At 36.6% G+C, this 144,179-nt stretch overlaps 1 protein-coding gene across 7 annotated transcripts; it reads left to right on the top strand.

Moving 5' to 3' along the window:
* The first annotated feature begins 33,369 nt into the window (after positions 1 to 33,369).
* Positions 33,370 to 141,021, top strand: Uggt1 (UDP-glucose glycoprotein glucosyltransferase 1). Of its 7 annotated transcripts, XM_046463716.2 has the most exons (43): positions 33,370 to 33,603; positions 35,141 to 35,168; positions 37,970 to 38,105; positions 42,796 to 42,878; positions 45,886 to 46,016; positions 52,724 to 52,836; positions 54,676 to 54,850; positions 56,878 to 56,974; positions 57,883 to 57,961; positions 61,744 to 61,844; positions 62,656 to 62,755; positions 64,146 to 64,206; positions 67,739 to 67,830; positions 69,185 to 69,335; positions 71,507 to 71,626; positions 73,210 to 73,295; positions 78,150 to 78,285; positions 80,423 to 80,554; positions 87,091 to 87,255; positions 97,814 to 97,934; positions 102,389 to 102,433; positions 103,433 to 103,531; positions 104,696 to 104,719; positions 105,208 to 105,302; positions 107,010 to 107,216; positions 107,981 to 108,112; positions 108,731 to 108,861; positions 111,191 to 111,286; positions 114,899 to 115,001; positions 116,268 to 116,347; positions 117,443 to 117,632; positions 118,790 to 118,948; positions 119,733 to 119,818; positions 121,503 to 121,587; positions 122,791 to 122,879; positions 123,501 to 123,605; positions 124,728 to 124,812; positions 125,952 to 126,134; positions 127,199 to 127,359; positions 128,532 to 128,646; positions 134,451 to 134,567; positions 134,946 to 135,111; positions 136,576 to 141,021. In XM_046463716.2, exons 3-43 carry the CDS (start codon positions 37,984 to 37,986, stop codon positions 136,599 to 136,601), a joined length of 4,644 nt encoding a protein of 1,547 aa, XP_046319672.1. In that variant the 5' UTR covers positions 33,370 to 33,603; positions 35,141 to 35,168; positions 37,970 to 37,983; the 3' UTR covers positions 136,602 to 141,021. The 7 variants fall into 7 exon arrangements, with proteins under 7 accessions (XP_046319672.1, XP_046319673.1, XP_046319671.1 ...); XM_046463717.2 differs by lacking the exon at positions 35,141 to 35,168 and having other exon boundaries at positions 33,370 to 33,541; XM_046463715.2 differs by lacking the exon at positions 35,141 to 35,168.
* Positions 141,022 to 144,179: the final 3,158 nt, after the last annotated feature.

The raw sequence follows: 144,179 nt of genomic DNA, 5'->3' as shown, positions 1-144,179 counted from the left end.
GGGGATTTCCATGGGAAAGGCAGGGTGGGGCAAAGAGATAGGATTGCTTAGTTTAAATAATTTCAGCAGCTTCTGATTATAGAGGTGGATGGTTTCTAGATGCCTGATATTTTTCCCTGAAATAACTTAGGGGGGAAATTTTAGGTTTTGTGTGTGAGTTAGAGAAACGGAGAGGTTGGAGGTAAAGTCTTGCAGATGAAAGTTGCATTCCCAGTTAAGCCCTTGGCCATCTCTGGGAATTGGCTAGCCCTGGCAGAGCTAGTCTGTCTCCCTGGCCAGTAAAATTTCTGAGATGTCAAAACATGATATGGCACAGAAAATAAAAACTGTGGTTAATACAGTGGGGTCAGCTGGGGGAATGGAGGCTTTGAGGCCAATCCTAGGTACTCTAGTTCAGGCTCTGGGGTGAGAAGGATGTTGGTTGTGGGGAGTGGGGTCTCAAGCAAGGGGGAAGTCTCATGAGTGAGTCATTCACAGAGGCAGGGTGGTTCAGGGAGATTCCCTGGGGCCAACCATTGAAATCCATGCAGATTAGGATTGGGACAGGCCAAAGATATGGAAAGGGGTTGTATTGGTCATTTTTAATTACTATCACAAATTACCTGAGTATGCATACCATATACAAAAAGAGATTTGTTTTCACTCACTATTCAGGAGGTCCAAGGCCAAATGGCTGTATGTGGTAATGGTCTTCTTGCTGACCAATCCTTGAGTCACCACAGGGCATCAAGAGCTGGGAGTGTAAGTGTCGTTTTGTTAATGTTTTATAAAATTCACATAATATGAAATTAATCATATTAAAGTGAAAAATTCAGTTTCATTTAGTACACTCACAATGTTGCACAACTAATACCTTTATCTAGTTACCTAGTTTCATTACCTGTTCAAATAAATTAGGACTAAATAAATTGAGCCCAAACCTTTATCACCAATCACCTTCTGCCTCTATAAATGAATGTATTCTGGGTATTTCATATAGGTGGTTTTGTACAATACATGACTTTTGGTATCTGGCTTCTTTGTTTAGCATGTTTTTGAGGGTTATTTATTGCTATGGTTTGAATGATAAGTATTCTTTCCAAAAATCATGTTAAAAACAATCTGTATGGAGAGATCCAAGATGCCAGAATAGAGGAGTTTTGGATCCTGGCTGCTCTGTGGCATGAAACCAAGAAAGTAGACAGGCAGCTTCTCTGCAAGGTGGGTGAATAAAAAAAAGTGGCGGGAGGTGGGGAGGACTTTACTGGAACCTAAAATGACATTCAAACCAGACTGGGGGAAGGTTGGATATAATAAAATAAGAAAAAAATTCCTAGTGGCACAGCTGCTGCCACAGGTGGGCCAGAGATCCAGCCAGAGTGGTTCCTCCATGACCAGAGTAGAGGGATAAGGGGATTAAAGGAACCTGCATTTTTGGGAGGCTCAAGGTGTTCTGGATCTGGAGTGTTTAGAGACCAAGGACATTGCCCAAGAACCTGAAGGACATGCTGCATGATATCTGTGTGTGGGGAAAGAAGCTGCCAACTCTTCAGGCCTATGGAGGATGGAGGAAGGAATCATTTTGCAGCTGTGGCATGGGTAACAGCAACAGAGAAAACCAATTCCTGGCAAACTCATGTTTGTTCCAAAATATGGGCCCAGAAAACAGACGCTACATGACATAGAATGTGCTTAAGTGAGCAGGAGAAAATCAAATGTGGAGAGAGGTTTACACAGGGGACAACTGGTCTCAGAAACCCACCTGGTTCTCTCAGTCCCCTCCAATCTGACTGCTTGCAGGACCAGCTGGGAGAGATGCATCTGGCTGTAATTCGGAAGGGCAGGGACAGGAGAAATTGCTTGGAGACTGAACCTGAGACCTAGAAACCTACAGGTGACATAGGGAACTAAGTATTGGCTCCCTCACCACATGAGTTGAACCCAGGGGAGATCCCTTGAGTAAAGTTCCAGCATGGACCATCAAGTAATGGGCACTGGACGTGCACTGATTTAAAATCTCCAGACCAATTAGCATTCAGCAAAGAGTCTGGAGCCCACCTAAGTCTAACCCCTGCCTCCAGGAACTCTACTTTTCTCACTCCAGCAATCCAGAAGGTAGAGCATCACACTCCAGAAGACTTCACCTAAAACTGTTATGGGAGTTTGCAATAAATCACCAAGTCACTCTTAAAGCAGGAGACAGAAACCTTATTCACCATCTGGAGATCCAGATTCACCAACTGATGGGCCAGGGGTCAGGCTGCAAGTCTATACCCTTCAACCCCCTCCCAGGGTTTGAGTACACCTTTTATAATCCAAAACCATGTTAATCATAAGTGGCTGTTGCTATGATTCAAAATATAAACAAACATCATGAGATCTAAAATCATAAGCAGAAGGGGAAGTGGGTCAAAACGACCCTAGTTGATTACAAGTTAAAGAATGGTTACTAATGTCTAGACAATCATTCTCTGACAGGATCCATTGTCCAAGAAAAGTGGGAACCAAAAATAGAACAATTTCACATTGTATAAGAATTGCCATTTTGTGTTGCCAAACATGCTATGCTAAGCAACTGTTGATGGGTACAGAGGTGGGGGCGGGGTTCCCATGGGAGAAGCACTTCTTACTTGACAAGAAGTCTCAGGACAAAATGGGGTCTGGTCATTGCCCATCTAGCCTGGCCCATAACAAAACTGATGAGAAGAGAAAATGAGAATATTTTGAACACCAATGGAAAGAATTCTTTAACTTTTCATCAAGATTTTTATTCTTTTCTTTGAATTATTTTTAACTGTTTAATTGCAACCTTATTGGTACATGAACATTTGTACAGTTTCCTATTTTTTCCCCCTCATCTCTAGAATTTTTGAAGCCAGTTATTTTACATGGATTAGTTTTTTTGTAACTAATGTAAACTAATGTTTGATTAGTATATTTTAGTTTTTTAAAAATATTTATTTTTCAGTTTTAGGTGGACACAATATATTTATTTTACATTTATGTGGTGCTGAGGATCAACCCAGGGCCTTGAACATTCTAGATGAGCATTCTACCACTGAGCCACAACCCCAGCCCTTTAGTTTTGTTTTATATTTTTTAATTTTAATTTTTAATTTTTTTAAAAAAATTGCTTCATATATTTATATTATATATTCTCCTACTAATCTGTCTCCCTTGATTCTCCCTTTTCTTCTGCTAACAGCCAACATTCTCCTTCATTCTTTTTTTTTAAGAGAGAGAGAGAGAGAGAGAGAAAATTTTTTTAATATTTATTTTTTAGTTTTCGGCAGACACAACATCTTTGTTTGTATTTGGTGCTGAGGATTGAACCCATCTTTGTTTGTATGTGGTGCTGAGGATCGAACCCGGGCAGCACGCATGCCAGGCAAGCGTGCTACCCCTTGAGCCACATCCCCAGCCCCTCTCCTTCATTCTTGCTTCAATATTTTACTTCTGTTTTCTCTCCTTCCTCATAATCATCACATTCTATACCACTTCTGTTCTCTTTCTGTCACCATTGGAAACTGTAAACCCTTTTGCAAACTTGCTGTTTTTCTTATAGGCAGTAACTGATCATATCATTCTGTTTATTGTGATAACTAACATTGTGGACATCATAGTAAGAACTATTTGGTTTAATGCTGTAAAATGTTTGCATTCATTGTTGTTATTATTTATCTCCCCCTAAACAGTGAGGGACTGGAAACCTTCAGGGACATTAAAAGTTCACAGACTTTACTGCCTCAGATCCATACTGTTAGATGGGAAGACAGTCAAACACCATGAAAAAGTAAGGGAACAACTCACCTAAGTAAACCAAGATACACCAATAACAGAATCCATCAACCCCACAGTGGAAGAAATGTCAGAGAATAAGTTTAGAATGTACTTAGTTAAACTGATCTGTGAAGTAAAGGTTGATGTAGAAATTAGGAAAACTACCCCATTCACAATAGCCTCAAAAAAAAAAAAAAAAAAAAACAAAAAACAACAACTTAGGAATCAATCTAACAAAAGACGTGAAGGATCTCCACAATGAAAACTATAGAACACTGAAAAAGAAATTCAAGTAGATCTTAGAAGGTGAAAAGATCTCCCATGCTCTTGGATAGGCAGAATTAACATTGTAAAAATGGCCTCATTACCAAAAGCATTATACAGATTTAATGAAATTCCTATGAAAATCCCAATGACATTCTTCATAGAAATAGATAAAGAAGTTGGGCTGGGATTGTGGCTTAGTGGTAGAGCGCTCGCCTATCTCAGGCAGGACCAGGGTTTGATCCTCAGCACCATATAAAAATAAAGGCATTGTGTTGTGTCCATCTACACCTAAAAACCAAATATTTTTAAAAATAGTGAAAAAAAAAGAAAATTAAAAAAATAGATAAAGAAGCAATCATGAAATTCATTTGGAAAAAATGAGAGACACAAAAGAGCCAAAGCAATCCTTTGAAAGAAAAACGAAGCAGGAGGCATCACAATACTAGACTTTAAATTATACTACAGAGATATAATTAACAAAATTGGCATGTATTGACACCAAAATCAATATGTACACCAATGGTATAGAAAAGATGACACAGAGACAAACCCACATGAATACAGTTATCTCATACTAGACAAAGGTGCTAAAAACATACATTTGAGAAAAAGGGAGCCTCTTCAACAAATGGTGCTGAGAAAACTGGGAATCCATATGCAGCAAAATGAAACTAAACCCTTATCTCTCACACTACACAAAAATCAACTCAAAGTAGATCAAAGACTTAGGCACTAGAACATAGACCCTGCGCCTAATAGAAGAAAAAGTAGGCCCAAATCTCCACCATGTTGGCTTAGTAACTGACTTCCTTAACAAGACTCCTAAGGTACCAGAAGGAAAATCAAGAATCAATAAATGAGATGAAATCAAACTAAAAAGCTTCTTCACAGAAAAGGAACAGTCAATAATATGAAGAAAGAGCCTACAAAATGGGAAAAAATCTTTACCATACCTACTGTTATGCTCGAATTCAGGACCCCCCAAAACCACCAGAGACCCAAGATCGATGTAAGCAGCAAAGAGGTGATAATTGTGAGCTAGCTCCGTCCTCTGCGCACACAGCAACTGGTGACGCTGAGAGGCCCCAAGCTCAGGGTTTGCAGCAGTTTTATACATTCTTTGGAGAAGGCAGGGACTTCACATACATCATAGCATCTCTTAGCAAATCATCGCACACCGTGGGAAAATCAAATAACAACTCTAAAACATGATTAGCACATTCACTGGCGGGAACAAGTTGGGTAGGGGTGATTGGTCAGTACAAAAGGGGTATTCATTTGAACTGATTGGTTTAAGCCAAGAGGGGTGCTGAACTACACCGTTTCCCAACATGTTATCCACCACCAAAAACTACTGGGAAGGTTATCTGGCATCCCAGGTATTTCCCTGTCTCATGCTGATTGGTGGCTGCTAGGGGGTTGCTATGGATCCCCACCTAGCCTGACTGAGTCAGGGACACCTGGCACAGCAGATCTCTCCTGTTATTTATAGATAAACAATTTAGCAGGGTGGGAATGTGCCTAGGAGTGCTCTGTGGGTCTTTCCAAGGACAAAGGTGATGTCCCTTCCTTGGACAGGCTTTGCTCTGAGATAGAGGCTGGTTTTTCACTACCTCAGATAAACATTAATCTCCAGAACATATAAATAAGAACCTAAAAAACTTAACACCCAAAACGCCAAATCAATAAATGGGCAAAGGAACTGAATAGACACTTCACAGAAAAATAAATAACAATAGATCAACAAATATATGAAAAAATGTTCAACATCTCTAGCAATTATAGATATGCAAATTAAGACTACATTAAGATTCCATCTCACTCCAGTCAGAAAGGCAATCATCAAGAATACAAGGGGGGGGGTGTGTGGGTGGCCCTGGGGTTGTGGCTTAGAGGTAGAGTGCTCGCCTAGCATGTGTTGAGACAATAGGTTCAATCCTCAGCACCACATTAAAAAAAATAAAATAAAGATATTGTGTCCACTTATAACTAAAACACAAATATTAAAAAAAGGAATACAAGCAGCAATAAATATTGGAGAGGATGTAGAGAAAAAAGTACACTCATACATTGCTGGGGGCACTGCAAATTGGTGCAACCACTCTGGAAAGCAGTATGAAGATTCCTCAGAAAACCTGAAATGGAACCACCATTTGACCTAGCTAACCCACTCCCAGGTTTATACCCAAAGGACTTAAAATCAGCATACTACAGTGACACAGCCACATCAATGTTTTTAGCAGCTCAACTCACAATAGCTATGGAACCAACCTAGTGTCCTTCAACAGATGAATTGATAAGAAAACTGTGGCATATATGCACAATGGAATATTACTCAGCCTAAAGAAGAATGAAATTATGGCATCACAGGTAAATGGATGGAATTGGAGAATAGTATGCTAAGCAAAATAAGGCAATACCAGGGAACCAAAGGCTGAATGTTTTCTCTGATATGCAAATGTTAATTCACAATAAGGTTGAATAGAGGTATTTTGGACTAGACAGAGGGGAGTGAAGGTGAGGGACCGGGTAGGATAGTCAAATGAATCAGATATTACTACTCTATATGTATGTATGATTATATGACCTGTGTAACTCTACATCATGTACAACCAGATGAATGAGAAGTTACTCCATGCATCTATAATGTGTCAAAATGCATTTTACATTCATATATAACTAATTAGAACAAATGAAAAAAAATCTGCAGCATCAGTATTTAGAGGTGTGGAGAGGTGGTTAAGTCATGAGGGCTCTTGGCTTCAGAAATGAATTTAATGCCTTTATAAAAGAAGCTTCAAAGCTTGCCTCTCCTGTGGTGTTGCCCTTCTGCTATGTGGGAACTGTGTTTCTTTCCCTTTGCCCATCTCTCTGCCATGTGGGGATGCAGGATCTGTCCCTTTTTGCCAGGTGAGGATAATGTATTCCTCTCTGCCAAGGCTGCAGCCACAAGGCTCCATCTTGGAAACTGGGCACCACATGAAAATAAATAAAATAAAGGTATTTGTTCAAATACAACTAAAAAATAAATATATATTTAAAAAAGAATATGGAAAGCCCTATATTGAATGAGGAGTTTTGTGGCAAGAAGAAAAACAGCAAATACTTTTTTTTTTAAAAAAAAGGATTCCTAGCAGTGTAGCCTTTATGTACAGATGAAATAAATCATAAGTGTAGCAGATGCTGTGATGTAACAGCCAGATCCCCCTTCAGAATGGAGGCACTCCTTCTTCCTAGCTGTTGGGAGTGTTAGTGGCTAACAACTTTCATGAAGTTTCCCTTCAGAAATTGCTCTTATCTGAAAACAGAACTTTCTTCAAGGTCTCTTAGGAGAGCATGCTTCTGATGACTGATTTGTGTTGAACACAAAGGCCTGGTCCCCTTGCCTCAAGTTGAGATCATCTGAAGAATATCCTTACTCCAGAGTTCTCTTAAATGAGGTTAGTGTTTAAGCAGTGATTGCCACCTGGTTGCTTCCAGCTCTTCATGCAAGAGACCAGCAGGCAAAGATAGGAATAATAATCCTGGCTGAAGTAATTGATACCATCAGGAGGAGATAAGAGCGGCTGTCACATTGTGAGCTCAGGAAAGAATATATTTGGCACTCAAGTCATTAAATGTGTTTCTCATGTAAGGGTAAAAGAAATTGAAGTTAAAGCGTAAAAGTTAAAGGGTAAAAGACCGGGTGTTGTAAAGTTTCTAAGCTGCAAGGTCTGAGTTAAAATGTAAAGGATTAGGTATTGTTAGGTTTCTATGCTACCTGCAAAACCTGAAATTTCTGTAGCTGTTAAGACAATGCTTGGAACTGCCCAGTAAATATTTTCCCCTGACTATTTGGTTGTTTAATAAGGGCTCTGTGTGGTCTCACGTAGGCATTGCAGGGCCTGGACCAATCAGTTTAAATGTAACCCCCTCCTTAGGAATGACCTATCACTCCAGCCTGACCTGTTCCCGCCAATGAATGAACTAATCATGTTTAGGAGTTGTTGTTCAATTTTCCCGCACCTCATGATGATTTGTTCTGATGTATACAAAGCCCTCCGCCCTCCCCAAAAAGTGTACTTAAGCAGTGCTCAGCCCCTGCTCGGGGCTCTGGGCTGCTTTCCCTTCTTGAGTGGGCACGGAGCCCCAGCATGCTGGTTCAATAAATCCCCCTTCTGCCAATTGCATGAGTGGTCACTTGGTGGTCTCTTTCTCCGACGTTTCTCGGGACCCTTACACTCATGGTACTGCTTACCCAATTTTATGGTAAATGGAAGAATCCAACAGCTGTCTCTGAGGATAATTCAGATTTCTTGGAGATGTGTCTCTTGATTATGCATAAGGCAAATCACCTAGATCAGCAGACATTGGAGAAATCCAGAATGGGAAGTCAAGGCAGGAAACAAGTATTGTTTGTGACCCTGTGACCAAGTGCGATAGTGTGGTCTATACTTTGTTCTACTAGCCTTTCTTTTGAATGTTTCTTCTGGAAGAGAAACCCATCAGAATCCTGGAGGACCTTATTATAATACCTATTATATGAAAAAGTGAATTTAAGTAGATTAAGGGGTGCATTAGTGGATGTTGTGGTAATCCACCCATACCTCCTCTTTAACACTAAGGCACTCATTCCTCCAGCTGTTGGGAATTTGGGAAGCTAAAAGTTCTCAACTGGGTTGTTCTCTGAATGTTGCTCTCATCTAAAGAAAACCATCTAATTCAACCTTAACATCTCCACAGAGGCAATTTTCATTCAATTCCTGGTGGATACAATGTTATAAAAGCCTGGAATTCTTTCTCAAGTTGGGGAAACTCTGAAGGATTGTTCTAGTTCCATAGCTCCTTAGGAGATAACCTGAGTCCTCCATCGTATCTGTATTGTAGTTAACTGTTCCTCTTCCCAATCCTACTTCCTCATTTTCTCAAGAAGCTGATCCCTGGGACACTTCCCCCAAACCTTTCCGCTCCAAGGAATAGGATTAAAAACATCCAGACTAATACCATCTATTGATACAGATTTCTTTATTTAATAAAGAAATTATAAGAACTCTATTACTGAATAAAATCATGGCATCTGCAGGTAAATGGATGGCTTTGGAGAAGATAATGCTAAGTGAAGTTAGCCAATCCCCCCAAAACAAATACAGAATGTTTTCTCTGATATCAGGAGGCTGATTCATAGTGGATAGGGATGGGGAGCATAAGAAGAATAGATGAACTCTAGATAGGGAGGTGAAGGGAGGGGGCAGGAGGTTAGCAAGGATAGTGGAATGTGATGGACATCATTATCCAAAGTATATGTATGAAGACACAAGTTGGTGTGAACATACTTTATATATAACCAGAGATATGAAAAATTGTGCTGTATATGTATAATAAGAATTGTAATGCATTCTGCTGTGCCGCAGTCTGGCTGGGCACAAAATAACTGAGCCGCCACAAAGCCTTGTAGGTTCAAACAGCAACTCTTTATTCCCGAACTCTCACCGGCACTCTACACACACTTCCTGGGAACACACTCCCTCCACCAGGCTCCACGTGCCAATTCTCCTGGAACCCCGGGAGAACTCAACAGGAACTCCAAAGTAGCGGGTGCCCAAGGCAGCAGGATCTGCCCTAATCCTAGCAGGATCCGCCCTAATCCCAGAGCCGCCCTAATCCCAGAGCAGGGTCACCTTTCAACCATTCCCTCTAGCAAAATGCCAGGCGTCATTCCGACTAAACTGTGGCTCTCAACACTGCTGTCATTTGTTTTTTTAAAAAATCAATTTAAAAAATTAAAAATAAATAAATAAATAGCTTTATTACTGCATGTGGTTTCAATAAGCAATAATAAATAAACAATAATAACTATTCCATGGGAATATAGCATATATGGACCTCATAATTGTAAGCCATTTTTATAAGTGCTGTGTAAAATCATAGAATCTTTAGCTGATTGGACAGATTCTCGTTACCTACTAAGTGCATAAATAACCCTATGATAGTTGCTTCAGAGAATGCAAAAAATTTTTTTTCATTAGGTTTTCTTATATTGTCTGGTGGGAATGAAAGAATTAAAAAAATTGAAGTTAAAATGTAAAGGACCAGGTTTTGTAAAGTTTCCAAGCTGCACTCAGAGCCTGAAATTCCTGTGGCAGTTAAGACAATTCCCGGAACTGCCTGTTAGATATGTGTCGAAATCTTCCCCTGACCACCTAGTTACTAAATCACCCCTTCTCAGAAACTGTGCAGCTCAGCACGTACACATCTCAGGGCTTCGACCAATCAGTTTAAATATATACCTATCTTAGTACTAACCAATCACCCCCACCTGACCTGTTCCCGCCAATGAATGTGCTAACCATGTTTTAGAGTTGTTATTTGATTTTACCGCGATATATGATGATTTGCTAAAGGAGGCTATGATGTATGTAAAGCCCCTGCCCTCTCTAAAGAATGTATATAAACTCTGCTCAAGTGGTTCTCGGGGCTCTTTGTTCTCTGCTCTTCTGAAGTGAGCTCTGAGCCCCAGCATGCTGGACCCCCAATAAACCCCTTTGCTGTTGCATGAGACGGTCTCTTGGTGGTCTTTTCCTCCAACGCTCCCCCGACCTTTTCAGGAATAACACACACAAATATGGGGAAACAGATTACATTATGACACCTAATAGAAATATCTCAAAAGTTCTGTGACTTTCAAGGAAAAATTATAAAATACTTGAAACCAAATGATAATCTATATACTATATAAATTTTTGTAATATGCAGCTAAATAGTGCTCACAGTTGGGGCTGGGGTGTGGCTCAGCGGTAGAGCGCTCACCTTACACGTGTGAGACCCTGGGTTCAATCCTTAGCACCACATACAAAAATAAACAAGTGAAATAAAGATGTTGTGTCACTAAAAAAATAAATATAAAAAAAATAGTGCTCACAGTGAAATTTGTAACACATGATTCTTTTATTAGAAAAGGAATAATGTTTAAAATCAATAGTCTAAGCTTCTACCTGAAGACATGAGAGAGAACTGCAAAATAAGTACAAGACACGAGTACAATCAATTAAATTAAAAATAACTTGCTGGAGAAAATTGAATCTTAAAATTGTTTTCTTCTAAAAGATTAATAATAGGGGGAGGGGATATGAGGGTAGAAAAAATGGTGGAATGAGACGGATGTCATTACCCTTGATACATGTATGATTGCACAAATGGTGTGACCCTACTTTAAGTACAACGAGAGAAGTAAAAAATTGTGCTCCAGAAGCTGAGGTTGTGGCTCAGTGGTAGAGTGCTTGCCTGGCATGCATAAGGCACTGGGTTCAATTCTCAGCACCACATATAAATAAATGAATAAAATAAAGGTCCATCAACACTAAAAAATGTTAAAAAAAATACTGTGTCCACCTAAAACTAAAAAATAAAAAAATAGAAAAGTTAGAAAAAAATTGTGCGCCATTTGTGTATGATGAATCAAAAGAGCATTCTGCTGTCATATATATCTGATTAGAACAAATACATTTAAAAAAGATTAATAAACTCATAAATCTTGAGCAAAACTTATTAGAAAAAATGCAAAGAAAAATAAATATATTTTTAATAAATGGTGGAGAAATAAATAGTTGTTTGTGTGGAAAAACATAAGCCTTTTTTTTCTTTTTCTTTTCTTTCTTTTTTGTAGTTGGACAGGATGCCTTAATTTTATTTATTTATTTTTATGTAGTACTGAGGAACAAACCCAGTGCCTCACAAATGCAAGGCAAGTGCTCTGCCATGGAGCCACAGCCCCAGCCTGGAAGAACTTAAATCTTTATCCCTACTCCCACCAGGCATGAAAAACAATTTGAGACGGTTCATAGACCTAAATATAACAAATAATTCTATAAAGCATCCAGAAATGTATAAATTTGGCATAAACTAAAGATTTATTACATAGAATATAAAAAACTCTAACTATAAAGTTAAAAAACTGAAAAATTGATCTACATCAAAATTTACAACTTCTAATCATTGAACGACATTAAGAAAGTGAAAGTGGAATTTCTGACTCACCTAGAAAAATTATGATTGCCCAAATCTGTATCTCCTCATATTCTCAAAAATAATAATAATGTTATTAATGAGCTATTGCTAATGTTTCCAGCTCAAACTTTTACAGAGAGAAGCTTCATTTGAGAGGGAACAAAGGTATTAGTGAGCTTCTGATTGATCAAAAACACCTCACAAAAGAAACTTTCATTTTTAGTGTACAAATATTGAAAAATTCATTCAATATTTTGATTGAATTCAGGGGCACTCAGCCACTGAGCCACATCCCCAGCCCTTGTTTGAACATCGATGTAGCAGTGTCCCTGTAGCATGCTCTTTTTAGGTCTTTAGGGAATAGACCGAGAAGGGGAATAGCTGGGTCAAATGGTGGCTCCATTCCCAGCTTTCCAAGAAATCTCCATACTGCTTTCCAAATTGGCTGCACCAATTTGCAGTCCCACCAGCAATGTACAAGTGTACCCTTTTCCCCACATCCTCGCCAGCACTTGTTGTTGTTTGACTTCATAATGGTTGCCAATCTTACTGGAGTGAGATGGTATCTTAGGGTGGTTTTGATTTGCATTTCTCTGACAGCTAGAGATGGTGAGCATTTTTTCATGTACTTGTTGATTGACTGTATGTCCTCCTCTGAGAAGTGTCTGTTCAGGTCCTTGGCCCATTTGTTGATTGGGTTGTTTGTTATCTTATTGTCTAATTTTTTGAGTTCTTTGTATACTCTGGATATTAGGGCTCTATCTGAAGTGTGAGGAGTAAAGATTTGTTCCCAGGGTGTAGGCGCCCTATTTACCTCTCTTATTGTTTCTTTTGCTGAGAAAAAACTTTTTAGTTTGAGTAAGTCCCATTTGTTGATTCTAGTTATTAACTTTTGTGCTATGGGTGTCCTATTGAGGAATTTGGAGCCCAACCCCACCGAATGTAGATCGTAGCCAACTTTTTCTTCTATCAGACGGCGTGTCTCTGATTTGATATCAAGCTTCTTGATCCATTTTGAATTCACTTTTGTGCATGGCGAGAGAAAGGGATTCAGTTTCATTTTGTTGCATATGGATTTCCAGTTTTCCCAGCACCATTTGTTGAAGATGCTATCCTTCCTCCATTGCATGCTTTTAGCCCCTTTATCAAATATAAGATAGTTGTAGTTTTGTGGATTGGTTTCTGTGTCCTCTATTCTGTACCATTGGTCCACCCGCCTGTTTTGGTACCAGTACCATGCTGTTTTTGTTACTATTGCTCTGTAGTATAGTTTGAAGTCTGGTATCGCTATACCGCCTGATTCACACTTCCTGCTTAGCATTGTTTTTGCTATTCTGGGTCTTTTATTTTTCCATATGAATTTCATGATTGCTTTCTCTATTTCTACAAGAAATGCCGTTGGGATTTTGATTGGCATTGCATTAAACCTATAGAGAACTTTTGGTAATATCGCCATTTTGATGATGTTAGTTCTGCCTATCCATGAACAGGGTATATTTTTCCATCTTCTAAGATCTTCTTCTATTTCTCTCTTTAGGGTTCTGTAGTTTTCATTGTATAAGTCTTTCACCTCTTTTGCTAGGTTGATTCCCAAGTATTTTATTTTTTTTGAAGATATTGTGAATGGAGTGGTTGTCCTCATTTCCATTTCAGAGGCTTTGTCGCTGATATACAGGAATGCCTTTGATTTATGCGTGTTGATTTTATATCCTGCCACTTTGCTGAATTCATTTATTAGCTCTAATAGTTTCTTTGTAGAGCCTTTTGGGTCTGCTAGGTATAGAATCATATCATCTGCAAATAGTGATAATTTAAGTTCTTCTTTTCCTATTTTGATGCCTTTAATTTCTTTCGTCTGTCTAATTGCTCTGGCCAGTGTTTCGAGAACTATGTTGAACAGAAGTGGAGAGAGAGGGCATCCCTGTCTTGTTCCAGATTTTAGAGGGAATGCCTTCAGTTTTTCTCCATTCAGAATGATGCAAGCCTGAGGCTTAGCATAGATTGCTTTTACAATATTGAGGTATGTTCCTGTTATCCCTAGTTTTTCTAGAGTTTTGAACATAACGGGATGCTGTACTTTGTCGAATGCTTTTTCCGCATCTATCGAGATGATCATATGGTTCTTATTTTTAAGTCTATTGATGTGGTGAATAACATTTATTGATTTCCGTATATTGAACCAGCCTTGCATCCCAGGGATGAATCCTACTTGATCATGGTGTACAATTTTTTTGATATGTTTTTTTATCCGATTCGCCAGAATTTTATTGAGGATTTTTGCATCTAGGTTCATTAGAGATATTGGTCTGTAGTTTTCTTTCTTTGAAGTGTCTTTGTCTGGTTTAGGTATCAGGGTGATGTTGGCCTCATAGAATGAATTTGGAAGTTCTCCCTCCTTTTCTATTTCCTGAAGTAGCTTGAAAAGTATTGGTATTAGTTCTTCTTTAAAGGTTTTGTAAAATTCTGCTGTATACCCATCCAGTCCTGGGCTTTTCTTAGTTGGTAGTCTTTTGATGGTTTCTTCTATTTCCTCAATTGATATTGGTCTGTGTAGGTTGTCTATATCCTCCTGACTCAATCTGGGCAGATCATATGACTTAAGAAATTTATCTTTGCCTTCACTATCTTCTAATTTATTGGAGTATAAGGATTCAAAATAGTTTTTGATTATCTTCTGTATTTCTGAAGTGTCTGTTGTGATATTGCCTATTTCATCCCGTATGCTAGTAATTTGAGTTCTCTCTCTTCTTCTCTTCGCTAGCATCGCTAAGGGTCTGTCGATTTTGTTTATTTTTTCAAAGAACCAACTTTTAGTTTTGTCAATTTTTTCAATTGTTTCTTTTGTTTCGATTTCATTAATTTCAGCTCTGATTTTAATTATTTCTTGCCTTCTACTTCTTTTGCTGTTGTTTTGCTCTTCTTTTTCTAGGATTTTGAGATGAAGTATGAGATCATTTATTTGTTGTTTTTTTCTTTTTTTAAGGAATGAACTCCAAGCAATGAATTTTCCTCTTAGAACTGCTTTCAATGTGTCCCATAGATTCCGATATGTTGTGTCTGTGTTTTCATTTATCTCTAAGAATTTTTTAATTTCCTCCTTGATGTCTTCTATAACCCATTGATCATTCAGTAACCTATTGTTCATTCTCCAAGTGATGTATGCTTTTTCCTTCCTTCTTTTATCGTTGATTTTCAGTTTCATTCCATTATGATCAGATAAGATGCATGGTATTATCTCTACTCCTTTATATTGTCTAAGAGTTGCCCTGTGACATAATATATGATCTATTTTTGAGAAGGATCCATGTGCTGCTGAGAAAAAAGTGTAACTGCTTGATGTTGGGTGGTATATTCTATATATGTCGATTAAGTCTAGGTTATTAATTGTGTTATTGAGTTCTATAGTTTCCTTATTCAACTTTTGTTTGGAAGATCTGTCCAGTGGCGAGAGAGGTGTGTTGAAGTCTCCCATGATTATTGTATGGTGGTCTATTAGACTCTTGAACTTGAGAAGAGTTTGTTTGATGAACATAGCTGCACCATTGTTTGGGGCATATATATTTATGATTGTTATGTCTTGTTGGTGTATGGTTCCCTTAAGCAGTATGTAGTGTCCCTCTTTATCCCTTTTGATTAACTTTGGCTTGAAATCTACTTTATTTGATATGAGTATGGACACTCCTGCTTGTTTACGAAGTACATATGAGTGATATGATTTTTCCCAACCTTTCACCTTCAGCCTATGTATGTCTTTTCCTATCAAATGCGTCTCCTGTAGGCAGCATATTGTTGGGTCTTGTTTTGTGATCCATTCTACTAGCCTTTGTCTCTTAATTGGTGAGTTTAAGCCATTAACATTTAGGGTTATTATTGAGATATGGGTTGTTCTTCCAGCCATATTTGTTTATTTCTGTTACTAAACATGGTTTGTTTTCCTCTTTGATTATTTTCCCCCCCTTTACTGTCCTACCTCCCACTGTTGGTTTTCATTGTTATTTTCCATTTCCTCTTCCTGTAATGCTTTGGCGAGGATGTTTTGAAGAGATGGTTTTCTAGCTGCGAATTCTTTAAACTTTTGTTTATCGTGGAAGGTTTTAATTTCATCTTCCATCCTGAAGCTTAATTTCGCCGGATACACAATTCTTGGTTGGAACCCATTTTCTTTCAGTGTTTGAAATATGTTATTCCAGGATCTTCTAGCTTTCAGAGTCTGTGTTGAAAGATCAGCTGTTATCCTGATTGGCTTACCCCTAAATGTAATCTGCTTCCTTTCTCTTGTAGCTTTTAAAATTCTCTCCTTATTCTGTATGTTGGGCATCTTCATTATAATGTGTCTAGGTGTGGATCTCTTATGATTTTGCACATTTGGCGTCCTGTAGGCTTCTAGGATTTGGGATTCTGTCTCATTCTTCAAGTCTGGGAAGTTTTCTCGTATTATTTCATTGAATAGATTGCTCATTCCTTTGGTTTGGAGCTCTATACCTTCCTGTATCCCAATGACTCTTAAGTTTGGTCTCTTAATGTTATCCCATATTTCTTGGATGTTCTGCTCATGGTTTCTTAACAGTCTTGCTGAGCTGTGTATGTTCTTTTCAAGTTGAAATACTTTGTCTTCATTGTCTGATGTTCTATCTTCTAAGTGTTCTACTCTGCTGGTAATATTCTCAATTGAGTTTTTAGGTTGGTTTATTGCTTCCTGCATTTCTAGGATTTCTGTTTGTTTGTTTTTTATAACCTCTATCTCCCTGTATAGTTGATCCTTTGCTTCCTGGATTTGTTTGTGTAATTCATTGTTGAAGTGATCTTTCATTGTCTGATTTTGCTGTCTAATGTCTTCCTTGATACTCCAGATCATCTGAATCATGTATATCCTGAATTCTTTATCTGACATTCCATCTGCTGCAGCTGTTACCTCTTCTAAAGTTGAGTTGTAGATAATGTTTTCTATATCAATTTTTCCAATTTTTTTTTTACCAGTGAGTTAATTTTTTTTTATCATGAAAAGCATTACCATATAAAAGAAAGGTACACAGTGAACTTCTTAGTAGCTTTCAGTGCGGGCATTCAGTTCTTCCCAAAGCCCTCCCTGCCTCTACTAGCTGGCCAACGCTCCTCCTCAATGGGCCACCAGAGTCCAAGGTAGCCTTTATCCTGGCCTTCTATTTGATAGTATCTGTATCTCTCTCCCTATAACCTTGGCTCCTTGAAGGCAAGCATTGTTTCTGACACAGAGTAAGTATCAGTTTACTACATGAATGAAAAAACTAGAAATACCATCCTTCTACCAAAAAACTAGAAAAGTGGGATAATTCTGTGGTGACAATGGATTTGGAGTAGGAGCCAGTGATACTGCTTCTGCATGTTAGTGGTGGTCACAGAGGCCAAAAGACTATGAGGAAGCCTCACTTAACCTACCTTGTAACAATTGGCCAGTGATTGGGTTGATCTCTAAACAAAGGGTTTGAGGAACATGAGTCACCAATGCTAGAAATTCTGTAGAAAGTTTCTGTACAAGATGGCTTGGGGCCCCAAAGAAGATTCTTTGTGTACTAAATAGCTGACTTTTTGACATCCCTCAGGTTCGTCCTTTCTAAACTGGACTCAGCAGAATGGTTCCTGCAAAGGCACGAGTAAGAAGAAATGCCAACTGTCCTCGATGAGGTGGTGACTTGAGAATATATCATCAATATTCAAAAATGCATCCATGGAATGGGCTTCCAGAAGTCTGTGGGCTGGGCTCAGGGTTAGAGTGCTTGCCTAGCATGCAGGAAGTCCTGGGTTTCCATCCTCACATTGCCAAACAAAACAAAGTCAAAAGTGTATCCTTCAGGCACTCAGATCTGAAAAAGATCTGGAAATCTACCAGGAGGGTGATGGAGACTCCAGATGTGTACAATGATATCAGGCTCAGGAAAACTATCTGGGCCAAATGATTAAGAAATGTTTCATATGGTTTCCATGTGTGTGGTTGTCCAGAAAATGTAATAAGTATGAAGATTCACTAAATAAGCTGTATGTTCCCTTCACAATTTTCATTTCCAAAAATCCACAGTCCATGGGGTGAAGAACTAACTGCTTATTATCAAAGTTGTAAAACTACTGAAAAACACACAACCTCCCCCTGCCCCCAAACCCCAACTTTCCCATTCAGGAGACTAAGCCTCTCAATATGACTAGGTGGTAGAGAGGAAATTCAGCCCAGTCTGATGCCATAACCTGGGGCCACATCCAGGAAGATTTATGGTTAGATTCACAGTTAGCAAAACTAACTACCTGAGTTAAACAACTTAAAAGGAAGAAAGGCTTATTTTGGCTCACAAGTCAGAGGTTTCAGTCCAAGGCAACTTGATCCCATTGCCTTTGGGCCTGTGGGAGCACAGGGCACAATGACAGGAGAGATGGTGAAAGAAGCTGTTTATAGCATAGGGCCAGGAAGCAGAGAGAACTAGGAAGAGGACAGGGTCCCAATGTCCCCTTCCAGTGCACACCTCCAGTGTCCCAACTTTCTTCCACTAGCCTGTTGTAGTCAGATTTTTCACTGCTGTGGAAGTGGCTCCCCCTTTCTCCACAAAAAAAGTCTTAACTGGGCTTCTCCAGAAAACTTTACCATAGCTGGACACCCCCTGACTAGTTTTTCACAAACATATCCAGTATAGTAGTTTGTGGAAATGTGCAAACAAGGCCTCTGGCCTTGAGCTGGGCTTCACAGAGATGTTTACATTTTTTAAGAGAAGTTACCAATTGGGCTTCATGGTAACAGCTGGCGGGGGGCGGGGGGGAGAAAGGAGAGAAGAAGCTCTCCCCTTCTCAGGTGTTGTCCTTGAAGAATTAACTTGCCCCAAACAGTGAGAGAAAAAGCTGCTTTTATGTGAACTTCTGCAGACTGTGAACTTCTGAGCCCCTCCCCTTACATGTTGGGTATAAAACGCTGAAACTACCTGAACTCAGGGTTCAGGGGATTGATAGATTACAGCAAAAGCTGTGCCCTCTGAACCTGGCTGCAGCCAAATAAAACTGTTTCCTGCTATCTTCGGTGCCTTGCCTCATTTGTCCCTACAACACTGTGACTAAACGACCTGCCAAGAACAATTAGAGGAGGAAATGTTTATTTGGGGCTCATGGTTTCAGAGGTCTCAACCCTCAGAAGGCCAACTTCACTCCCCAGGGCTTGAGGTGAGGCAGAGCATCTTGCTAGCAGAGTAAAGTGCCTCAGGACATGATCAGGAAGCAGAGAGAGAGAGAAAAAAATACTCCACTCTCCAAATACATTTTTTTTTAAGAGAGAGAGAGAGAGAGAGAGAGAGAGAGAGAGAATTTTAATATTTACTTTTTAGTTTTCGGCAGACACAACATCTTTGTTTGTATGTGGTGCTGAGGATCGAACCCAGGCCGCACGCATGCCAGGCAAGCGTGCTACCGCTTGAGCCACATCCCCAGCCCCAAATACAAAATGTATGCCCAAAAGATATGCCTCCAATAACCTGCTTCTTCTAGCCACACCCTACCTGCCTTCAGTTACCACTCAGTTAATCCTTACCAGGGGATTAATTCACTGATTGGTTAAGAATCTCATAACCCAATCATTTCACCCCTACGCCCTCTTGCATTGTCTCATACATGCGTTTTTGGGGGACACTCACATCCAAACCATAATAAGGCCCCACCTAAATGTTCCATCACCTCCCAATAGCTTCATAGACTGGGGACAAAACCCCAACACATGAGCCTTGGGGGGACATTCAAGATCCAAACCACAACAATGGCCCTCTGACCAAAACGGCTACATTATTTTAATTCTGTGTGAACATGTCTTTATTCCATTACAGAACACTGAGAAAAATGCACATCATCAACACAGTATAGAGCTCAGTCACAGTTGCCTGGGAATAAAATGTAACCGAGTCCCAGCATTAGACCACAGATTTTCTGTCTGCCACTTGAGGGTTTTCCTTTTCACGTCTACTAAATTATAAGTAAAGACTGGTTGAGGTTTGGCTCTTTTTTATCTTTGGTATTCCTCTGTGTTTACACCTAAACATGAGTCCTGTGTGTTATTGTGTGTACCCAGATTTATGCATAGACATTAAAATACCATCTGGAAGAGCAAAGGACTCTTTGAAGCCTATGGAGAAAGTGCCAGATGGAGGTTTCTAAGGCTCTTGTTCTTCAAAGTCCTGGATCTAAAACATCCTCAAGTGTGATAAAAAAAAATCCATTCAGTAATCCTAGTCTTTGTTATCAATAAAATGTGCATATGTAAGCTTACATCTAAAAACAAAGGAAAAAATCATTATTGTTGTTTTTCAACGTTGGGGACTGAACCCAGGGCCTTGCACATGCTAAGCAAGAGCTATGCCCCTTTCTGCCAGCCCCATAAGCCTACATTTATATGGCACTGTGTTCTGCAGAATAATGGTGCCCAAAGTTGTCCATGCTCTAACTCTTGGAATCTTTGAATATGACCTTACATGACAAAAGTGACTCCTTGTGAGATTTAAGGGTATGGAGCTTCAGATAGGGACATAATCCACGTGGGCACAATATAAACACATGAGTCCTCGAAAGAGGAGAAGATTTCCAGGTGGAAACGGGAGAGCTACAGCAAATTCAAAAGTTCTGTGAGGGTGATAGTTGGGAATTATGTGTCCAGTGACTATCTGAAAAGTATCAAGTGATGGCCTTACTTCCTGTGATGGGAGAACTTTGAGGTTGATTGCTGTACCTGTGTCCTGATAGAGATGGTTTAGAGAAAATGGAGAGATCATTATGATTGGAGATGGCATGTCCCCCAAACACTCATGTGTTGAAGCCCTGTTCCCCAGTGAGGCAATGTTCAGAAGTGGGGATTTGGAGAAATGAATGAACCATGAAGGGTCTAACCTCATCAGTAGATTAACCTCCTGCTGAATTAGTAACTGGATGTCATTTTGGTGAGTCCATTCTATACCTGGAAAGCTTGCTTAACTCAGGAGCACCAGCATGAAATGCATTCTAACAGACTGGTGCACATGGAGGTTGATCCCTGAATCCTTATAAATGGGAGAACTGGTTCACCTTGGCTCTGTGATTATCCTAAAGGTCAGGCTTGATCAAAAGCAGCCCTGAGGGGCTGATGGCTAGTCAGATTGTATAATCAGGGCTTCTAGAGGAGGAAACCAGTACATGTGGAATTTATCACTCAGCATTGCTGGCTGCAGACCAGTCAGGCTTATGCCTGGTCTCACAGATGTGATAGGTAGCTTTGCATCTCTATAACAAAATATCTGACACAGGATACTTACGAAGTAAAGATAAGTTAATTATGATTCATGGTTCTGAAGGTTCAAGTTCAAGATTGGGAAGCCTTGCACTGGGGTAACACATTCCCCTTCAGGGGCATGCCCCTGATTATCTAAGAACCCCTTAAAGGTCCGCAGCACCTCCCGGTACTGCAGCTCCAGGGAACAGACTTTTATACCTAGACCTTTGGGGGACACTATCCATAGTTGAACTGTAACAGATAGATGTAGGTATAGGTGTGCCTTCTCTTCTCCCTGAACCTTCATCAACATATTCTTTCTGCCTCATTTTATTTTTCTCTATTTGGCCACATGTTTAAAATATGTTTTAAAAATAAGTTCATTTTCTGTTTTCAGACAGGTGATATTTAAATGTTTAAAAGTTCAAAAGTTACAAAAGGAAATACTGATGTTTCCTTCCCTTCCAGGGTTGGTAAACATTTAACAACTTTCTCTTAAAGAAAGACATGGCCCAGGGTTGGGGTATAGCTGAGTGATAGAGTACCTGCTTCCTGTGGCAATGCCCTGGTTTTGATTCTCAGCACCTAGAAGCAAAACAAAACAAAACAAAAACATGGTATCTCTCTTCAGCAGGAGAGGTGTTGGCTTTTTTACATTGGGGTTGGGTCCTGAGATCAAAAGTGATAATCACAAGACTCCTTAAGGTTTTGGGTTGGGAAGTCCCAAAGGATAAGTACCCTGTTGGTTCTGTATTGCCCACATGTAATCCCAGCAGTTTGGAAGCCTGAGGCAGGAGAATCACAATCTCAAGGCCAGCCTGGACAACTCAGACCCTGTTTTGAAATAAAAAATAAAAATGCCTGGGGATGGTAGACCAATAGCAAAGCATTCTTGGGTTCAATCCCCAGGACCTACAAACACACAGACACACACACACACAGAAACACACACACGAAGAAAGAAAGGAAAAGAAAGAAGGAAAAAAATCAAATCCCAAGGCCAGTCTAGACTCAAGGGATGAGGAGACAGACTACTTCTTTTTGGGGGGTAGGAAGAGGGTACCCGGGATTGAACTCAGGGGCACTAGTCCACTGAGTCACATCCTTGGGCCTATTTTGTATTTTATTTAGAGACATGGACTCACTGAGTCACTTAGCACCTCACTGTTACTAAGGCTGGCTTTGAACTTGTAATCCTCCTGCCTCAGCCTCCTGAGACACTGGGATTACGGATATGCACCATCGTGCCCCACGAGACAGACTACTTCTTGATGGCAGAAACTAAAAAATCACTCAGCAATAGGGAGGCATGATTCACCGGGTGCCACAGCACATGAGTCTGATATACTAGGTCTCTGATGCTAATCCAAGACATATACACAAGGTGCCTATCAATGAATATAAAAGGGTTTGGGGACAGGTGAGAGAAAGTTTCTGGGAGGTTGTCCTGTTAGCTAGGAAGCATTTTGCTTCTCTTCTAAGTACTGCCTACTAACCAATTGTGCCACAGGAACTCTGGTATTTGGCTCTAGTAAGGGAATCCATCCACTTTGGTAAGACAGCCTGTTTTCTTGCAGTTTTCTCCCTCTCTCTCAAATCTTAAGTACTGGAAGAATTCCAATCCCCAAATCCTGACCTCAGTGATTTCTCTTCTATACCTTCTTGATGGACTCAGCTCCCTTTGGAGTAGTTTCTGCTTCTGTCTCTCTCTTTCTCTTCCTTCCTTTCTATTAGGGATTGAACCCAGGGGCATTCTACCACTGAGCTCCATCCCAGTCCTTTTCATTTAGGGTTTTACAGCTGGGTGTGGTGGGGCATTCCTGTAATCCCAGTGATTTGGGAAGTTGAGGCAGGAGTATATCAAGTTCAAGGCCAGCCTTAGCAACTTATCCAGACCCTTTCTCAATATAAAAAAATATAAAAGATCTGGTGATGTAGCTCAGTGGTAAAGCGCCCCTGAATTCAATCCTCAAAATAGAGACTTGCTAAGTTTCTAATGGCTTGCTTAATTGCCCAGTCTGACCTTAAACTTGCAATCCTCTTGCTTTAGCCTCCTGAGTAGCTGGGATTACAGGCATGCACCACCATGCCTGGCCAGTCTTTGCTCTTAATGTAGGACAAGTTTCCCTGAGATTACAATCTGATGAGAGCAGAAATTTAGTGATCATGTTGTCCTTTCAGAAAATTTTGTCTCACAAACTTAAAGTGCAAGTGATAACCTTGTAACATATCTCCCTCTCTTTTTTTTCTTTCTCTTTATTTAAGAAATATTGTATATCGCTATAAACATCTGTTGACTCACACCTTCCATTTGGACAACAAGCATTAAAATACAACTTTTTTTTTTCTCTCTACAACCAGTTTCTTTGATGATCTCATATTCTCATAGTTCCTCTCAATTTTCATAAAAATAAAATACATAAAATTCATTTCCAGCACCTAGAAGCAAAAACAAACAAACAAACCCAAAACATGGTATCTCTCTTCAGCAGGGGAGGTGTTGAGTTGTTTACATGGAGGTTGGGTCCTGAGATCAAAAGTGGTAACCACAAGACTCCTTAAGGTTTGGGGCTTACATAAAAGTCCCCTCATCAGTGAATTCAGTTTGCTTCAGACTTGCATTACTCCATTTTTTGTTGCTATAACAGAAATAATACAAAATGATAGAGGCTGGGTACTTTATAAAGGAAAGGTTTCTTTAGCTCGGTTTTAGAGGCCAGAGATTCAAGATTGGGTGGCCCCATTCATGTGGCCTCTGATGAAGGGCTCATGACAAATGGCATCACAATAGAGGAATTGCCTGGAGAAGAGATCACATGGTGAGACAGGAAGCCAGTGAGACTCAGAGGCCAGGCTTGCTCATTTTTTTTTTTTTTTTTTTGAGAGAGAAAAATTTTTAATACTTATTAATTAGTTTTCGGCAGACACAACATCTTTGTTTGTATGTGGTGCTGAGGATCGAACCCGGGCCACATGCAGCCAGGCGAGCGCGCTACGGCTTGAGCCACATCCCAGCCCCAGGCTTACTCTTTTTATAACTAGCTTTTGGGAGAACTAATTCCCTCTGTGATACCAGCAGCAATCCCCTCCAAGGGTGATGGCCCCAAAGACCTAATTACTTTCCATTAGGTCCCACCTCTTCAAGGTCCATCACCTCAGCACTGGGGACCAAGCTTCAGCATGAAACTTTTGAGAACAGATCCAAAACCATATCCAAGCCATAGCACTTGCTCTACAGCCAATATTATAAAAACTCTCCACCATTTATGCAAATTGGGAATCCCAGCCATGACTCCCTTTGGAACCAGGTTTCTGGCCTTACCATCTGTATGAATATTGCTCATCTCTCTTTTTCTTAAGCATGTTCTTTTTTTCCCATTACCATTTTTTTTCATCATTGAAGCTCAAATATTTAATTCATTTATACTTTTAAACCAGTCTCATATAATTCTCTAACAATTTGGTAAAATTATGAAGCTCTGTGGTACTATATAGTGGTAGTTAAATAAGTGGTAGAAATAAACTGGGTGTGGTGGTCTATTCCTGTAACCCCAGAAGTAATTTCTTTTTCTTTTTTTTTTTTTTTTTGGTACTGAGGATTGAACCCAGGGGTACTTTATCCCTGAGCTACATCCCCAGTCCTTTTTATTTATTTATTTTATTTTATTTTTTGAGGAAAAGTCTCTGTAAGTTGCTGAGACTGGCCTTGAACTTTCATTTCTCCTGTTGCAGCCTCCCAAGTTGTATTCATTCAGGCAACCTAGGAAGCTGAGATAGGAGGGTCACAAGTTCAAGGCCAGCTTCAGCACACTAGCAAGATATGTCTCAAAACAAAAGGTGAAAAAGATCTGGGAGATAATCTCAGTGGTAAATGGCTCCTGGGTTCAATCCTCAGTACCAAAAAAAGAAAAAAGAGATGGGGCAGACACAATGAATGCTGAGGGTTTAGAAGATAATGTGGACTAGACTTCCTCAGGAATAAGTGGGCACTGTCCTGCAGGGGCTTTGGGATGTTACAGTAAATGTGTGTGTGTGTATTTGTGCAAGGAACCAGCAGTTATAAAAGGAGGCACAAGGGTGAAAAGAGAGATTATATGGCAGAGACAGGCCAGACGCTGCCTAGCACTTTAAATGTTAAGATGAACAACTGGAAATCCTCAAGAGAGTTCAGTTCCTTTTTCTACATTAGGAGCCATTATGGAACCAATCACCAAAGATGAAAGAGTGAGGCACTGGAATTTTTTTGGTAGAAAAACATGAATGGCTAAATTGCAGGGAGGAAAGTCAAATTAGTGTAGTCATAGAAAAAACAGTGTGAAATATTATAATACGTATTTATGATTAACGTAGATGTCTATCTTAAGTACTCTATATTTACTATGCTTATAAAGTTACTTGCCAGAATTTTCTTCCTGAGAAACTCTAGCAAGAGATTAGTTGGCTTAAAGTGTCGATGGGCTGGACCTGACTGCCCAGTAGCCCTGAAGGACTTAACTCTTCCATGGGGTCCATCTAATCCTAACTTCACTTTTAAAAGACACTAGTCAATTTAAGTGTTAGTTTTCTTTTTTCTTTTTTTTTTTTTTTTTTTGTGGTGGTGCTAGGGATTGAACCCATGGCCTCATGCATGCAAGGCAAGCACTCTGCTAACTGAGCTATATCCCTAGCCCAAGTGTTAGTTTTCTGAATAAGAAACAGCTTACAAGTTGGGCATGGTAGCACATGATGTAATCTCAGTGGGGAGACTGAGGCAAGAGGATCACAAGTTTAAAGCCAGCTAGCAAGTTAGTAAGGTCCTAAGCAATTCAGCAATACCCTTTCTGAAAGAAAGAAAGAAAGAAAGAAAGAAAGAAAGAAAGAAAGAAAGAAAGAAAGAAAGAAAGAAAGACAGAAAGAAAGAAAGAAGGAAGGAAACAGCTTATAAACCTGGAGGATTCAATGCTCTATCTTGCCAGCAGCTCCAGGGCTGTCCCTACCATGGGCATTTCCCTTGTTCACAGGCCAGTGGCACAAGAACAGCAGCAGGACATCTCAGTTGACCGTGTCTCCGTGGATGGAGCAGGTTACCACAGATATATAGTGCGCATTGGCTGAGCACCATTCTAGGGGATGAATATGTAGCACTGAACTAAATGATGTCCCTGTTCTCATGGAGTGACACCTAAGGGGGGAAATGCATACTATAAAAAAATGATAGAATGGCAAAAAGAAGGTGGACTTTTGTGGAGCCGTCAGGAAGACATATGTTGACATAGACTGGGAGGAAGAGTTGAGAAAATTTTGTGGGTAAAATGGGAGGACCCTTCAGGCAGTAGGAAAAGGAACAGTGGTTATTGAGAAACTATTGAGGGATGAATTGAAATATACTCTAAGAGCCAGACATGGTGGCACATACCTGTAATCCCAGCAGCTCTGGAGGCTGAGGCAGGAGGATTTGAGGCCACCCTCAGCAACTTAGAAAGACCCTGTTTCAAAATAAAAATCAGAAAGGGCTGGGATTGTGAAGATGGCCTTAGGCCTGAGCCTTAGCAACTCCATTTTAAAAACTCCAGTTTGAAACCCACAGTCTCACCAGACACGCCTAATGGAGCCCACCAGTGTAGCCCTCAGGCACAAACAAGTCACTTCTCCCTACCGTGATAAACTCAGAGTGAAGCCCCTGGCAGGGTGTACTTCCCCATAAGAGGCAAAGGTGAAAAGATCTGGGTGGGGACCACCAGCCCAGAAGTTTGAACTCCAGAGTAAATGATGTCACTGAGAGATCAGGTGACAGCTGATAGGGACTGAAAGGGGGGGTCAAAAGCCCCCAAATTTGGTATAAATAATAGAGCAAATGAACAGACATTCAGCCAGCTGATACTGATGCCCTCACATTGAAGGCCTGATGAGGACCTGGACTGACATCCCAACACTTATCATCATTTGCTGATCCTCTGCATTTTCCTCACCACTCTCAAACTCTACAGCCACTTCTTGACCCTGGGGAGAGCTGCAACTTCTCACAATGACCCTCCCCTCAACCAGCCATCAGCTCCATCCCAGGATAAGCTTGCCTTGGTTCCTAACCTGATCACTGAGGTCTGAGTGAGTGTGCATCTGCTGGACTTAGAGCCTAAGGCATGAGACTTTTGATCTGGCACTTGAATGTAGCAAGCAGAGGGAATGTCTGTCATGATTAAGTGTGTTTGCAGTGCTTAGAATTGTTTGCTATGAATTGATTATGTCTATTGCAGTGCCTAGCATTAAGGATTGTCATTTTCTTGATTAAGAAATTGTATTGAGTAATCTGAGTGAATAAAGCATTGACTAGGGTAGGGCAGAAGCGTGTGGACCTTCTTTATTTCTCCCCCTGAGCTGCATAAGTCTCACCTTTTGCCATCGTGACAGGGATATAGTTCAGTGGTAAAGCACCCCTGGTTTAATTCCCAGTACCAAAGTAAATACATAAATAAGAAATGTAAGCTTACAGTGTATACTAGATTTCAAAGATGTGCACGCGCGCGCACACACACACACACAAAGAGTAAAATATCTTAACAATATTTTGTAATTATATGTTTAAATGACAAGATATCAGATGTATTGGGTTAAATAAAATGTTCTCAAAGTTAATTTTACCTATTACTTTGTACTTTCTTAATGTGGCTACTGGGAAACTTAAGATTGTATATGTGGGTTGGGGATATACCTCAGAGGTAAAGCACATGGTAGCATGAGAGAGACCCTGGGTTCAATCCCAACTGCAAAATGATGGAGCTGGACAAAGAGGCCTATAATCCCAGCAGCTCAGAAGGCTGAGGCAGGAGGATTGCAAGTTCAAAGTCAATCTCAGCGATTTATTGAGGCACTAAGGAACTTATTGAGACCCTGTCTCAAATTAAAAAATAAAAAATTACTAAGCATGTGGCTCAGTGGTTGAGCACTCCTGGATTCCATCCTGATACCGAAATGATGATGATGATGATGATAAATAAAACCCAATAATATTGTGTATGGGCTCCACATATTGTTTTTATTGAACAGCACTGGTCTAGAGGCCTGGGTTCTGCCACTGATTCATCTTAGATGGTCTGAGTCTTGGACTTCTAGCTTCTATTCTATCTATAAAGAGCTTGCCATCATCCCTCCTGCCTTCACAACAAGAAAAACTAATCACCCCGAAAACCAATAGAGAACTGAAGTTGAAGGACCAATTACCATTCCAAATCCACAGAGCAGACACACTGAATAAAGATTAGCTCACTTGAAGCAGGTGCCCTGGGTTCAGTAATGGACTGGAACATTTAATAAGTTGGCAAATTTCCAGAGCCTGAGTGTAGACTAACTTGAAAGATGAAAACTCCACAAGGGGGAGGGGTTCCCAGACTGATGGGGCCCCGCTGCTTTATTGTAGGTTTTACCTCTAGGAGCTTTACCAGGTTTTAACAGTGAAGATAGCAAAAAAAAAAAAAAAAAATCCCTTCATCTTTGGTCAAGGGATGACGAAAAGTCACAGTTTTGAAATAAACTCAGTATTCTCCATAACAAAGGCTGAAAACCTTACATAAACGACTATTTGCCTCAGTTTCTTTTCTTTTCTTTTTGGAACCAGCAATTGAACCCAGGCGTGCTTAACCAATGAGCCACATCTCCAGCCCTTTTTAATTTTTTTTTTTTTTTAATCATGAGACAGGGTCTTGCTAAGTTGCTTAGAACCTTGCTAAGTTCCTAAGGCTGGCTTTGAACCTATGATGTTCTTTCCTCAGCCTCCCAAGCCTAGGGTTACAGGTGTGCAACACTGTGCCTTGTTTGCCTCAGTTTCTTTTACCCAAACATCATATCCCTCTTTTAACATAAAATTACAGGCATCTAAAAGGCAAGGGGAAAAAAATCCAACTGAAGAGAAAAAGCAAGCATCTGAATCACAATCAGATATGCCAAAATTTCAGAATTATCAGATTAATATAAAGTAACTTTAACAATCTAAGGACTCTGATGGACAAAGTCAATGACATGCAAGAAAACAAGGGTGAGCTGGGTGCCATGGCCCACTCTTGTGATCCCAGCACCGCAGAAGGCTGAGGCAGTAGAATCTCAGGTTTGAGGCCAGCCTGTGCAACTAAGTGAGACCCTGTCTCAAAACAAAAAATGAAAAGGGCTGAGGATATAGTTAGTTGGTAAAGCATTGCTAAGTTCAATCCCTACTATCAAACAGACAGACAGACAGACAGACAAACAGAAACTGTATTAAAAGGAAATATAGACATCAAAGCCCCTTTTACCAAAACAAAAAGAAGGCCTTTGATGGACTGACTAAGCAACCTACTGGACATGGTCAAGGAAAGAATCAGTGAAACTGAAGAAGGCATATCAATAGAAACAGCTCAAACTGAAACAGAGAAAAAAATGATAAAACCAGAGCAGAATATTCAAAAACTGTGAGAAAATTACAAAAGATATAACATGTGCATAATGTGAATACTATAAAGAAGAAAAAAAGAAGCAAAAAATATATTTGAAGTAACCATTAAGAATTTTCCAAACTTAATGATGGTATTCAATCCACAAATCTAGGAAGCTCAGATAATAAATAGAATAAATAGAATACATAGAATAAATAATAAAAATGTACATGTAAGCATATTGCATTAAAACTACAAAAAGCAAGGATAAAGAGAAAATGTTAAAAATAGTCAGAGGGGAATTGCTCTTGTGTCTATAGAGAAACAGGAATAAGAATTACATCCATTTTTTTTAACAGAATATGCAATGATAACAACAAAAACCATTGGTGGTAGAAATGTACAATGGCAAAGCCATTCTAGAAAATAGTTTAAAAATATATATTTACCATATAATCTAGCAATTGTGCTCCTGGTTACAATGTATTTGTTCTGTAGCATTTCTTTTTGGTTTCATTTCTTAGTTCATATTACCTCTGTGCTTGCATGTTATTTACTTTTTCTTTTAGAATTCCTAGCTCTATCACAACCATGATCATAATTATTTTATTTTTCTGATACAGAGTCTCATTATTTAGGCCAGACTGGCCTTGAACTTGCAATCCACCTGCCTCCCAAATAGTTAGGATTACAGTTACAATGGCTCTCTCATGGCTAAGAACATATTTTTTAAATGTATCTAGTACTTGGCTGAGCATGATGGTAAATGCTTGTAATCCCAGGAAATTGGGAGGCTGAGGCAGGAGAATTGAAAGTTCGAGGCCAGTCTCAGGGACTTAGAGAGATCCTGCCTCAAAATAAAAAACAAAAAGGGTTGGGCTATAACTCAGTGATAAAGTGCTCCTGGGTTCAATTCCCTGTACCAAACAAAACAAAACAAAACAAAACAAAACAAAACAAAACAAAAAACAAAAAAACAAAACATACACACCCTTATATTTTTTAATATTTATTTATTTATTTTTAGTTTTCGGCAGACACAACATCTTTGTTTGTATGTGGTGCTGAGGATAGAACCCTGGGCCGCACGCAAGCCAGGCGAGCGCGCTACAGCCTGAGCCACATCCCCAGCCCCACCCTTATATTTTTTGAAATATACACATCTCAAATTCAGTCATAAAAAACAAATGGAGAATGGGCTTAATCATGAAGAGACATTTCACCAAAGCCTCTACAGATGGTAAATGTGCACATGAAAATACGTTCAACAATATTAGCCATTATGGAAATACAAAGCAAGACCACGGTCAAAACAACTAAAATGCAAAATAGTGACAGTATCAAATGCTGATAATGACTCAGAGAAGTTTGATCTTTCCATCATTGGTGACTGGAATATAAAATGGCATAGCCAATCTAGAAAAGAGTTTGATAGTTTCTTAAAAAACTATCCATATGATCTATCAATTGCACTCTTTGCCATTTATCTCAGATAAATGAAAATTTACATCTATCTGGAAAACATGCATTTTTTAAATATTTTTTTTAGTTGTAGATGGACACAGTATATTTATTTATTTATTTATTTATTCTTTTATGTGGTGCTGAGGATCGAACCCAGGGCTTCACATGTACTAGGAGAGCACTCTATCACTGAGCCATATCCTCAGCCCCTGAAAAGCATGAATATTCATAGTTGTGTTTGTTATAGCCCAGAATTGTAAAAACCAAATGGCCTTTAACTAGGTGTATAGTTAAACTAACTTGTAGGTGTCTATCATAGAAGACAGACATCAATAAAAAAAGAACCAACTATTGATACACAAAACTTGAATACCTATGAAGGACATTATGCTGAATGAAAAAATAAAAAATAAAAATGTAATGTGTTATTCCATTCACACAACATTCTAAAGATGAAAACTTTTAGGTTTATCTATCAAATTGATTGTTGCCATTGGCTAGGGAGTCCAGGGGGTAGGAAGACAGCTGTGACTATAATTGGTGTAGCACAAAGGAGATACTAGTATTTCGGGAATAGTTCTGTGTCTTGGTTTTGGTGATGGTTACACAAAACTATATGTGATAAAAATTACAGAAATATGCATATATACATTATGCAAAATCAATTTCTGGTTTTGCTATTGTACAACAGATATTTGAGATGAAAATATTGGAGAACAGGCTAAATAAAGGGTACAATGGGGACTCCTCTGTACTATTTTACAACTTGCGAATTTGTAATTATTTTTCAAATAAGAAATTAAAAACATATGTTTCTATTCAGATAAGATAGCACTTTTAAGGGAAAGGTTTTAAAAAAGAGAAGTTCAACTTTCTTAGAAAAGAAAGCTCTGGGTTACTCTGGGTATGATAGGGTAGCCACCTCTTTCCTACTCTGCCTATGGTAACCACCTTTGTGTGGAAATCAATGCAACAAATAATTCTTACTAACACCCCCCTCCCCCATACACAATAAGAATCTCTGCACTACCATTTAGTTTTGGTTTTGTTCAGTATCATGTAACAGACCAAGTCAACATAAAAGAAAAGAAAATTAAAAAAACCCCCCACAAAACCAATTAAAATATTCTTTTTTTGGGGGGTGGGGTAGGTGTTGGGGATTGAGACCATGACTTCAGAGTGTGCTAAGCAGGCTACATCCCCAGCCCCTCTTATTATCATTTTAAATTTTGAGACAGGGTTTCACCAAGTTGCTCAGGCTGGTCTCTTATTGCCTCAGCCTCACCGAGTCACAGGGATTAGAGGTGTGTGCCACTGGCCTGCACAATTCCTTTTTTATGAAAGCATCACCTGTCCTGATTTAAAGGGGGGTAGAAAACACACTATGGAAAGCTACTTACACAAAAATTCCCGCAGGAAATAAATTTTAAGACGCTTATATTCAATAATTTTTTAAACTCCATTTTTTTTCTAGAAAAGCTAACCCAATAGCTAGCTACAGAAGTTCATAAGAACAGTAGATACACAACAATTATGTTGAGCAAAAGTTTTTGTTCTGACATTTGCAGGGAAGGTCATCTTTGTGTCATATAATTAATAGTCAGTGAAAATTGTACACTTTTTAATGTGCTTTTCCAAGTGTTCTTGGCTTTTAGTTCACTTTGACTTAATAGTTAAAAATAGACCCTTCAGAGAGGCATTCACTTCTGCGTGCGTAAAATGATCTGTTCGGTGGTCACATATTCTAAAACAATTCCACACTGACTTATATTTGAAAAAAAAAAATTCATAGGACAAAAACTTTCGTTCCTGTAGACTAAGTTGCCACTGCCCCTATGAGATAAACTAAAGGGCTCCAATAAGTTAGTCTTCGTCCCTTACGTCCCACCCTAGTCCCCCTGGAACCGAAGCTGTCAAATTTCAGGTTTTCGAATAAAGTCTAAGATGCTCAGAAACATTAAGACAATTTGTCTTCCCGTACAACAGTGATTTTAATTAGGAGAGATTGGGTAGGCCACAGAGTCCAGATCGGAAAAACTGAAGACCGAATTCGCTTTCTGGCTTCCCCAGGGGGGTTAAGCTTTCAGGTCTCGGCCGCCGGGGGTAGGAACCTTCCCAAGACCTGGCCGACTCGCGGGCGCCTTCACCAAGCTAGGGGACGGGGCGGGACTAAGGAAAGGGGCGGGGTCTGCCTGGAGACAAGATGGCGGCAGCGCGACGCTCTGGACCGCCTTGGTCACAACTCGGTATTCGGAAGTCCTCCAGTCTTCGCCTTTAGGAAGCGGAAGTAGAGGGGCGGCTGGCTGCTAGGCTTTTGCTCTGGGACCGGCTCGTGAGCCGAGCCGCGGGAAAGGCGCGTGTCGGCTTCTCACTGGCGCAGCCTCTGCCGCTGTCGCTGCCGCCCCTCCCCGGCGTAGTCACAGGCGCTGTAGTGGACTAAACGCGGCCGGTGCGTGGGCAGCCAGGGGGTCGCGAGCAGCGCGTGTGTCGCGGCTGCGCGACCAGTGACAGGTACCCAGGGGCGGAGTGGGGAGGCCTCGTGGATGAGGAGAGGGTCTGGGGCGCGAGGCGACCCTGTGCTCAGGTCACCTTGAGCTTCCGCCTTTACCCTGACTCAGTTTCTCCTCCATCGTCTCAGCCTTCCTCCTCCTCAGGAGCCCAGGTTGTCCGCAGTGGTCGTCGGTGCAAGGTAGCTCTTGCTCCGGGGTGGTTGCGGACTCTTGATCGGTCTCAAGCCTTCTTTGAAGAGCTCTCAGACCCACATACGAAAGTGCAGATGGAGGAAGTGCCCTAACATGAATCTAGACCAAGCCTGACCCTAAGTAGGTCGAGAACCAGCACTTTGCAGGATTCTGGTTGATGAACTATTTGGTCTTTTTTATAGATTTCTGTTTTCCTTACCATGAATTCGGGGGAGGCATATTGGTTGCCGTTTTCATTTAATGCTATGCTCTGTTGGCTGGAAATTGGATGATCCGGTTTCACTTTTAGTGTGGGATCTTCCAGAAGAATATCTGCGTGCATCGCCAATAAGTTATGAATGTTAACTGTTCTTGTTCCTTGGCCGAAATCTCTATCTTGTTTGGCGTATTTTACAGATTTGTGAAGGGACATGTTTTGTTTATTCTTAGTCCTTACTATGCTTTAGAATCATTCATCGGTGCACTTGCTGAACAATTTTAGTATAAAGTGCCCTCTTTTCTTGAAATACCTTGTACCTGGCAATACTTGAATGCATTTTAAATAGTTTAACACCACAAAAGTGGAGATGATTGTAGCCTTTCCACTAGGTTTGCATTTGATGAACTTATTTGAAACTTTTTATTAAGAGAAGTAAACATAATACGTTTTATATGTGTGTGTGTGTGTGTGTGTGTGTGTATACACACACACACACACACACCACTGAGTCATATCCCCAGCCCTTTGTTGTATTTATTTAGAGACAGGGTCTCACTGAGCTAAATCACTGAGCTAAATCACGGAGGCTGGCTTTGAACTTGTGATCCTCAGCCTCTGGAACAGCTGGGATTACAGGCGTGTGCTACCGTGTCCAGCTGCACCGACACCGTATCTTAATGCAGGTTTAACTTCAACGGAATAAGTTTAACTACGAGAAAATTTAGTTATTACTTCTGCAATTAAACTTCTCTGATCATTTTAAGGTCAAATACAATATACTTTTAGCTGAAATTAGATTTATGTTGTTCACCGCAAACGGCTTTGCTAATTGATATGCATGTATCAATGTAAACCTAATTAGTTGAGAAGTTAATTCTTAGAAGTTGCTTCCTAGTAGTTTTTCTCTTTACTACCAACTATGTTGAAACTTAGTTAACCACATAAACTTGCAGATTGCAGGTTATTTTTAAAATGTTTGTTAGCTGTTCTCTCCACTGTAAAAATGGAAGATGAGAAAGTTGGTGATGACTTAACATCACTCTGCCAGTTGTTTTCTAAAAAATGAAGTATTAACCATACATAATTTTTCGTTTTATATACATATATTTTAATACCTTTATTTTATTTATTTTTATGTGGTGCTGAGGATCAAACCCAGGGCCTGCGTGTGCTAGGTGAGCACTCAACCACAACCCCAGCCCTAATTTTTCTTTTATATTTTCTATATCTTACTGTAGATAAATGAGCAAAAGGTATCATTTTAATTTAAGCATAGTAGTGTCTTACAGATATTTGATGGTACAGTTGGACTTAGAACCTAAGAGTGTTTTCTATTTAGCCATCATAGTACAAGCATTGTGCCTGTGATTGTGCAGTGCCACACTGCAGTTTGACAGCAGTTTGACAGCTCTTATCACTCAGACTGTTCATCTTTATGAGCAACATTGAAGAGCCATTAGGATCTGAATAATAAAAGATCTCATAAGATGAAGACATCCACAAACAAACAAACAGCACTTGAGTGAGATTCTTCTGTTTCTTTGGACAACCTTTTCCTGTGGTGTTACTTGTAGAAACAATGTGGGGTTAGGCAAAACTCTTTAATGTGTATCTTTTCTCTTGTTCTCATCTCTAGTGGTGTTGTGCCTTCTCAAAAACAGACACTTTCTCTTTAAACAGAACAAGGGGACCTCTGGGTAACTCATAGATATGTAGGATTTTCATTTTCATCTTTCTTATAGTCCTAGCCTGTTTGTATGAGCTTTATTCTTGGTGCCACACTCCCTTCTTTTTTTATTTTGTTTTTATTTTGAGCAGAGGTCTTGAACTTCTTGGGCTCAAGCAGTCCTCCTGCCTCAGCTTCCCAAATGCTAGAGCTATAGGTGTACATCACCATGTGCCTGGCAAATTTTAGATGTTGCCAAACAGCAATTTGGAGGGGGAGGTGCTGGGGAACAACCCAGCTCCATACTTCTTTCTGTTCTGTTGGTTTTTTTTCTTCCTTTAATGAATGAAGCTTGTTTATTTCAGGCTGAGTACCTCCTGTGTTCCAGGCAATATGCTAGGCACGGTGACCATGACAGAATTTCCTGCTTTTGGGGAGCTCACATTCAGTCCCTGAAGCTAGTCTAAGAATGGATTTGTCAGGCTTGTTTGTCAGTTTGCTTTCATTCCAGGTTCAGGCCTACTTCCTTGGTTTTGGGTTGAAACTGTTCCTCTCTCAGCCACTTGTGTCCCAGGTTCTTGTTTCATGAAAAATCCTTGGATTGCCTTGGTTCTCACAGTGAGGCCTTTGCTTATTCTCAGTCTGTGCGGTATGAATTCTTCTTTCTCCTAAAACCAGAGAACAAGGGGAGACAGGATGGTACTTTAGAACTTTAAAAACAGGTAGGTATGGGTTCCAAGGTGCTGTTTATTAGTTGCCCAGTATGCCTAAGGTAAAAGCCCCTCTGAGCTTTTATTTTCTTGAAGTGCGGATGTTATTATCCATTCATGTAATTTATTTATGGACTGCCTACCATGTGCCAGGTACTTGTATTGTTTTCTGTTTTGAAGAAAGCAAACAAGGTTGCTACCCTCAAGGAACTTCAGTTCCCAGATTATTATGTAAAGATTAGGTAACATGATACATTTAGAACATCTAACATGAGCTTAGCCCAAAGTCATTGTTCTGTAAAGGCTGAGGTTTCTCAGCGGGCTTTTATTGTGCCCCTAGTTCCTTAACCACAATCTACTTGCTGTCTGCCTGGGGTTACTGCGTAGTGGTGTTCAGTTGTCATCAGGAATCACCACTTTGTGGGTATTAAGCATCTAGGCCCTTTCAGGACAAATAGTAAAAATAGCCAGAATCATAATAATGCTTCGATATGCTTCATATGCTTTGTCTCCAATTTAGAAATTCAAGTGACTTTTTTGGAGAATTTTTTTTCCTCCTAGCCACAGAGAGTAAATTTCCAGGGCCTATTTTTGATGATATGCCATTATATAATTTACAATTTGTTTTTCTTATGATAAAATGTTCTTACTACAGTGATTGATTCTGGGATAGTAGTTTTTGCACTTTACAAAGTGATTTTCATATTGCCTTTTCATTTTCTCAGTGATTCTGTGTGATAGATTGTTATTCCTATTTTATAGTCTGAGAGTGATCTAAAGTTGTATGTATAAGTTGGGGTCCTTGCTCGCTCTTCTTTGGGATATGTCAATAACTTTAGTAGATTCCTGTAGCTGGTAATCACTCCCTATAGATTTCATTGTCAAATATCTGCTTTGGTTAGCTCTATTTTCCAAAGATTTTATTTTTTGCATATTTTCTTTGATAGCAGCAGGCATTCCTTGGCTTGCAGTATAATTGAATGTCTACCTGTCTTCACCTGGCAATCTTCTTGTGTCTCTTCATATTGTTTTCTGTTTCTGTGTTCAAGTTTCTCTTTTATAACATTGGTTATATTCGATTAGCCCATCCTAAAGACCTTATCTTTATTGATCACTGTGTAAAGACCTTGTCTCCAAGTAAGTTCATAGTTTGGAGGTTAGGTTACTGGGGGTTAGGACTTCAACATATCTTTTTTGGAAGATAAAATTCAACCCATAACAACCATCCATCATTTGTGTTCCATGTGTCTCAGCTTTATTGCCATGTTTTATAAAATCCGGTTACATGCAACCTGCTGTGCCACCCACTGACTTTTATATTTCTGTTAGAATAGACTGGAGAAAGTGAACTGGAACCTCAGTAGGGAAGAATAAAATATGCTACCTGCCTTTAGTTATGTATCAGTTACTCAGAAAATATCTATTAGACTATGTAGCTATGAAGTGCTGTGTACCTTTAAAAATGTTTGTTTCTGTAACTTTAATGTTATTTTGTGGCTCCTAGTATTAATATTGTTATCTTTTTTTAAAGGTACTAAGATTGTTATTTTGTGTCTCCAAGTATTAAGATTTAAACTTTACCTTCTTTTTCTCCTTTTAGGGCTTTGCTATAAAATGGAACTTCTGATTGCACTCACTGGACTGTGGCTGTTCTCTTCAGTAAAGGCAGATTCAAAAGCCATTACAACCTCTCTTACAACAAAGTGGTTTTCCACTCCACTGTTGTTAGAAGCCAGGTAAAAAGACATTTTTCTCTTTCACATATTGGAGTGTAAAAGTAGGCTCTGCCATGAATATTCAGGTGTTTTTTGGGGAGTGAGATTATGATCCTCAGATGCATTTAAGAGCCGCCCCTTTCAGTGTAGACTATAATACCTGCCATAGAAAGCCTGTTAGGATACAGAACCTGTCTTTCCCTAGGACAGGGCTGTATTGATTCATAGAGACATTTAGGAACTTTCTTAGATAAATATAATGAAGTGATTGAATTATCATGTGATTTTTTTTTTTTTTTTTTTTTTGGGAAAAGTTTAAGTGTGGGAATAATGGAAGAGAGTATTATACTTAAAAAAAAATCTTTGTTTATTTGAAGAAATGTTTAATAAATAGAATAGAAAAGAGGTTGTTAAGGTAGGGGAAGGAACGAAGACACATTTTTCCTAAGAACTTGGAAGAAGACCCCAGGACAAAGGAGAGCAGGGGGAGAGGAAGAGCAGAGGAAAAGACCATGCTTTACCTGTTCTAAAATGTACATTGTTTACATTTTAACATTTCCCAAATCAGGATGTGTTTTTATCAAATCAGGAAGTTATCTTTAATTAAAATTGGTAGTATTTTCAACAAAACTCTAGTATGTCTTCAAATCAATAAAATATATAGGCAACAATTTCTTGGGAAATCTTGTATTCCTAGTGTGCTTTTTAGCTAGTGTTTATAATATAAATACCATATTTCAGTTACCTTTGTGGTTTATCTTTGTCATCTTCAACTTAGAATTTTATTTACTAATATTTTCCCCTTAATTCCTCAAAAAATATGAAAGCAGAATTTTGTTCCATTGATTATTTATATGAGTAGTTGCCCTTTCTAAGCAACATTTGGTATTGCTAAGAGGGTCCATGGGGCGTGGGGCACATAGAAGCTGAGTTGGACATGTGCAGGGCCTAATAGACTTTGCTTAACAGATTTTCCATTATTTCTTTGCGTCCCCTTTCCCAGCAGTGAAATGGCAAAAAAGACAAAAAGCCCCACCAAAACAAATCCCAAACATATACTGTATTTCATAGGATATTACAGTAACTAATTTCATAAATGTATTGAGCTCCTCAAATGTCAGAACTTCATTAGTAGTCATAAAATTGAAGTGACTGAAGGTTATTTGACTACCTGAGCCAGGACTCTAGTAACTAAAGTTTTTTTGTTTCCTTTTTGCTAATTTAATTTTGGATCATTTGTCTAGTATAAATCTAAGTCATTGAGATTCACTGTTATTCTCTGAATAATCTTCAAGAATTAACCGTAACCAACAATAAAAATTAAAAAAAAAAAATTAACCATAACAGGTGTTTTGTGATATTCTGCTTAACATTCTTAACTGACTTACATCTCACTTTTTTTTATATTAATTAATTTCTTGGTATTCGTACTTTGTCCTAGAAGATTTTTATGACATATACTTATGGATTTTTGGGAATGCCTGCTAAAATTGCAGCCTTAATTGCTTAATTTTTTTTTCTTTTTAGTTTTCTTGATCACTATGAAATAGGTAGAATATGATGTTTCCTTCACCAACTTTCTCATCACAAACATCTCCCCTTTTCATTATACCTCTGGTTGTTTGCCTTTTGGGTCATTATTTTTAGGCCTTTTTTGTGGCTAATTGCAAATAGATGTCCAAGGTAATGGGACTTATAGGCAACTCAGAATGGAACTCTTCTTATCTGAAACCACTCCATGTTTACCTCCAGAGCTATCTGAGGCCACTATTTTTCCCTCCTGTGTGTAATGATGGGTTATGGCACTTTGTCCATTTGGTTGAGGATGAAGGGTCAGAATCTTTTTCTGCACATCAAGGTGTGCAGGTATTACAGACCGTTTTGCTTTCTTTGCCTTTAGCCCTTTGGGACTAAAAATATTTCTGCATATATTTTAGATTATGGCCAGTGTTTAATGAAAGGGGTTGTAGTTTCATGGTTACTAATGTAATTATATGTATTTGATTGAAGTAAAACTCTGAATATGGTTTTTTTAAAAAAATTAGTTTTAGATGTTGATGAACCTTTATTTTATTCATTTATATGTGGTGCTGAGAATTGAACCCAGTGCCTCACACATACTTGGCAAGCGCTCTACCACTGAGCCCTAGCCCCAGCCCCTGAATATGTTTTGACAACTATAATTACTAACAGAAATGTTATGTAAATAGTTATTACTTTAAAATATATATATTTTTAATATCTTTATTTATTTATATATGTGGGACTGAGGATCGAACCCAGTGCCTCATGTATGCGAGGCAAGTGCTCAACCACTGAGCTACAATCTTAGCCCCGTAAACAGATATTTTTAATAAAGTTGAAATCAATACTCATTTATTGGGTGCTTAGTATTTTAATGGCCCAAGAGTGTAGCATGATAGAGATAGAAATCAAATAGACATGAATTTATATTCTGGATTTTTTCATTTACTAACTCTGTGCCCTTAAAAAGAGTTTCTGTTGTCTTCAAATCACAGTTTCTTTATTTAGAAAATGCTTATAACTGCTGGTAGCTGTAAGGATTTGTTGACATTGCTAGATATGCCAAGTACAATGACTGCTGCATAGCAGACCCTTCTTATACTTAAGTCCTTTCCCTTCTCCTTCTAGTCCTGTGTAGAAAATACCTCTTCTGATCTCCAACAATAACTTTAGAAATCTAAGAAAACAAATTAACCACCAGTTTGTGCTATCTGATGGACAGTTATGTTGTTTGCAGGTGTTTCTTTCTTTCTTTTTTTTTTTTTGTCATAAGTGAAAAGCTTTTTATTATGAGATTGACACAATACCTTCATTTTATTTATTTTTTTATATGTGGTGCTGAGGATCAAATCCAGAGCCTCACACATGCTAGGCGAGCGCTCTACCGCTGAGCCACGCCACAGCCCCTTATTATGAGATTTCTTAGTAAGTAATTTTTTTCATGTCTTGGACATTTCTTTTATTTTTCCAGACTTTTGTTTTTGTGGTGCTGGGACTCAAACCCATGGCCTCTTGCGTGCTAGACAAGTGTTCTATCACTGAACTACATCCCTATCCCTATTTTGAGACTTCAGAATGCTTACAAATGGAGAGAACAGTATAATCTGCTCTCCCTGGACCTTTTAGCAATTATTATTTGAAGTCCAGTAGCTACTACCACCCTTACCACCTTGTCCCCTTCTCCACTGGCATATTTTTAAAGCAAAATCTCAGCTATTATATAATTTTCATCTATAAGACCACGGATTTATTCAGTGAAATGAGTATAAGAAACAAAATAAAAAGTGAACTTAGTTATGTTGTAGAAAAATGGCAGCGTTCTTTTTAATAATGTCTTCTATTTACCTCCTTCCTGGATTATTTCAGTGGATCCAGTAATTCATTTTCTTAAGACTCTTCTAAGACTTATTTATGTGGTGGGATGAAAAAGAATGTGTATTTCAAGAAGTTTTCCTGTAATTGTATGAAAAGCACATAATTAGCCTAACTGAATCTTTGTTCTTATCACAACTGATGAGTATGTCACATACCACCCCTCTGCTAACTTATGAACGCAGCTATAATTCATGAATTTTGTGTTTATTTGCAAATCATGACATATGTTAGTACCTATTTTCTTAGACTGTAAGGTATTCTATGGTTGGTCTTATGTCTATGTCAGTTACTAGAAAGCTGAGAAAAATAGTACCCTCAGGAGGCACTAAATAATTTAATACATTATGATAAGAGGTGTTTTCAGCAACCTATTTTTAGAGAAGCTGTGCATTACCAGGAAATGTTTCTTATTTTTCCCATATTTCTGTGTCTAGCTGTGGAGTAGAGTGAGAGTTGTACACCCCAGTGTTGACAAGTAATGGGAAAGTCTTCCTTTGGCTAGGTAAGCAGAGATACAGATCTGTAGTTTGCTTTAAGACACTGAAAGATCACCACTGCATTAATACTGTGGCTTGCAAGCTAAGATAACCAGTTTACATGAATCATTCTTTCAGTTATTACATGCATTTTCTCTTAGGGATTTTAAGATTCTTTAATAAAGGGAAATTCAGAGTGGTCATTATTTTAGGGTAATAGTTTAAGGCTGAAAAAAATATTAAGATAACATTAAGTTCTGAGGTCTGATTTTGTTAGATCAGTGCTAATTTTAGATTCAAGTTTGATGATCTTGAAAATTTGGATTTTTGGATGTTAACAAAATTTTAGTCTCCTAAAATTTTTTTAGGGTTCATGTTTTCTGTGGGAGAACCTTAGGCAAAACTTTTTATTCTTTGTAAGGTCTTTCAGAAAATCACTGAGCAGAACTAGTGCTAGAATGATCAATTCCTAATTCTGCTTCCATTACCAGTAGCATTTTTACTAATGAGGTTTCATAAGCTTTCTTTATATTGGGACTTCCCTGTTAACAACATTTTTATTACTCCAGGTTTCTTAAGAAATAGCTGTTAACCTATTAAATGAAAAAGTTATTAATAAGTTATTAATTGAGCTAATGAGCTAGTAAGACTTGCTTAGCGTTAAGAAAATATACATTGTGTGTAAAAATGTTTAACATATATTATAAATTAAAAACCAAACCATGGACATTTGGAAACTTTTAAACCTCTTTTTATTCTCTGTAGTAATATATTTATATTAGAAGATTTTATTAAGTTTTTTTTTTTTTTTCTGACATTTCCCCCTTTTCTCCCAGTGAGTTTTTAGCAGAAGACAGTCAAGAGAAATTTTGGAATTTTGTAGAAGCCAGTCAAAATATTGGATCATCAGATCATCACGGTAAAATTGAAGCAAATGCTTCTTTGACTTTGGTGTCTGGGAAAATATTAGAAAAAGTGCTCTCTTTTATAGTATGTGTGACATGACAGTTAATGGAAAACATTTTTATCTGTAAGGGCTAGAGTTGCGATGGTAGGCAGGAAGAGCCATCACAGCACACACAGTTATTTATTTTTGGTGTTAGGGATTGAACTTGGGGCCTTGTGCATGCTAAGTACATGCTCTACCACTTAGCCATACCCATAATCCCCATAGACTTATACCAATTATTTATTTATTTATTTTTTAAGAGATGGGATCTTACTGTGTTGCCCAGACTTTGAACCCCCCTGAGCTCAAGCAGTCCTCTGACTCAGCCTCCTGAGTGGCTGGGACTATTGGCCCAAATAATAATAATATCAACAATAATAATAATTATTATTATTATTTTTGGGACTGGGCATTTAATCCAGGGGCACTTTAGCACTGAGCTGTATCCCTTTTATTTTTTTATTTTGAGACAGGGTCTCATAAAGTTGTTGAGAGTCTCATTAAGTTGCTGAGACTGGCCTTGAACTTTCAATACTCCTGCATTTGCTTTCCCAGTTGCTGGGATTATAGTCCTGGACCACTGCGTCTGGTCCAAATAATTATTTTTGATGCAGTTTATAAATTTGAGTATAAGCCTTGATTTTTTGTCCCAGTATTTGTATTGTTCTTTTATTAAGAGTGTGGAAGAAAATTTTATTTTAAACCATTTAGTGTTAATTTAATATCCATCTGACCTGATTCACTCTCTTTTGTTACGAACTAATTACACAAGTGATCTATTAAGTTTTATCATTAAGTTCCTGCCATCCAGAATGTTTTCCATTATGCCTGCCAGCCACCCACCACGTGAGTGTCAAGGTATCAAATTAGTGATATATCCTGGGTCACTCATTACTGTTTATGATATGCTTTCACAAACATTCTCTAATTTGATATAAGTGACATAGGTTATACAGTCAAAGATGCTGATGTACAAGTATAGTCGTGCACTGCATAATCATATTTTGGTCAATTATGGACCACATATATGATGGTGGGCCCATAAGATTATATTGCCTAATGACATCATGGCTGTCTTAGTTTGTGTTAAGTACACTGATGTTTACACAGTGACTGAATCGCCTAATGATGATGATGCAGTTCTCTGAACACATCCTTTCGATAAGTGATACATGACTGTAGTTCAAACCTTGAGCTGGGCATGGTGCTGCATGCCTGTGATCCCAGCAACTTGGGAAGCTGAGGCAGGAGGAACAACAAGTTTGAGACCTGCCTCAGCAATTTACTAAGGCCCTAAACAAGTTAGCAAGACTCTGTCTCGAAATAAAAATTAAAAAGGGCTGGGTATGGGGTTCAGTGGTAAAGTGCCTCTGGTTTCAATCCCTAGTACAAAAACAACAACAACAAAAAAACCCAAAAACCAAAAAACCCCCAAACAACCCCAAAACAACTCATACCTTGAATATTACATTTACAGGTATAAGTCCTTATTAAAGAAGAAATTTTGAAAACTATGTAACTGCTGTTAATTATTAAAATTGATTTTTAACTCTTTTTTTTTTTTTTGAGATGTGGGTCTTGCTATGTGTCCAGGTTGGTCTTGAACTCATGGGCCCAAGCCTTAGTCTCCCATGTAGTTGGAACTACAGCCCTGTGGCACCATGCCCAGTATAACTTTTTAATTTCATTAAAATAACACCAATTTTATTAGAATAATATACATTTTAATAGTTGTCTGAATCTTTTTTGTGTGATAGAAATATATAAAGGTTTTGAATAAGCATTCTTATATAATTTAGAGTCAACTAGAATTAAGTTATCAAAAATCATTTTACTTCAGGATTTCATGGAACAAATTTATCAAAGTTGATTTTATAATGAGACTTGAAATTTGACATTTGAAAGGAAATTTCCTCAATATATTTGATATATGTTCTTGGTTAAAGTTTCAGGAGTATGAATTCTTGGAAGTGATCATAGAGTATGTTAAACATGTTATTTATTTGAAATATTCATATTTCTACCACCCAAAGATTGACACCATTAATATTCTGGCAACATTTTGAGGTATTTCTTTCTGTTCTCTTTTTCTGTATAAAAGATGCTAATATTGTATAGAACCTTTTATATTCAGCTTTTAAAAATGTTAATACTTTTCCTTTTAAAATTGAATAATTTTTTTTAATTTTTTACAATATATAGACACATATATATACACACACACATATATATATTCACACACACAGACAAGACAGATATATATCCTTATTTCTCATTCTTTTGGTAAAAAAACAGTTTACTATGTACATTGTTTAGTATCTTGTAGTTTTTGTTTATCTGGGAAATTTTTCATACTAATAGATTTTTTATTCCCGTTCAAATAATTTGGGTCAACTTTTTGTTTAAATGTTTTTCAAACTTTATGAATTTATCAGTTTCTTTTAATGCCTTGTATTTTCTCATCACATTGCTCAGTTTCTATTTTTTAGAAAATTTGTTTTAGTTATTTGAGTAAATAGCATATGCTAGGTAGAAAACATATGCTAGGTACCCAGGATACCCAGATAAATAAGTCATGGCCTCTGCCTGTGAGGCCTGAAGTTTAGTTTGGTGGTAGATAGACAGTGAATAAATAATTTAGTAAATGATGTGAAAGCAAAGAAATATTCTGGGATCCAAGAAATACTGTAACTAGTTCATTGATGCATGGAGTAGAGATTTGGGTGACTTCCTAGAGTAGGTGATTTCACAGTTAAATTCTCCTTTTGAAAGTAGGGAAGAGTAAGTCATCCAGGTAAGTGGGAAAATAGTCCAGGAAGAGGGAATAGTTTGAACCAAAGGATGAAGAGAAGAATAATCCAACTGCATTGTATATTCTAGGGAATTTTTAAGCATTTGACAGAAGTTCAAAAAAACTATCTTATTTGGATATCTCATGTCAAATACAACTGTTTTGGTTAATTTTCTTCCTTAACAGGTACTGATTATTCCTATTATCATGCGATTTTGGAAGCTGCATTTCAGTTTTTGTCACCTCTACAGCAGAATTTGTTGAAATTTTGTCTGTCTCTTCGTTCCTACTCGGCTACAATTCAGGCCTTCCAGCAGGTAAATCTAGTGCTTCTAGCTAACAGCATTTTGAATGGTGTATGACATGATAATTGGATAGATGGCAGTTGTTCTGGAATTGAATTACAGAGCTATCACTTTTTTGCCTGACTTTTTCTGGGATTGTGATTTATTTATAAATAATAAGCAAAGCTGATGTTAAGTCTTCAAATCACAGATACTTAAAGATGTAATTTGCACTTATGTTTACATGAGAAAGGAAAAAAAAATCTGCACAAAAAAGGGAACCAGACTTTGTGTGTGTAACACTGTCTGGGAGGTGTAATATTGCTAAACCAATAAACCTAAATCTAATCACAGCCTTTAGATCTGAAAGCAGTTCACAGGAAATACAGGAGACAGGAAGTGTCAAGCAGCATCACAGGGATGTAATCAGGAAAATCTATCATTAGGGAAACTTTTTGCAGTCAAATGATCTGGTTATTTCAATGAATAAATGATTAAAGGAAAAGAAAAAGGACAACAACTTCAGGAGAGAATTTTAAAAATGTTTAATGTAGTGCAGGAATCTTGTTTGAATCTTGACAAAGAGGGGAGCAGAAGAGACAAATATGTGTACATTAAGTGGACATTTGATATGAAAGAAAAGTTCATTTAAAAACCATTTTGTAATATTAAATAAAATAGGTATAGAGAACCACTCACAATGCATATATAGTATAAAGAATTATTTTTTTAAAACCTCTTTTACCTCTTTTTCTTTTCTTTCATTCATTCATTCATTCATTCATTTATTTAATGTTTTATGCAGTGCTGAGGATTGAACCCAGTGCCTCTCACATACGAGGCAAGCATTCTGCCATTGAGCCACAATCCCAGCCCCAAATGAATTATTTTAAAGTGAGCATTCTTGTGATTTTCACCTAGTCAGAGAAATAGGACCTAACCAGGCACCCTATAAGCACTCCATGTGCTCTGACCCCATCACAGCCCACCTTTTGTCTTCTGAAAGGAACCACATTGTCATGTTCTGTTGGAATCTTCTCCTACGGTTCTCTATCATTTTATTGTGTAAGCATGCACATTGACTCAATTTAGTTAGTTTTACCTAGTGTTAGAAAATTTGATATCTTTGGAAGGGTTTTTCTTAATTTATAGGTTTTCTTCCATCCTTTTTCCATTGTATGACTTGGAGTGTTTGCACTGTAGATTTTTTTTTTCATGGACTATATTTTGTTGATCACATACTTCTGACACAGTTCAATTTTTTCCTCTGTTGTCTGTTTCCTACAAATTGGCAGTTGAGTCCAGAAGCTTGATCAGAATTGGGTCTTTGTTCAGTCTGCAGGTAATGTTCTGTTCTTAGAGACACCTAATAATTAGTTTCTTTTTTTCTGATTTAGCAATCATTATTGCTCTGTGCTAAATCTATTAATTCTTTGGGGGTTGTAAAGTGGTGATTCATCCTGTCATTTCATATTCATTTGTTTCTGGAATGTGATTTATATCGTAATCTGGTATTGTTCGGTGGTATTGTTCAACATAGGAAAGGCAGAACACCTACTTGATTCTTTGCCTTTATTTACCAGAATTCAATATCATCCTTCTAGTTTAACCATTTAGGTTTTTGTTTATTTTTTCCTTTATTTTGGTAAAATACATATAACATTTATGATTTTTGCTGCTCTTAATTTTAAGTGTACAATTTATTGATACTAGGTGCATTAATGCATCTTCAGAACTTTTTTCACCTCACAAAAATAGATGTTATTTCACTGTTGGCCACATCATTTTACATTGCCATTAATAATGCATGAGGGTTCTAATCTCCACATCTTCCTCAACACTTGGTATTTCCTGATTTTTAAATTGGCCATTCTAATGAGTTTGTAGTGGTTTGTTCTTGTGGTTTTGATTTGTGTTTCTTTAAGACTAATGATGTGGAACATCTTTTTATCTATTTAGTGTCATTCTGCATATCTTCTCTGGGGAAATAAATGTCTTTTTAACTCCTTTGCCCATTTTTGAATCAGATTGTTTGATTTTTGTTGAGTTGTAGGAATCTTTATATATTCTGGATAGTAGTTCATATCATAATTTGATATATAAATCAGTTGACCATATATGCAAACATTTATTTCTGGGTTCTCTCTTCTAGTCTTTTTTTCTATCTTTATTTCCAGTACCACATTGATTGCTGTCCCTTTGTAGTAAGTTTGGAAATCAGGAAGTGTGTATGTTCCACTATTCTACTGTTTTTTTTTTTTTTTTTTTTTTTTGTGTGTGTGTGTGTGATACTGAAGATTGAACCCAGGGGTTGCCCTGCCACAGAGCTACATCCCCAGTCCTTTTCTTTTTTGTTTTGATACTTTTTTTTTTAATGAAAATATTCTCCCTAGATAGAGCATAGAAGTTTCATATTACATTGTCTTACTTTAGGCTAACTCATTTCATCTTAGTTATATAATTACTTATATCTTTATTACTCTCTAATTATTTAGCTTTTTTGATGTTGCTATTGGCAGATTCCTCAAGAATGGCTCATGGGAACAATATTTACTCAGTTTTTGTATGTTAAGGTAATTGTTTCTATGTGTCCTTTGCTCTTGAAGTCTAGATATAAAACTTTGGTTCATATTTTCATTTCTTGGATATCTTAACCATTCATTTATCTTTCATCATAGTCTTCCACATATAATGTGATAATAATCTCAGTTTCTTTCCCTTGAAAGTTTTTTTGTGCTATCTTTTGTCCATAATAGTGCTGAAATCAAAGCCAGGGCCTTATTCATATGAGTCAGCTTCTTTACCTCTGAGCTATATTCTCAATCCTCTTTTTGTCTATAAGTCCAGAGGATTTTTTTCTTTTAAGTTATAATTTACTAGAATATAACTTAGTGGTGATTTTTATGGTTCAGTATTATTTGGTATACAATATGTGTAGAATTTCAAATAGTTTCTTTATTTCAGAATTTTTTTTTACATTATAATTTGTTCTTTCCCCTTTTTTTTGTTTATATATTATATATTTTGTTTTATATATTATAAACATTGGTATACAATATGTACAGAATTTCAAATAGTTTATTTCAGAATTTTTTTTTACATTATAATTTGTTCTTTCCCCTTTTTTTTGTTTATATATTTTCTCCGGTGATTCATATTATATATGTTGATTTTTCTTTGCTGATCTTCATTGTTCATCCTATTCTTTTGAATGTCTTCTTTCTTTTTTTTTTTTGTACCAGCGATTGAACTTAGGGGTGCTTAACCACTGACCCTAGCCCTTTTTTTTTACATTTATTTTGAGACAGGGTCTTGCTAAGTTGCTTGGATTCTCACTAAATTGCTGAGTCTTTGAACTTGTCATCTTCCTTCCTTAGCCTCTTGAGCCTCTGTGATTACTGTGTGTGCCCAGCTTTCTTTCTTTTTTAAATTTAAGAAAATTGCTTTTGCTTCTTTATTTCTCTGTCTTGTGCTGGGAATCAACCCAGGGCCTAAAATGCATGCTAAGCATGCACTGAGCTATACTCCCAGCCATTATCTCTAACTTCTTTTTTTTTCTTTCTTTTTTCTTTTTAAAGAGAGAGGGAGAGAGAGAATTTCAATATTTATTTTTTAGTATTTAGCTGACACAACATCTTTGTTTGTATGTGGTGCTGAGGATCAAACCCGGGCCGCATGCATGCCAGGCGAGCGCGCTACTGCTTGAGCCACTTCCCCAGCCCCTCTAACTTCTTTTTTGGTTTTGTTTTGTGGTGTTGGGAATTGAATCTAGGGGATCAGACATAGGGCTTCACACATGGTAGCCAAGTGCTGTAACCTTGAGCTACTCTTAATTTCTTTTCTTCTTCTTCTTTTTCAGTACTGGGGATTGAACCCAGGGGCACTCAACCACTGAGCTACATCCCTAGCCCTTTTTATTTTCGAGACAGGGTCTTGCTAAGTAAGCAGCCCAGGCTGGTCTTGAATTTGTGATCCTCCTGCTTTAGCCTTGGAAGTTGCTGAGATTACAGGCATGTGCCTCTGTGCTTGGCTGAGCTACTTTAATTTAAATCATTACTTGTTGTGTTTATTTTCATATTCTTTATAGCTTAGTTTTTATTTCTAAAATGATTTTTTAAAATCTCTAAAATTCTTTCTTGAGTTTTATCACCTCATTTGTGAGTTTTTCTAATTCTGACTTAAAGTTATTTTTTATGTCTTGTATTCTTTTTTTTATTATTTTGTTGTAGATTGACACAATGCCTTTATTTTATTTGTCTATTTTTATATGGTGCTAAGGATCAAACCCAGGGCCTCACACGTACCAGGCAAGCATTCTACCACTGAGCCACAATCCCTTGTATTATCATCTTAATACATTTTAACTTGTTTGTAATAGATTACATCTTTAATCTATCTTCTGGCTGTATATTTCTGACATGCCTCTAGCTATATTGTCCAATATGGTAGGTCCTGACAATGTGTGGCCTTTTAAATATAAATCAATTAAAGTTAAATAAAAAAAATTTACCTCTTTACTTGAACTTGCCACATTTCAAGTGCTCAGAAGCCGCATAAGGCAAGTAGCTACCACTTTGGACAGTACAGATATAGATAATCTCTCTCTCTTCTTTTTTGTGGTAATAGGAGTTAACCCAGGGATGCTTTACCACTGAGCTTCATCCACAGCCCTTTTTTTAAAATTTGAGACAGGGTCTCATTAAATTGCAGAGGCTTAAATTTAGGATCTTGGTGCCTCAGCCTCCCAAGTCTCTAGGATTATAAGTTTGTGCCACTGTTCTGGGCAGATGTGGATGATTTCTATCCCTGTAATTTCTGTTGTATAATGCTCGTCTATAAATGTTATTCTGTTCCTTTTTATGCCCTTTACAATAGTTTTGTATGGGATTTGATATAGAGACTTTTCTGCTCATTTTGTTGTGAGATTAGTTTTTCTTAGCTATTAGAAATTAACATTGCTCCCCCTGCTGTTGATTTTATATAGTGTTAAGAAAATACAATGGCTTGTTTTTGAGATTTCATTATTGTTCCCTTCCTGCATCTTTTTTTTTTTATGACCTTAGTATTTTCTTTTTTTAAATATATATATTTATTTTTTTAGTTGTAGATGGACACAACACATGCCTTTATTTTTATGTGGTGCTGAGATGGAACCCTGGTCCTGCCCATGCTAGGCGAGCACTCTACTGCTGAGCCACAATCCCAGCCCCCCTTCCTGCATCTTTATTTGGACCTTCTCTTCCATGGTTTCTGTATATCTGGCCTCCTCAAGTTTTCAGTGGTTTCTCCTTTCAGTGGAGCTCTGTCCTGAAAGAGAGTCTTGGCTCATGAGTTTTGAGAGATTATACAGAGTGGCTCTATCTCCCCAGCCCTTTTCAACTTTACTACCAATGCTTCATGCTCACCTGCTGCTTAGTTGGACAGAAATCATTGGGCCACCTTCCTTTCCATTGAGAAACTATTGTCTGTTTTGGAGTTTTCTTGTTCCAAGGATCTTTACATCCTCTGTTACTTCTCACTACATGACCTCTGCATGTTTGCAGGTCTTATTGTATTTTGTGTCATAGAAATGTCTTCTCATGGAGCTTTGCTGTTTGGTTACTCTGTTTTTATGGAATAAATTAGGAAGATTGAACAACTATGAAGCCATTTGTCATCTTTGCAGAAGATTTTAAGAAAAAGTGTGATAGTGGTATATTTTTAAAAAATATCTCTCTTATTAATATAAATAAGAGACTTTATAAATAAAACATTATAATTAAGTTATTTGGGAATTGTGTCAAAGTGATTCAGTGGAGTATGGTGGAAAGGTGTATGAAATAAGATTGACAACCAGTTGATATTTACTGAATTTGGGTGATGGGAATGTGAGGATTTGTTATATTCTTCTTTTTTTGGTTTGTACTTTTTTTAAAATAATTAATAAAAAATAGAAGAACGTAATGAAAATGTTAATATTTTCAGTTTATTATAACAGACTTTCCATTTCTCCCGGTCTTTCTCAATTACTTGTATTACATATATAGAAAAGGACATCTTAACATTAGTATGTTACATAGATGATATGAGTGCACACACCAGGGCTTGTCATTATATCTTTTCCTTTTCCTATCTGTCATACTCCTCTTCAGAGTTCTTCTCCTTAAAGTTGCAGTTCATTGTCTCTTTTATTCCTTTGGTGTTAAATGTGTTTCACTCACTCCACACAAAAACTCATGTCTCATTCAGCCTTGTTCTTGAATGTCTTTGTGCGGTGCATATAATTTTCCTTTCCATCTGCATGGCTTTTTTTTTTTTTTACTCAATTGATTTTTAGAGTCTGTAATTCTTCCTATTCAATGAGGGGCTTAATGTTAATTTACATATTATCTTTAATTAGAACAGCATAGTTATACCTTGGCACTTAAAATTGACATTTTGAGCTTCATTTTTTACATGCTATATTTTATATTCATTCCATAGATATCTTTCAATGTCTTCCAAGATGTAATTTTAACATTTATTTTGGAGAACTACTGGCACCTACCTCCTGATGTGGGAGGAACTGAGTGATAGACGAAGAGCACTGGCCTAGAAAGCTCTTACTTGCCTGGCCCAGCGTGGGTGTTGAGTAGATGTTAGTTTTGCCTTTATTGGTGATATCTTTTTATAATTTAATCACATATTTAGAACATACATGTTTTTAACTTGACTTTGGTAAGAAGCTCTAAAAAAATTATCTATATTGTCTTCTACAACAGATAGCAGCTAATGAACCTCCACCAGAAGGATGTGATTCATTTTTTTCAGTGCATGGAAAGAAGACCTGTGATTTTCATACTTTGGAGACTCTTCTACTTACAGCATCTGAGAGGTAGATTTTGTGTTTTTTAATTTAAGTGTCATGTATTTTTTTTTTCCCCTGTACTAAGTCTTCCTTCTGATTTTTCTTATCTATTTTATAGTCTATAGGTATAATAGTTTATAGTATGGATTCTGAACCCAGAGTGACTGGATGTGAATCTTGTTTCCATCACTTAAAATAATTTTGCAAAATGAAGCAAAGTGCTACCTTTCCTATTCTCACTTCAAAATGGAGATAATAACAGTATAAATATTCCTGTTAATTTAGTACTACTGTCTGAGCTATATTAACTAGGCTTTGTCATTAGCTTAGCAGGAATACTGTGTGTATAAAATCTAGTGCCTAAAGTAATAATATTAATGATAATGATCTCTCATGATATTATTAGCTTAAGACAAAGTAAAAGATAATTGCAAACTGATTTTAAAATGAAATTGGTCTGGAGGTATAGCACAGCTCAGTGGTAGAGCTCTTGTTTATTATGTACAAGGCTATAGGTTTGATCCCTGGTACTGTAAAAAAAAAAAAAAAGCAAAACCAACCTCTACCCCACCAAATTAGGCTTCTTTGCCTAAAGAGGTTTAGGTTTCTGTAGTAAACAGCAATAATAAGTACCTACTTTGCTGTCTGACTGTAGCAGCAAACCCTGAGTACCTCCTCTAATGCTGCTGTAAATATAACATAGTGGTGGTCTGCTCTAATAGAAATGCTAATGGCATTTTTGGTGGTGTGAATCTCCTTATGGACATTGTATGCCCAGCTGTGTCTGCCCACCAAATGACACTAGTGCTCTTATTGAGGTGACAACCACTGTATACAGTGTATGTTTTAGGTAGCTCAGGGTCAAGTCAAGAACATTCAAGAATGGCTGCATAGTAAAATGGTGCTTTCTTGAGCAAACAAAATTAATAACTTAAAATTCTTTTAAAAAACTTTAATTTGTTATAACCATAATGCAGACCTTTATAAAGAGAGCAATGGTGTCTCCTCTTCTGAGAGGCTATAAGTACTTTTCATAATTTGGCATTTATCCATTATTTCATGGTTTTAAATTTATACAAGTAGATATGTTTATTTTTGTAAGAGGCATCTTTCCATTTGGTACATTTAGGTGTACCTCAGTGTTTTAAACACAGGCATAAAACTTTTGTAAAAATTTCTTACTGATGGTTTTTCCATTTTTTGTTTTTATTTCTTTCTGCTCTTCTAAAAAGGCTACAGTGAACAACTTCATTCATATGTCTTTTCATTCTGTTGAATGCATCATAGTAGGGATTAGAAGGTAATACATTAAGATCTATTAGTATCATGATCACCCTTAGAGATTTTTTTTTTTTTTTTAGAAATTTTAAAACTTGTGAGGAAAACAGAAATGTTAGATCCATTAGTGGAAAGACTATAATAGTTGCAGTGGTACAGGAGAGACTTGCTATAATTGGCATCAACTTTGAAGCTTTTTGCAGTATTTGTACTTAGGTTTTCAGATAAAAGAATGATCATTTTTATATGGTAAAAAATATCCTGCAGAGTTAGTATTGAGAGATTTGGATATGTATTATTTTTCTTGCCTTTACCCCTTCTCTAGTAATTGGTACAATTATTAATCTGTGTTTGTATTTATAGTTAGTATTTATATAATGTATTTTTATTTTTTGTAATCATGAACAAGTCAGGCTTGCACCTGACAATATTCTTACCAAGTGAAGACTAAGACTGTGATACCATTTATATAAAGATTCTTATAATCTTTACTTAAGTCATTTAGCTATACTTTACATTTTGTACCTTTTTTAATGTTTAAAATCTTTTTTAACTTGATAATTTTGAGCTTTCAATATTTATTTCCAGACCCAAACCTTTGTTGTTCAAAGGAGATCACAGATATCCCTCATCCAATCCTGAAAGCCCAGTGGTGATTTTCTACTCTGAAATTGGCTATGAGAACTTTTCTAATTTCCACCACCAACTTATATCAAAAAGTAATTTAGGCAAAATCAATTATGTATTCAGACATTATTTATCTGTAAGTATTGAATTATTTTTTAACTTTTGTATATTAATTTGCCTTCCATGACCTTAGAACATAAGCTCATAATTTCCTTTTTTATGAAATAACTTAGGAGCTGGGGTTATGGCTCACTGGTAGAGTGCTTGCAACATGTGAGGCACTGGGTTCAATCCTCAGCAGCACATAAAAATAAATAAACAAAATAAAGGTTTTGTGTTCATCTGCAACTAAAAAAATATTTTAAAAATAATTTAGTTATTTGAACTTCTTTTTGAAAAATCAAATAGTTTTTATCAGATCTATTATTTGTGCATAGACATTGCCTGGCTTAACTTTTTGAAGAAATATAAAACAATTTTACTAAAAAAGTGGCTTAATAAAGTGTGCATTTTATTTCAGAATTAATCATGTAAATGATCTTTGTTAAATTTAATATGGCTGTCATACGATGAAATTGATTCTTGAATTCAGTTCCTTTACATACCTTTTTTATTTTCCTTTTTGGCACCTTTTCATTTGTAGGAAAAGGAAGATTTCTAAAGAGGTGAAATCAGGCAGAATTGATTTAAAATTAAGCTTTTTGTAACATTTAGCATTTAAAATATTTTTATGTTAAGATTGTTAGCCTTCAAGGTTTGTGTGTAATGATGAGTTTGGTGAACATTGGGTGCTAAATCTGTACAAGTAAAATAAAATTTTAAATGAAAATTTAAATGAGCAGAAACAAATTTATCAAAGTTGAGTTTTTAACAACTTTTCTCCCTCTTTCTTCTTGTTAGACCCTTGTTGGTTTTGAAGTTTAAACGTCTGAAGGGGCCAGGCATGGTTCTGCAAGCCTATAATCCTAGCTTATGTGGAGGTTGGGCAGGAGGATTTCAAGTTTGAGGCTAGTTTGTGTAACTTAGTAAGACCTTGTTTCAAAATGAAATAAAAAGAGCTAGGGATGTAACTCAGGGCTTACATAGCCCTGTGCAATGTCCTATGTTCAAACCTTAGTACAAAACAAAACAAGTCTAAAAGGACCATCATTTATTAGGATGGTGGTGAGCCTGTGGCATTTTGTTAGCTCATGCCCTGCCAGAAGCATTTAAATTTAGTAAAAAAAAAAAAAAAAAAAAAAAGGCCGGGTGTGGTGGTGCATGCCTGTAATCCCAGTGGCTCAGGAGGCTGAGGCAGGAGGATCTCCAGTTCAAAGCCAGCCTCAGCAAAAAGCAAGGCACTAAACTAAACTCAGTGAGATGCTGTCTCTAGATAAAATACAAAATAGGGCTAAGGATCTGGCTCAGTGGTTGCGTGCCCTTGAATTCAGTCCCATTACCAAAAAGAAAAAAAAATTCAGTAAAAAACATACATATACACATATAGTACTAACAAAGCCCCTCTGGGTTTGAGACCTCACCAGTTTTCAACCCTGCTCTGTATGTAGGTTCTAGAGCTACTTGTTCTCATTCTCCATTTTCTCACATGGTTTAGAATCTTTGCCCTTTCAACTGTCCATTCATCTGATTTTTGCTTCTACATTGGAATTTTAATTCTCACAGTCCTGGAGATGCAATATGTAAAGGAGGCTAGGATTTTCTAGAGAGAGAAACATAAAGTTGTAATTGATTTTTTTTCCCCCAAAAATAGAATGAATATTTTAATGGTAGATAAGTGCTTTTGTTACTGTTGGTATGTAGCAAACAACAGTTAATATCCTTAAAAAAATAAGCTAAAGATATTTTGAGTACATGATCTTAAGTGATATCTAATAGATGCAACGTTAATGATGTACAGTCAAGTGTGCTGTGACCCATAACAAACTTTTTTTTTGGGGGGGGGGGCTGTACTGGGGGTTGAACTCTGCCACTCTACCACTGTGCTATATCACCAGCCTTTTAAATTTTTATTTGAGAAGGGTCTTGCTAAGTTGCTGAGGCTGCTCTCCAATTTACTATCTTCCTGCTTTAGCTTCCCGAGTTGCTAGAATTACAGGCGTGTGCCACTGCACCTGGCTTATAACAAACTAGGTGGTAATGATGGAATACTTGCTTTATCTGCAGAATCCCAGAAGGGAGCCCGTTCATCTCTCTGGTTATGGTGTGGAATTGGCCATTAAGAGCACTGAGTACAAGGCCAAGGATGATACTCAGGTGAAAGGTGAATTTGTAAAATTAAGACCAATGTGTTTTCTTTAAATATGAACTAAAAGGGAATTTGTTTCCATATGAAAAAGAACAGATTTAGGAGTCATTACTGCTATTTTCTTTGTCCAATAATTCTTTGGAGGTTGACCTTAAAACAACTTCTCTAGGTCCTAATTTTCTCCCACTATAAATGCAGGTGATGATAATATTCTTCTTTAAGTATTTTGGATGAATAAATAAGAACTTAGCATAGTTTTTTGCACAGAAAGTTTAATAAGTAGTAGTAGTAGCTGTTTTTTTTTTTTTGATGTTATATGATTTGCAAATAACCGTTAATTTGTGATTACAATGTGAAAATTTAAATATACTTTAATGAACAGTTTTATGTTCTTTATTATTTTCTCAACTTAAATGGTTTACTCTGAATTTTTCTTGTTCTAATTTTGTGGGATTTTTGAAGTCATTATTTCAACCACAAGTTTTACATGCTGTCTTTTTCTTCTTTTTAAACATAAAAGTTACCAGTTTGGGTAGTGAAGCAAGTAGAAAATAGCCTCATACTCATTTTGGTTTTTAATTATATTAATAATTATATTTAGAATTAAGTTGCCTAATTGCAGGTTCTTCAGAATTTTGATTTTGAAGAACCCTTTGTTCATAATATTAAAAGCTGTTAATTTTGAAATTTTAGCATCTGAAATTTTTTTACAGTTTATGGGAAAAATATTCTTTTTGATCACAGGAAATGTTAAACACATTTTTAAAAGACATTGCAAAATGTTAATTGGGGTAGTTTACATTTTAAATGGTTTTATTTCAGGTGTTTCTGACTTTTATTTTTACATTACTCAAATTTTATCAAATTAATACCATTTGTATTTCTAATTTGAACCATTAGACATATATTTACTGTTTTTATAGGAACTGAGGTAAACACTACAGTAATTGGTGAAAATGATCCTATTGATGAAGTTCAGGGATTCCTCTTTGGAAAATTAAGGTATGTATGTATATTCTATTTATTTCTAAAATGTCCTTTATTCTCTTTAAATCTTCAGAGTTTCCTGCATTCCTAGTGTCATCTCTTTCATGATTATCTAAGTACAGGTCTAATAGCACTTTATATTTGTAGTCTAAACTGGAGAGATGCCCACTTTGCTTCTAATTAAAAGTGAGCAATTTTCAGTTATTGTGAAATTTGTTCTATTTATTTATTTATTTATTTATTTTCCATTACTGGGGATTGAACCCAGAAGTGCCCTACTATTGAGCTACTTCTTTGTTTTATTTTGAGATATGTCTCAGCAAGTTCCTGAGGCTGGCCTTGAACTGGAAATTTTCCTGCCTCAGCCTCCTGAGTAGCTGGAATGACAGGTGTGTCCCACCACACCTGACTAAATCTCTTTTTTCTTAAATGACCTGCCTGTAGCTTTAGTTAATTTTCTTTCCCTCTTAGTTAATGGAATAAAGTTAAAAACCAGTTTTTGATTGATTAATAGGGTGAACCAAATTGTTTCATTTAATTTTTTCTCATGGATGGGTGTTTAACTTGGAGTAATTGTAGCTATTTGCTTATCCTAAACATAATCTGAAAAAAAGTAAAAGATGTATAATAGATTTTGTACTTGCTCAATTAAAATACATTTTATTAGACTAGGCTTTATGAAAGGGGAGAGAAATTTTTTATTTATTTTATTTTTTTGTACTGAGGATTGAACCCAGGGGTGCTTAATCATTGAGACACATCCTTAGCCCCCCCTTTTTTTTTAAAAATTTTTATTTTGAGACAAAGTCTCACTGAGTTCTTAGGAACTTGCTAAATTGCTGAGGCTGGCCTGGAACTTGGTATCTTCCCGTCTCTGTCTCCAGAGTATTTGGGATAAGGCTTGCACCACCATTTCCAGCTAGAAAATATTCTCTTTTTTTTTCGTAATGGGGATTGAACTCAGGGGCACTCAACCACTGAGCCACATCCCCAGCCCTATTTTGTATTTTATTTGCTTAGCACCTCACTTTTGTTGAGGCTGGCTTTGAACTTGTGATCCTACTGCCTCAGCCTCCCAAGCCACTGAGTTTTACAGGCATGTGCCCAGCAAGAAAATATCCCCCCCCCCTTTTTTTTTTAAAGAAATGTAAGCAATTTTTTAAAACATTTTTTTAGTTGTAGATGGACACAATATCTTTATTTTATTGTTTATTTATTTTTTAAATAAATGTAAGCTTTTTAAAAAATATACCTTTATTTTATTTATTTATTTTTATGTGGTGTTGAGGATCGAACCCAGGGTCTCACAGTGCGAGGCAAGCACTCTACTGCTGAGCCACAACCCTAGCCCTGTTGTTTATTTTTTATGTGGTTCTGAGTATTGAACCCACTGCCTCGAATGTGCTAGGCAAACGCTCTACCACTGAGCCACAGCCCCAGCTCCTAGAAAACATTCTTCTTTTTTTTAGTTGTAGACAGACACAGTATCTTTATTTTTATGTGGTGCTGAGGATCAAACCCAGTGCCTCACGTGTGGGAGGCAAGCCCTCTACCACTGAGCTACAGCTTCAGCGCCTCCTAGAAAATATTCTTTAAAACAAACAAAAAAATTTTTTTTGTTTATTTTTTTAGTTGTAGTAGGACATAATACCTTTATTTTATTTACTTAATTATTATTATTTTTTTATGTGGTGCTGAGGATCAAACCCAGGGCCTTTCATGTGCTAGGCAAATGCTCTACCGCTGAGCCACAGCCCCAGCCCCTAGAAAATATTCTTAATGATACTATTTAAAGTTTCATAATTCCAAACCATTTTTATGAAAACATCATAGTATTTTATAAAGAAAAGTCTTCTTAGACATTATTTTATCCTACTATTTATTTATTTTGGTTCTGGGAATTGAATCCAAGGGCATTCTACTACTCAACTACATCCCCCGCCTGCTTTTTTTAACTTTTTATTTTAAGACAGGCTCTCACTAAGTTGCCCAGGCAGGCCTTGAACTTGGGATCCTCCTTTAGTTTCCCAAGTCATTGGGATTTCACCCATGTGCCACAGTGCCCATCTTTTAGAACCTCTTTCAAGGGAATAAATCCCATTTATGAAAGTTCTGCCCACATGATTCAATCACCTTCCAATGGCCCATCTGCTAATACTGTCACAGTAGGGGTTAAGATTTCAACATGAACTAAGGGTGTGGTGGGAACAGTCCATCAGTCTGTAGGCATCATCTATAGATTCAAGATTAAAAAGGCATAATCAATTATCTCTCTCTTTTTTGAAGAAAAAAAAAAAGAGAGATAAATGTCACAGTAGAATGGGTAGAGAGAGGTGATGGGAGGGGAGGGAAGGGGAGGCGGGGGATAGGGAGGGCAGCAGAATACAACTGACACTAGGATTGCTGTATGTATACACATGGATGTATAACCAGTGTGATCCTGCAATCTGTACATGTGGAAAAATGAGAATTCATACCTTATTTGAATCAAATGTATGATATGTCAAGATCATTGTATTGTCTTGAGCAACTAATAAAAAAAAATTACACTACAGAAAAAAGTGAAGAAAATAACTCCCCCCCCCCAAAAAAAAAAAGGTATATCAAAACCGGATATGGTGGGGCTGGGATTGTGGCTCAGCAATAGAGCACTCGCCTAGCACATATGAGGCCCTGGGTTGGATCCTCAGCACCACGTGAAAATAAATAAAATAAAGGTAATGTGTCCAATTACAACTAAAATATAAATATCTTTAAAAAAAAAACCAAAAAAAAACCCAACTGGATATGGTGGTGTATACCGATAGTCCTAACACTACTGAGGCTGGGTCAAGAGGATCCCTTGGGTTGTTTGGAAGGTGAGGAATCTGAGAGAATATTTTAATTTCTTCATTTTGCATGTAAGAAATTTTGAGTTTCTAGCTGGACTCACTCATGTAATTCCAGCTCTTCAGGAGAACTGAGTCAGGAGGATCGATTACAAGTTCAAGTTCTACCTTGGGGATTTAAGGAAGACCCTCTCTCAAAATAAAAAAATTAAAAAAAAAGAGTTGAGCTTTTATCTTGGTGATTAGAGAAGGCTAGAGTACCTCTTGGTTAGGGGAATTGAGTTTTTAGCACTTAACAGAACATAATCTCCCAGCCATAAGTCTGTCTGACATAAATGTTACATCTCTGTCTCTGATAACTATTTCAGTAGCTTTAAACGGATTGTACTGTATTTCAGTATAAGAATTCATAACTGATTAGACAACTTATCACTATATATAGGCTGGAGGAAATTCATCTTGGGACTGGAAGAAATTTTTACCCAATTTTCTTTGAGAAATTAAAAAGATCTAGAAAAGTATAGAGTAATATATACCCATACAACTCACCACCCAGAATTGATTGTTGGTATACTTGTTTTTGTATTCCAGAGAACTACTTTGTAAAGTTTTCTTTTTTTCCAAATCCTAATATAAGACTTCTTTTACTTAAAAATAAAACAGTTCCAGTAAAAAACTACAGGTAAAGTTGAAGGCCCCATTGTTTTCTTCAAAAAAGAAACTCCTAGTTTCACTAACTTCTGCTTTAGTTGGGAATCCCTATTATAGTGCTTATATTTCAGTGTGTAAATTTTATGGTGTTTGAACTAACTGATTTCCTATCTTATTTTTAGAGGAAAATAATTGTACTGTAATTTTTTTTCCTGAATCCAAGAAGGTTTTTTAGGGTTTAGAGGGGGAAATTGTGAAGTTGGAGTCCTAGTACAAGTGTACTTTGAGAGCAAAGGACTGATTTTATATTTCTTTCAGAGACTTACACCCTGACCTGAAGGAACAGTTGAAAGAACTCAGAAAGCATCTTGTAGAGAGTACCAATGAAATGGCACCTTTGAAAGTTTGGCAGTTGCAAGGTGATGAAAATTTAGAGAGATCGTTTCTGTCCTTATTTTATAAATTTTGTTGTATTAAATGCAGAATTTGAATTTGAATGTATTCACATAATTCTAAGATTTTAAAGACCAAGCAGGTATGATTAATTGACAAGAAAGCAAGTCTTTTTGTAGACAGAGAACATTAGGCCTTAAGTACAACATAAATGAATGCCAGATCTTTCAGTGACCAGACGTATAAGCTTGAATGTCAAAATATGTATACAAAATATGTATCTTGTCTTTATGTTCTTATATGTATACTTTTTTGTTTTTGGTGATACAGAGGATTGAATCTGGTACTTGCTACGCAAGGACTCTATCATTGAACTACAACTCTCATTCCCCATTCATTTCTTAAAATATATAACTATATAATGTGAAGGCATGTAGGGGTAGAACGTGCGTGTGTACTTTTCTGTTCTGAAGAGCAAGTTACCAAGTCCCACCCCCCCCCCCCCCCAATGTAATTTGCTAAATGTCTTAATGTTATATTGTGTGCTATATTGTAAATTCAGAAGAAGGAAAAGAATTTGGGCTTAATTTAGCCTCTTCTAAAGGTGTTAGTATGTGTCCTAGTGTTTTATTACAGAAAGATCAGGATTGGCTCAGTGAACAGTCTGGGGATCCATGAGGTGGGAAACCTAAAATTGCACCATGGGCACTTTTTGGAATGGTTGCATTCTATGACATTCTTTATTATCAAGAAAATAGTGGGAAGAAAAGGTAGTTTTTATGTGCTTCTCATTGTGTTAGGCTAATACCTTCTAACTTGTATCTGGCATTGTTGCAGACCTCAGTTTCCAGGCTGCTGCCCGAATCTTGTCTGCTCCTGTGGAGTTGGCTTTAGTGGTGATGAAAGATCTTAGTCAGAATTTTCCTACCAAAGCCAGGTAACATCGAGTAAGACTTTGATATGTTCTTCTTCTTCTTAGTGATATACCAATTATCTTCATATTTACATGCTAAATGACATAAGTAAAATATGAAAATGCTTAGAAAATATAAATTTTTATTCATCATCACTATTGTGAGTGGAACCCTCTTTGTGAGAAGAGGACAAGATCATGCATGGTGTGGTTGACAGATGTAGGCAACATTCTTGGCTATTTACTAGTTGAAGTGACTTTGCAAATGAACAATTTCTCTTCACTATCTCAATGATAGAGTGGGAATAGCAATACCTGCCTTTTAGAATTGAGTGAGTCACAGAGTATAGCATATGCTGATGTTACTAATCTAGAGTGTGCCACAGACCATGGCTTTCTCAGGGGTTGTACGTGTGTCATCTCATCAAATCTTGAAGAAGAAACTGAGTCAGGGAGATGAAGTGACTTGTTAATGGTGACAGAATAAGTTTTTTTTTTTTTTTAGATTGTGCTGAGGGTCAAACCCAGAGCCTTATGCATGCTAACCAGGTGCTCTAACACTGAGCTACCGCCCAAGAATAACATTTTGATTTTTTGTTAACATTGCTTTCTATTATTTAAGATTATTTAAAATTGTTTTAAAAGCCAAATTTTTATTTTATTTTATTTTTTAAAAAGAGAGGGAGGAGAGAGAGAGAGAGAGAATTTTAATATTTATTTTTTAGTTATCGGCAGACACAACATCTTTGTTTGTATGTGGTGCTGAGAATAGAACCCGGGCTGCACGCATGCCAGGCGAGCGCGCTACAGCTTGAGCCACATCCCCAGCCCAAGCCAAATTTTTAGAAAGCATTGAAATAAATGGTTGCCTGCTTCTTTCTTGAGTCACTGCAGTGTTTTGACTTTTGATGTGAGACGTTTTATAAATAAATTTGTTTTTTACTTAAGTGTTATTGGTCTAGCATCCTACTTGAAGATAAAGATGGAGAATTCCACCTTCACCATAAGTGCTTAAAAAGGATGCACAATCTGCTGCCTTAGTTATTTAATATTATCTTTTAGTCTGTGAGCAGTAGAAATCATATATAGGAACATGGTACACATTTAAGTAAGAACTTGGAAACAACTCCACTTGTTTTAAAGTACTGCTATTTGCTTTATTTATTTATTTATTTATTAATTATTTGTTTTTTGCAGTACTGGAGATTGAACCCAGGGCTTTGTGCATGCTAGGCAGGTGATATATAGTGATTTAAAATTGGACATCTATGAGAGGAGAAATATGTTTGTCAATTGTATAGGTTTAAAATTTTGTTCATTTTTTGTAATTTATTGAACAATATGTTTTATAATGAGAAAAATAGAAACTGAATATTTGTCTATTGTGAGTGCTGATAATGATTTTGTTCCTTAGAGCAATAACGAAAACAGCTGTGAGTTCGGAACTTAGAACTGAAGTGGAAGAGAATCAGAAGGTATTAACCATTGGAAAATATTGACTGTTTTGTATTGTACCTTTCAAGAAGAAGAAGTCTGAGTTTAATCAGTAGCATTTAATACTGCTACTTTTCATTTATCAAGGATGGTGATATTTTGTTCATTTCTATTTTATGTTTTTAGTTTTTGACCAAAATTGAATATGAATGTACTTGAAAGATCAAGTGGTTCTACCACATTGTTTAAAAAACAGCATTATCTGATGTTTCACCCTGTTGAGTTCCTAACATGTTCCCTAACAGCATTTCATACTGTGTTTACCTTTCTTAGAGCATCCACTTTCAACTTTTAGCTGATTCTTCAGATAGTTTTCTTCAGATTTCTAGTATGCCTAAGTTGGTATTTTATTTTTCAGCTTTCTATTTCAAGGATGATATTTATCTTTCTTCCACTGTCAACCCCTTAGTGTGCCATTACTTCTCCACATTGGTACTTGTCCCATTTGTCAGCCTTCCCTATTGCAATTTTATCCAGTTTTGATCACTCAAATTTGGATAAGTTGCTTTTTATGTCAAATGTGTACAAGGCATCCTGGGGCTTTCCTTTAACCGCCTTTCTTGGATTCCATGTCTTCTTTGTTTTTCCTCTCTTATTTTGATGCAGTACATCCTTCTATGTGAGAAAGTTGCAAGGGAGGTCAATTTTAACCTTTGTAACATAAATTTTTCACTTGTTTATATTGATCGGTTGCTAGGTATATGGCTTTAGATTGGGAGTCAATTTAGAAGTTTGAAGGATTACTTCTTGAAATTTTGATGTCCGTTGTGGTCGTCGAGAAGTTTGAAGCCTTTATATGAGAACTCTTTATGCTTCCTGGAATTATTTGGAACCTTTTTTTTGACCCTAGTAATTTGAAGAAACTGATTGGAAGCCTTAAGGATGAGACTTTTTTACTATAGGGTGTTCTGGTGTGGCCATTTCCTAGGGTACCCTGATTTGTAGAGACTGCCCAGGCCTATCAGATTCTTAGTGCTTTGCACTTCAATATGAGCAGTTAGCCACTTATCACTAGACACCTGAGGAAAGCCTCCAATACCAAAGACAAAGAGACTGACATCCCAAACAGGCTGCTTTAGAGGAAGTGAGCTGGGCACTGTAGTCCAGCCACTAGAGAGGCTGAGGCAGGAAGTTCATTTGAGCCCAGAAATTCAAGGCGAGACGAGACAACATAGCAAGGCCCTTTCTGGAAGAAGTGGGGGTGGAAACAAAAACAACAAAAAGAAGAGGAAGTAGGCATCACAAAGAGAAGAAAACAAAGGCACTCTTTAAATCCTCAGAGAGCCATGAGAATACCAGCAAAGAAGAATTCAAGAGCATGAAAAACTCCTGGAATTTAAAAATTTGACAGCTGTAGGAAAACTCTCATCAAAGAGACTGATCAGTCTCCAGAAGATTTGTGAATCTTCTGCCTGGAGGGTACAGTCTGGCTGCCAGGGTTATAGAAACCTGGTAGGGAAGAGCATTTGGAAACATCCTCAATCTCCCATTTTCAGCAGGGACCCCTGTGCTTATCTAATTTCCCACAGCCCACAGATTCTCTGTTTTGCTGTTTCTGGGCCATGAGCCTCCATTTTTCTGGAGTATAGGGTTCAGTGACAATAGTCACCTGGCTGTATGGGATCAACAGGAGGGCCATGTCTTAAAGAGGTTTTCTGCCAGCCTCTTTTATACATGTGTCCTTTGGGCTGTGAATTCCTGAGTCTTTGGGTGCTCCACAGAGTAACTTGGGTTTCTTGTTGACTTTTCCTACCTTCTACCTAGCAATAAGCTTTCTTGGAATTGCTAGTCCAGTTTTTACTCACCCCTTTCCCTTCTGCTTCCAAAATTTTTTGGCCTTTTTCTTTTCTGTTCTTTTTGCCCTGTGAACTCATAACTAAAAAAGGTTCTTTTCCTGACTTTTCAATACAGTTTCAGGAGGGAAAAAAATACTTGTGTTCAATTCACTGCCTTTATACCAAATTTCCTTAACTTTTATGTGTAAGATACTAATTAATTAAATAGTTCTGAGAAATAAGCAAACTGAGTATTTCTCAAATATTGACTGAATTGACAAAACTATTTAATTCAAATTTCCAGAATAATAATATCAAATATTACTTAGGCTTTCCCCCACCAAGAAGACAGAACATTAAATTGTGCAGGCTATATTGGTGTTTCCTGGGTTCTTATTTCTTTTGAGTAAAACATTTTATTAAAACATAAAGTACATAAAAAATGCATCCCAAAGTATAAAACATACAAAAATGTGCCCAGATCCCAAATCTTTAGTTTGATTAATTTTCCCAAAGTAAACTCACCTGTGTTACTAGTGTCCAGATCTAGAAATAGATATAAACTGTATTTACCAGCTGAGAGTCAGTTTTTCTAAGGCTCCGGAATAAGTGGATGTGTGTAGTTCTTCTCTCCCATGGAAGAAATGCTAATTCTCAATTGATGCAACTCTGCATGGTCCCCTTACCCTTTTTTATTTTTAATTGGCAAGTATATATTCGTGGTATACAACCCAATATTTTGAAATATATGTGTATTTTAATATTATCCCCTTATCTTGCTTACTACTTAATCCTGATGGCCATGAAGCAACAGCTGTGGCTTCCTCATTGTTTTGTTCTTTTCCCATGTGACACTAGATCTTAAAAGTATATTTTTTCTTAGTCTGCTGACAACTAGTGGGTGAAGGGAGCTCAGTGGTTCCCAGTCCAGCTGTAGGTTCCTAAGGGATTAAGTTTTGCTTCTGGTATCTAATTTCTTCTGGTTTCCACTATGTGGCTCAGTTTCCTGTGGTGTAGAATATACCAATAATAGTTTCTTTTGAGAGAAAGAGGAATTGAATGGAAAGGTCATTATTAACAGACACTTCAACATGAAATCAGAGCAATTTCCATTGGCTCAGGCAAAACTCAGGGACTGCATAGCCACCTGAGTGCAGGGCCATCAGCATCTGGGGACTGGCAGGAGGCCAGATCTTGCAGGGCTAGGCAGTAGGAGGCATTGTTGTCCCCAGCACAGCAGCTTAGTTTTTTGGTGTGCCTTGGTTTGAAGGAAACCCTTTTTGGTGTGATCCCTGAACTTCATCAAGAGGGTTCAGCTGTTATTATTGACTGCTGTCACAGCCTTAATTGATATCACAAATAGGGAAAACAACAGAAATGTAAAAAAAGAAAGCTTGCCCACTATTGTCTGGCATTGGTGAACAAAAGTAAGAGTCTTTGGGTGCTCCACAGGGTAACTTGGGTTTCTTGTTGACTTTTTTTTCAGACAGGTTTTAGAATTTCCCTTATCATCATTAGAATGAGGGATGGAGGAAAGGGAAGAAAGGTGTATGTCCTATGTATCAGCACTTTCATTTATTATATTGAATTCAAAGAAGATGTGTGAGAGTATATGGAAGGAAATCTTAACCCCGCCTTAGAATATCAAGATTTGTACAGACAGTAAACCCCAGCAATGCAGAAGGTTTTGTTCAACACTCTCTCACCATTCTCTAATAATTTTCTTTTTCTTTTTCAGTATTTTAAGGGAACTTTAGGAATACAGCCTGGAGACTCTGCTCTCTTCATCAATGGGCTTCATATTGATTTAGATACACAGGATATATTCAGGTACAGATGATTTTTTTTTTCTCATTTTGTAAGTTTTTATAATGTGTATGTAATTCCTTGTGATGTGTTCAGATTGTTGTCCCTTCTTACTGTGGCATGAGGCAAAGACAATTTACCAGGCTGTACTCCCCAACCCCAAGGGTGTGGAGGTGGGCCCATGCTGTCCCTGGGGTGGACATTGTGATCTAGTGCCATCTTGTAACACAATGCATGTTCAAGGACTCAGTGTTTTTCAAGGATGCCCTTTTAGAGCTGAAGTTTACCTGTTAAGGATAGCATCAGAAAAGACCTCTTGCTTTTGGGATAGGGCGAAGGGGTTTATTCAAAATGCTGTCTCTGAAGGCATTATTATTTGAAAACCTACTTTTTGTTATTCTTAAGATGTAGTTTAAAACTATTTAGCCCCAAATTATCTTTATGATTTTGGTGGGAGGGGAGTGGATAGTCAGGTAGAATTCAGATTTTTTCCTTAGAATTAAAATCAAGACAGTTGTCACTGGCTTCCTAATTGCAAAAATAAAAATAATTGTTAATACTTCAGAAGTAGTTTACACAATAAAATATTTTCATATTAGTTATTTTAATTAAACATTTATACCCATTTATTGCATTATGGAGCTAGTGATAAGTCAGTTAAATGGATGTGAATACTTAAAAAAAATTGTCCATGTGCTTTTATTGAATGGTTTATTAAAAACATATACAGTCCTTTTTAGTGTATTAAAATGGTGTACTTTTTCACTAAAACCAATGCAAAATAATACAGAGATAAGGGAACTAAAAAGTAAAGTTTCATCCCATCTTATTTCATCCAATTCCCTTTCTTCTTCCCCAGCAATTCTCCAGACTTTTTTCCTGTGGTCATGTGTGTGTGTGTGTGTGTGTGAGTGTGTGTTTGTATACATGCCTGTGTCAATTAATATTGATATAAACATTAAAGATATATAATTTAGTATCTTTGTGATTTTAAACTTTATTTTGAGATAATTGTAGACTCACATGCAGTTGTTAGAAATAATGTACGGAGGCTAGTGTACTGTTTTTAAAAACATGCAGTGTACTGTAGATTTAGAGTTATTTCATCCTCAAATTGTATTCATACTTAGAGATAATCTATATATACACTGAGAAGTGTAAATAAATAGGAGCCAAGAAGCATGTTCTACCCCTCCTGTCCTGCACACTTTGATGGGATAAAACAAGGGGAAAAGTTCCCTTGTTGAGTTTCTGAATTTAATTTGGCACTGAGTTTGACCTGATGAATCTTCTTTTCTTTTTTTCCCCCCACAGCAAGGATCTAAATTTTTCTTACTAAATACCTAGGTTTGCTTTTTTAATTAATTTTTCCCCCTAGTTTGTTTGATGTATTGAGGAATGAAGCCCGGGTAATGGAGGGTCTGCACAGACTGGGAATAGAAGGCATCGCTCTGCATAATATTTTGAAGCTGAACATCCAGCCTTCTGAGGCCGACTATGCTGTAGACATCAGGAGTTCTGCTATTTCAGTGAGTATTCCTTTGAGGTATCAAGGGGCATTCTAGTCAGGCATCTTAATTATAGCTTTCCAATTTGTCTTTTCTGAGAGTTCAGCAATTCCCACCATCTTTTGTGTTGCCATCATGGATTTGCAACTGTTTATGTGGAGCTATGCATATACTACAAAGTAGCTCTTAAATGCTCCTAAAAGTTGAGCTATTGTCACTGCTTTGGTTGATAATGATCTCTGTCTACATTGTATCCCTAGGATTCAACTGAGCACCTCTCAGGAAGGAGGGTCTAGTTTGTATTTTATCAGCTACATACAGTCCTATGAGATTTTGTGGCAATGTGTGTGATTTAAAACTGCTAAATAATTCACAATTTTGGAGCGGGGGAGGGCTAGGGAAGAATAGAGTTACTTTAGGTAGAAGGGAGTGAAGGGAGGGGAGGGAGTATGGAAGCATGAAAGATAGTAGAATGAATCAGACATTATTTCCCTATGTACATATATGACTATATGACTGGTGTAATTCTACATCATGTACAACCAGAAGAATGAGAAATTATACTCCATTTATGTATGATGTATCAAAGTGCACTCTAGTGTCATATATAATTAGAACAAATTATAAAAACTAAAAAAAAAAAGTATGATGGTTAGTTAATAACCTTCCTTTCTAGTACTTTATTACCTACTATGTGATCTCTCTGAGCCTTTGTCACCTTTAAGAAAGAATGTGGGGAGTAGTGTCATCGTAGGTGGTCATGGTAATAATAAGATTGGAGTAGACCTCATATGGCTAGTACATCTTAGCACCCTAGGAATTTTGATAGAAAAATAATGTAGAATGGAGATGATCACATATGAATTTTTATGGGTGATTAAACTGTTATGTATTTTCATGAATACTGTTATGGCATTTGTTTTTATGATTAAAATGTTTTACTTGTAAAGAGTAAACAGAATAACATAAATATGACATTTGTTAATAAAGGGGTTAACAACTATATGAGCCATCTATATACTTTCTAAATAATCATTTTGTGTCAAATCTCTGGGAAAAAATATTTCAGTATTTCCCTTCCCAGTTTCACTTGTTTCCTCCATGAAAGTAATTATTCTCTGTAGTTGATATGCATTCCCCTGTCCCTTATTTTATTATTTCCTACTAAATTTTTTAAATATTTGGATAGTCTTCCCCTATCATTGTCCTTCATCAGCTTCCTTTTTTAAGCAGGTTTTTTCAAGACTTGTAGGTTGATGTTGATACATAGTTTTTTATATCATATTTTATGTTTTACTTTTTTAAAGAAAATCTTTTATACATTTTTAGTTTTAAGATATAAAAGCTTTATGTAGTGCAAATCATTATCCAGCCATCAGTTTTCTCCCCAGAGTCAGCAAGGATCAGCATTTAACTTACATCCTTCCAGAAATACTCTATGCATCTATGAACAAGGAAATAAACACATAATTCCTTCACCCCTACTCTTTTGAAAGAAATGATAGGTACATAGATACATACTGTTTGTTCATTGTTTTCTCTATGGACATTAAGTCATTTCTAATTTTACTATTGAAACAGTGCTTTAATGGCTCTTTTTGTACATCTTCCCTTGGGCATGTGCATATGAAATGTCTTTGGGGTAGATACCTAGATCTGGAGTAATTAGGGGTAGGGTACGAATCAAATCTTCAGCTTTATTAGGTCTGTTTCTCTAAAGTAATGTTCCAGACGTCAGCATTGGGTGAGAGTTCATATTGCTGTACATTTTTGCCTGTTCTTGGATATTGACAAACTTTGAATTTGTTTTCAGTTTAATGAATGAAATTTCATTGTTGTTTTAGTTTATATTTCCCAGATTACAATTGAGGGTATATGCTTTCTTTGTATTTATTGCCCATTTGGATTTCTTTTGTAAATTTCTTTCATATTCTTGACACATTTTCTTTGAATTGCTTGCCTCTTTTTTTTTTTACAGGTATTTCATGACTCTAGTCCTTTATTGTTTTTATTGGCTGAAATAATTTTATTTATTCTGTGGCTTGTCTTTTAGGCACTTATTTTTCTACTTGATTCTTATGTCTTTGAAAAGGGTCTTGTTCCGTGTAATTCTTCTCAAAATAAAGTCTTAATTGCAATTTTAGTAACTAGTGACTAAAATATATGTGCCATGTTGTGTTATTTTTTTCTAGTGGGTCAACAACCTGGAGGCTGATAGCAGATATAATTCATGGCCTTCTAGTCTACAGGAGTTGCTTCGACCTACCTTTCCTGGTGTTATTCGGCAGATTAGGAAAAACTTGCATAACATGGTAAATGAAACTTCTACTTATTGTTTGCCTGTGAACTGTTTCTCCCTTCCCCTCTTCCTATTTTTTTGTCCTTTACTAGTTGCTTCCCCACAACTACTACCATCACCAGTTCAACTTCTTGTTCAAACAGAAAGGGCTTTGGAATGTATGGATCTTTTATTGTGCTGAGATGCTACATCAGCATTGCAGCCTGTATCAGTGTGTGAGGAAATGCTCCTCATGTGTAACACAAAGCTTTAGATTTAGGCTACATCATTTTAGTTTTTTGTTTGTATTTGTTTTTGCAGTGCTGGGGATTGAACCAGACCTCACATATATGAGTTATACATTCTGCCATTGAGCTCCAGCTCCAGCCTCTGGTTTAGTTAAGAGCGGTTTTAGGTTCATGGCAATTTAAGTTTTAAAACAGTTCTCCTTTTCACTTAGTAGATGCATATTACTACTGGTTTTCTTTAATGTCTCTTTTTTTTTTTTTTTTTTCTGGCAGTACTTTCGATTGAACGCAGGATTGCTCAATAACTGAGCTACACACCCAGCCCCTTTTATTTTATTCTGAAACAGGGTCTTGTTAAGTTGACCAGGCTGCCTTGAACTTACAATCCTTCTGCCTCAGCGTCCTGAGTGCACCAGGATTACAGGTGTGTGCCATCACACCCTACTGCTTTTTTTTTTTAAGTATATTAATTTCTTAAATTTAGTGATTCAGTGTAATTCCTTAAATAGGTCCTTTCATCAGCTTCTTCTTATTGTTCCTCATTTCACTGCTTTAGAGAAATTGAGCTAGAGGATACTTAGCTGGTCCTCTTTTTCCCTTTCATTTTTTTCTTTGAAAGTGGGGCCAGTTGGTGCTAGAGTGGGCTTATTTAGAGCCTTTGGGGAAACTGCCTGTTGTACTTTTCTCACTCTTTAAACTATATTTTTCCTTCCAAAATTTTGTTCTTCCTTTTTTATGGAGAAAGAACTTTATTAAATAATAGAGTATGTGTAAGTTGCTTAGCACCTAAGTGCTCAATGTTTATGCAATAGCTGTTATTGTGGTCTAAGACTTGAGTTCTAAACAAATTCTTAATTCAGAGATCCTAAGCTGATGTGGCAGGGCATGCCCAGCTGCTGGGGAAATTTAGGCAAGAGGATCACTTGAGATCAGCTTGGGCAGCATAGAAAAACCCCATCACAAACAACAAAAAACAACCAAACAAACAACAGAGAGAGAGAGAGAGAGAGAGAGAGAGAGAGAGAGAGAGAGATCTTTAGAAATAAACATACAAAGAAGGACTCTCTTTTCTAGGGTGAGAGCATTGATACAACATTTTTGGTTTGATGTAGTAGAAGAATAGCGGTCAGCTGTCTAGAATACTGTTCCCATGTTACCAGTAGAAATCCATGAGGAAATCTTTGCTCTTTACTAACCACATTCTTTGACAAAGATGGATACAGCTGCTGGTTGTCTAATTCCTCTTTTATGTGGTTCAGTAGTAGATACAAAAATCTTGGCTTCATGTAAGATGACAAATTTCTATTGGCCCAGAAACATTTGAATAAATGTCATTTCATGGGTTCTTTTCCTTACCCTCCCCCTACAGGTTATCATAGTTGATCCTGCACATGAGGCCACAGCAGAGTTGATTAACACAGCTGAAATGTTCCTCAGTAATCATATACCATTAAGGTAACACTAGTATTGATTTGATAATCTCTCTAATTTAGCTGAGGTTTTGTTTGTCATTCCAAAGTATAAATCTGGGTGCTACTGAATTGTAGGATAATTAATAGTGAGGATCATTAATGGCAATTTTACCTTCTACTTGGAATTGAAGCCAGTATCTTTTGGGGCTCAGAATTTGATTTTCAATGAATAGGAGCTTACCACCATTGAATTATTAATAAATACCTATTTAAAAATAGTTCGTGGTTTCAGTTTGCTTTCCAGTGCAGGAGAGTTTTCCTAGGTGAGTGACCACATCACAAAGCTAATTTCCACTTTCGGCAAACATATAGAGCTATGCCATAGTTGCTGTCAGACCATCAGGGACTAAATGTTACAAAATGTAACACAGCCTTTTATAGTGCAGACAGACACATTTATTTCAGTCACATTGCCAAATTTTCCAAATTTCTAGTTTTTTTCAAGAACAAAAAATGTTTAAGGTTTTACATTTAAGTGTTAAGATATTTTTACTTTTATTCTGAATGCTTCTGATAATTTTACATGTGATGAAATTTGTATTCTTAGAAAATCAAGAAAATAAAGATGGAAAGCACTGTTTAGCCAGCAAGTATTAGCATGTGTTTCGTATCCAACACCAAACTGTTGTGGATGTTTTAAAAGCTATATTCCTACCTTCTTGGAAGAAATCTTCAAGTGTATTTCAAACACTTAAGACTTCTAGAAGATCAAGTGCTAGATTATATCATACTAGCTATAAGTGCTTTAGAATTCAGGGAAACAAACAATGGACTGAGAAGTTTGGCATGCTCAGATATCTCAATCTGTGGAAGAAGTTGTTTTTCAGAGAGACTTTGAAGAAAACAGAATTTCAAATGCTAAAAAAGCAGTAAAACATTTCATATAAAACTCGAATGTACTTGGTAAGATGGAGGAATAAAGTACTGAATCACAACCAGAGCTATATTTTGATTAAAAGTGACATCTAAGAATATGGAAGTGGACTCATGGTATACAGTGGGCACTGATGAAATATTTATTGATTGTACTGAGGGACAGGAAAAAGGACTGTGATCTTCAGTTGACAAAGGTAGATAAGAATAAGCCACCCAGACTCTGAGGCAACAGAAAAGTGTGTTGTGAACAGTTTTGGGGGAAACCTGAGCAGGCAGGCTTTACTTTTGCTGTTTTTTTTTTTTTTTTTTTTTTTACTTTTGCTCTTGTTGTGGGTGAATGTGGTCCTGCACTAAGGTTTTGGCAGGGGAGAGGTGCCTACATGTTTTCAGACTCCCTCCTGATATCTGTGGAGGGAGGGCCCAGAAGATAATTCCTGGCCAAGCTAACAAAAAAACCTTTGAATCCTGTACTCCAAATTGGAAACTCGGAAATGAGGAATTAGTTATAAGGAGATAATAAGGTTCTGCTGCTCTAACTTGGTGTTAGCTCATATGTTTGCTTATATAAGAATATTAGACTGCTTTTCATGATTTCAATCAGAAGTGGGATTAAAAAAAAAAAGACGGTTTTCAACAAAAAAATCTTTCTATCTCTGTCCACATAAACATCCACCTCAGCAGAGCAAATCAATTTTTTTTGGGGGGGATGGTAGACATTCTTTATTCAGAGGCACCAATAGCCCCTGTGCAGCTCACAGCTCCTGCTTCAGCCCCAACTCAGTTCCATGTAGTCCCATGAGCCATTTCCATAGGGGAGATATATATATATATATATATATATATATATATATATATATATATATATATATAATCTCCTGTATTTGCTTAACTCTTTACAATGATCATGCTGTAGGGAAGAGCTAATCAATTTTAACAATTTGATATATAACTTTATATTTTCCTCTGTTTTTAAGCTGTAACCCCTCTATTCTAAAATTAATGGATCGCTTTTTTAGAACTATGTTGATTAATTAATTAATATTGGTACACTAATATTAACTAAACTCCAAAGCTTCTATTAAGATTTACTGTTTGTGTGGCACATGCTAAGGGGTTTTGATAAAGGACAAATGTGGAATGTCACGTATCTCTATTATAGTATCATATGAGTTCAAGTCACTGCCCTAAAAATCTGCTGTGCTCCACCTGTTTGTTTCTTCCTCCATTGTCCCCAGAGCCTTGGCAACTATTTATCTTTTAACAGTCTTCATAGTTTCGCCCTTTATAGAATGGCACATAGTTTTAGTCATGCAGTATATAGTATATAGTCTTTTTTGAATGAGCTTCCTTGCATTGAAGATTCTTCTGTAGCTTTTTTTTTTTTTTTGGTGCCTGGGTTTGGACCTACTGAGCTACATCCCCAACCCTTTTTTATATATTTTATTTAGAGACAGGGTCTCGCTGAGTTGCTGAGGCTGGCTTTGAACTTGCAATCCACCTGCCTCAGCTTCCTGAGCCATTGGGATTACAGGCATGGTCCACTGTTCCTGGCCTCCATTTCTTTGTGGGTTGATAATTTCATGTCTTTTAATCCCTTTTATGGATATATCACAGTTTATCTGTTCACCTGTTGAAGGACATCTTTGTGCTTCCAAATTTGGGCAATTATGAATAAAGCTTCTGAAAACGTCTGTATGCAGGTATTTGTGTGGACACAGATAACATTGCTAACATTGGCTAAATACCAAGCAAAATTTCTGGATTGTGTGATAAGTGTATGCTTAATTTTGTGCCCTCTCATTGCTTATCATCAAGGCTGACTCATCACCACTTTGTACACCATCAGAGATACAACTTGTTGTGGCCATTTGTCCCTATGCAGCATCCCTTAGGCGCCAAATCCAAGTGGGTTTTTTGGTATATGTAGCTTTGATCTCAGTATTCAAGTCTTCTATCTTATTTGACTGGGAAATGAGCACAAATCCACTTATCCAAGGCAAATCATGATTTTTTTTTTTTTTTTAAAAAGAGAGAGAGAATTTTTTTTTTTAGTTATTGGCGGACACAACATCTTTGTTTGTATGTGGTGCTGAGGATTGAACCCAGGCTGCATGCATGCCAGGCGAGCGCGCTACTGCTTGAGCCACATCCCTAGCCCGCAAATCATGATTTAATTCCACATGAGTACTAAAGAACACCGATGTTATTAACCTTAATATTAAAAGGGCATCTGGCAAAATCATTTCTGTGGGCAGGTACTTAGTTTGTATGAATGTATTGTGTATTTTCCAGAGGAAGAGAACATTTTTGGCTCATTTTAATTTGTTAATATGCAGATAAATATTAGTGTTCCTTGTTTCAAATCTTTCATTTAGTGCCTGAGATGACTTTAGGTAAAAGCAGTTAGCCAGAATTCACTATTTATTCAAGTGCCTGTACAACTCAAATCAAAGGGCTGGTGCCTCTGTTGGTCTCCAGTCACATAAAACTCTTCTGGGATGCTTTTCACAGAAGAGCAGTGTGACACCTTGTTTTGGCCACTGTCTTCTCTTTATCCCATCTCCAAACTTTTTCCTCTTTTATTGCCAACCTCACTCTCAAGGGTTCTAAAACTAGCCCCCAGTTGACTCTCTGCTCTGAAACCTATACAGAGATCACAGAAACAATATTGTGGCCACTGTTAACATTTATTTTGCTCCCAGTGAAACACCAGTGTTCCTCCATTAAAATACTTCATTAGAATTAAAGAGATATTTGATGGGAAATGTAGGGATTGCTGTGCTAGAGGCTCCCTTCGTGGGTATTACTTTAGGATGGGGCCAAGGAGAGAAGAAAAGGACAGGAGTGAAGGAATAAAAACAACAACAATAAATAAAACAAAAGTGTATGATTAGTTGTCTTACAAAGTAGCTGCACTTCTACTGGCAGTGAATGAGAGTTCCTGTGGTTCCACTCCATGCCAGTGTTTCGTATTGTCAGTGTTTTTGTGTTTGGCCATTCTAATAGACATGTAGTAATATAACATTATTGTTCTGCAATGACATAGGATGTTCCGCATATCTTTTTTGGTAAAGTGTCTGTATAGATTATTTGTCCATTATAAAATTTGGTTGCTTTCCTAATGTTGTTTTCAGAGTTGTTTTTATATTTTAGCTACCAGTCCTTTATCAAATGGGTATTTTGCTAAGATTTTCTGCCAGTTTGTGGCTTTTCCTTCTGCTTTTTATAGAGCAAAAGTTTTTAATTTTTTAAAATTTAATTTCATTTTTATTTGTTCTTTTTAGTTATATATGACAAATAGAATGTATTTTGACATATTATATATGCAATGGCGTATAACTTCCCATTCTTGTGATTATACATGATGTGGAGTTACACTGGTCGTGTATTCATGTATGAACATAGGAAAGTTACATCTGATTCATTCTAGTATTTTTCCTAATCCCATCTGTAGATTCATAATAGCATTTTTCTAGTGGTTTATGCCTTTATTTTAAAATGTTATAAACTTAACCTTGGTTGTGGTTGTTTGGTATAGGCCAATTATAAATTTTTATCCATATTTTCCTTTTATCTATATTTCTGATGTTGCTTGTGTTAAATCTCAGAAGCTATCCTTGTTTACTTTTAGTGTCCAAAAGCTTTCATTTCCCCAATTTTTTGTTTAAAAGCAGAATAAAATTTCCATCTAGAACTAAGTAATTCCCTTCATGTCAGTAACGGAATCTCTGTATGATTAGAAACAGCTTGCTTTTACATTGGAAAAGCCTACGTCATTTTGAGAACCTACTCTTATTTTGTATGTGAAGTGTGACTGCCTCTGTCAACTGGGTTAGAGTGGGGTGTGAACTGTGCTTTTCACTTAGTAATTGTGTTCTTATATTATCTGCAGTACCTCAGGATGCTGTTCTTTTCAGCTGGTTTTCATTCTTTGAGATGTTTCTTCTTCTTTTCCCTCTAGAATTGGTTTTGTATTTGTGGTTAATGACTCTGAAGATGTTGATGGGATGCAAGATGCCGGAGTGGCTGTTCTTAGAGCATATAATTACGTTGTCCAAGAAGTGGATGATTATCATGCCTTTCAAACTCTGACACATGTATGTTTTTGTTCAAAATGACATATAGTTTTTTAAGATTTAACTTGGTGTAAAGCATAAAATGTGGTAAGAAGGATTTTGTTTTTCTGTAAATTATTCACATAAACTATGTATTTTATATTTCAGGGATTGCTTTTACTATATTGATTTGCTAACATCAATAATAGATTGCTAAGATTTCATCCAAGATGAGATTCTTTAGGAGCCCTGCCAGAGCATCTTAGTCATCTGCCCTTTGGTGCTTTGAAATTACTGGTTAATATCTTCTATCAAATGTGATAGTCTCTACTTGTTTAAAAAAATGTTTACTTTTTTTCTTTAAGACTGTCATGAATTTTTAAAATTAGGATTTAGCGTAACATATAACTCATAAAATTCTTATTGATCCTAGTCTTGTTTTTCTATGTTTGTTAGAAAATCTGAAATGCTCTTACTTGTATGTATAGTCAAAGGATTTACTTATACAAGTTCAATCGAAATTCTCTGTTTTCTTGTTATTTCTTTTTTTAAAAATTTTTGAATATAAACAACTTTGTAAGTAACTTCTTTTGTTTTCAGATTAATGATAACCTTAAATAATACATTAAAGCATTTAATCCCACCACTTCTATCCAAATACATGATGTTAATCTGCGTGTTATTATATTTATTGTTTTGAGTTTCATTTGAGACATTTTTTGTTCATTAGAATGTTCACTTACTTTTTTGGCAAACATTTATTGAAGACCCAGCATGTGCCAGGCCTGGTACTATCTATGGCGAATACAAAGACATAAGACTTCACCCTTGTCTTCAATGACATTACAACTTCCTGGAGGACAGATACAGAGAGAGAGTGTTCTACAGTGTGGAGAACATAGCTGGCTATGTGGCACAGGGCCTTTGTTCCAGCTGGGAAGGTCTTGGGTGTTTTTGTGGAGTGGGAAGTTGTCCCAGCAGAGTCTAGGAGGAAAAGTGGTAGTCAGTTAAGCAGTTGCAAGTCATACATGGCTATTCCAAATTGTTAGTGTGAGCTGGGGGGATTGTGAGAGCAAAGTGGAAGGGGGAGCTATTCCTCAGGGCCTGTGTAGTGTAGGCAGCTGGGGTGTGTGGAACATGGCAGGCAGATTTAAAAACTCCATTCTGCTGCAATGTGGAGATGGATCTCATGCAGGGCAAAGGGAGTAACTGGGATTCTAGTTGATAAGCTGCTCTGTTATTTCCATGAGAAATGATGAGGAAGATAGTTAGCAGTGGGGTTGTGGAGAATGAAATAGAAAAAGAGACCACTCAGAATAACAAATGTTTTAAAAGTCTGCTTTTCAAAGCCCCTCTCCCCCACCTTCCTGGATAGGCATGTTAAGGAAAGGATAATACAAATTTTATTTTTTTGTTTAATTTTTATTATAAAAATAATACATGTTTATTATTAAAAATTTCAAATAATATTTGTATCAGCTTAAAATTTCTCAGTCTCACCCCTTTCCCTTCCCTGATCCTCTTTAAAAGTAGGTATCATTAAAGGGTTGCCTTGCAGCCTTTTAGATGTTGAACTGTACACATATAGACACAATTTGCTATTTATTTTTTATCTGCTATTTTTTTTCCGGCACTCGACCACTGAGCCATAGTCCCAGCCCTATTTTGTATTTTATTTAGAGATAGGGTCTCACTGACTTGCTTGTCTTGTCTGAGGCTGGCTTTGAACTCACCATATTCCTGCCTCTGCCCCCTGGGATATAGGCGTGCACCACATCGCCCAGCTTTATCTGCTTTTTAAACACAGGGATTTAGCCATATATAATTTCTACCTTTTTTTACCCTAAACATCATGGGAATGCATCCTCATCTCAGTGATTACTTATAAGTGGTCGGATTTTCCTTAATGAATTTTGCATTTGGAACTTAATGTGATTATGAATTGATTGAAGCACTTAACTTTTTTAATTTCAACTCTTTGTGCCATTTCAAAATTATTTAGTTTCTCATCTAGGAAGGCATTTTAATGAAGTATTTAGAAAAGGGAGAATTCTTACTGTGTTCCAATTTGACCTCTTAAGAAAAATGTTTTTTTTTTTCTACATTCAGAAATCTTTCATAATGAACATTTTGAAATTTGGGTTTAAAAGTGTGGTTACCTGTTGGTTTCTTTGTTCAGATCTATAACAAGGTGAGAACTGGAGAGAAAGTAAAAGTTGAACATGTGGTCAGTGTCCTGGAGAAGAAATATCCATATGTGGAAGTGAATAGCATTTTGGGGATTGATTCTGCTTACGATCAGAATCGGAAGGTAATAAATTCTTTGATACATCTCATTTAACTGCAATATTGTACTGTCTTCTTTTGGGGAGGGTTGTTAATGGTGGGAGTGTAGTTGAAGTGTTCCGTACTTAACATTTAAAAATTTAATAGCTTTTGGGTTTTTTTTTTGAGCCATGGCCTCACCATGTTGTCCTGGTTGGCCTCAAACTCAAGATCCTCCTAAGTCAGATACTGCAGGCACATAACACTTGACTGTCTAGCTTTTAAAAAATTAGAAATGTGGTATATATATATATATATATATATATATATATATATATATATATATATATATATACACACACAGTGGAATTTTATTCATTTATAAATAAAATTGAAATGATGGCATTTGCAGAAAAACGGATGGAACTAGAGACCATCATTTTAAGTGAAATAAGTCAAACTCAGAAGGTTAAGTGTTGTATGTTTTCCTTTCATATATGCAGAAGCTAGAGAGGAAAAAGAAAAACAAAAATGGGGTTGGATCTCCAAAAAATTCAAAGGGAGATTTGTAGAAGGAAGAGACAATGGTGTGGAAGACGGGGAGGAAAGGTGGTAATGCTGGGGAGTGATATTGGCCAAATTATGTCATTATATTGTGTGCATGTAGGAATATGTAACAACAAATCCATTAATATGTACAACTATAATGCACCAATTAAAAATGTGCAAAAAATTAAAAAAAAAAAACCCTTAGAAACCAGATCACTTTTTACTGTTTGAAAAAGTAGTTTATACTTCAGTTTTGTGAAGCTATCACTGATTTTAACTTGCATATTAACTATTAAATTGCAGAATAAATACTTTTTATAATTTAGTAGTAGTGCTTGTATGAACTATGTTCTAGACAAAAACTTTGAAATGTCCAGCTGGGAGATGATATACAGCTTAGTATATATCATATTGGCTTTAATTGTTTGGGCTAGAGATGGTATTATATTAAGAAATGTCATAAACAGGAGTGACAAAGCGGTAGTAAGGATATAATAAGGGAATTTAAAATTTTTAAATTTAAAGATAATTATTTTTCTTATGAAACATTAAATACAATAAACGACCTTTACCTGTTATAAGCAGGAACAATTTGGTCAGCTTATTGAAAATGTATGTTAAGGCAAGAAATCAAAATGCATTTCTGAAACATTTTAATTTAAAATATATGAGGTGGGGAGGAAGCAAGAGGGTAGGAAAGATGGTGGAATGAAATGGACATCATTACCCTAGGTACATGTATGATTGCACGAATGGTGTGACTTTATGTCCTGTATGGCTGAGAAGTGAAAAATTCTGCTCCATAGCTTTCTATTGTCATGTATAACTGATTAGAACTAATAAAAAAAATAAAAAAAAGAAAAAGTTTTTACCAACTTTTTTTCAATGAAGAAAAAATTCTTTGATTTCTTTGAGCTATCATTCCTTTATGAACCACACTCAATGAATTATTTATAATTTTTTTTATTTGAGTACAGAATCCTTCTAGATTTTTATAATCTCCTTCCCAAGCATTTTAACTTGTCTGACCCATACTCAGTTTAGCCTCAGTTAGTTTTATCCTTATCTTTTTGAGTTTTCCAGTCATTCAGTTTGTAGGTAGAACAACCTTTTCTTTCTGTACTCATTTATTGGTTTATGTAGCATTAAATTTTGTTATTTCACTAATGAGATAGTTGATTTGGGAACAGAAACAACTAATGGTTACTAAGCATGGGCCTTCTAGAGAGTTCTTTACTAGTGTTAGTGTTTTGAGTAAGACAGTGTTTAGTGTTAATGGGATGCATTGTGATGTATTCTACTTGATGTTCTTTGATTTAAAATAAGTGCTTGTCACAACTTAGTAAGTAAATTTTGTAAATCACTAATGTTACAACCCATAAGTGCTCCAGAGCATTATCAATGGTGATATGTAATTTTAGAGAACATGTAGTCTTCTTTCTCCTTAGAATTATCTCATGACAGTGTTCTATCTATTCAGAGAGAGAGAGAACACACACACACACACACACACACCAAAAAAAAATCCCATAATACAGTTTTATTACCACGTATTCAGCCTGCACATGGTACTTACTTTTTTTTTTTTTTAATATTTGTAGTTGGACACAATACCTTTATTTTATTTGTTTATTTTTATGTGGTGCTGAGGATCAAACCCAGCACCTCGCATGTGCTAGGTGAGTTCTCTACCACTGAGCCACAACCCTAGCCCCAGTACTTAGTTTTGATGTGTTTTTATCACTTATCTTCTGGACCCAAGAATTGACGGAATGACTTAGAGAAAAGATCCCTGAACCTTAAAGTTTTCTGTCTCTTAGTGGGAATGTTATAACTAGGTAAGTCACTATACCTCTCTGAATTGTAATTTCATAATCTCTGAAGTGAATCTGATATTTCCCTACTTACTTCATGGGATTATTTGAGGATCAAATGAAATAATATGCATAAAAATAGTTTTGGTAAAATGTGCAGTATAGACATAGGTTCCAATTACATAGTTGTATGTTATTCCTTCAACTCCTGGTCCCAGAAGGTAAGTGATTTAAGCATCTTGGGTATAATCTAAACTCAATTTTTTTTAGTACCTCACCCTCATTTTCTTATTATTTATTCAACTTTTTGCAGGATATAACCAAAGACCTAATTCTAAATTTAGATCTCAAATTTATGCTTCTCTACCAATGAATACTCATGGCCACAAATCATGTATTTTTTTGGGAGACACTCTTTCTGTGGCTTTAGTCTAAAGGAACATTGGTGATATTAAAGACCATAGGGCTGGAGTTGTGGCTCTCTGGCAGAGCGCTTGCCTTGCATATGTGCGGCACTGGGTTCGATTCTCAGCACCACATAAAAATAAATAAACAAAATAACTAAGAAAAATTCCAAAAATGTTTTTAAGAAAGAGACTTTAAAGGCCAAGGAAATTGAAGAGAAGTCAGAGGAAGGGACATAAAATATTAGTGAACTTTAGTTCTTTAATTTTTTTCTTTGGTGAGAGAGTTCAGTGCAGAACTTTAATGTAGAAACTTTTGGAGAGAATGTAAACCTTGATGAGGTAATTTAAACTCAAATTTTTAAGTGCATTATTATGGTAGGCCATGATCTTCAAAAACTTTGTGCTTTCCCAAAGTGCTAGAATTTGAATGCCAAAATCAAATTGATTCATATTCTGTCCATTAATGGTCTGTGGGTTTCCTTAAATGAAGTTAATACTTAAGTGTTCTGCAAAGCTGCTGGGGATCCAAGGCTCTAAGAGGACCACCTCACCATACTATAGTAGCAAGTGTTTATTAATCAGGTAATTTAGTTAATTGAGATTTGTTAGGAGATATGCTACTATAAGGTGATTCAAGTTTTAGAGGGATTGCACAAAATACTATTTAGTAAGAACAAGACACAAGATCATAACTAGAGAAATTTCAGAACTGTTTTGGAGTAAGGAATAAAGTTTGAATTCTAAAACAGTAATAATACTGGGTAACCTCCTGCTATCAGCCCTGATAATACAATGTGGTTCTACTTTGGGGGAATTCACACAGTTTCATTGGAAGAGACAAACAGATGAGAACAGTATTGTTTTGATGATGGTGATGTTCTGAGTGTTCGCTCCTTGTTTGTGAAGGCCCAGTGCAGAAGAGGGCAGTTCTGTCACTTTGGGGCAAGAGGAAGCCTGAAGGTCTCTTGGGAGCACTGGTAAATGAGGTCGTAAAGTAGCCTGAGGATGGCAACCTTGTGTTCAGTTACTTACTTTTCTGTCTTTTTTTTTTCCTCCCTTGGGTACTGAGGATTGAACCCAGTGCCTCCAGTGTGCAAGGCAAGCATTCTGCTGCTGAACTACACCTCCAGCCCCTTTTCTGTTTTTTTTTTTTTTCAAAATGAAACAATAAAACCTAGTAATTTTTTTTCCATATTCATACAAAAACAGCAGGAATAATACTCTGTAGAAAAAGAGTAAGTGAAGTAAAGGAAAAGTGGGATCACTTTGGGAATATCAAAAATTTGAGAGAATTTATGGAATTTTCTCATTCATAATACTTAGAAATGTTTAACTTTCATTTTCTCTGCACCTATTGAAGAAAAAGTACAAGTGGCTTTTTTTTGTTTGTTTTTTTTAATTTCCGATGACTGCTTTATCAAAAGTATTTGCTTTGGGGTTGGGGTGTACATGTAGAGTATATGAGGTCCTGTATTTAATCTCTAACATCGCATTAAAAAGAGAAAAAGTATTTGCTTGAAAATTTTTGAATAGAAGAGACAAATTGGGAGAAAGGTTATTTTTACTTGTGTTTAAATCTTGCTTCTGCTAAAGATCTGAAGAGAATATCACAGACCAGGCTCTTAAGTACTTTCCCAGACTTGGCCATTTTCCTCATCTGTATCAACAGATTTAAGCTGCTTAGTTTCCTAACTATTTAGGTAAAGTTCTCTCAAAGCAAGGATGTTGAGAAGATCTCAGAAGTCCTAAGAATCTAATGATTAATAAGAGTTTTTAAACTGCAAGAGCTTTACCTACACACACACACACACACACACAAACACGCGAACAGGTTCTTCTGAAATAATTAGTTTTAGGAAAAAATGACTGCTTTTATCCTATATAATTGTACTTATGAATATATTTGTGCCTTTTGTTAACAAATCTGAAATAATAATATCTTTTGTGTATGATAAGTAGACGATACAATTTAAGTAGAACTTTTTAGCTGAACATATTTTTTTTTTTTTCTGATTAGGTGTATATTTATATCTTTCAAAGCCATTAGGAGAAGTTTTTTCTTGTACATGCAAACATTTTATTTTTGACATATATAACCATGAGCCCTTATTAATCTCATTTGTCATTTGTGAGTGGCTCATTACAAGACTTTGACAGTAATTAATGTTTGTTAATAATTTATCATTAACATTTCCAGTGATTTGTTTATAGAAAAATCTCACTTGTCATGCTTAAATCCTACTTTGCTAACTGGGTTGTTTTGTTATTTGTATTATAAACTATATACAAGAGGTGAAAAAGGAAAGTAAATTAGTTAAATTGCCTCCTTCCATTCCTGAATGTGACTCCAATACCTTTCTATATATAAGATCCATGTTACTTATTTATTATTATCTCTTGGAATTATAATGTGAGGTTTTTTGTTTTGCTTTATTTTCAAAATTTGAGATGGGATCTTGTTGTGTTGTGCCTGCTGGTTTCTAACGTGGGCTCAAGTGATCTTCCCACCTCAGCCTTCTGAGTGCTGGGACTATAGGTGTGCAACACCTCACCTAACTTTTTTGTTTTAATTGGTAGAGGAGGATGGTATCAAAGCTCAAGTTATATTAAAATTGAGTTTTTAAGGACTTCTGTGATATAGTTTAGGTTTTAAAATAGAATTAACATGGTATGAGTTTGGAAGTGTTAATTTAAACATTTTAAACAATGAATGGTGGCTCATGCCTGTAAGTAATTCTATCGATTCTAGAGGCTGAGGCAGGAATATCGCAAGTATAAGGCCAGCCTGGGCAAATTAGGGTTGGATCCCTATATCAGTAGCCCAGTGGTAGAGTGCCTGTTGGTTCAATCCCCAGTACTGCACTAAATAAATAAATACATACACACTGAAATCAACCTAGAAAGCCCTTTTTACTGTACTGTATTATACTCCATCTGTTACTTATTACTGGGCTAGATCTGACTAGAGTCAAATAAATCTATTATTGATGACTAATATTAATTATTAGTTTTTTGTTTGGCCTATCTAAGAACAAGTTATAAATAAATTGTGCAACTTTCAGAAAAGATCCACTTACAAGGTATTTGTTACATCTTAGGTGGTAATGTAGTTTTTAGTCAGAAAAGTTAGTTTGAGGGAACAGTACCCTTGTTGATAGGAGAAGTGTTCATTTTAGATTTACCATTTTGTTGCCTTGGTATTTTCTTATTAAGAAACTTCTTTTGTACTAGAAAAGGTGAAAGATTTGACTTAGTATTTCTTAGAGCAATTTTTGAACCCTGTTTTCCCACAAACCTTATTTTGTTTTCTACAGGTATAATTTTTTGATAGTTTTATGGACCCTTATTTATTTTGAATTGGGTGTAAATATTTCAGGGCATTCTGCTCAAGAGCATTATTAATTTATGGTAGCAGCTAGCTGTGCTGAGTGGTTATGGGAACCCCCCAGCTATATGTGGCCTTTTAAATGGAAATTAACTAAAATTGAAGATTTAGTTACTTAGTCATTGTAGCAATATTTGAAGTGCTCAGTAGCCACATGCAGTTAGTAACTACTACACTGGACAACACAGAGTATTTACATCATTACAGGAAGTTCTGTTGTACTTATAATGTTAACCATAGTATATGCAATATGTAGCCTGCAATACACACATAACATGTATAACCACTTTCTAATTTGATTTTTTGGGGGTTTTATACTTCAAACTCATTTATTCCTATTAGAAGAGGGATGTAAGAAAGATAAGCTTTGTTCATTTGTGTCATGATGGGCAAAAAATGTACGGTTTTGTGCTCCCTTGTGTTCTAGGAAGGAAGAGGCTACTATGAGCAGACTGGTGTCGGTCCGCTGCCTGTCGTTCTGTTCAATGGAATGCCCTTTGAAAAAGAACAGCTAGATCCTGATGAGCTGGAAACCATCACAATGCACAAAATCCTGGAGACCACTACCTTCTTCCAAAGAGCTGTGTACTTGGTGAGTAGCATTTCAGGGCTGACTTTGAAAGAAAAGAGTTTGCTTATGTTTTTGTTGCTTCTGTAGTTGGCAATAAAACTCTCTTGCAAGAGAACAGTTAGCTTTCATTTTTGTAGCTTCTGTAGTATGCAGTAAAACTCTTTAAGCAGCACTGTTTTCTGTGTGCCACTAATTGGTTTGTAGACTCCTAGAAACTCCTGCTATAAAGAAAAATATTCATAAAACTTCTGTATAGTATAATTGAAATAACAATTTATTGGTTTCGGGATTAAATATTTATTTTATTATTATTATTATTATTATTGTTATTATTTATTTACAATGCTGGGAATTGAACCCAGTGCCTCATGCATGCTGGGCAAGCATTCTATCACTGAGCTATATCTCTGGCATTAAATATTTAAATTGTAAGAATTCTTAAGGGACTTTTTATTCTATTTGTAAGAAATTTTGACTTTGGAAAGACTCAAACATTATTACTTATACATAATTATTGATTCTAGTTGTTGATATAATTCACATATCATAAAAACTCAACTTTCTAACACGTGTAAGTCAATGGTTTTGGATATATATACAGAGTATCAGATATGATCTGAGGGGCCATCTATGAACAACAAAGACACTTCTATCATTGGATTAAGAGGTTCTTACCTGGAATCAGGAATATAGACCATCTAAATTATTTGCTATGTACTGGCAGTTTTCTCTCCTTCTGAAGATGTGTGGATATTAATATTCTGTTGTGTCCTGTATGTCTTTTTCCTTATGTTTCTTAGACAACCTTATTTGATTTATCTTCAAGCTCACTAATTTTGTTGTGCTGTTTGCTATTGTTTGTTGGAGTGGCTGTTTTTTGTCTAGTGACTTATCTGAATAAATTCTTTGTCATGTGTGGCCTCTGAAGTTTTTGCTTGTTTGGTTTATTGATCAGCTAATGAAGCAATGGAGATTTTCTTAAATAGGATGCATAGATCTAAAAGTCCCCGTTTTCCCCAAGAGTTTGTTTTTGTGTCACGTATTCTTTCACCACTTAGGCTATTGACAACATTGTTGTTAGCCTTCAGTTCTTGCTTGCACAGTTTTAAGATTATGAGAGTTTAGGGCTTTTTGTAATTTTTCTTCGGTATTCACATACTTCCAGGTATCATGTATGGGGTCTTTTAGATTATAGGGAATAATATGTCAGAATTTTTCATATCCACTTATGGATATGTCATTTTTCAGCTTTTAATTTTTTTCCAGCTTAATATTACCCCATCTATTATCACCTAGGCAGCTGAGATGTTAAACAATTGCTCCTGATTCTTTTGGATAAATATCCCCTGGGCAAAGGCTGTTGGTACTGAGTAAAGTAATATATAAAGAGAACCTCCTGCAAATTCACATATTTTAGTTGTTGTTGCCTTTATTATTGGGCTGTTGGTGTTCAAGTAATGGGATAGATAAAATGTCACAAAGGCAGCCAAGCATGGTGGCATACACCTGTAATCCCAGGCTACTGTGGATACCGAGACAAGAGTATCACAAGCTTAAGGCCAGTCTGGGCAATTTAGTGAGACCCCGTCCCAAAATAAGAAATTAAAAGGGCTTGGATGTAGCTGAGTGCTTGCCTAGCATGTGTGAGGCGCCGAGTTCTATACCCAGGATTGAGTGTGTTGGGGGCGGTGGGGTCACAAAGGTCACTTTCCTACCGAGATTCGTTTTTTCTTCGATAAAAGTTCCTTTGAGTTTTGCAAGCCTTCAGTTAATTTCCAGTTTTGGGAAAGGTGGTTGACATTTTTTGTTACTGGAGAGTGAACCCACGGTGTTTTAACATTGAGCTACACCCCAGCCCTTTTTATTTTGAGACAGGGTTGCTGTTGTCCTCAAACTTGCAATCCTCATGCTTCAACCGCTGAGTTGCAGGGATTATAGATCTGTGCCACCATGCCTGGCTTAACTATGTTTTCTAGCATTGTCAAAAGAATTTTTTTTGGAAGAGAGACTTGTCAGAGGTCTTTACTTTGTCATTTCTGCAAATTGTCTCAAATATTTTAAATATCAAGTGATGTTGATATAACAGTAATCCTAAGTAAAAATAAATGTATTTAAATTTGTTATTGAAGTAAAAGTTACAAAATTTTACCACTTTTAAGTGTTCAAGTCAATGACATTTAGTATAGTCACAATCCTGTGCAACTTTCCCCTCTGTTTATCTCCAGAACTTTTTATCATAAGTAGAAACCATCTACCCATTAAACAATCAATACCCACATTCTCTTCCCCCAGCTACTGGTAACCAGTGTTCTACTTTCTATCTCTTTGAATTTGCCTATTTCTCATACAAGTGAAATTATATAATGTATGCCCTTTTGTGTTTAGTCTGTTTCAGCGTTTATCTACATTGTAGCATATATCAGAATTCCTGTGAGTTTGTGTTTGTACCATATTTTGTTTGTAGCATACCATATTTTGATTATTCATTCATCTGTTGGTAGATATGTGGATCATTACCTTCCTTTGGCTGGCTATTCTGACTAATCCTGCTATCAACATTGGTGTACAAATGTCTGTTTAAATTTTGCTTTCAGTTATTTTGGTCATATACTTAGAAGTGGAGTTGCTGAATTATATGATCATTCTGTTAAACATTTACAGAAACTGCCATACTATTTTCCACAGCTGAGTATATTCCCACCTAAAATGTGAAAGTGTTGCAATTCTCATATCCTTGCTAATACTTGTTATTGTTGTTGTTGTTTTTAATAATAGCCATTCTAATGGATGTGAAGTAGTATTCCATTGTGACCTTGATTTATTTGCATTTCCTAATGACTGCTGATGTTGAGTATCTTTTCATGTAATCATTTGCCATTTGTATATCTTCTTTGGAGAAATGTCTATTCAAATTATTATCCATTTTTGAATAGAGTTTTTTAATTGTAATTAAGTTATAGGACTTTTTATTTATTTTGGATATTAATCCCTTATCAACTATATGATCTGCAAATGTATTCTTCCATTCTGTGACTTTCATTGTCTGTGCTTGTGGTGTTTTATATAAGAAATCATTGCTAAATCCATTGTTGTAAAGATCTCTTTCCTAGTATTTCTTCTAAGAGCTTTATACTTTTAGCTTTTTAGTTTAGGTATTTGATTTTTGAGTTAATTTTTGTAAGTTAAAGGTCCCACTTCACTCTTTTTGCATGTTGATGTAGGATTTTTCTAGCACCATGTGTAAAAAGAACAGAAATACACTTAAAAATTTTTTTTACTTGTAATGGATACTTTATTTATTTTTAGGTGGTGCTGAGGATTGAACCCAGTGCCTCACACATGCTAGGCAATCGCTCTACCACCGAGCCACAACCCCAGCTCCCCCTGAGAAATAAACTTTTAAAGAAGTAAATTTGGGCTGGGGATGTACCTCAGTTGTGGAGCACTTTTCTAGGATGCACAGGTCCTGAGTTTGATTCTCAGAAAAAAGGAGATATATAATCAACATTGGTGTACAAATGTCTGTTTAAATTCTGCTTTCAGTTATTTTGGTCATATACCTAGAAGTGGAGTTGCTGGATCATATATATATATAGATAGATATACACACACACACACTCACATACACTACACACACATATATAGAATCATTCCAATATACATGCAGATACACATTCATGTTTCAAGGGACTGATGAAGGGAAGAATTTCTACTTTTTACTTTATATACTTCATTTTTCCTAAATTTAGCCATTTTTTAAATATATGTATAAGCATATATGGCTTTTGTCATAATAAAGAAAAAATTTTCCTATTTGCCCAAGCAAGCTTCTCACCAACCAAACAAGTGGAAGCAGAGGAAAATCAGTAATCACCAAGGGGATATTTTTACATGGTTACTCTTATAAACAAAAGATATACTGGTATCTGAAAAACAGAAAACAAAAGCTCTTCTGATTTTTTTTTCTTTTTTTCTTTTTGTGGTGCTGTATGTAGTTCAATCCCAAGACGTTACCCATGCTGGGTAAGCATTCTACCACTGTGCTATGTCCCCAACACTCTTCTGAATTTTTATAACTAACACTGAAGAAAAAATTTAAATTTCTAAAAAGGAGGCTGGAAAATGTTTTATCTGTTTATATCACTTAAATAAAGAAAAATAATTACCATTTCTCCTAGAGGTTCATAACTTTAAGCAACTATACCAAATTCATTCAAATGAAAACTTTGTTTTCATATACCCATTCCAGTAGCTCCATGAAGAACAATTCCTTAACACAACAACAAAGATCTACTCTGTTTTTTAAAATTGTTTTACATTATTCGTTTATTCTAATTTGTATCATATGACAGCAGAATGAATTTCAATTCATAGTACACATATTCAGCACAAATTTTCATGTGTCTGGTTGTACACAAAGTAGAGTCACACCATTCATGTCTTCATACATGTACTTGGGGTAATAATGTCCATCTCATTCCACCATCCTTCCTATTCCCCTGCCCTTCCCTTCCCCTCCCTACCTAAAGTTCCTTCATTCCTCCCATGCTCTCTGCCCCATTTGCATTATGGATCAGCATTTGGTTTCTTGGGATTGGCTTACTTATCATAATATTCTCCAACTCCATCCATTTGCCTGCAAATGCCATGATTTTATTCTCTTTTAATGCTGAGTAACATTCAATTGTGTATATATTCCAAAGTTTCTTTATTCATTCATCTACTGAAGGGCATCTAGGTTGGTTCCACAATTTAGCTATTGTGAATTATGCTGCTATAAACATTGATGTGGCTGTGTCCCTGTAGTCTGCTGTTTTTAAGTCCTTTGGGTATAAATTGAGGAATGGGATAACTGGGTCAAATGGTGATTCCATTCCAAGTTTTCCAAGGAGTCTCCATACTGCTTTCCATATTGGTTGCACTAATTTGCAGTCCCACCAGCAATGTATGAGTGTGCCTTTCTCCCTACATCCTTGCTAACACTTATTGTTGTTTGTATTCTTTTTTAAAATACTTTTATTTTGTTTATTTATTTTTATGTGGTGCTGAGGATCGAACCCAGTGCCTCACAGGGGTGAAGTAAGCACTCTACCGCTGAGCCAGAACCCCAGCCCCTGTTGTTTGTATTCTTAATAGTTGCCATTCTGACTGGTGTGACATGAAATCTCAGAGTAGTTTTGATTTGCATTTCTTTAATTGCTAGAGATGTTGAACATTTTTTCATATGTTTGTTGATTGATTGTATGTCATATTCTGAGAAGTGTCTGTTCAGTTCCTTGGTCCATTTATTGACTGGATTATTATTATTATTATTTTTTTTTTTTGGTGCTAAGATTTTTGAGTTCTTTATATATCCTAGAGATTAGTGATCTATCTGATGTGTATGTGGTAAAAATTTGCTCCCATTCTGTAGGCTTTCTGTTCACCTCACTGATTGTTTCTTTTGCTGAAAAGAAGCTTGTTAGTTTGAATCTGTTCCATTTATTGATTCTTGATTTTATTTCTTGTGCTATAGGACATTCTTGTGTTATAAGACATGTCAGGGCCTAATCCGACATGATGAGTTTTGGGCCTACTTTTTCTTGTATTAGATGCAGTGTCTCTGGTTTAATTTGTAGGTCCTTCATCCACTTTGAGTTGAGTTTTGTGCATGGTGAGAGATAGGGCCTTAATTTCATTTTGTTGCATATGGATTTTGAGTTTTCCTAGCACCATTTGTTGAAGAGGCTATCCTTTCTCCAATATATGTTTTTAGCACCTTTGTCTAATATGAGATAACTGTAATTATGTGGGTTTGTCTCTGTGTCCTCTATTCTGTACCATGGGTCTACAAGTCTATTTTGGTGCCAATACCATGCTATTTTTGTTACTTTTCCTATGCCACCTGCTTCACTCTTCTTGCTAAGGATGGCTTTAGCTATTCTGGATCTCTTATTTTTCCAGATGAATTTCATGACTGCTCTTTCTGTTTCTATGAGGAATGTCATTGGGATTTTGATTGGAATTGCATTAAATCTATATAGTGCTTTTGGTAGTATGGTCATTTTGACACTATTAATTCTGCCTATCCAAGAACAAGGATGATCTTTCCATCTTCTAAGATCTTCTTTAATTTCTTTCTTAATCATTCTGTAGTTTTCGTTTTGGAGGTCTCTCACCTCTTTTGTTAGGTTGATTCCCAAGTATTTTATTTATTTATTTTTTTGATGCTATTATAAATGGGGTAGTTTTCCTAGTTTCCGTTTTAGAGGATTTGTAACTGGTATACAGGAATGCCTTTTATTTATGGGTGTTGATTTTGTGTCCTGCTACTCTGCTGAATTCATCTAGTAGTTGGAAGTTTTCTGGTAGAATTTTATGGGTCTTATATGTATAGACCATATGATAGGCAAATACTAATTTGAATTCTTCTTTTCCTATCTGTGTCCCTTTAATTTCTTTCATCTGTCTAATTGCTCTGGCCAGTGTTTCAAGACCTATCTATGTTAAATAGAAATGATGAAAGAGGGCATCCCTGTCTTGTTCCAGTTTTTAGAGGGAATGCTTTCAATTTTCTCCATTTAGAATGATACTGGCCTGGGGCTTAGCATAGATAGCCTTTACGATGTTCAGATATGTATGTGCCTGTTATCCCTAGTTTTTCTAGTGTTTTGGACATGAAGAGGTGCTGTATTTTGTCGAATGCTTTTTCTGCATCTATTGAGATGATCATAAGATTCTTATCTTTGAGTCTATTGATGTGATGAATTACATTTATTGATTTCCGTATGTTGAACCAACCTTTTATCCTTTGGATGAGCCCCACTTGATCATGGTGCACTATCTTTTTGATATATTTTTGTATTTGATTTGTCAGAATTTTATTGAGGGTTTTTACATCTATGTTCATTAGAGATATTCTCTTAAGTTTTCTTTCTTTGATATGTCTTTGCCTGGTTTTGGAATCAGGGTGATATTGGTCTCATAGAATGATTTTGGAAGTTTCTCTTCATTGGTATTCTTCTTTGAAGGTGTTGTAGAACTCAGTTGTGCATCCATCTGGTCCTGGGCTTTTCTTGGTTGGTAGGATTCTGATGGTGTGTTCTATTTCAGTGCTTGAAATTGATCTGTTTAACTTGTGTATATCATCCTGATTCAGTTTGGACAAATCATATGACTCTAGAAATTTGGCGATGCTTTGATATTTTCTATTTTATTGGAGTACAAATTTTCAAAATAATTTCTAATTGTCTTCTGTATTTCTTTAGTGTCTATCATATTTCCTTCATATCATGGATGTTTGTAACTTCAGTTTTGTGTCTCCTCTTCATTAGCATGGCTAAGGGTTTATCAATTTTATTTATTTTTTCAAAGAACCAACTTTCTGTTTTTGTCAATTTTTTCAGTTTCTTTTGTTTTAATATTATTGATTTCGGCTCTGATTTTAATTATTTCCTATCTTCTACTGCTTTTGGTGTTGATTTGTTCTTCTGTTTTCTAGGACTTTGATGTGGAATGTTGGGTCATTTATTTGTTGACTTTTTTTCTTCTAAGGAATGAGCTCAGTGGAATGAACTTTCCTCTTAGTACTGTCTTCATAGTGTCCTAGAGATTTTGATATGTTGTATCAGTGTTCTCATTTACCTCTAAGAATTTTTTAATATCCTCTTTGATATCTTTTGCAACCCATTATTCATTTAATAGCATATTATTTAGTCTCCAGGTGTCAAGAAGCTTCTATTTTTTCGTTTATCATTGATTTCTAATATCATTCCATTATGATTTGATGTAATGCAGGTTAGTATCTCTATTTTTTTTGTATTTGTTTAGAGTTGCTTTGTGGCATAAAATATGGTCTATTTTAGAGAAGGATCCAAGTGCTGCTGAGAAAAAAATGTACTGACTCATTGATGGATAAAATATTCTATACATGTTAATTAAGTCTGAGTCATTGATTGTATTATTGAGTTCTATAGTTTCTTTGTTCAGCTTTTATTTGGAAGATCTATCTAGTGATGAAAGAGGTGTGTTAAAGTCACTTAGAATTATTGTGTTGTGGTATGTTTGACTCTTGAACTTGAGAAGAGTTTGTTGGATGAAGGTATAGATGCTCCATTGTTTGGGGCATATATATTTATAATTGTTATGTCTTGTTGATGTATGGTTGCCTTGAGCAGTACAAAGTATCCTTCTTTATCCCTTTTGCTTAACTTTATCTTGAAGTCTACTTTATTTGATATGAGGATGGAAATCCCTGCTTGTTCGTGCAGTCCCTGTGAGTGGTATGATTTTTCTCAACCTTTCACCTTTAGTCTGTGTCTTGTCTTATGAGATGAGTCTCTTGAAGGCAGCATATTGTTGGGTCTTTTTTCTTTTTTTGAATCCAATCTGCCAGTCTATGTCTTTTGATTGGTGAGTTTAGGCCATTATTCAGTATTATTATTGAGACATGATTTGTATTCCTGGTCATATTTATTTATTTTTGGTATTTAACTGGACTTTGTTTAGTATTTCCTTTGGTGTAATACCTCCCTTTGCTAATTTTCATTGTTGTTTTTCGTTTTCTCCTCACAGAATATTTTGCCAAGGATGTTCTATAGTGCAGGCTTTCTTGTTGTAAATTCTTTTAACTTTTAATCATGGAGGGTTTTTATTTCATCAAATCTAAAGCTTAATTTTGCTGGATATAAGATTCTTGATTGGCATCCATTTTCTTCCAGAGCTTGGTATATGTTGTTCCAGGATCTTCTAGCTTTCAGGGTCTGGGTTGAACAATCTGTAGATATCTTAATTGGCTTTCCCCTGTATGTAATCTGACTCCTTTCTCTTGTGACTTTTAAAATTATCTCTTTATTCTGTATGCTAAGTATTTTCATTATAATGTGCCTTGGTGTGGATCTGTTTTGATTTTGTACATTTGGTATCCTGTAAGCCTCTACGTATTTGATTTTTCCATTTCATTTTTCATGTTTGGAAAATTTCCTGATAGTATTTCATTGAATAGGTTGTTCATTCCTTTGGTTTGTAACTCTGTGCCTTCCTCTATCCCAGTAATTCTTAAATTTGGTCTTTTTATGCTATTCCATAATTCTTGAATGTTCTGCTCATGGTTTCTTACCATCTTCGCTGTGTGGTCAACATTCTTTTCAAGATTATATATTTTGTCTTCTTTGTCCGAGGGCCTGTCTTCCAAGTTATCTAATCTGTTGGTGATGCTTCTGTTAAGCTTTTAATTTGGTTTATTGTTTCTTTCATTTCAAGAATTTCTGTTTCTTGTTGGAGTAATCTTTTGCTTCCTGTATTGCTTATTTAGCTCTTTCTTGAAATGATCTTTTGCGGCCTGTATTTTCTCTCTTATATCATCCTTCAATTCACAGAACACTTTAGCCATGTACATCCCAATTTTAAGAATAATCATCTATTTTGTCTCCTAATATTGGACAGTGCTTCTAGATTTTCACAGTGCTACAGTGAATACTCTAAATGTATATCTTTGTACATTTTTAAAAATGAATACCAAGAATTAGAACTCTGTGTCAGAATAGTGCACATTTTAAATTTTGGTCTAAACTCACTGTTCAAAAAGATGCAATATAGATGGTATGAACGTCAAAATACATAAATAAATGTAAGGATATATAGTCACAAACAACATCTAATTGGGAGTTTTTAGATTTGTTTATATTCAATTAATAATTTTTTAAAAAGTGCTTTTATATTAAATATTTTAAGTATGATAAATTTTGCAGATTTCCAGTTACTAACTCTAAGATCACTTTTAAGAAGTACAATTATTTCTATAATATGAGGTGCACAAAAGAGTTGACTAAATGACAGATGATTTCTCCTCCCTGCAGTGTAATCATGACTTAAGAGATGCAGGGTTACTTGAATTCCTGAGATTGAAAAAAGCTACGAGTGATTTTATTACAAAGCATATTATCTGATTGATAATAGTGCTTTGACTTTCCCTTTAGAAAAAAGGTAGCTATTAGTAGATCTCAGTGAATTTCTGCTTGTGTTCATTCTATTGTGTGTCTACTTGGTGCTATGGATTGAACCTAGGGATGCTCTACCACTTAACTATGTTCCCAGTCTTTTTTATTTTGAGACAGGGTCTTAATAAATTGCTGAGGCTGGCCTCAAACTTATGATCCCTTTCCCTCAGCCTCCTAAGTTGCTGGAATTACAGGTGTGAGCCACTGCACTGGGCCTGCTTATGTTAACTCTTAACTGATTTGAAGTGTTTGCTTTTTCTCTGAGGAAGCACAGTAGTATGTAGAGAGAACGTTTGCATTTCATACTCTCTTCTTATTAGCTCTGTAACTTTTAGTAAGTTGCTTAACTTTTCTGTGCCTTAGCCTTCTGATCTTTAAAATGAATGTTAATAACATCTACCTCACATTGGTGATGTAGTTAGAGATTCTGCACATAAAACACCTATCTATCTATGCTTGGCAATGACATGTAACTTCTGTCTTTAGCTGTTATCAACACAAAGAAGCTATTATCAAGCTGATAGTTTTTTACTTCCTAGTGAATTATTATCGGAGATATTTACATAACACCCCTGTCCCCTCTGTTTATTTTTTTACTGTAGGGTGAACTGTCCCACGATCAAGATGTGGTAGAGTATATCATGAATCAGCCGAATGTTGTTCCACGAATCAATTCCAGGATTTTGACAGCTGAGCGAGAGTACCTGGATTTAACAGCAAGTAGTAAGGAGCATTTCAGGAATAACTTTTGGATTTTTGATTTGTGCTTCAAATTCTTTTCATTTATTAGACTATAATGTTAATAAGATAACCCAAGGTTATAACACAATTTGATTTTTAAAACTCATTGCACCTTGAGTTCATAATATGAGCTTTCAAATTCATAAGAATTCCCTTCTAAAGAAGATGAATTCTTCCTAGGTAAAACCAGAAAGTTTATTTTTGGAAAATATTCAGTGCCACTTAAATACCAACTTATTGGCATTCTTACAGTCAAATAGCAGTTGAGGTTTCTTAATTCTCTAGATTAGTCATTTGTAATGTCAAAAAATATCTCCAAAGATTTTACTCTGAGAACATAAGAATACCTTTAAAAAATATAGTAGCTTCATTGAGGTATAATGTACATGCTGTAAAACTCAACCTTTTTTTTGGTCTTCCTAAAGATGGAACCCAGGTTCTAACACTTGCTAGGCTATTCCTTACCATTGAGCTATATCCCCATCCCACAATTTAGCCTTTTGGAGTGCACAACTTTATGGTTTTTAGTTCATTCTCAAAGCTGTGCAGTCATCACCACTATCTAACTTTGGAATGTTATCATCGCCCGAGAAGAACCCATGGGCCACTGTCCACCCCCCACTCCTCCTATCCCCCGGCAGCCCAGTTCCTATTTTTCCTATTCTGGACATTTTATTATTGGAAGCCTTTTGTGCTTGGCATTTTTCCTTTAGCACATTTCTGTAGCTCTTCTATGTTGTAGCATATCAGTAAATATTTCATTCCTTTTTAGTGGCTTAAATATTCCATTTTGTGGACTATTCCACCCTTTCCTCAGTTGATAGATATTAGATGTTTTCCATAGCAATACCTTTTAAGAACTTGGTTATGCCGTCATGCAGTTTGTTTCTTATTCTTTCCACTGGGATTCTGCAGGCCACTTCAGCAAACACCTATAAGTAAGGTGAAGCTGTCATCATCGCTGGGGAAGGAAAGATAGGTGAAATCATAACCAAGTGTATTTGTTGGTGTATTTGGGTATAATTAAAATGCAAATCTATTTATAGTTCTTATGACTAATCTACTTTAGACTGAATTTCTTTCCTTTTAGGTAAAAAAATGTAAACTTATGCTTATTTGAAAAATATAATGTATTTATATGCATAAACATAACACACAGAGGAAAAATAAACATATGCTTATATGTTAAAAAGAAACTGCTCAAAAAGTGAACTGTGTTAGCTTCTTATTAGAAGGTTTTTTTTTGGGCGGGGGGTTGTGTGTGGTACCAGGGATTGAACTCAGGGCACTCGACCACTGAGCCACATCCCCAGCCCTATTTTGTATTTTATTTATAGACAGGGCCTCACTGAGTTGCTTAGCGCCTTGCTTTGGCAGAGGCTGGCTTTGAACTCAGGATCCCAAGCCCCTGGGAATACAAGCATGTGTCACTGTGCCTGGCTTTTACCACAAGTTTTAGTAGAGCAAGGCAAGCAGTATTACCTATCATTCTTTGTCCTGACCTTTGTTGTTTTATCATTTTTAATTAGATTTGAAGGGCAGTGTTTGGAGTATCTATGCATAAGGATCATGGTAGCAGTTGGGGGTTTGGGGATTTCCTTTTCCACCAAAGGATGTAGTGATGAGCTGTGAAAGAGTGCTGGTCTGTAATGGCATAGCTGCAATTTGCACTTTGAAGCAAGTGCAGATATGAGTGAGCAGGCACTGGCATCCTCCTGACCTTCACCTAATCTTCTCTAGTCTTTACTGACTGGGACCTTTTAAGAAGAGTATTAGTCATACTTCTGTCAACTGTGACCAAATACCTAAGAAAACCAAATTAAAAAGGAGGAATGGTTTATTTTGGCTCATGGTTTCAAAAGTTGTATTCCGTGGTCAGTTAGCTCTGTTGTTCTTGGACCTGTAACAAGCAACACTCTATTGGGAAGTGAATGGTGGAGCAACACTGATCATTTCCTAGTGGCAGGAAGCAAAATGAGATGGGAAAGGCCTGGGGTCCCAATATTGCCTTCAAGTGTCCCAATCATCTAACTTCCTTTTACTTGGCTCCATCTCCTAAAAGTTCTACCACCTCCCAGTTGCACCACAGGTTGACAACCAAGTCTTTAACATAGAAGCCTTTGGAGTACATTTTTAAGATTCAAACCATAACAAAAAGGATCCTTGCTTTAAGACTGTGGTGTTCTTTCTCTACCCTGATGTGTGATGTCATGCCACACGTTTGCCAGTATAAGACAATCAGGATGCTTCAAAATTTTTTTTTTAATTTGTTCCTCTTAAATTTACATTACAGGGCTGGGGATGTGGCTCAAGTGGTAGCGCGCTCGCCTGGCATGCGTGCGGCCCCGGTTCGATCCTCAGCACCACATACAAACAAAGATGTTGTGTCCACCGATAACTAATAAATAAATAAATATTTTTAAAAAATTTACATTACAGTAGAATGTATTTTAACATCATACAAACATATAATACAACTTCCCATTTATGTGGTTCTACATAATGTGGAGTTACATTGTTGTGTATTTATATATGAACATAGAAAAGTTATGTCTGATTCATTCTACTGTCTTTCCCATCCTCCCTTCACTTCATTCCCTTTTGTGTAATCCTGTGAACTTCTATCCCACCCACACTCCACTGCCCACTTATTGTGTTAGCATCCAAATATCAGAGAGAATATTTGGCCTTTGGTTTTTTGGGATTGGTTTATTTCACTTAGCATGATGTTCTCCAGTTCTATCCATTTACGGGCAAATGTCAGCATTTCATTCTTCTTTATGGCGGAGTAATATTCCATTGTGTATATATGCTGCATCTTCTTTATCCATTCATCTGTTGAAAGGCACCTAGGTTAGTTCCATAGCTTAGCTATTGTGAATTGAGCTGCTATAAAACATTGATGTGGCTGTGTCACAGTAGTATGCTGATTTTAAGTCCTTTGGGTATATGACCAGGAGTGGGATAACTGGGTCAGATGATGTTTCCATTCCAAGTTTTCTGAGGAATCTCCATACTGCTTTCCATAGTGGCTGCAGCAATTTGCAGTTCCACCAGCAATGTAGGAGTGTAACTATTTCCCCATCCTCGTTGTTACTCGTATTCTTGATAGTTGTCATTCTGACTGGAGTGAGATGAAATTTCATTGTAGTTTTAATTTGTATTTCTCTAATTGCTACTGATGTTGAACATTTTTTTCATATATTTGTTGACCAGTCATATTTCTGCTTTTGTGAAGTGCCTGTTAAGTTTCTTTGCCCATTTATTGATTGGGTTATTTGTCTTGGGGTGCAGGGGGCTAAGGTTTCTGAGTTCTTTATATATCCTGGAGATTAATGCTCTATCTGAGGTGCAGGTGACAAAAAATTTTTTTTCCATTCTGGAGGCTCTCTCTTCACGTTCTTGATTGTTTCCTTTGCTATGAAGCTTTTTAGTTTGATAAAATCCCGTTTATTGATTCTCGATTTTACTTCTTGTGCTTTAGGAGTCTTGTTGAAAAATTTAGTACCTAATCCAATATGGTGAGATTTGGGCTTACTTTTTTCTTCCAATAGGTTCAGGGTCTTTGGTCTAATGCTTAGGTCCTTGATCCACTTTGAGTTGTTTTGTGTAGGGTGAGAGATAGGGGTCTAGTTTCATATGAATTTCCAGCTTTCCTAGCACCATTTGTTGAAGAGGCTATCTTTCCTTCAGTGCATGTTTGTGGCTCCTTTGTCTAGTATGAGATAACTGTATTTATGTGGGTTTGTCTCTGTGTCTTCTATTCTGTACCATTTGTCTTCATGTCTGTTTTGGTGCCAATACCATGCTGTTTTTGTTAGGCTAGCTCTGTATTATAATTTAAGGTCTGGTATTGTGATGCCTCCTGCCTCACTTTTCTTGCTGAGGAGTGCTTTGGGTATTCTGGGCCTCTTATTTTCCAAATGAATTTTATGACTGTTTTTTCTATTTCTATGAAGAATGTCATTGGAACCTTAATAGAATTGCTTTAAATCTGTATAGTGCTTTTGGTACTGTGGCCATATTGACAATATTAATTCTGTTTATCCAAGAACATGGGAGATCTTTCCATATTCCCTTGTCCTCTTCAATTACTTTAGTGTTCTGTTGTTTTCATTGTAGAGGTCCTTCATCTCTTTTGTTAGATCGATTCCCAAATATTTTATTTTTTTAAGGCTACTGTGAATGAGAATAGTCTTCCTAATTTCTCTTTTAGTTGATTTATCACTGTTGTATAGGAACATAATTGATTGATGGGTGTTAATTTTATATCCTGCTACTTTGCTGAATTCATTTATGAGTTCTAGAAGTTTTCTGGTGGGGTTTTTTGGGTCTTCTAAATATAGAATTACGTCACCCCCAAATAGTGATGGTTTGAGTTCTTCTTTTCCTCTTCGTATCCCTTAAATTTCTTTCTTCTATTGCTCTGACTACAGTTCCCAGAACTATGTTGAATAGAAGTGGTGAAAGTGACTATCAAGGTACTTTCTTTTCTTTCTTTCTTTCTTTCTTTCTTTTTTTAAACTTGTTTTAATTATTTATACATGATAGCAGAATGCATTTTGGTTCATTGTACACAAACAGAGCATAGCTTCTCATTTCTCTAGTAGTGTATGATGTAAAGTTGTACTATATGTGCCATCATACATGTACCTAGAGTAATGATGTCCATCTCATTTCAGAGTACTTTCTTGAGTGAAAAAATAGATGGGTTAGTGGGTGCACAGACAAGTAGATAGGTAGGCGGGCTAGCAGGTGTTTTTGAACAGTAATGGGGAAAGGTGTGTGTATTATGTTGTAATAGGAATTAAGGTGGGGTAGATTGCTTGAGGCAGTCTTTTTATCATAGTAGACTGCAGACCATTTTATGGGAAGAAATTACTGGGTAGTTTACAGCAAGGGAATAACTTGATGAAACTGAGGTCTTAGAAGGAGTGATCTCATTAACCATGATAATAAGAATGCTACCTTTGGGAAGTAATTGAAGAAAATACTTACTTAAAAATAGTGAAAATGACTTTTTGTTTCCGTTAAGGTTAGAGAAAAAATGTTATTTTCTTAGACATGGAAAGTAAAAATCAGATTCTTCTTATATCTTCCCCCTGTGATCTAGAGAGGAGTATACTCTAGTGATGAACTAGAATAAGGAGAGATGAATTGAGAGGATCTTTAAGAGATCTCTAAGAGTTGCAAAGTGACGGTGTTAACAGGATACATTTAAACCATTAAACTGATGCATATGCATACATGATAGATTTGTGAGGCATGTTCATGACTCATTAACCTTGTGCCTTGAAGTTTGATTAATGGGGTAGGGATCATGCTGTGAACTTGTTCAGTACACGTGGAACTTAATATGTTTCACTCGTGTATTTTTATACATCTTATTATGATCAAAGCAGGTAATAAGTTGAATATTAGCAGTATATTGAACTGAAGTGTATTAATTATACATCTATTTTAATTTTTTCTTTTCCCAGATAATTTCTTTGTGGATGATTATGCTAGATTTTCTGTCTTGGATTCCCAAGGCAAGACTGCTGCTCTAGCTAATAGTATGAACTATCTGACAAAGAAAGGTAATTTATTTGGGGCTTATATGGATTTAATATTTTTTCTTGTTGTTTTGGTATTTACAAACATAATTTAATCTTAATATCTGGGGAAAGAGATTTCACAATTTCTTTTAACTTTTTGAGTCTATAGAAAATGCCTATTTAAAATTTAATTCTTTATATATGTTTAAAAATTCAAATGTTGTCTTTATAAATTTTATATTAGCTATTAAAGTTAAAAGGGAAAAATCCTTTAAGGTTCAAAATGGGAAAATATGATATAAAAATGGGTTAATGGATTGAAAATAGGTTTTTACTTGCCTCTTCAGTGACACCATAGGGTAATTTTATTTTAGAGTTTATAAGATAAACTAGGTTCTAGAAAGACTGGTGTAAATTTTTTAAACTGATTTTTTTGAAAATGTAGAGTTGCTTATCCAGACAAAGAATCAATTAGATCAGCATCATAGGGATTTTTTGGCAGGGGGCGGGGGGCATGAAAAAATCATTTGACACATGCCATGCTCAAAGCATGTGCAAACAAAGGCAACTAATGAGTGTAAGAGCAATACTCAATCATGGGCTTAGGCTGAATCCTGGGAGGCCTGGAAAACAGTGCTTCCAAGGTACTTTGAGACAGCCCATGAAGGCCTTTTATATAATACAAAGCTGTAGGCAAGAGGGAGTGACTGCAGATTTTGCAGAGAGAAAAGCAGATTTAAATCTACAAACTAGTCAGTTCTGTCAATTTCATTAATAAATGCACTCATACTTGGAAAAAAAAAAAAGAAAATGTAGAGTTGCTTAATTAAGCAAAGATTGTGTAAAATAATGCTCTTTCAGTAGCAGGGAGATTTTTTTCCCTCTCTGTTTATATTTACTATGCTTTCAAAAAAGCAATGCCTGTCATTTAACATAGCTCCATATTTATCCCTGTGATGATCTTCTCCCAGGGAGGATTTCTGGTTCCTTGGGTATATATGAGTATAGGCAACTACCCTATTAGGTTCCTCCAAGAAATTGTTTCAGTGGTCCTGGGACAGTGCTGTAGCACTGATGAGATTAAAGAACTGAAAGAAGCAGAGATCGTGTTATCCATCATTTAATCTTTTGACTCTTATAGTGGGCGTTAATTATAGAAATGACATTTTGTTTTTCTTCTACTCTTTTTCCTTCACCTTTGTCCAGGAATGTCCTCCAAGGAAATCTATGGTAACTCAAAACTTCAGAATGTTCTATTCTTTTTCTTAATTATCTTCAGAGACTATTGTTATTCAAAATTTATTGACACTTTATATGATGTTGCTGGAACCTGTGGGTAACAATAGGCTATATTAACGCAGAGAAATTTTGCAAAAGTTTTTGCAGAGCATAATAGTTTCTAGTTATCAGTTGATGTGATTAAAGTCTATTCTGTGTTACTCACATGTTTCATTCTATATGTTAACAGATCCCCAGACCTCCGAATTAATCAGTGCATGTTCCTCATTTGTAATTAAGCCACTTGGAAGTTTACTCTGCTTTCATTTTAGTAGAGAAGTTTCATTACTTTTGCTTTGTATCTTCATTAAACTGGTCATTTTCTTACTTTTTGCATGGTTTTTAGAAAATATTTGGCTTCATAACAGTATGCTAAGATGTGCTTTTCTCTTTCAATTCAGTTTGCTATTTTTTGTTTGTTTGTTTGTTTGTTTTTACAGATGATTCTTTTATCAGGCCAGTAACTTTTTGGATTGTTGGAGATTTTGGTACTCCTTCTGGAAGGCAGTTATTGTATGATGCTATCAAACATCAGGCAAGTACCTAGGACTTCATTTTATAATTTTGTTTGAGACTGCAGTTGTCCTCCTAGGTGTCTCTGATCATTCTGATGGGTATTGGGAGCCCTGCTTGCTTAGTGCTTGAGGGGAAAGAGTGTTGGGTCTTCAGAGGTCTGTTAGCTCCTAAGAAATGAGATCAAAGACTGTAGTTTCCTGGCTTTATTTAAAGGAATAGATTCTTTTAGGGGGAAAAAAAAAAAGTAGTGAGACCATATCAGACAAGTTTCTCTTGGGTGATTGTGTTCTTGCTCCAGAGATGCTACGGAGATCTTGTGTATCACAGAAAGAGATTCAAGAGAGGCCAAGTTACACAGAGGAATATTCACAGAGATGCTCTGAAAGATGTTGCATATGAGTAGAAGGACTTGAGTGAATGACAATGCTGAGTGGTTGACAAGAAGCTTTCTTCTAGAGAGTACTGTTGTCAGAGGATGAGGGGTCAAAATTATTTTTCCTGAGCTATTTGAATTTGCAGCTTCATTCAGACTTCACTACCCTCTTTGTGTCTCCTTTCCATCCCATGCCCTCAGAAAGGCTTACTGAAATAAGGAATTACATAGATGATTTCAATGTTATTATGGTGCCAAGTACATCTATTGTGCAAGGTTAAGTCAGAGGCAGTTCTAGTGAAATGTGAGTTATATATGAGGCACTCTAACAAGCTGATGAACCACTCAGATGGTGTTTGAGTGGGAGAACTGGGAAGGAGAATACCATTTCAAAACATATTTTTATTGAGGTAAAATAAAGATTAATAAGTACTCAAATCATAGGATACTGTGTCACCCATGTGACCTCTACTCAGATCAAGAAATAGAGAATTCTTGAATTCCTGAAATCCCTCCCCCACCTATTCCCCGGTCACTACCCACTCTCTTCCCTCTTCTCACATCACAGAACATCTATCTGTGTTTTTCTTTATTTAACTGGAATCCTAGTGTATGGATTTGTTTATATTTGGTTTCTTTGCTCAGTGATATTTAGTTCTTTTTCTCTGTGTAGTATTATATCTTAATGGCTGTACCACAAAATTTTGTTCTTTGTGTAAACGGTTTAAGGGACAACTGAGTTTTTAGTTGGGGCCATTGTGAAGAATGAAGCTATGAATATTCTTATGTGTGTCTTTTGATACATATTAGTATACATTTATGTTGCATACATTCTTGATACAAGCCTATTTTAGGTTTTATGGGTTCCGGATATCTTCTTCCACGTGGACTCCTATCTTTTCACTCAAGGCAAGATTAATTTTTTAGTAGGCAGGTAGAAAGACCATATGCATGAAGACAGATTTGAGCAGGGCCCTGAAGAGTGGTTGGAACTTATGGGAGAAAAGATGGAATGTAGTTGAGGTCCACAGGCCAGCCTGAGGCATGATGTTTGTTAGAAGAATGTAAAATGTGTTGGGGAAAATCAGGCTCTGATGGACTGTAATGTCTGCTGTATTACAGGGGTGGTAAGAAATTAGGTTTGAAAGGAAGGTTTGGGCCAGTTCATGTAGGGTTTTGAAGATGTGACTGTAGCATCCGAATCTCATTCTGAACACGGAGGAGAACTACTGAAGACATTTAAGGGAGCAGTTATTTTGCTCTTAGAGAACTTATGAAATATGATTGGTGTTAATGCTGCTTTTTAAATCTGAAACATCTGCCTCATACTTCTTTATTCCATTTTGTGAATAGAAATCTAGTAACAATGTTAGGATAAGCATGATCAATAATCCAAGTGAAGAGATAAATTATGAGAACACTCAGATCGCCAGAGCAATCTGGGCAGCTCTCCAGACTCAGACCTCCAACTCTGCTAAGAACTTCATCACCAAAATGGCCAAGGAGGAGACAGCAGAGGCCTTAGCCATAGGAGCTGACATTGGGGAGTTCTCTGTTGGGGTAAGGCTCCATGCGTTCCCTGTTCTGCCATAGCTGTTCACTCCCTTGGGCTGATGTGTCCTATTCAATATCAGTATTTGTGATTAGCTCGTGTCTCAAAGGACTTTTTTTTTTTCCTTTAGAATCTTTCTAAGAAATGATTCTGATGCTACCCTACTGTTGTTTTTCCCCCCTGTTCTGAGTATCAATCCCAGGGCCTTGAATAGGCTAGGCAAGCACTCTGCCACTGAGCTACATCTCCTCCCTTTAGCTTTTAAACTTGCCTATGTTTCAAAGACAATGCCTTTTATTCAGTTTGAAAGACAGGCAATATTTGATTTGTTTATAAAGTAAAAAAAAAACACGGAGATTTGAGCCACTTATGAGTTACAGGCTTCTCTGTTCTTGATATATTTCTAATAAAAGCCAGCATTTATTCATTTAGTTAATGTTACTTATTTTTGACAGTGTTTGTGGTTTTAAAATTTCTTATAAGATGCTAGGTATACTGAATTTCAGTTAGAGAAAATAGCTCTCTCTTGAAATTAACAAGATTTAAAAATGCAAAGTAAAGGTATGGAAAACAGACTGCCAATTGAAGAAATTACATGATAGAATAGGAGAAAGGAATGGGTATTTTATTGGGGGGGAGTGGAGAATTGAGACATAATGTTAATTTTGAAATTCAGTTGTCATAAAAGAGCATTTTATGGTTTATTCATTGATTACTCATTATGGTTTGCTTAGTAACAATGACTTTTCCTTAAAAATGATTACTTCCCTAGGGCATGGATTTCAGTCTTTTTAAAGAGGTCTTTGAGTCTTCCAAAATGGATTTCATTTTGTCTCACGCCGTGTACTGCAGGGATGTTCTGAAGCTGAAGAAGGGACAGAGGGCAGTGATCAGCAATGGAAGGGTGAGGATCTGTCAAGCTGAGACAAGCTTGACTTCACATTAGGTCCATGAACACTCTTTGCAGCATGCTACTCTGACCTAGTAAACTCTTCCAATAGAGCCACCTTCTTTCCAAAGGTGATTAGGGCTTCTGAAGTGCCAGTGATATTTCTACTCCTGTTTTCAGGGAAGTGTGCTTTTGGATATAGAACCTTCTGCTGTTTGTGTCTTGACTGTGGGAAGTAGTGAGAGTGTGGTGGCTCTCAGAACCCAACTCAGTACAACTTTGATACATAGAAGTAGGCTTTATTACTGATATTTGGTGAGAATGAGTGAAGACTACATTACATTACTACTTTACTCTGGAATTTGCTTACTGTAAAATAATGTGAAACACATACATGTATAATCCATGTGCCTGAGACATTAATAAGTAAACACATAACTATGAGTTGATTCATGATTCAGGCTTTTCTTTTTATTTTTTCACTTTTTTTGTTTGTTTGTTTGTTTGTTTGTACCTGCCTTGGGTCTAAGGCATTTGGTGTATGAGATAGCCTGAGGCCAGCAGAGAGGCTTCTTAGCTGCTGCTGATGAATGGCTTGTCTGCTCTGACCACCTACTCTTCTTTTCCTCATAGATCATTGGGCCTCTGGAGGACAGTGAGCTTTTTAACCAAGATGATTTCCATCTCCTAGAAAATATCATTTTGAAAACTTCTGGGCAGAAAATAAAATCTCATATTCAGCAGCTTCGAGTAGAAGAAGATGTGTAAGTTGAGTCATAGAGAAATTAGTTCATGCTATAGAGTTTATATTAATTAGACTTTTCTCACTATATATTGTTCACTACCTAGTCCAAGATGTTTTATTTCTGGCTTTAAATTGTAATAATCCTCATGTTTTAATTTATCTTTCTGTTAAAATAGCTAATTTATTTCCCAGGCTGCTATTTAAAGAACTGAATTCTCCCAGTTTTATTTATTTTTGATTCTGGTATGTTGTGAAACTTTTGATATGTAGACATAGCTTATTTATTCTCTGGAATATCTACAGAAAGAGAGACTTTCTTATTTAATCTTGTTTTATTTTCCTTCAGTTTTATTTTGTTCAGGAGAGGAAAGGCAGGTTAAATACTTCTTTTCCTCCCCTCCCCCCCAGTACAGAATACAGAGTTGTTGTTCTTGCATCCTCCAAAAGTGATGTTGGTTATTGTTGGCTTTTTATTTTGATTATTTTAATGCTTATTAACTAATGTATTTTAGTGGGTTATTTCTCTTAATGAAAGAAAATTAAGTATTTGAAAGGACCATGTACCTGCTATATAACTGGAGCTTGTAGTCATACAAACCTGATTTGTACACTAAATATCACATCTATGTGTATTTTGAGGATATAGCTCTATATTTAATTGTTTTAATATAAGTCTTATATTTATTATTATTATTGTGTGTGTGTGTGTGTGTGTGTGTGTGTGTGTGTTGCTTGGGATTGAACCCAGGGCCTTGTGCATGTAAGGCAAGCACTCAACCAACTGAGCTATATCCTCAGCTACCTTTTTCCTCAGTGGCTGCACCATTTTATATTCCTACACATAAGGGTTTCTCGGAGTCCTCATCAACCCTTGTTAGTCCTTTTTTTTTTTTTTTTTATTGTGTGTGTGTGGTTTAATAGCCATCTTAATAGGTTTGAAGTGGTATTTCCTAGTAGTTTGAGTTTCATTTCTGTAATCTTTAATGATGTTGGATGTCTTTTCACATGCAGATTGACCATTTGCATATCTTTGGGAAAATGTCATTTAAATTCTTTGCTTATTTTTAATTGGGCTGTTTGGTTTTTTGTTATTGTTTAGTTGTAGGAATTCTTGATATATTCTGATGTCAGTTCCTTATTAGGTACATGTATTGCAGATATTTTCTCTCCATTTTAATTTATTTTTTTTTTGTACCAGGGAGTGAATTCAGGGGCATTCGACCACTGAGCCACATCCCAGCCCTTTTATTTTTTTTAATAATATTTGTTTTTTAGTTTTTGGCAGACACAACATCTTTGTTTGTATATGGTGCTGAGGATTGAACCCGGGCCGCATGCATGCCAGGCGAGCACACTACCGCTTGAGCCACATCCCCAGCCCTTCTCTCCATTTTATGGGTTGCTTTTCCACTCTCTTGGTAGTATTCTTTGATTCATAGTTGGATGATATAAGATTTTAAAGTTGTCTTATTTTTCCTTCATCTTTTTCATTTACCATCTTGCTGCAGAGTTCAAGATCCACATTTTAGTGACATTTGACTTTGATAACTGCCAGAGTAGTCTATTTTTCAAGTCTCATGTAATCTTCTAGATTATATTATAATATAGTTTTTGAAATAAAAATATATCCTTGTATTTGTTAACGAATAAAAAGGTTTTATGATGAATTTTTAAGGAAAAGTTAGGTTATCAAATATAATCCCACTTTTGTTCATATATATTTAAAAAGAATTATGAGTTACAGTATCATAGCTAATTTTTTGATGGTGATTATTATGTGTAATCTCATGTTCTCCTTTGTATTTCTCTCAATATTTTTCCAGTGAATTATTACTCTAATATTCACAGAAAGTAATAACATCATTTAAAAGCTAGTGAAGGAGCTTTTTTTTGTTTTGTAAATAATATTGACAACCTGTCATAAATCAGGCACTGTGAAAAGTGCTTGATATGTTTAGTCAGCACAGTATTTACAAGAGTCCTGCAGAGTAGGGCTCTGTACTTCATATATGCAAAAAATAAGTAATGTCCTCAAGGCCATCCACCTAATCACTTACAAAATCAGTACTGTTTTTTAATGCATGTTGGTATGAGTTCATGCCTTCTTTATTTTTTAGTTGTAGGTGGACACAATACCTTTATTTTATTTTTATGTGGTGCTGAGGATTGAACCCAGTGCCTCACGCATGCTAGGCAAGTGCTGTACCTCTGAGCCACAACCCCAGCCCCTCATGTCTTCTTTAAACCATCCTGGCGGCATTCAGTATTTGGGCTGGTGATGTGTTTAACAATGATTAGAAAACCTATGGTTAAACTAATGGTAAGATTTCCTTAATCTCTTCTTTCAGGGCAAGTGACTTGGTAATGAAGGTGGATGCTCTCCTGTCAGCTCAACCCAAAGGAGATGCAAGAATTGAGTACCGGTTTTTTGAAGACAGACACAGGTATAGAATTAATGTTGAATTTGTACATGTTCTTGCATATTAAACTCTTAGGCTTACCTTTACCTTTATTTTTCTATATCAGGTTTGTGTTTAAGTTATAGAAATGGAAGATTTGGTGTACAGTTTTCATATAAACAGATTCATGTGAACACCTATATATATATATTTGTGACCATGTTATTTTTTTGTTCATATAGGCATATGTGTGTGTGCATGAATCTCCTGAATACAGGAATGTCTTCCACAGAACTGATAGCTACCTCAGAAATTTAACTTTGATGCAGTAATGTTAATACACAATCCTTATTTACATTTCTATAGTGTCTCAGTAATGACCTTTCACAAGTGCTTTTGTTGTTGTTGTTGTTTTGATCTTAATTACACATGTTGCAGTTAGTTCTCCCTTTAGTCTCTTTTAGTCCAGAAGAGTCCCTTCTCCCTTTTTTGGGGGGGAGGGGTCTATTGTCTTTTATGACATTGGCTTTTTTTTTATATTAGTTATAAGTGGACATAGTACCTTTATTTTATTATATGTGATGCTGAGAATCGAACCCAGTGTCCCACATGTGCTAGACGAGCACTCTACTGCTGAACCGCAACCCCAGCCCCAACATTGACATTTTTTAAGAATCCAAGTCTTTTGTTTTGTGGAATGTTCTAGAGTCTGGTTGTTCCCTTGTGATTCCACTTAGACTAAATTGTTTTTGGGGAGAACTGTACAATTGCCTGGAAAGTATGTAATTTGATTGCATCTTAGAATCCCAGGAAGGCTTTAAATATGACTCTATGTGTGCTTCTCTTGTGTGATTCTGACCTGATTTACCTGGCATGGATTGGTTGGTGTAGTCACTTGTGATTTCTCACAGCCAATTCTGGTGGGGGTTAGACTGTCTGATGATGGCAGGTTGGGACTGATTCCCTCTCTGCTTGCATTGGATGTGCCTCCTAATTGTGGGTGGAGACTTCTGCAGCTCCCATCTAACCCTCATGGAATTTTGCCACTAGCAGCCAGATTGCACCCACTTTGCACCCATCTTTTCAACACTGCATACTTCTTGATAATAATATATTATCTATATCCTTTTCTCCATGAGTTTTATATAATTAAAGTGCCCTAATTACAAATTTTATTATAATACAAATTATAATTAGAGAAATTCTTATTGGGGTTGTCTTAGCTAAATGAATGTTTTTTTCATATTTAAATCAGAAATTTCTCATTTATGCTAGAATAAAAAGGTCTGAACCATAAGTTTGTACACCCTTACTGTCACAGTGTGATCCATGCTTGTGAATATCATCATTAGTGAAACACAGTATTCTTTGATATTTGCTTTACTCACTCTAAGTAAGTATATATATATATAATCTCGAAATCTTGTTCCTCTATCATGTTTGGCTTTTTTCCTGGCTTTTCTCTTACTAATACTGCAAATATATTTAAATGTAATATCATTAGTTTATATTGTTCCCATTTGCACACCAACATTCCTCTCTTCTTTCGTTTTCTCTTGACCTTGTTGTATAGTGTGGGGGTGGCTAAAGGCCCTCACAGGATCATTGGCTGGGCATGACTGTTGCAGATCATTGTGCTGGTGAGATCCTGCAAAACTACCAACCCTGGCACAGCAGGCCCAATAAGGTGCTGTGTTCCAGTGTGGAGTCCTATTAGATATCCACTTTTTGTTCCCTTTATAAGAGTTTATATAATGCTATTTTCTTTTTAAATATTCTTTTAGTTGTAGATGAACACATTACTTTTATTTATTAATTTATTTTTATGTGGTGCTGAGGATTGAATCCAATGCCTCACACATGCGAGGCAAGCACTCTGCCACTGAGCCACAATCTCAGCCCTAAAATGCTATTTTCTAATGAGCTTTTCTGCTAGGATTCCAAAGTAGCACAGAATTGCAAATTATATTAGTGCAGTAGCACTCAAATTTTGGCTTTTACTCAGAAGCTTTTAAAAATGCCGATTGTTAGACTTGCCCCCAGAGTTTCTAACTGAGTAAATCTGAGTGGGAGCCAGAAAGTTTGATTCTAGCAAATGTCCAGGTGGGGCTGATGCGATTGGTTTGGAGCCACATTTTGAGAATAACTACATTAAGGTAAAAATGTGTTGTTGTGTTGGAATAATCATTGTAGGTGATTGAATCTGAAGTTGTTAATATTATGAGATTGCAAGCATCTGCTGCATAACAAGCTATTCTAAAGTGATTATTATTTCCAAATCACTTAAAATTTGAAATAACTTCATCAGCATCTAATTATTTCCCAGTTGTAATAATTATGTTCTGCTTTGTGTTATACTTTTGTTTTCATCCCACTGAATAAATGCTCTTGCATAGAAGAGTAGAGATCAGCATTGAACCACAAGAATATACTTACCAGGTTAAACAAAACAAAACCAGTCATTTTGAAAAATTGGGTGAAGTTTAAATCTATTCAAAATTTTAAACTTCATTAGAGGGCCCTGCTTCTCTTGAGTCACCTAAGTCAGTGTGACTTCAGAGGGAAACGTTGTAACAGGAAGCTTTATGTGGATAAATGTATATTCTTTCTAGAAAACCAAAGAGTGACCAGCTATAAGAACAGACAAAATATGTAATTCTAACAAAGATGTGGTGTGATTCATTGTTTTGCCTTGCATATTACTATAGATCTTCAGGAAAAGCAGTTAACAACGCATATTAGTCACAAAGATATTTGTATCCCATGACCCCATAATCTTCTGTCTAGATCTTCTTTGATTCTTTAAAGAACTTTGCAGATATGGAGAAGCTGTCTATACAGACTGTTCATAGGTTGAAAGCTGTATAAATTTTCAGCATTAAAGAGTAATAAACTGTGGCAGTTTCACTTGGTAAATAAAATATCATTTCTTATTCAGGATGCTTGGTGTGTAACAATATGTGGAAATGTTTATGTTGAAGTGGTGGGGGTTGGAGGAAATTATTTTAAATTTCCTAAGTCTATATTTAGAACTAATTTTCATATAAGTATCTAAAAAGGATGACATAGAAATGCAGCTAGTCCATTGGGATAATAAGGTTTTTGTGATTGCATTTTTTTCTTTTTCTCGGTTTTGTAGATTTTTGGAATCTTCTTATATTCTTTTTAATTAATTTATTTTTGTGATAGTAGAGATGGAACCCAGGGCCTCACATATGTTAGGCAAGTACTTTACCACTGAACTACATCCCCAGCTCTATTACTTTTAAAAATGATTTATTTCTTCTTTCCTCATACTCTTTTTGCCAGGAAGTAAAAATCAGCGTGATGTTCCAATAGTTGTAGAACCTAACATTAGTAGCTTTTAACAGTTTGGGGAAAAATACTGTTTCAAGCTGGTTTTCTTCTCTTCATATACATCTTTAAAACATTTTGAGTAAGCCTGAGTTATCAGGGTTTTATAAACTTTAGTAATAGATTAATCTTATGGTTGGCCACCATCGTAGTATAGTTTTTCCAGCTCTAAAGTTTTTTTGAAATGTTAAGAGGGCTGGAAGGGTAATAGGTTATGTTGAACCAAATCAAAAACATCACAGTAACTTAAAGTTGTTTCCTGTTTCCTCCATGTTAATGTTTTATCATTTGTATGTTTCATAGTGCAATTAAACTGAGGCCAAAGGAAGGGGACACATACTTTGATGTTATGGCTGTCATTGACCCTGTCACCAGAGAAGCACAGAGGCTTGCCCCATTGCTCTTGGTAAGGACCACTTCCATCATTTCATACCATTTTTATCTGAAGTAGTCTTGTACTCTTGAATTCTCTGAAAATTTCCTTTATCCCTTTGTCATCTTCAAGGGGCATTGGAAAATGCTACAGGCATCTTCAGCAGAGTATTCATCATAAAGTTTGTAATGGCTTGGAAAACAACTTTATAACTTTAGGAAGTTGGTACAAGTTTTGTTGGCTATTTCATATAATTAAAAAATTTAGTAGCATCCTCATTCAGAGCAAACTATTTTTAAATTAATTTATGCTATATTTTAATTTCTAGTAGCAAAATCATAAATAAGGTAAAAGAATTTTGCTTTCACTATCCTTTTTTATAATTACCATGGACTTTTTGTTGTAGCTGTCTTTTAGCTTTTATTATAAAGATGTTATAATTTTAAATACGTTTTGAAGGCACTAACCAAAACACTTCAATATTTTGTTTGGATTTTTTTAAGGTAATAATTTTTTTGAAGTATAATTACCTAACCGTGTGTGTGTGTGTGTGTGTGTCTGTGTGTGTGTGTGTCGGTGATGTTGGGGATTGAACCCGGGGACACTTAACTACTGAGTCATATCCCCAGCCTTTTTAGTATTTTATTTAGAGATGAATAAAACAGCCTTGCTAAGTTGCTGAGGCTGGCTTTGAACTCACAATCCTCCTGCCTCAGCCTCCTGAGCCATTGGGATTATAGGGCTGTGCTGCTGTGCCCGGCTATCACCTAGCCCTTACGTTTTCCTTGTGTAGATAGATATTTATCATGTATCTGATATTTGTCATGTATCTGCTGCTTCCCTATGACTTTGTGTTAAACTTCTTTATAAAAGGAGCAGTGATAGCTTATTTCCCCCTCTACCCAAGTCATATGTATGTGTGATGTAAATTTTGTACAGGAGTTGTGATTTCCAGAAATTTCCTCACTATAGACATTATGTCAGTTATCTTTTTTTTTCCCCGCCTTTGGTATGAGGGATTGAACTCAGGGTCACTTAACAACTGAGCCATATTCCCAAGCCTTTTTACTTTTTATTTTGAGACAGGGTCTTGCTGAATTGCTTAGGTCCTCGTTAAGTTGCTGAGGCTGGCTTTGAACTCACAATCCTCCTGTCTCAGCCTCTCAAGTTGCTAGGATTACAGGCATGCACCACTGCACCCAGCTTTATATTTTTCTTGAGATATTAAGAAATGTTCTTGAAGAACAAAATCTCTGAAGAGAAAATTTTAATATTTTGTCATTTGATTTGTTCTTTTAGGTTTTAACTCAGCTTATAAACATGAACCTAAGGATATTTATGAACTGCCAATCGAAACTTTCGGACATGCCTTTAAAAAGGTAAAACATACTATTTAAGACAACAATTGGAAAAATGGAACCAAATCCAATAGGAGGATTAAATATTAAGGAGTTTAGTGGGTTTTAGGTAGACTTCATGCTTGAAAGGGTCATTTAATAAATGTTCAGTTGTGCCAAATCGTAGCTCTAATCTGAACTTCTAAGAACACAGTGTGGGCTTGGGAGTATTTAGGTGCTAGTGAAAAACCAGGTTACTTGTACTTGTGCTTTTCATCTTGAAGGAGTGGTCACTTCAGGTTGCAATGGATATATTAGAGGAAACTTGCTTAGGTTAGTTTACATGTATCTTGAAAAAGAGAACAGGCTTAGCTCTCTATTGTCAAGGGCTTTGGAATGGTTATTTATGGAAAAAGTAATATAAAAAGAAGTTAATAGTGTAGCATACATTCCTCAATTGCAAATGTGCTATGTTCTATAGGTTAAATTCTGAGCCTTTTGAAAGAGTCTTAGCAAGTGACCAAAGGGTTCCCAGCTCTCACCATTGTCCTCCCATAAAGAGATGTTTAAATTATTATAGGTAGTGTTTTTTTTAGGGCTAGCCTGAGAACTCAATCACCATTTAGAACTTGTTTGTTTGTTTGTGTACCAGGGATTGAACTCAGGGACTCTCAACCACTGAGCCTCATGCACAGCCCTTTTTTTTGTATTTTATTTAGAGACAGGATTTCACTGAGTTTCTGAGGCTGGCTTTGAACTCACAATCCTCTGCCTCAATCTCCTAAGCTGCTGGGCTTATAGGCATGTGTGCCACCACACCTGGTTCAGAACTTGGTTTTTAAGGGGAAACTGGATGCTTCCCAAGGGAAAAAAGTGCTCAGGAAATGCTTGGCTGCAGTCACCCACATGAAGGAATGGCTCCCTCCTCAATCCTACTTCTCCTTCCCTTCTTCTGCATCTATAACTGGAAGCATCATTAACTTAAACGATAGTTTAGGAAGTACTTCTCCCAATCTGGAAGGATATTCCTCCACATCTACTTTGTTTTAATCTGTGTTTACTTGTATTGATGCTTGCAAACTCAAGGACTGTGGTTGCCTAGAAAGAAAAATCTAACACTCTTCTTTTCAATTTCAGCTTTTACCGTTATGTCTTAGAACCAGAGATTTCTTTCACTTCAGATAATAGCTTTGCTAAGGGTCCAATAGCAAAGTTTTTGGATATGCCACAATCTCCACTGTTCACTCTGAACTTGAACACACCTGAAAGCTGGATGGTAGAATCTGTCAGAACACCATATGACCTTGATAACATTTACTTAGAAGAGGTAAGAATGTCATTGCTTCCAAATATTTAATCATGTATAAAACCCATTTATGATGTTACTAGTGGTGGTTGACTGAATAAAATGAATCAAGGGGCCTTTGAGAAATTAGTATCTGAGTAAAATGTAGTTTTTAAAAAGCCATAGCTTGGCTGGGATTGTGGCTCAGTGATAGAGTGCTCACCTAGCATTCACAAGGCACTGGGTTTGATCCTCAGAACCACCTAAATGTAAAATAAAGATATTGTGTCCACCTAAAACTAAAAAATAAGTATTAAAAAAAACAAAAAAAAGTCATAGCTTTATTCAGATGAATTCTCATGCCCTCAGATTTACCCTTTGAAGAGTACAGGCCAAAGGTTTCACACAGCTGTGCAGCCGTTACCACTAATTCCAGATAATGTTTTATCACCCACAGAAGAAGCTCCATACTCATTAGCAGTCAATCCCTGTTCCCTTAGTCTAGGCAACTATTAATCTATTTTCTATTACTGTGCATGTACCTATTCTGACATTTTGTCTATATAGAGTCATGTAACACATGGCCTTTTGTGACTGGCTTCTTTCACTGAAAAATGGCTTCAAAGATTCATCCATGTTATCACATGTGTTGGTACTTCATTCTTTTATATTGCCAGATAATATTCCTTTGTATATGTATACCACACTCTATTCATTCACAGATGGACATTTGGGTTGTTTCTACTTAGAGCTATTATGGGTAACGTTGCTATGAATGTTGTGTACAAGTTTTTTACTGATCCATGGCTGTAGGATGCCTTTCCATTTATTTAGGTTTTTAAATTTTTTCTATAATATTAGGAGTGTTATTCTCTTTTTGGAATGACTTCCATGTTATTTTTTTCCTTTCAACCCAATTTTTATAATTATACACAATCAATAATCACCAGGATCAAGATACAGAACCTTTCTTCATTGCCAAAAGGTCCTTATTCCCCTTTGCAGGCAGTCCCCCACCTTGGCCTCAGGCAATACTGATTTGCTTTCTGTCACTGCAGTTTTGCATTTTCTTGAATTTCATTCAATATGATCATGTAATATGTAAGTCTTTTTGACTTCTTCATTACTTTGTAAAAATGCATTTTGGACTCATCCGTGTTGTTGCTGAATAGACTCAGGTAGTGATTTTGATATTGCAGGTGGACAGCATAGTGGCTGCTGAGTATGAGCTGGAGTACCTGTTACTAGAAGGCCACTGCTATGACATCACCACAGGCCAACCCCCACGAGGACTGCAGTTCACATTAGGAACTTCAGCTGACCCAGTTATTGTGGACACCATTGTTATGGCCAATCTGGTAAATAATCAGAGAATCAGGTGGTGATGTGGCAGTCACATTGAGTTGGGCACTGTCATTTACGATGGAACAATTAGCTTTCTGAACCATAAAGTGAGAATTCGATTCATAATTGACAGAATTTGGTTAATATAAAAATCATTAGTTTGCCACAAAGTCTTGGGTTCAATCCCCCATTGCAAAAATAAATAAATAGAAATTTAAAAATAAAATATTAAAAATACAACATTGCTAAGGGTTGGAGATGGGAGGTAGCTCAGTGGTAGAATGTTTGTCTAGCATGTGTAAGGCCTTCCTGGGCTTAATCCCCAGCACTGAAAGGAAAACAAAACAAAACAAAACAAGCAAACATAAATATCATTAGTTTGGTTAAATTTGGAAATTAGAATTACATGTTAAGTTTTTAAAATAAAGCAAAAAATCAACATGCTACAATACAATGCTGTAGCTGAATTGGATCCTGGAAATGCATTATTCATGAGCTGTCAACCTTGTTCTTTTCTTTAGGAAGTTTGCAGCTTATTTAGTCATCGAACATTGACTCTTCCCTGAAGCACAGCTAAGGGCAGACTTCTTGGCTTGACTGAACTATATTTTCTAGAGTTTCTAATGTGTAGTTGAATTATTTGGTTTTTTTTTTTTTGCATTGCCCAATTTGTTAACTATCTTATTTATAAGATAAATATCATATTTTAGACACCCAAAGGAGTAACTGTTCCTAAGAAACAGCATTTTGATGTTTTAAAAAAGAACTAAAATTTGGCTTTTGTTTTTCTTCTCCTAGGGCTACTTTCAGCTAAAAGCCAACCCAGGAGCTTGGCTTCTCAGACTTAGAAAGGGACGGTCCGAAGATATTTATAGAATCTACAGGTAGGATTATGTGATGCAGGTACATTTTTCCTAAGCATTTTGAAATGAGAATCAGCTCTAATTGGATACTACCCTGGCATTTTGCCAGGCATCACCAATTTAATCTATAGTCATATGTGTGATACTTTTCCAGGAAAGTAAATGTGCTATAATTATTAAGAGAGAATTGAATAATAAGAGACATAGAGAGTAATAGGCAGGTATTATGCTTCAGTGATTCCTTTGTGCCAGCACTATCTCAGGATGAAATCATTTTATCACTATGATGCACTCTATAGGCAGATGAGAAATTTAGTCATTTGAAGAAGGGAGAAAAAAGGAAATTCAAACTTCTCTGCCTGGAGAGTATATCCGACCTGAGAGATTTGCAAATACATAGGCCATATGAACCTCAGCCATTCTGTCTGCTCCATTTCTTCCCTGTGGTGGTGTGGAAGAAATAACTGTTCTAGAACATTTTGTCAGTAGCTGGGTTTTTGCCTTTAAGGTTTATGTCTCGTATCTACTAGTTAAAAAATATTATACTTCCTTTAAGTAAGTTTGGTCTAAATTCAGCTTAACATGATTTAAATTAGTTTTAGATTATGAAAAAAATTCCTGCCGATTTATTTACAGAATGGTTTTCATTAGAGTTTATTTGAAATACTCTCTTGTGTGTTGCCTTGGCTCCATAGCATTACTAACACACATGAAAGCAATGTAGATTAGTTCATATTTCTTACCCGGGAAATAGAAATTTGTATTATAATAACATTTTATCTTAAATAGTGGATTTTTCTCCAAATAATGTTTTCTCCAGATAATGGTCTTACAGAATTTTAATTGTGTTTCTAAATTCTTTCCCTTCTGTGTGTGACTTTCCTGTCTTCCCTCTTCCTTAGGGTTATGGCGTCCCCTTTCTTCCTGGCTGTCTAGCATTTTCCTCTGGGTAGATATTCTCTGACGCTGGAGTGTTTCATACTTCAGGTTTTTCCCTGTCAAAACCTTATTTTTGTCAGAGAACTCTGTTCTCTGCTGTATGGCAGCAAATGTAGTGCATTCACATTATTATTGTGACCTCTGCACCTTGAAATTTGGTGTTTGGAAGTTTTAAGCATTACAATTGGTTGGTAGGAAAACCTTATGTAAATTTTTTCTTCCACTGTTGTATCTGCCTATAAATTAATTATAGTTCTTCCTGATCATAGTTCTTTTTACTGGAGGCACCAAATTGAGTTCAGGGCCTTGACTTGGCAGTTTATATACCTCCAGACAGAGGGAGAGTAGAATTCTTTATAAAGCTGTTCCAATTAAAGAGTAGAAGTGAGGTAGTTCTCATGATGGTTCAAAGTAGCCAAGCCCTTTGTGGTTCTTTACTCAAAGTGCCTTGCGTGGGTCAGACCTGTGAGCACATGCCCTTGTTCAGTGCTCAGCACGTGCGTGTTCCATGCCTGGGAACCTCTCAGTCTATGACAAGAGATTCGGAGGAGAACTTGTAAAGGAAGTTTGGGTACTCACCATATAGAGAGCTCAACAGGTGCTTTTGTGCAGCTCGAAGGGGTTTCCTTCAGGTTGTAAGGAAATTACTGGTTCTGAAAAACTCCTTTACGATAAAGGTGATGAAAAAATAGGGCATATTGTTGGCTGACCATCTACTGCATTTTGAGAATTATGGTTTGTAATGTCTATTGCTTTTCTGTCTAAGCCACGACGGTACAGATTCTCCTCCCGATGCTGATGAGGTGGTTGTCGTCCTCAACAACTTCAAAAGCAAAATTATTAAAGTGAAGGTGAGTTTGCTGTATGAAAGGCAGCCCTCTTTATAGTTGGTCAAAGTAGTAGTACTTTGTGTTCAGAAGATAACATGTAAAAATACAGACAGCCGTTCCTCCTTAACCCTAGGATTCAGTCACCCACGGTCAGCCATGGTCTGAAAATACTATTGTTTTTCTTGATTTGAGAGAGAGAGAGAGAGAGAGAGAGAGAGAGAGACCACATTCACTTTAGTTTCATTATAATATATCGCTGTAATTGTTCTGTTTTTTTTATTATTGTGAATCTCTTACTGTGTCTTACTTGTAAATTAAACTTTATCACAGTTGGGTGTGTATAAGGAAAAAGATAGTATATACAGGGCTTGAGGTTTCAGGCTCCACAAAGAGACTTGATTCATTGAACATGTCTCCCATAGATGGGGGGGAGGAATGAGTGCTGAAACCAGCCCAAGGATTCTCTTTGGAATTTACTGTAGCAATATTAGGAATGTTGCTTTAAGCCACAATGTCTTTGTAAATGTGAACTGGTGATTTTCTTTAACCAAGAGATCGTACCTTTTGGGTAGTCTCAGTGAGCAATCATTCCGATTTTATATAAAATGTTTTCAGTAGAGGCTCTGTTGCTATGTAGTCACAATTTATAGTATTATTCATGTTTTCATTCTCAGAATATTCGGGGAAAATGACGTTGAAAATTGAACAATGAAATGGTAGTTCTTCCTCAGCATTTTGAAGTTCTTTGTGCCTTCAATTAAAGTAAAATGTATTTTGGAATAAATAATCATTACACACAGGAAAACATAGAGTCAGCCTGCATGGTTGAGCAGAAAACCATGCTGTTGAGAAAATTCACCCCATGTTTGTGTTAGTAAAACCTGAAAACAGGTCATGACCTAAATGTCTCTTTCCTAGAATCCACTGTTAGCTTGGTGACTTGTGGCTCTAGTTTTATTTAGACTGCATTTTCAATGCATCTGAATTTGAGGTTCTTTGCTCATTATACAAGTTAAAAATGGTTATTTCATTAAAAGAGATGACTGTCTTCTCACTTAAGGCTCTAATGTGAACATCAGATGGAGGCATTTATGTTGAATTCTGATAGGCTCCATCTGGGGCTGTAACTGCTTATGAGAGAATTCACAGCATACATCCAGTGTAAGTTAGTTTTACGTCTCCTGGACATACTCGGAGGAATATAATCTGCCATGTACATTGTAGGTTCAGAAGAAGGCAGACATGGTGAACGAAGACTTGCTGAGTGACGGGACAAATGAGAATGAATCTGGATTTTGGGACTCATTCAAATGGTAAATTGGCATCATAAAATAATGTTTTTAAGGAAAAACAGATATAAGCACCATCCATCCCTCCTTTTGAGTTAGTATTTGGGACTTTCCGTTCTGCTTCTCGTAGCCAGATTTGGAATAGGTGAGTATTCTTACTTTGGAATAGATGGGTATTTTCCAATTAATTAACCAAAGGAGGTTAGTGTCTCCTGATGGACTTACTTCTGTTCCATGCTTCTTAACTTTTGTTGGGCTGTGCCTGCTCTTTGGAGAAGTGATTGATAATTGCTTAGTTTACTTCTGATTGTACAGACTGTGTCTGTGGAGCCCATGCGCCACCTATTCCTAAAGCAACATAATGCCTTGTTAACACGTGCATCCTCCTTGTTACCCTGAGCATCCTCCTTGTTAGCCTGTGGGTGGACTTCTCAGGCTTGTGCCTGTTCCCAGAGTGCTGGGTGCTTTGTGACTCCTGCCCCTTCTTACCCTCTTGGGCAAGAATAGGAATGGGAAGGCACTCTCTTTCCAGCATCTCATGGAGTCTTGTTTTGTTGTTGTTGTTTTTAATAATTATTTTATTTGTTCTTTTTAGATATACATAACAGTAGAGTAATGGAATCCTGTTTTTATCTCTTGTTACAGGGGCTTTTCAGGAGGCCAGAAGGCGGAGGAAGTGAAACAAGATAAAGATGACATAATTAATATTTTCTCTGTTGCATCTGGTCATCTCTATGAAAGATTTCTTCGGTTAGTCTTGTTGATTATTTTGGTGTCTGTAAGTGAATTTGTCATGGTATTCCTATTTAGAGGTTTTTTTGGATTCTGCCTATTGTACTTAAGTGTATTTAGAGCACTCTGAGGACTTTGAGTAGCTTACTATATGCAGTCCTTTTTTTTTTTTTTTGATCTGGTCAACTCCATGAAGCCTAGTAGTGAATACCTCTATGTATATTGTAAGACTATAGATTTTGAATATCATGTGCACACTTTATAGATAGTATTGTTTATTTGGCTACTAAATGTTAGGAGATAGACATAGAGAATAGAATAGGACCATGAACACTTCACCTTCTACAGAGTCAAGAGGAATCTTAGTTCATAGGTAAGAAAACTTCTGTTTTATACAAACTAAGACCCAGAGCTGGAAGGGACTTGCCTAGGTCACATAACCAGAGGCAAGAGGGACTATAGGCTTCGACTTGTTGACATTGGGGCCACCAGAGAGGAAGGCACTTGAGAGACTCTGTTCTGAAGACATCCCTTTGCCTGATAATCAGGTCTCTTTTTTCTTTTTTTCACTGCAAATCTAGTATAGAAAATAATCAAAATGTCATTTTTATCCTTTAGTTTCTAAAAAACCTCTGACCTAAAATAATGACAATGGTAATAATTTATTTAATTAAATGCCTTGATTGAGGAATCTTGAGCCTGTACACACTGTCCTCCCCTTGCTCTTCCTTGTTCTCCTTGGCAGGGCTCTCTGTCCAGTCTGAGGGAGGTAATGCATGTATGTACATGTTCTCAGGACCAATGCTGCTGTGCCTTGACAGGGGTGTTGAGGAGTGATATATTCAGTTACCACAACCTCTAGTGTTTACTTGTACTATAATTGATATATCAGTTCATGAAGCAGTTTACTTAAAGGTACAGCAGAATTAACATTTTCCTCAGTTAGCTAGGTATATTTTTATAGAGAAATGCCCCTTCTCTCCCATTCAGTGATAACTTTATAAATAAGAATAAGTACATTTTCCATTACTAAGGGTCTCTGTTTGCTGTGCTGCCTTGTTATTGATTTTGCTTAATGTTATTGAGTTAAAAAGCATTGAAACATTATTATTATTATTATTATTTGTTTTTGTTTGGCAGCATAATGATGCTATCAGTGCTAAAGAATACTAAGACTCCTGTGAAGTTCTGGTTCTTGAAGAATTATTTGTCCCCCACATTTAAGGTTTGTTTCATAGGAAAAAGAAAACTGTTCTTATTAGGGAGATATTTACAATATTTTTTTTTTACTGCTTTTGTTTTATCTTTATATTTTAAAATTTTTCCTTTTATTTGACTACCCTAATTTAGTTGTGTATGTCTATGTTGATTTTCCTTACAACAGATTGTTCTATGGGGTGAACATGTTACAAAACTATGACCTGTTTGAAACTTAGATAATATAGGAGAGTCTAATCTTTTTAAGAAGCAGTGTTTTAATGAAATAGCATTCCCTTCCTCTGAAACATGCATGTCTGACTTTAATTAGAAAAGTCAGTGATGGTTTGTGTGGAGGAGAAGGATTAGTTTTCTCCTGAACCACTGCCAGATGATATGTGGAGTAATGCTTCATCTGTGCAAAACAAAAACACACCTGGGAAGTTTTCTGCTTTATTTGTATCAGTTAGGATTTGTCACCTAAATTAATTTTTCCCCTTTTATCACATTAAACACCTTTTAATATATTCAGTAACATCACTTATAAAGAAATAATTCTGGTTCCCTAAACGTATTTGTATTTAGAATCTAAAAGTTTTATTTATTAATGACAATAAATTTATGTGTGATTTTGGCTTTGCCATCTTATTCCCTGGTTAGAACTAACCTTGAGAAAAGCTTATAATCAAGCTCAAAAAATATTTAACTGGGAGCTGGGAGTATAGCTCAGAGGCAGATTGCTTGCCTGGAATGCCCAAGGGCCTGGGTTCAATCCCTAGCATCATCAAAAAAACAAATATTTTTATTTTAAAAAAAATATTTTTACTGAAATCAGATTTATACAAATGAACTTGAAGTTCATATGTCTTTAAGTGTGTGCATGTATGCATGCATGTGCCTGCCTGTTTGGTTTTAGATCTAAAGCCTTCACCTGCAGATTCTGTCATTTCATGTGGTAACTAAAAGTCAAAAAGAAAGGGTTTTGACAAGAGGTTTACATATGTTCTTTAAAGTAATCTCAAGTCAGTTGGTTTCCAATTTTTTTGTTAGACTACTGTTTTGGTAAATGTGTTTTACTTGTACCATAATCACAGTGGTTGACTTATATTATGAAGTCAATTTTCTTAATCATAATGAATGATTGTTGTTCCCTTTGTCTAAAAAAAGGAGTTTATACCTTACATGGCAAATGAATACAATTTCCAATATGAACTTGTTCAGTACAAATGGCCTCGGTGGCTTCATCAACAGACTGAAAAACAGCGTATCATATGGGGCTACAAGATTCTTTTCCTGGATGTACTTTTCCCACTAGTTGTTGACAAATTTCTGTTTGTGGATGCTGATCAGGTAAGCTCTGAAAGTCCAGATTGTAATAATTTGTCTTAAAGGCAACAGACTTCTTTCTGTTTTTAAAATGTTATTTTCCAGTTATGAAAAAGTGCCTGCTTATGTTTACACTATTAAGAAAATATAGAAGGTATCACCCAGGTGTGATCAATTTTTAACTTTAATTTGCATTTATTATATGTCCTTTTATCTTTTTCTGTGTCTTTTTAACAGTAATTATGATAACATCATGAATGCAGTCTTATATCGTAATTCATTTAACAAAAAAATGAAAAATTAGGAAATAAAGTTTTAACAGTATTTGCCACCATCTCCATTATTCTGCCCCAAAGATAAGGTGTTATTGGTCTGGGTGATAGAAAAAGCTCAAGTGGATGCTTGGCCTTGATAATTAGGACTGCTACAGATATTCTTCCAGTTATCAGGATTTTACTTAATCACAAGGAACACATTTTAAAGCATACAAACTCAAATAGCATAAATGCACTTATGCTCTCCAGCCTTCTGTCTTACCCTCAGCTTGAAACCCGAGTTACCTGAATGAAAGTGATATAATGTGTGCAAAAGTCATGTGGACAAAAAGTTTCACTACCTCTTTGGAACCTCCTGTCTTAGGTGGCTCAACCTGAAATACGTTTTCCTGATTGTAATATGGCCATATTCTGTCCTTGTGAGCACTTATATTGGAGAAGGCATTGTTCCATAGCTTTCTGTATGTTAACTCATGTCATTCCCCCAACAACACTGTGAGATGGGGACTATCATCATCTCCAGTTTATAGATGAGGAAACGGACGCACAGTAAACCTAAGCATGTTAAGTTTATTCTACTTCTTTTGAATAGTTAAAATATTATTTGCCACATACTAGGCTAAGTGTCTTCCATGTTAGTGAGAGCATCCTGCTACGAAGTGGAGGAATCTAGGCGTCTGTTAGAGCCTGTGCCATCACTCACCTAACTGCCCTCCCTGTCACCTATGTGAGGCACTCTGTATTCTAAGGAAACTGCATTAGAGATGTCTGCATGGTGGCTTAACAAATGACTTTTGATACTCTTTTCTCCAGATTGTACGAACAGATCTGAAAGAGTTAAGAGATTTCAATTTGGATGGTGCCCCTTATGGTTATACTCCTTTCTGTGATAGCCGAAGAGAAATGGATGGCTACAGATTCTGGAAGTCAGGGTACTGGGCTAGTCACTTAGCTGGGCGAAAGTATCATATCAGGTACTGAAAAAAGAAAACGCCTAATAATGTTTTGTAGTTTTTGTTCTTTAAACTTAATTATGTGTATTTAAAATTGCAAATAGGTGATACGTTAATATGGTTAAAAAATGAAAATTGTTGGGGGAAAAAAACAATGGAAAAAACCTTCCTATTTCTCTCTTTTACCGAGTTCCCACCCCTGCAACAGATAACCTCCCCTAAATTTACTATCTGTTCTTCTGGAGTCTAATTTTTATATGAATAACTATAAATGTATGTCCTTTTTTTTTATACAAAATATACCGTCTTTTTTAATACTATTTTGTTACTTTTTTTTAAAAACTAAATACCTTACCTGTAGATCCTGTATCACTATATAGAGAGGGACCTTTTTCCCCTTTTTAAGCTGTATATTATTCGCATATGTGTGTTACTTGTAGTCTCTTCCTATGACATACCATAATGCAATGAATAATCTCTTAAATATATTATTTTGCATATTTCAGATATATTTATAGGATAGATTATTTATAGGATAGATAATCTCTTAAATATATTATTTTGCATATTTCAGATATATTTATAGGATAGATTTATAGGATATATTTATAGGATAGATTACTCCTATTATAGGAGACTTCTTAATTTAATCATTGTATATATTCATTGCATTTCTAATAAATTCTTCATTGTTTTCTCTGGGAAAAGTGTGATTTAGATTATTTGGAGGGCAGGGACCTACCTGTAGGAAGTGGCACCTACAGGTGATTGATGCGATATGGTGACTAGTTTCAGTCTTTAGGTCCTGGTCCAAAAATACTATAATACTGTAGGTATTTTCCTTTGTACATATGGGACATCATTAGGATATCTTTGACTAAAGGTTCTTTATCAGTTGTAGCTTTACTACCAAATATGTTGTATTTGTAGAAGTCTTTTGCCAGAAATTATTTCCTTGGAAGACAAATAAGGAAGAGTGACCAAGGTGAGCTACTGGGACAGAGTAGGAACTTTGCAGTGACTTTCTTATTCATCTTTGTGGTATCATATACTGACATTTAACTCTATTATAGTGCTGTAATCCACCTTTTCACAGAGAAACCAGAATGTTTGGCTATTCCATTATTCAGTGGGGTTTCTTTTTCTGCCATAAATCCATGGTTGGTTTTAACAAATAGGTCTTCTCTGTTTAGTGCACTCTATGTTGTGGATCTGAAGAAATTTAGGAAAATAGCAGCTGGTGACAGACTCAGGGGACAGTACCAAGGTCTGAGTCAAGATCCTAACAGCCTTTCAAATCTTGACCAAGTAAGTGGCCATTTTTTTATGGTTAATAAATAGTTTCAGTGGTGGGTATAGTGTGTTGTGTCAGAAAAACAAAGTATTATTTGTGTCTCAAATCTCTACTCTCAGAGCTGTGTCTTATTTCTTCGTGAAAAGGTGTGTGTGTGTGTGTGTGTGTGTGTGTGTTTGACATTTACATCTGACCTCAAGAGAAGGCATAGCAAGAGTAAAAAATGTCACAGAGACCTGATGTCGGTTGACATGGAAGGAGGGAGTTGTCTTTTGGAACCATTACCTTATCTTTTAATTTTGTATTTAACCTCATCTGATAAATTTGTTTCTCTCCCTGTAGGGTCAATTCCCTGCCCCCCTAGTTTAGGAACTAAATAGCTTAGGATTCATATAATTAAGTGTAGTATTGCAGTTTCCCTTTTTTCTGTTAGAAACCATGATATGTTGCAAGAAAGTTAGCTGAATTATTGTTTATTAATGCTAAGCATTTTTCAGAGTTGATATTGGAGTTTTAAAAAGCTGTGATTTATTTATTTATTTATACATGGGCACAATATCTTTATTTTGTTTACTTATTTTTATGTGGTGCTGAGGATCAAACCCAGGGTCTCACACGTGAGAGGCGAGTGCTCTGCCGCTGAGCCACAACCCCAGCCCCAAAAGCTGTGTTTTAAATACATAGTTTCACCTACTTGTTTTGCTTAAGTTGCCTTAAAAATTTTGCCAGGTATGGTGGCACACACCTGAGGCAGGAGGATCTCTAGTTTAAAGCCATCCTCAGCAAAAGTGTGGTGCTAAGCAACTCAGTGAGACCCTGTCTCTAAAACAGGGCTGGGATGTGGCTCAGTGGTTGAGTGCCCCTGAGTTCAATTCTCAGTAACCACCCCCTACCAACCCCCCCAATTTTTTTTTAACCTTGGCTGGGCACTGTGGCACATGCCTGTAATCCCAGAGGCTTGGGAGGCTGAGGCAGGAGGATCACGGGTTCAAAGCCAGCCTCAGCATCTTAGTGAGTCCCTAAGCAACGTAGCAAGACCCTGTCTCTAAATAAAATATTAAAAAAGGCTAGGATATTGCTCAGTGGTTAAGTACCTCTGGTTCAATCCCCAGTATAAAAAAAAGAAAAAAATAATTGTGCTATACAGTGTCCATGGAGTGTACAAAACAAAAGTATGCATATTCAAATACACCAAGGAATTATTTCAAAGCATAAACAACAACCTCATTTAGTAATCCCAGTGATTTGGGAGACTGAGGCAGGAGGATCGCAAGTTTGAGGTTAGTCTCAGCAATTTAGTGAGGCCCTAAGCAACTTTAAAAAATAAAAAGGACTGGCAATCTTGCTCAGTGATAAAGTGCCTCTGGGTTTAATCCGTGTACCCACCCCCAACCCACTGGGGGCAGCGGGAGCTAACCCTTTGTATTTTTATATAGTCTATATGTATTATGCGCCCATCAACAGATTTATAATTATTTCTTTTCATAGTTGTTTTTTAAACCAGATAGGAGGGGGAAAAGTTCCAAACAAGAAATGCATTGGTACTATCTCTAATATTTACTGGTGTGCTCTTTTTATTTCTTCATGTGGATCCCAGTTACTCTCGAGTGTCATTCCATTTCATCCTAAAGGACCCTCTTTAGTATTTTTGACAGCGTGACTTCACTATTTGCAAACTTTCATAGGGTGTGGAAATTTCTCCTTTATTTTTGATGAGTTTTGCTGGGCATAGAATTTTTGCTTGACATTATTTCTTTGAACCCCTTGAATATCTTGGCCTCCAAAGACTTCTGGCCTCCGTGGTTTTTGATAAGAAATTAGATGTAGTCTTAGTGAGATCCCTTGTACATGACATGTTGCATTTCTAATGATGGTTTTAAGATACCCTCTCTCTATGTCTCTCTATTGATCGTTTAATATGTTGAGGTGTGAGTCTATTTCAATCTGTCCTACTTGGAGTATGTTGAACTTCTTGGATATGTGTAGATTTTTTTTCATTACATCTGGGAAGTTTTCATTATTTCTTCTATTCTTTTTACACCTCGTTCTTCTTCTCCTCTTCCCTTCTTCCTTCTTCCTTCCTCCCTCTAGTTCCTCCTTCTTCTAGGACTCCCATTATTTGTATGCCAGTAGACTTGATGAAAAATATTTTTAAATTTTTCTTTGTGTCTGTTCAACTAGTATCAGTTTTTTTTAGTTTTGTTATCTATGTGTCTGTATTTTACCTTTAATATTATTATTATCTTTTGATGTTTATTTTTTAGTTATAGTTGGACACAATACCTTTATTTTATTCATATATTTTTATGTGGTGCTGAGGATTGAACCCAGGGTCTCGCACATGCGAGGTGAGCACTCTATCGCTGAGCCACAACCCCAGCCCTAATATTATTTTTAATCATGGGAAAATATACATAAAATACCATCTTTTCCACTTTTGGAAGTACAGTTCAGTAACATCAGGTACATTCATAGTCATGCAACCATCACTATCATTCATCTCTAGAACTTTTTCATGTTCCCAAACTAAAATTCTGTAGCCATTAAATAATCCTCTTGTCTGTAACCCTCTGCCACTGTAAATTCTTTTCTACTTTATGTCTCTATGAATTTGCTTACTTCTGTGTCCCTCATGTGAGTGGAATCATGTAACATTTGTCTTTTTTTGTCTGGATTATTTTGCTTTGCAAAATGTCCTCTGTGTTGTGTAGCATGTCAGAATTTCCTTTCTATGTAGTCTGAATAATATTCTTTTGTATATGTGTGTACATTTTGTTTATTTATTCATCTATTCATAGATAATTGACTTATTTCTACCTCTGAATATTGTCTACAAGGCTGTTAATGAACATTGATATGCAAATATCTATTTGAATTTCTGCTTTCAATTTGGGGAATATACCAAGAAGTGTAATTGCTGAATCATTTGGTAGTTCTCTGTTTAACTTCTTGAGGAACTGCCATATGTTTTCTACAGTAGCTGTATTATTTTACATTCTTACCAGAAATGTACAAATAAATGTTCCATTTTCTCCATACAGTTGCCAAAACTTCTTATTCTCCACCCCTTTCCCCACCCAATTTTTTTAAAAAAATAATTGCCATCCTATTGGGTATAAAATGAGATCTTTTTTTGTTTGTTGTTTGATTATTTGTTTAATTTTTTTTTCTTATACAACAAGCCGTACATGTCCAGGGTCTAGTGAGAGGCCTTACATTGTTTTGCTAGGAACAGAACTAAAAACAAACAAATAAAAAACAAATTATTTTCTATTACATTACTGACTTTTCTGTAATAAGAGCAGTTTATAATAATTTAGAGAAAGGTATTTTATCTTCTCCTGAGAAGTGTTCAAACTTTCAAAGTTTGAAAGTATTCACTGATTTTTCACCCAAATATTAAATATTTGGGCCAAAGCTGTACTCTGATGATCCAATTACCTTTTTCTTTTAAAATTATAAAAATTTCTGTAGAAAAATGCTTACTTTACCTGAATACCTAAAGTCTGTTTTCATTCATTGAATGAATTTAAATTGTCTTTGAAAGCATTATTTTTTCTTTAAAGTTTTCAGTGAACAAAATCATCCTAAAATGAGATCTTATTGTAGTTTTGATTTTTATTTCTCTAGTGGTAAAAATATTGGTTGTCTTTTTGTGTGCCATTTATGTTAGCCATTTGTTTATGATCTTTGGAGAAATATCTGTTGAAGTATCTTGCCCATTTTTAATTGATTTTGCTGTTGTTGAGTTGGAGTTCTTTATGTTCTGTATATTAACCCATTATCAATTGTGAGTTGCATGGCTAGGGGTGTAGCTCAGTGGTAGTGCTTAGTATATGCTAAGTCCTAGTTTAATCCCTACCACCTCCAACCCCACTGTGCTTTTGCTGTCACATCTAAAAAAATCTTGCCAAATCCAGTGTCGTGAAGATTTCCCCTGTGTTTTCTTCTAAGATTTTTTTGGTTTTAGTTCTTACAGTTAGGTCTTTTAAACATTTTTTGGTTAATTTTATATATCATACAAGGTAAGGGTCCATCCAGCTTCATTCTTTTTCACTTATTCTTTTTTTTTTTTTTTTGTAGTGCTGGGGATTGAACCCAAGTCTTGTGCATGCAAGGCAAGCACTCTACCAACTGAGTTAAGTCCCCGGCCCTGCAATTATTCTTGAAGAACATTCACTGACTTTAAAATTGCAGCTTGGCAGTTATTTAGTATTTCAGAACTTTAAATACAATTTACTTTCTATTATCTTTTTCAAATGTTTCCGTTATACATTATTTACTGCTCTAATTGTTTTTCCTTTGGAGATTATTTGTTTTTCTTCTGACTCTGTTTAACATTTGTATTGGCTTTCAGCAGATTTCCTTACAATATATACCTACTTTTTCACTTTGATTTTTCTTACATGGTCTTAGGGTTCCTTGTAATGCTCCTGTCCTGTTCTCTACTTTCTAACATTCTAGTTACACATAAGCTAAACTTCTGTTATTGAACTCTGAATTTCTCTAACATTCTTTTTTCTATTCCCTTATTTTCTTTCTGTGCTTCATTTTTGTTATTTGCTGTCTAATTTATTTAACTTTGTCTTTGTTTTTGGTTATTTTGGTTATGATATTTTGGCTGTGTGTTCTCATTTAGATATCTTTGTTTTCAGTTCTGTGCTGAAATTCTCATTTTAAAATTTTTAAATCTTGTACATAGTGAATATCTTTAAAGTCTTTGTGTGATATCTGGTGTGTATCAATTATGGAGCTACCATGGATCTTATTTTCTTGTCTGCCATTCCTGTTCTCATCTCTCATATATCTTTTTTTTTTTTTTTTAGTGTGTCAGTCATTGTTTTTGCCCAATTATTTATGGAGATAATTTGAGGCCTAGATTAATGGTATCATTCAACAGAATTTATGTTTTATTCTGTCAGAAACTTGGGGGCACAGTTGTCCAGGATGATTTTAATCCAGGTTTAGGATTTTGATGATTTGAAGTTAGACAGTCTCTAGTGGAGCTGATTCTGTCTCTAATCATAGGGTGTGTTCCTTTAGTACACCAGCCCAAAGCTGGTCTCACCAGAACTCCCCTCAGCCACCACAGGCCTTATATATAAATATTTGTTACCTTAGGCCTGAGTTGCTGTTAAAAGCCTCAGGGAACCTTATTAAACTATGTAGCCCTGAGTGGAAAACCCCAGGTTCTAGAGTTATCTCTGTGGGTCTCTTTTCTCCTGTGTCCCCATAATTCTTAGTGTCCCTTTAGCTCTCCCATGCCTTCAAGTGCCTTCTTCTTCCTTTCTTTTCATTTCTGCTAAAGATTGAATCCAGAGCCTTACTTTATTCCATCAGTGTTTTGTTCTGTGTAAGTCTTAGGGCAATGGAACATTTTTATTGTGACAAACTTGAAAAATGTGGGCCTCGTCTTTTTGGGAGCTGAGCTCAACACAAAAAAAGCTTCTCTTTTTTGAAAACTATAAATTTTAAGAACCACCTCTCTATACTCACTTTCAAAAGTGAGCAGGAGTATTTTTCTTATTATCGCCTCCATAGAAGGAAGTGTGGGTATAAGCCAGCATTTTTCTCTTGTTTATTATGGGTACAGTTTTCAGTTGCTCATGGATTCTCTAGATTTTGAAGTTTCAAAAAAATGCCATAAATAAATTCCTTAATTTCTCTTAGTCTTTTGGTGAGGACCCCTTTAATTCTAAAACATTTATGATTGGTATGTGATGCATAGTGAACAGCTAACATCACTGCTTTGCAATGCATTTATTTAAATTTCCTCCAGAACTTTAGATTCTTGTGTTTTATTTTCTTTACCAAACAGGATTTGCCCAATAACATGATCCATCAGGTGCCAATCAAATCCCTCCCTCAAGAATGGCTTTGGTGTGAAACATGGTGTGATGATGCTTCTAAGAAAAGGGCAAAAACCATTGATCTGGTGAGCTGTCTATGATGTTCTTCTACACCCACCCAGGAAGCTAACTCCCCTAGCATCAGATGGGACTGTTTTCAGGACTTACCTACTGCTGAGTCACTCTTGTCTTCTGGCTCATTTCTGTGCCTTTTAATTTTCCTACTGGACTTTTGCTTTTGTTGCCTTCTGGCAGCTCTCCACAACTTCTTCATAGAAGAAGTAACTACAGCTTTATATAACCCACTCCCATATTGCTTCTGCTGACTATATCATTGAGATTCTCAGTATTGTTCATTTTGTCCAGTTAGGACTTTTAACCCAAGAATAGAGACTTATTTGGATTCTGTATATTAATGCACCCTTTCTTCAACTCAGCTGAATTGTGTTTGTTGGTTTTTACAGTGTAATAATCCAATGACCAAAGAGCCCAAGCTGGAGGCTGCTGTGCGGATTGTCCCAGAGTGGCAGGACTATGATCAAGAGATCAAACAGCTACAGACCCGTTTTCAGAAGGAGAAAGAAATAGGAATACTATATAAGGGGAAGACAAAAAATCAGAGCCAAGAAGGTAAGTGCAGACATTTGGCTTTGGGTAAGTGCTCTTCTGTGTTTCTGATTTGAAGCAAAAATGACAGAATGATGAATGAAAGGAAAAGATAAATCTCCCTTTAATCCTTCCATCAATCAATGTCTATTTTTCATTTTGCCTTCTAAGCAATGTTTATTAATTCATTTGCTCACCTCCCTGCCTGTCTTCCTTCCTCCTTTCTTTCCTTTCTTTTGGTTGAGGGGGAAAAAAGATGCTTTAATCATGATTATTATTTAGCTTTAGGAGTTTTGTGCCATTGAAGCCAAGCCTGATATTTTGGGAAGCTCTTCTCAGATTCCCATTTTTTTTAGTTTAGGCACTAGTGAATGAACAAGCTTAGGTCAAGACAAAATATTGTTTTGATTTGAAAAATATATTATTTATTTAAAATAGGCATATGGAAATGGATTTTTTTAAATAGTTCTCGGAGGTGGGGGTGAAATGTTTCTATTTAATTCAAGCTAAGGATAAAAAGGACTTAAGTCTTTATACTATGTTCTCCCTGTTATATTGAATGGTAGTCACTTGAAAAATATTCATTTGAATACAAAAGTGACTTTAAAAAAAAAAAAACTATTAATAAACCAGGCTCGGGAAGTTAAGATTTATTCTGCTTTAAACTAATATATAAAAGCAAATGCAGAACATGGACCTGAATGATTTGCCTATACATCCTGAAAACTGTACTATGACACTGAAATGTTACATAGTTATTATAAAAATAATTCAAATTCATTTATAAAACCTCAAGGATTTCCATAGACAAATGGAAAAAGAATGTGAATACACTGTTCCAATAAGAGAAGAACACAAATACTAAGTGGATTTTAGCAAACAGTAATCAAGTTGAAGTAGTCTGTCATTAGTAAAAGTAGACATATTGACACATTTGTTGGGGAAGATGGTGATGAACTGTGTGTGTGCTTTCCCAAGGCTTTGTGTATTAGGACACCCTTGTTAAAAAGCAGTGCTATGCCCCCAGATTCTTGGTTGAGAATTTATCTTAAAGAAATAATTCAGCACAAGAAAAAAATTATATTCATAAAGAAATTTATTATTATTTGTAAACCAAAAACAATAAAAACTGTTTAAACATCCAAAAGTGAGCTACTCTGATATGTAGGGAAATATTTATATGATAATAAGTGGGAAAAGAAGGTAGCTGACTGAAAACACTGCTCATGTACTGAAAGTTAACACTATACTGTGAAGACAATTCATTTGGAATGGGGTTTGCAGGTAGTTTCAATGTTTTTAAAAATAAAAGTGTCCTTTATTTTATTTTTGCTTTCAAAAACATCAAACTAAAGGCTCCTAAAATTAAAGAAAAAGAGATACAGTGGAGGTGGGGGTACAAATCATAGGTTATAAAAGATGCCCACTCTGTATTTTTATAACTAGAGGATAATCTGTTTTATTTTTCATTGTTTTCCTTCTCTATAGAATATCAGAAACATGAAGAATTATGATCTCTGGAGAAGTTAAGAAATGACATCATTTGAAAAACAGTTTTATACTAAATGCTAGTTTTTTCTGATCTGTCTATACAACTGCTGGTAATTGACTGGGCAGGTGTGCCACACCTTTTGATTCTGAGCATTTGACTTTGACTTCCAGTGGATGCTGGATTTTGGGGGTTAAGGCTCTATTGGATTTGTACCTCAGAGGAAGACAAGTGGCTGATCTTTTGGGACTCTGTAAAGAGCAATCTTCTCACTAGAAGAAGAAATGGCAGCAGCAACTGGAAGAAAATAAGTCCTTTGGTGTCCACATCCAAGATCACGTACATGCTGTACTGTCATGGGAAGGAGACCAGCAGAGATGCCATGTTCTTCCTTACCTCAGCTTACCTGTAGCTCAGGCTGCACTGCATATGCCCACCTGTTCTGGTTCAGGCCAGCAGAAGCCTTATCCAAGGTCTACATACCTGGAGGTTTATGCCAACGTGTTCCTTCCTAGCCCCCTTCTCCCCACACCCTACCAACCCCACATTGTTTTCCCAAGTGTTAGCATCATTGTTTAATTGAAACCCATCCAACAATCATGTATCTTTAAGGTTGGCTTGGTGCAGTGGCTAAGCAAATTAATCTGGGAGCTGGATGGGTGTGGGTTGGGGAGATGATAGGGAAGATAGCACAGTAGAATGGCTCTGTGTGTTGGGGGAGGAAGACTAGAAATTGGCCATCCTCTTTTATAAACCATCAGTAGTATCGTGGCTAATTTGAAATGAAAACATTATTCCTGTTCTCTACCCAATCCCAGTGAACTTTCTAGGTAATTATTTTGTAAACAGTTTTTGTACTTTTGAAAATCCTTACTTTTTCCTCCCACTTTCTTAAAAGAACATCTGTTATCAGTTTCCTGACTGGACACAGCCATAGTAAGTCCCTCTAGTGATCCATCTCTGAGGGCTTGGGCTCCCTCAGGATGGTCACTGTATTGTTTGCCCTTTCCTGCTTACTCTTCTCTCAGACCCAGGGGACATTTGGCTTGGACTTTTCTTACCAAAATGCTCCTGCTTCTAAGTCCAGGAAGGATTCTGACTTAAGAACTTGTATTTTTCTCTACACTGTCCCATATCCCTTTTACTTTAGATCTGTTGGTTACCTTCGACTTCCAGAAAATGACTGAGTCCACACTAGTTCTGACACGATTTGACTGCATCACAAAGCACTGTCAGCCCTTTAGTCTATTTTGTGTGTCTTCACTGCAGTGGCTCAGTGTCGCCCCATGGGAGCAGCCTTTCCTAACCGATGGGCCGTTAGGTTCCTGGATGTGGTGTTGGCCTGAGCAGGTGTGAGGTGCCATCTCTGCCCAGGCGTGGAGTTCAGCAGTTTGTGCACTGATGGGCACCACATCTGCCTACCAGTTCACACAGGCTTGTTCTTTCCTCTTTTGCCTGCTTTTTTAAAATATGAAAAAGGCTAAGGAACTCAGTGGTAGAGTGTTGGCCTAACACGAGCAAGGCCCCAGCACCACCAAGAAATTTTAAAAATGAGTCGGCACAAGTGCATAGCCACATCCTCACCCTTCTAAGCCAGGTAACACGCTGACGGGCAGTCTTTTTAAAAAAATCACAATCTTACCACAAATACAGGTAACTTAATTTTTTCTGTTTTCAAATGCAGAAGTTAGCTTAGGAGCCTCCTAGTCAGTCTGGAGAAGCTTTTTTTGACTCTGGTTTCATTATTTCATTAAAAGTTGGGTAGATAAGTTTGTCTGAGACTGGAAAGGTCACTCAGAGTGGCTGCTGTGACGAAGGCTGTGGCATGATTTCACCCTGCCCCACCTCTCGCCTCGTCCGAGCAGCTGAAGGAATAGGATCAGTGGAATCAAGAAACATTTGTCCAGGCGTCATCTTCACATTTAGTTAAGCTTTCAGAGAGACTGCTGCAGCTGCTGTCTACAACTGTGGGAAGAAATGTGCATTTTCCCATTGTGTCGTCTGGAAGGTTGAGCAGGAAATGCTTCAGTCACTGGGACATGCTTTTAAATGCTGTTCCCACCAGCCATCCTTCTCCCAGCTCTCTGGTCTTATGCTTATTCTGCATGGAAGAAAGATACAGAGTAAAATGTATTCTCTGTAGGGTGTGTGTCCTAATGTCATTCGTTGCCTCTCTTTTGTCACCATCCTGACATCTGTCTTATTAATAACTCATGCTGATTATGTGAGGCCCAGCTTCTAGAGTGGTCTAGACCTTCCTTCTGCCAGTTTCTTTCCTGGCTGTATGTGGCATAATCACTTCTCCAAATTAAACAAATGCTCCAGGAAAGGATGTTGCCACTAAAATGGGATCCTAATCAGCTTTGCTGTTGTCTCTGCTGTGAGAAAGCATCCTGTGACTAAAAAAACAGATAAGAAATTTTATTTTCCAAGAAGCAAGAGCTGATTGTGCAGAATGTTCAAGCTTCAGGGAACTGATCACAGCACATTGTTCTTAGAAAACATTTGTATGTAATGGTTTTGTTTTTTCTTTCTTTTTCATCATGCCATAGTAGAGAGTTTCCTTTATGAATCAGTTGGCAGACTAATATGAAATAATGTGACATGCAGGACTGTGAGCCTGTTTTTATGTTCTGTGAACAGTGATATGTGGTTGACATCACTGCCTACTTCTGGGCTGGGGGGCATGCCACCATCAGAGTCTCTGGACTCCTGGGTTTGGTTAAAAATATGCTGAATACTTACCCACATGGACAGTGATAGCATGTTGGTTTTCTATAAGATTGACTGTGAGTCTGTCAGAATGTTGCATTTCAAGTTGAACATACTGATGTGTGCCTATCTAAGCTATCTGATAGGCCTATGCATTGTGTTTGATTCCTGGGAGATGCAGATTACATGAATTATGTATATTAAGAAACATTTTGCATAAATGGAGCTTAATCTCTTCTGTTCTTACATCCTGTCCTGTTCTGAGTTTTGTTAAAACTCTGCTTGAATAACTTTTACCTGGTTTGGGGGACTGGGCCCCTGAATGAAGGCTGAGGGCTGGGGATGGAAGTCAGTTATTGAAAGACTGGCCCAGGTGATAGGGAGGAAAGAATTCCTAAGTTTAATTTAGGTAAGAAGTATACTTCTCTGACACCTTAATTTGGACACTACCTGAATTCTACCCACAAAAAAGTGACTCCCTAACTCCCATCTCCCCCATGAATAAATTTTACTTACATGAAAGCAGTCCTTTTCTAAGATTGCTGTTCATTGCTCTTCCTAATTTGACCTAAGTTAAAAAATAGTTCAATTTAGGAGTTATGAGAGCTGGTTCATTTTTCTAGATAGAATTTCATGGAAATACAAGTGGAAATGTCCAGCCACCTGATGAACTTTGTCTTGATAACAAAAAATGGAGGATGTATTATGTGCAAAGTTATTTAAATATATATTCCATTGTTATGTAATTTTAATAATTAGTGTTTTAAGTACTTGATTTTTAGAGGGAATTTTGGGGACAATCTGAGTTAATCAACTGAAATATAGCTTGTCATATGCCTACTTTTGTAGGGTAATGGTTTTTTATTTAAATTCATATTTTTTCTGCCTTAATGTAGTGAGAAAAAGATCTTAATGAGGACTTTGGTAATTATCTGATTTAATTCAGGCGAGTTAGACATCATTAGCTCAGGCTGTTACTGGTATTTCAAAGTATCTGGCGGATACACATTTCTCATTATTTGGTTTGTGATTCCTCCGCATAGTACAGAAACAGCACTTGTGTATCATATAGTGGTAGTGAGTCAGTGAGTTGAGTACAGGATTTCTCTCTCCCCAGGGTGTCACTGAATGCTGAGAACTTGCCAGAACAAACCACAAAATTAGCTTCAAGCAGCTGCATGCTTCCCAGAAGTAGTCCATAAAGTTTAAACTCTGCAGTGATGTTTTGCAAGCAAGAGGCCCTCTCCTGAGCTTTCCCATTCCTTAGCAGTGCTGAGGCCAGATGGGGGAAGGGTTAACTGTATTTATGCATTGCCTTACTTGTCACAATTTAGATTTTCCAAAGAAATGGGCACAATTCCTCTTAACAAAAACAAAAAGGCAAATTACCAAGGTTGACAATTTGGAACAAAAGAGTATCAACTACCATGTTTTCCCACCAATTATCCATGGAAATAAGGTAAACAGGGAAAATGGAGGTAAAGCTTAGAATTTTTAAAGAAATCATGTAGTTTTAAGAAATCTTTTTAAATCATGCTACTTTGCTGTAATCCTGTTCCTTTAAATGCAACATCATGCTCAGGTGCTGCCTGCCCCTTGCTTGGGAACAGCATTGGGGTTTTAAATGTCTGCAGAATCTCTGCATCCAAAGGGAATTGAGAAAGAATTTCCTGATACTGTAATGAAAATAAGGTCTGCTCAACACAATAAACTTTTTCCTCTCTTCTTTCAAACTGTTTGGCCAGTCATTCAGTTTTTATGTCCAGGAAGGGCAAATCTATAAAGTCAAACTCCTTCATGTGAAAGAAGTTGCACAGGAAGTGACGGGATGGAGGACTCTACCTGAAGTCTTGTCTCACTTCGGAGCTGGGTTCTGGTTGCAGCCAATGCTATGGATTCTCTGGGTAGCACCCAGGCCCCAAACCTCTAGGAGCTGCCCCAGGCAGAATCTAGCAGGCAAGTACCCTGACAGCTCCAACTTTGGTAGAGAGGGAGCCAAGCCTTAAGACAAGGTGGCATCAGAAATAGCTGGGCCTTGCCTTCTTGCTGAGTTCTTCAGAGGGTGGCATGGGCTTTGTTTATTCTACCAGTTCTCTGAGCTCCTACTTTGTATAGGTCCACAAGAATATTTGGGGCTGGGGTTATGGCTTAGCGGTAGAGCGCCTAGCACGGGCAAGGCTCAGGGTTCGATCCTCAGTACCACATAAAAATAAATAAAATAAAGGTATTTTATCCAACTACAACTAAGAAAAAAATTTAAAAGAAAAATTTTCGGAGGTGGGGGCGGTGGTGTACCAGGGATTGAATTCAGGGGCACTTGACCACTGATTCCCAGCCCCCAGCCCTTTTTTTGTATTTTATTTAGTTGCTTAGTGTCTCACTTTTGCTGGGACTGGCTTTAAACTCGCCATTCTCCTGCCTCAGCCTCCCAAGCTGCTAGGATTACAGGCGTGTGCCACTGTGCCTGGCTATCCTAAAGACCACATTTGAATTTTCAACTATCAAAAGAAGAGAAATACATTGGGCAAAATTCCCATTTAAAGTAATGTACCTCCTGTAGCCCACAGGAAATAGGACATAAAATGAGGGACCAAGGTAGGTCAGGGCTGGCTGAGTAGCTGGAAGCTGAAGGGGGAAATCCCAGAAGGAGAAGCCCCAGACTCCCAGAATTTGCCTTACATGTTCCCCTGGAGCCCTCAGCTGCCTTCACTGGGCACAAACAGCAGGATTCTAAAAGGTCCAGTGGAAAGCAACACTGGGAAGGCTGGAAAAACCAAGCCAAGATTCCAGTAAGTGCTGGGCACGGGGGAGGAAAAGTTGGGAATTTGTATCCCATTAAGTTAGAGGGACTTGATAAATATTTCAGGCTTTTTACTGAAAACCCGGATGTGGACCTTCAGCATATTCTGTTTTATTCCTGTGTACTTATTCTTAAATACCGTATCTTAGAACTTGGGTTCTAAGGCCCTAGGACTGGAGACAAAATAAATAGACCCACTCTAAGGCTGATATCAGGATGATCCACCAGTAACTGCCTGCTAAAACTGCTTTTATGAAAAAAATGACTGAATCCAAAGTCTACAATGTATTCAGAATTTCCAGTATATGATTATAAGTCAGTAGATAGAAGAAGCAAGAATGTGTGACACAAAATCAAGAAGAAAGAAAGAACAAAACACAGACAACCAAAATGTTGAAATTGTTGACTAAGAATTTTTTTTGCGGGAGAGGGTACCAGGGATTGAACTTGGGGGTTCAATCCGAGTCACATCCTCATCCCCCCCCCCCGCCACACACACCTTTTTTTATATATATTAGAGAAGGGTCTTGCCAGAGTTGCTTAGGGCCTATGTTGCTGAGGCTGGCTTTGAACTCAAAAAAAAAGAAAAGAAAACACTACAGAAAAAAAGATGGATAAACTTGATGGCAATTTAATAGAATTTATCCAAATTGAAGAACAAAGAATTTTAAAAAAGATTAAAAATAATTAATGAGCAGGGATTCAATAACTTGTGAGAAAATATAACAAATATGTAACCAGAGTCCCAGGAAAGGAGGGAAAATGTGGCAGAAGAAAAAAATGTATTTAGAGAAATATGGCCATTTTTTAAAAAAAGTTAAGATTTAAAGTATCAAACTTAGGAATCCAAGCATCTCGGTAACTCCCTGTAATAGTTTGTATTTTTTTTATGCTGTCTTGACCCAGTTTTGAGGCCCTGGCTAGAGGCCAGAGGACCAGTTAAGTTCACACCCTCAACCACCTCCTATACTGGGTGTTCACCCTGCCATCCACCCCGGCCATCCCGTGGCCAGGTGTAGACGATCAGAGACCAGAGACCGCTCCCTCCTGAAAAAAAAAAAAAAAAGGATCCTGCACACATTTCCTCTATGCCCAGCCAATTCCCTCACTTCCCCTGAGTGGCCCTGCATTGGCATGCTGTTTCTCCCCAGGGGACTATGAGCATAACAAAGTTGTAAAACTGTTTCTCTTCGCCTTTATTAACACCTCTTTATGTGTGTGTGTGTGTGTGTGCGCGCGCGCGCGCGCGCGCGCGCGCGCGGGCGGGCGCACCAGCATTAGGGTTAAATTAGGGCCTCAACCATGTAACCATCTTTTCTACCACTGAGTTACACCTCCAGCATCCCCTTCTCCTTAAAGCAGGATATGCATGAGTATAAAGAAGAAACACCTAGTCACATTGTAGCCAAATGCTGAAAGAGAAAGAACATCTTTAAAACGTTGGGCATGGTGGCACACACCTGTGACCCTAGCTCTTCATGAACCTGAGGCAGGAGGATTGCAAGTTTGAGACCAGTATGACACAAAACCAAGAAGAAAAAAAGCAACTTAGCTAGACCCTGCCTCAAAATAAAAAAGGACTGGGGACATAGCTCAGTGGTAGAGGGCCCCTGGGTTCAATCCCCAGTACAGCAGGTGGCGGGGTGGGCTGGCGGGCAGCCTTAAAAAGTGGGAGCTGGGGAAACAAAAAATACCTGATACAACAATGAGAACGATAATTGACATTTCATTAGGAAAAATGGAGAACAGATGACAGTGTGATAGCATCTTTAAAATACTAAAAAAAAAAAAAGCTAATCGTTTTCCATATGCAGAAAAAATATTCTTCAAATATGAAGGTGAAATAGAACTGTTTCAGGGGCAAGTAAATACTTACAGAATTCATTGCAGGAGATGGACACTACAAAAAAATGCAAAATGTTCTTTAGGATAAAAAGAAATTGATGCCAAAATTAAATTCATATCTACAGGAAGGAAAGAAGAGTCCTAAAAATAGTAGATATATGGGTAAATATACTATTCTTTTCTTCAGTTCTTAAAGAGACCATTGATTGCATAAAGCAAAAATGATATGTATATTGTGGGGTTTAT

The sequence above is a fragment of the Marmota monax genome, unplaced genomic scaffold, assembly GCF_021218885.2.
Source record: "Marmota monax isolate L192 unplaced genomic scaffold, Marmota_monax_Labrador192_F-V1.1 WCK01_AAM20220418_F8-fsc00034, whole genome shotgun sequence".
In the NCBI taxonomy this organism is placed as follows: Eukaryota; Metazoa; Chordata; class Mammalia; order Rodentia; family Sciuridae; genus Marmota; species Marmota monax.
This window is presented reverse-complemented; position numbering and strand designations above follow the sequence as displayed.

Excerpts from the sequence above, each read along its gene's own strand:
- Uggt1 (XM_046463717.2), top strand. The coding sequence starts at position 37,984 with ATGGAACTTCTGATTGCACTCACTGGACTGTGGCTGTTCTCTTCAGTA. Across the intron at positions 108,113-108,730 it reads CAGTGATCAGCAATGGAAGG|ATCATTGGGCCTCTGGAGGA; the intron begins GTGAGGATCTGT and ends TTTTCCTCATAG. Across the intron at positions 115,002-116,267 it reads GGCTTGCCCCATTGCTCTTG|GTTTTAACTCAGCTTATAAA; the intron begins GTAAGGACCACT and ends TTGTTCTTTTAG.